Source organism: Ostrea edulis, chromosome 8 (genome assembly GCF_947568905.1).
Source record: "Ostrea edulis chromosome 8, xbOstEdul1.1, whole genome shotgun sequence".
Taxonomy (NCBI): domain Eukaryota; kingdom Metazoa; phylum Mollusca; class Bivalvia; order Ostreida; family Ostreidae; genus Ostrea; species Ostrea edulis.
The window spans coordinates 32,887,650-33,031,828 of record NC_079171.1 but is presented as its reverse complement, the minus strand read 5'-3'; the positions used below and the strand labels follow the sequence as shown (position 1 = coordinate 33,031,828).

The window sequence follows — 144,179 nt, the reverse complement described above, 5'->3', positions numbered from 1 at the left end:
CTCCTGAAAATAATCATGGTCAGAATCCATTGCAGTTGTGTTTGCGATTGAAAATAAATGTGAAATTGGTAATGTATTTACTGATGGGTGATTCAACCAAATGTTCCTAAAGGTGTCGTGATATCCAGACATGTTCCTAAATTGAAGTGGACGTGGGTCATAAATGACATCAGCATTATTTGCAAGAGGGAGGTCTTTAGCTTTAATCGGACTCCCCTTGTAGGGTTTTGTTTGGTGAAATGTTTGCAAATTTTGGGTGCAAGTTTCCTCAGTAGTCAAGTCACCATTCTCACAGAATTTCTGTAGAGCATACAAAATAACACATACATGCTGCAACTGGACCCATTCCTACTGCACACTCACATTGACATTCAACATTGACACTCACATTGTCACCATTGAAAACACCAACCTCGTCTGCAAAGATATAACAATGCACACGATCACAAAGAGTCCAATTACATTTTACCTTGGGGAGTTACAAACTGAATGTGTGAGTTATTTATAATCTTAATCTAATGGTGAATTCTGAAATGTATATGCATTGGGGGGGGGGGGGGGGGGGGGTTAAAGGTGGCAGATGTAACAAGATGATATGTAAGCTTAACAACTTCTTTGTGGTAATTATTAAATGTGGTTAGATTAAGTTCCTGAATGTCACAATTATTGAAAACCTTTGCAGCATATCACTTCTTCATCTGGGGGAAAAGATGATACCAGCAGACACAACACTATCCAGACTAGCAGTATTGTAAATGAAAACAGTGAGGTGAATTGATTTTGTATACATACAGCTTTAATTTTACAACTAATTAAAAACCTTTAATGAACAGATAGCGGTATTTATACCAAATCCTTCCAAACTTATATTTCTTTCTACCCTTAATTGTAGCCTTCTACCCTCATCAAGATGACAGTAATAACCGAGGTAATTTCCATCATTTCATTTATTATCCCTCATGCGACTAGTTGCGAATGGGATTTAGCATTACTAACTGTGTGTATATGGGTGTGTTAGTGTACAAAAACTTGTTGGGTAAGATTGAAAGAAAACCTTACCACTTAGAATCATTAAGCTTTGTATACTTCTTAAACATTGTAAAAAAAGTCACACCCTATTCATTTCCAAAATGATTGTTGAATTATTTTTTTGAAATATCTTATATTTATCTAGTACAAACAACTCAAATTTTATGTGCAAGTTAACAATAGAACATAATGAACAAATGGTTTAACTTGAACCATAACACATTTGAAAAAACATTTTCCTCTTATATATCCTACTGGTTTTTTTTTTCCATTTTAGCCTTCTGCCTTCTCCAAAATTACAGGAACAACTGAGGTAATTACTTACCTTTTTGTCTTATTATATCTATATTATTTTTATTTGTTCATATATTTACAAAAAATTATTTTTGAAAGTATTGATTATAAGATAATCATATAGTTGACTTCTTCTAGTATCTCACTAATAGTTTGTTCAGTTAAGTAGTAGTCCACGTAAGAATCATGCAGAATGAAAAAAAAGTGGCACAGCTATAAATTTAAAATCTCTTGAAAAATGGCTAATTTTGAAGAAAATCATGTTTTGAACTTGATCCAATAAAAAATTTCACCTTGAATCCTTCTTAAGATTTTTAATCGGCTGAAAGGATATTCGGTTCCAAAAATATTTTCCCGTTGTTTTCTTTATAAAGAGCACTAATGAAAATGGTCATAAAAATTAATTATCGGACACTCTGTCATTAAAGATTAATAGATACATAAAGTCAATAGTATGGACAGTAAAAGAAATAACAAACATCATTTGGAAACATGTTTACAAATTAGTTACAGATTTTTAAAAACTACGTACGATCTAGCAGATTGACGATTTTATTATCTCCCTTTGCTAACTCTTTAGTGTTAAAGATACGATTGTTTGGGGAAACATGACAACATGTCACACGAGTTGGCGGTTTGAAGACAGACGATGCCGTTTTGTAACATTTCTTTAAGGACAAATACTCCATGTGAAGAAGTTTCAAAGACAATTTATGTGAATGACTATAAGAAATCGGTAGCTAGATATTTATGCTCCTTAAACAAATCACATTGCGGGAAATCCATGACACAAGGCCCGCCTGTGCCTGTGTCTATTTTCACAATCGCACGTTGGAATTTTTCGGTTGTGTTTTCCCAGATCACTCGGTCAGTTGTATTGGATATACGAACCGGATATGGGCACATATCATTAACATTTGGGATGAGCAACATGCTTGTGGAAAAATGCTATGGCCAGTATGGGTGGCGGTGCAGGTAAGTTTGTGTGAATAAATCATAAATATGTATTGGTTACTTAAGCTAATTTCACCATACTTTATTTTAATAATTATTTTGCTTTGTACCATAAATAAGCTGTCGACTAATGAATAAATAGTATCAGGGGGGGGGGGGGTGAAAACTATGTAAAAATATTATACTTTAAAATGTAGGCCATTTTAGAAACACTTCTGTTTTCCCTCTGCCAACCAGTGGTTGAAAGTAACTTTTTCTTCCACAGGCTAAAATCAAAACACATCAGCTAAAATGAAACTAATGAATCATTGCTCTTTTTTCATGTTATTTCAATGAATGATTCAACAACCCCACCCCCACCCCATGATTACTGAACCTGGTGGGTCAACAGTTACACATTGTTTAGACAAGTCAATGGCATATGGTGATATGTTGGGGTATCTTGATCCTCACAACTCTAATCTAACACATGTACCGCAGGTTCAAATTTCATAACACATCAGGGTTGTTACTAGGGCTTTTTAAAGATAAGCCCCAGACTCATGGTTTATGAGCAGCCTCAATCCCATGAAAATTCACAAGTCCCATGAATTTTCATGAGTCTTTTTGTATCTGATTTTTGAGAAAAGTACAAATGTTGATTCCACATAGTTGTTTATCATGATGTCATCACAGTGGAAATTCAAAATTAATGATTTTTGATTTTCTCAGCCATGGAATAATAATTAAAATAGGAAACACTATTTGTGACACCTGATTCTATATCAAAATCATTTTAATTTTCTTATAACCAGTATAGGTGCATTTTTTAAAATCCAATCACAACCCACATAGTTGAAAATACATATTAAAAGTGCTCTTCATTAGCTAATTTTTATCACATCAAATATGAAGACCTTAAGAATCTATTTTAGTTAATTTTGCATAAGATGAACAATTTCAAACATAATTTTTAATCAAATGAATATTTCTTATCAGCAAAAATGTATCGGATGTAATGATTTAGCACGGGTCTTTTAACCAAAAGTCTGTATAGCTTACCTGATCACCATTTTTCTTTGATCATAATGTCCGTTATACTTGTTGTCTACAGAATTTGGTAACTTGTGAACTTGATTGAAAATTGAATTATTGACACCTCTGCAGGTATCGAGATCATTGCCATCACCACAAATTGATAGTTGGTAGTTCAGCTTCATTGAATGAAATATATTTACTTAAATTTCAGTATACAAGGAATCTGTTCACTGAAATTCCAAGAAGATTCCATGACTTGCTTGCCATACAACAAACAACAGAATATGGACGTGATTCCTAGAATAAGAACTTGAATGGGTCAGACTTGAATACATGCAAAGTCATGTAGCAATATTAAAGGTATACATCATGATATCTGCTTTGCATGTATGAAAATGAAAAACCGTTGTCATTGTAAATATACACATGTATATATTTACATGTAATATATGTATTGTTCAGGTTGTTATATTGTCCTGTTTATGTGAGTTGGAATATTAATTAAGTTTGCACCCGTCAGTCACACCAATTGCTTGGTTGACAACAAACTTGGTATACTGATAAACCACAGAGCATATTATCCTATTTACCTCACCTGAGTTGAACATTTTAGTGAGCTTTTGTCTGTCTGTCCATCTGTTTGTAGACTTTTCAAAATTTAATCTTTTCTACAACCACTGAGCCATTGTCAGTCAATCTAGCAAAAATCATCCTGAGAAAAGGGGATTCAAGCTTGTTCAAATTAAATGAAGGGTCATGCTCCCTTCAAAGGGGAGATAATCAAGAAATATGGAATATTTACATGACTAAGTAACATGTTATCTATGTCTCTGATCTCATATCTGATTTCATATCACATAGATGAAATTTAAAATGTTTACCTAAAGACCTTCCTTAACATAGTGTAGATTCAATCACCATAGAGGATCTAAGTATACTGGACATTTTTTAAATAAATCTTCATAAAAGACAGGTATTACTAGTAGTCAGGTTAAACTCACAGATATTGCACAATTTAAGTTTGTTCAAATTGTGGTCCTAGAAAGTAGGGTATGGCACAATAATTGATCTAAGTTTTATTTGGGTATATGTATGGAACATCTTTAAAAATATTCATCTCAATAACAGATGACCATGATTAGACTAGCCATATCAATATGCATGCATGAACAGGTTTTCAAATTTCTGTGTGTTCAATTCTGGGCCCTAGGGGTAGGTGTGAAACACAATTGGAAATTTATATTAGACTATTCAGAAAATTGATTGAAACAAATGTTTAAGACAGTGTAAGTGTCACAGAGCCACACTAAATCCTATCATAACACCAACATTCCTAAGTTCATTTGAAGTTTTTTTTCCCTCAGTAAAATGAACCCTTGGTTTATGGTTACTCAATGAATCATAATTTACATTTATAGGACATATATGCTTGAAAGAAGATCTTTAAAAAAGATGTTTTCTCAATAACAGCAAGATCATGTTAGTCATATTGGTTTTGAGGCATCCCCATATGTGAATTCAAGTAGGCTATATCGCAACTTTTTGGGCTAGATCTGGGTCGCAATATAGGGTTAAAAATTTTCATGGGAATAAAGATTGGAAACAAATCTTTTAAAAATCACTACAGCAGGGTCAAGATGACTCGGGTGAGCAATGCAACCCATGAGCCTCTTGATGGTATTTGAGGCCACAAAATCAAGACAAAGGTCAAATCAATAATGATATTAGAAATATTGTTCAATGTCTTTAGACCCCTTTGTTTGACAACAAATGATGAGTTGTAATTAATTTCGAAATATGTTATATATTTTCTTCTTCTTCAAAATAGGTGTTGTACTTCAGGAAAAGGGGAAGCGTATTTGTTGGAAGATGGATAAAGAAAAATTGGAGCATGCACTAGACTTCTTTAAATCCTGCTTTTTTATCAGGTACACAATAAATTATCAACAATGCCAAATTATGTCTTCATCCAATGGATATGATTAACATTCATTGAAATAACTCGCACTGCACTCTGAAAAAATACATCCCATGATTACCCAATGTAAAATGAATTTTTAATAGCAACTGACATACATTTATGGAAAATATCTGTTTCAATGAATAGGCATTTTTAACATTGTGCAATTTTTAGCTCACCTGAGTTGAAAGCTCAAGTGAGCTTTTCTGATCACATTTTGTCCGTCGTCTGTCTGTCTGTTAAACTTTTCACATTTTCGACTTCTTCTCCAGAACCACTGGGCCAATTTCAACCAAACATGGCCAAAAGCATCCTTGGGTGAAGGGCTTTCAAGTTTGTTCAAATGAAGGGCCATGTCCCTTTCAAAGGGGAGATAATCACAAAAATGTAAAAATAGGGTGGGGTCATTTAAAAATCTTCTTCTCAAGAACCACTGGGCCAGAAGAGCTGAAATTTACCTGAAAGCTTCCTGACATATTTCAGATTCAAGTTTGTACAAATCATGGCCCCCGGTGGTAGGATGGGGCCACAAGGGGGGGATCAAAGTTTTACATACAAATATATAGGGAAAAACTTTAAAAATCTTCTTCTCAAGAACCACTAAGCCAGAAAAGCTGAGATTTACATGAAAGCTTCCTGACATAATACAGATTCAAGTTTGTTCAAATCATGGGCCCCTGGGGTAGGATGGGGCCACAATAGGGGATCAAAGTTTTATATACAAATATATAGGGAAAATCTTTAAAATTCTTCTTCTCAAGAACCACTAAGCCAAAAAAGCTGATTTTTACATGAAAACTTTCTGACATAGTGCAGATTCAAGTTTGTTCAAATCATGGCCCCCGGGGGGTAGGATGGGGCCACAAGGGGGGGGGGGGGGTGGAGTCAAGGTTTTACATACAAATATAGGAAAAATCTTTACAAATCTTCTTCTCAAGAACCATTGGGCCAAAGAAGTTGACATTTACATTAAAGCTTTCTGACATAGTGTAGATTCAAGTTTGCAAAGGGTAGTTTGGGCCATAATAGGGACTAAAGTTTTACATGCAAATATATATGGAAAGTCTTCAGATATGGGCCAAGGTGACTCAGGTGAACGATGTGGCCCATGGGCCTCTTGTTTTTAAAAACAATGTCTCTGAACCAACAAAATTATTTTCAGGTAACATCATTGAGTACAAAAGAAATGTACCTTCACAGCAGACAACTTATAACCTTTCGACAAGAAATTGGGACTGCCTGCCATTCAACCATTGTACATATATGAATTTACCAGTCCTGTTGTGAAGAAACTTATTTCATCATCTTTCAAGGGCCATGTTATTTAGGATTTTAACTACTTGTCCTGCATCACAAGCTTAAAAAGACTTCACAATCTGGCTGCAGATGGAACTGCATGGTTTGAAATCCTCATAGGAATTCTGAGAAGCATGGAGGCCTATTAACCAGATAATGAGATTGTTATGAGATTGATCACTGTACGTTATCTTCACCTTGGATAATGACAAGATTTCATAGCTGGAGGAGTACCAGGAAAATTTACTTGCAGCAAAATTGTACATAAAGAGAGACTCACTCAAGCATGAATGTAGAATAATTATAAAGATACAGTAGAGAGAGAGAGAGAAAGAGAGAGAGAGAGAGAGAATTATATGGTGATATAATTAAACTCATTGTCTTCAATGGGTATGGCATGTCAGTAGAGAATCATGATTCATATGGTGATATTTTTCAATTATATACTCGTTTCAGTGCAATGGCATTGTACAAATAAATATTTTAAGTGTTGTTAGGGAAAGTGGTTGCTATGGTGATATGTGTAAACATATTGTCTTCCATGGGTCCGACATGTTAGTAAATAATTACATGTTGATATATTTGTATTATATTCTCATTTGAAGGCAATTGGAATTGTACAGTTTGAAATGTTTGCTTGTTGCTAGGGAAAATTGGTTGCTATGGTGATATAGTTAAACCTGATGTCTTCATTGGATTCAACATATCAGTAGAAAATCATATATTGGTATATTTGCATTAGGTTCTCATTCCAGTGCAATTTAATCATACAACTTTAAATTTTATGTGCGTTGCTAAGGAAAATCAGTTGCTATGGTGATATGGTTGAAGTCTGATTTCTCCAATTGGTCTGAAATGTCAATAAATTAAAGTGAACCCAGATGATTTGTATTTATTTTCAGTTAATGGAATCATTTTAATGCATATATTGCAGATATTCTTGTTTTATTGTGTTGGAAATGGGCCTGAAAGAGTTGCCTAGCAACCGTTACTATGTGGATTTCCGACTCTTTTGATTTTTATTTTGAGTACACTTAGTATTGATTGTTTAGAAAATATGTATCAAAATTTGGCACTTTTCGGATAACTAAAGTAATATGTATTTAAAATATCTTAAAATTGTCGAATTTACAGAAAATTGATAAATATTAAAACAATGCCTATTCCAAAGTCCTCTACAGATACCATATAATAGTATTTCATTAGTATTGTACATTTTTATATTGAAGCAACCTTTACCTCGCCTAAATAAATTGTCATTATGTTTGAAAAATTATTATTTTCATTTTTATACAAATTTTAAGAAGTATGTATTTCTGCACTTTACAAAACCCAATACAGTGGTTGCTATGGAAACACAAATGCTTTAATTTCCATAGCAACCATTGATGCACAATTTTTTTACTCTGCATGTCTTCATATATCATTATTATGAAGAGTTATGGAAAGTTTCATGAAAATCCAAGATTATCAGTATGCCACCTTCTGCATGATTCTTACGTGGACTGCTACTTAAAATGTAAAAGTTTGTATAAACCTTAATCATAATTATAGGCATGCACACCTGATCAGCCCTCTGTTGATGACAAAAACAATACGACAACACTAACCATTCTGATAAGTATAAATTTAAAGAAATATTTTATGTTTTAATGCAACTTCATTACAACAGCCTATTACAGTGAAACTTTGTTATTTCGAACTCAATGGGATCAAGAAAAACTTATATATATATCCGAAGGTTAAAGATATTGAGGTTGAAATGCAATAAGAATACAGTGGTTCCAAATCACTTCAACATATTCATGGTATTTGAGATATCCGAGTTCGAGATATCGAAGTTAAACTGAATTTTCCACAAATTGTTTGCAAGTTTCTTTTTCTTTATATTTCAGTATTTTCACTTGTATTCTCATTCATTACCCTTATCATCTTAGTGTTACTCTGCACTCGAAAATATTATTTGAAAAAGAAAGGAACTCACATGATTGAGAAAATGAGCGATAGACTATCTATTAAAAAACAATTCGCAGAGGCACTGAACATTTTGAATGGGATTATGAACATTTTTAGACCTTTGAAGCCGAAATATAGAATTCGCATAGATACCACCCAACAAGGCATTTCCACAATCTAGCCGGGTGTTAAAAAGAGAACACAGGGGTCTTAGATCGACATCAATAACAAGTGTTCAGTCATAAGCATTGGCTTATGATAATAGTGATTGGTTCTCTCTTCTCAATGCCGATCAATCCCGTGGGGATCCGGGTTAGAATAGGTCCTCATTACCCCTTGCTTGTCATCAGAGGCGACTAAATGGGGCGGTCCTTCGGATGATACCGCAAATACCCAGGTCCCGTGTGACACGATAAAGATCCCCCTTGCTTAAAGGCCGTACAGTACACGACACGAGTTTTATACACCCACCGTGGAAAGACCACGGTGGAAAATCCACGGAGATACACCGTGTGCTCTGTGTTCCACGGAGTGTGTTATTTGCGAATACACACAGCTTCTTGGACCTTTATTCTCGACATGGGCGCCTTGCGGGAGAAGTGAAAATATGCCGCAGGCCAAATAATCAAGGGTGGAATTTTAAGGGGGGGGACATGTCAATACCCCCCCCCCCCCCCCCGATCAGCATTTTGAGCCAATTCCAACGATACCAAAAACTATATATTATGTTTTCGAGAAAACCTGGTTTTGAATTTTTTTCATTTAGTCTTCTTTCTTCATTAAACTATTCTTAAATTCGATGTTTAAGTAATGCGTACTTGCAGGCAATTCCTGTTTTGAATGCAAATTAGTATATTCAGTAAATGAAAAGCATACATGTACAACATGTAATAAGGATATTTAATAATTACCGATTTCTCTCTCTCTCTCTCTGACAAATGCGCTGTTTAACATAATTAATTCCATCATATTGTGTTAATATGCATCTTGACAAATATAACTTGATCCAATATAAAAATTAGAGCATTGTCGATGATTAACAAATTGAAATTAATAAAAGAATTGGCTTCATGATCATGACTTGACTAGGGTATGTTAAATTTACCTAGAGAACCTATTGTGATAAATTCAACTTAATATACAGCACAACCAGCCGCAAGACATCTGACCTACTGCCCGAATTGAATAGTGACCTTAACCTAATATCTGAATAGACCAGTAGGTGTATCGAAGCTTAACTGGCTGCCCTGTAATCCTTCAAAGGCTGCTTAGCAGCTGGAATGACAAGATTGATACAAGTTTAATATTTATTAATTGGATCAGAAACAGGATGCAAATTTACATATATGGTGGAAAGGGTCGCATGCAAACTTTTTGTGGGGAACTGGGGAGGCGGCCAGTGTGCCAGTTTTACTACCAAAGTACGGGCAACTGCCCGAACCTGAACGAGTCCCCACACGTTCTAAGGGAGGTAGAGAAAGCAATACAGAAAGAGAGACAACAGAGAGAGAGAGAGAGAACATCGGTAATCATTGATTATAATATTCATGAATGTATGCAGATACGGGAAGTTTAATACGTTCAGTATGAATCTTGAAAGTACAACTTCTTTCTGATTAATTATCCATCCCCTTTCATTCTGATACTTTTCTTTATTTCCCTTATTGTTTTCTTTACATGTTAAGTTTTTCAGCTGGTCCAGGTTAGGACTAATAAATGAGTCCCACCCCTTCTAAAACGATGTTACGTGCTTAGCTGTCTATCTCCCTCTCAGTCAAAAATAAAATAAATACATGCTATATATACTGCAACATCATTGGATTTACTGAATAATTCTTCAATTTACCTTCATAATACATGTTAATGCAAGCGGACTATCTAGGCATTTTTTCCATCTTCGCAAGCCAAGATTATTTGGTATACGGACAAAAAGTCACACAATCCGTAGGACAAAAAGTCACAATGATGACTTTGGATCAGATAGGATAAAAAGTCACAGGAGAAAACGTCACTGGACAAAAAGTCACAAAATCGGAAGGAAAAGTCACAAACATGACAATGTATATATTATTATAATAAAAAATCTCTTTTAAAAATCAAAATAATATTTTACAATAAATATGATAAAAGGAATAACATTTTTAAATTATTATCAAAATCTCATAGAAAATATAAATTTTGCATATATATATTTTTAAACTTTACAAAAAGAACATATATGTTTTCAAAATATATCAGAAATCAATATTTTTTTATTTTCTTATAAACTGTGACTTTTTGTCCTGTGACATTTTTTTCTACTTTCATAAAATTTCTAATTGTGACTTTTTGCCTTATTTTGTTTTTAAACTGTGACTTTTTGTCCTGTGACATTTTGTCCTATTTTCATAAAATTTCTTATTGTGACTTCCTTGTCCATGGTCATTTTGTCCGTGATTTATTGTCTGTGACTTTCTGTCCTACATTCGATTATTCGTCCACGAAGGCACAGTTGACCCAAAACCCATTGCTAGCGGAGATGAGAAGAATTTCACCCCCGTATTATGTTATCACGGACCAAAACCTAGTATGTTTGTTTTACAACTTTCACTCAGAAAACGCGCAAGTTTGTGAGTCACTGAATTAACGAGAAAACGTCTGCATTTTTATTTCAATTGTTGTCAACTCTATATTTTGTGATATTTCAAGACTACATGTACTCAATTCAATTTATTGGATCCCATCACCATTATGGTATACAACAATATAAAGACAAGAAGCTGTCATATATACATTTAGTAAATAATACATGCGTGTAATAAAGTATTTATCAAATTAGAAAAAAACCCGTGATATTATTAATGTGAAGTATGGGCATTCTAGGTAGGGGAGCACATTTTATTTCTTCATTTATTTTTTTTTTATTTGATTTTTTTATTTGACTTTTACATTATATACATATATGTAATTTAACTACACAATAATATAATCAATATTCATATGCAAAATACATTTTCGTAAATTTTAAGGAGAAAAAGAGAAAGAAAGAAAGAAACCATACAAAACAAAGGGGGCATGGAACATAATCTTAGGTTTAAAAAAAACAACACAAAAAAACTCTTTAATACAATCATAATTTATCACTTTCAATTGACTACCTTTATGCATTTCCAATGACATGATTTGAAAAGTAAAATATGCCCCTGAAGTTTAAGAAGACAGTGAGATATAGTGAAAAAAGAAAGGAAAAACATATTTACAATAACAAAACCTTGTACGATGCTGTATCATCGTGCAATCATTGCATCGGTAAAGAATTGGTCAAGATGTAATATAAACACAAATAGTAAAGATATTACAGAAAGTGACAAAACTTTGTGCACCCAATGTGCATATCGGAAACATAAACTGCCTTATAAATCTTGAACTGAAAACAGTAGGACATTTCATATCCGAAATTACTACAAGTGCGTCCCAAGAACGGAAAAGATAAATCCGGATTATATATAAAATATTCAAGTTAGAAAAAAACCATGATGTACATATTTTACAAATGTTTTGCAAACTTTCTGTGAAATCATAACATAATATACTACAATATAGGCCTAAAATATATTATGTTAACTGTTGGAAATCAACTATATTAATCTACGTTCATAAATTGGATATTGGTTTTTTTCTCCAATTGGCTTTAATAAGTGTCTTGTGCCAAAGAAATTACATTGACAATATTCACAGCTTAGCTGTGGCACTTAATGCCAGTTTGTTCATGATGTCAAACCTAAGTGGACCTAAATGTTTACCGAGCTTCCTGGAGACAATGACAGCGACGTTTAGAAATCCTTGGTCTGCCAAAGTTTTCAACATGCGTCGACCGGCCCCGTATTCACCATTGTCACAATAACCATCGTGAATTTTACCCTCTGCATCTTTGAATCGGTACGCTAATACGTTGTGATTTGCACAGGCGAAATCTGGGTCTCGAAGTACTTTTTTGTACATACATGTATTTCGTACCTGTGCATATGTATCTGTCGTAGAAGATAAGGACGTGAAAATGTTCCCTTCTTGAGAAAACTTGTCACCATTGATCACCGTGGTTTCTTCCAATTTCTCCACCTCTTGGTCATCCATCATCAATATATCTTCTGCTCTAGGTGGTAACACTCGATCCCGATAAATATTCCCATTAGGAAATACAAGCTTGTTACCAACTATCTTGGTTTTTAAAATTTTCCTCTCTGTACTTGTTGTTCATTTCCTGCAGTTTTATCTTGTTCTCATCCATCTGCAGCGGCGTTTGCGGGGTTATGTAGAAAGGCATGTCCGAAAGTCCCGATGTTTCTCTCTTCTGTCGGATTGCGCTAAGGATACGATCCTTATTACTAGAGTTTTGAAGTTTTCCTGTTATAGTTCTGGGCCTTGTACTCCCCGAGTTTTTTGTCCGTTTCTATGAATACGTACGAAATTTACATCTATATGCAATTGTTCTTTAAACAATCGGCGAACTTTGTGCGATAAATCTTCATCTTCTTCCTCTGGTAAGTTTTGGATCAAGATGTTGTCCCTCATCGATCTGCCTCTTAGATCCACCACTTCGTTTTCTTGTTGGGCCAGTCTTCTGTTCAAGTTAATTACAACGGATTTTAGAACTTGTAGCTCTCTACGTAGGCAAAAGTTTTCCTTTCTTAGACTTTCCAACTCTGATGTGTTATATTCAAACTGTTGGCCCATGTACTTAATTCGCTCATCGACGCCATCTTCATCCCACAAATCTTTATTAATATTGTCGATGAATTTTTGAAGTTGACTGATATCGTCTAGTTTTCCTGTTATTGTCTTTAAACTATGTTGGATAGCGGACATTTGACGATCTGTACCGCTGGTATTGAGTTCTGGCGGAGAGGTATTTTTATTATTTCTTAACTTCCGTGATGTGTGCTCACCTTGGGAGGCCATGTTTTAGAAGAATTAAAGTTATCGCAAAACACCTTTTTCGTATCCACAGAATTTTAGCACAGTATATTCCTGTTCGAATGCAAACACCACTGCAGTATATGGGTAACACAATATTCAGATTTCACATCACATAAAGACCAAATTCCCTCCCTGGTTTAAACTGTGACCGTCCTGGCCATTAGTCACGTGATCTTCCCCAGATGTCTCCATTTTTGTTTTGTTTTTTTATCATTTTCTTAATGAAAGTACGGAGTTTCAAAAGGTTTCTTTAAAAGTAAAGATATTTTAATATATATTTGTTTAAGTGATAAAAATTTGATTCTTTGCTCACATTGCATCACAGTTGAGTACATAATGAAATTCATATCCAATGTAAACATGAACATGTATATAGCTGACCTTAATCACCTATTCCTAATTACAATGAAAACCGTACGTTAAAAACAAACCACTGCTTATTACTGCATGAAAAATCACCATTTATAATATTTAATAATTTATAAAATGTTTACAAAAGATGAAGCTTTATCTTTGATCACCTTTTTCACATCAAAATGTGGACTTTCACCTTCAGATTATGAAAAGATGAACAACATATCAAATTTTTATATCTTTTTCAATATAAAAAGACGACAATGCATCTTTTTCTCTGAAAAGTTGATAATATATCATCTTTTTATAATTCTTAAATTTCATCTGTTTTAATCTTTGGAAATTTAAAAAGATAACTATTTAAGTTTTCTCAGAGTATGTTGATTATAATTATTATATTACCTTTCAAAGTCAAAAGGTAATAAAGGAATTTTTAAAAATTTAATTCATGTTCTTAAATATGAACAAATGTTTCTTACGACTTTTTGTCAAAAGACAAAGTTAAATATATATATATATATATATATATATATATATATATATATATATATATATATATATATATATCAAACTATCATTTATTCTACAGTATGAGGGATACTTATATTTTGAAAAGAGAAAAAACTTCAATTCATCCTTGTGCCCCTTTTGCTCTTCTAATTGATAAATTAATATATCTGGAACTAATTTCATATGAATCACAATCAAATGCACAATATTTATTCAACAAAATTATCTTTCCAGCGTAATTAATATTCCAACAAATCTAACAAGAGGCCCATGGGCCACATCACTCACCCGAGTCACCTTGGTTCATATTTAAAGATTTTTCCTATATATCCGCATGTAAAACTTTGATCCCTATTGTGATCCCAACCTACTTCCGGAGGCCATGATTTTTTTCAAATTTGAATCTGGACTAGGTCAGGAAGCTTTCCTGTGAATGTAAACTTTTCTGACCCAGTGGTTCTCGAGAAGAGTTTTCCTATATACTTGTATGTAAAACTTTGATCCCCTATTGAGGCCCCACCATACCCTCAGGGGCTTTCTTGAGAAGATTTTTCCTATATATTTGCATGTAAAACGTTGATCCCCTATCGTGGTCCCACCCAACCCCGGGCATGATTTTAACAAACTTGAATCTACATTATGTCAGGAAGCTTTCATGTAAATCTCAGCTTTTCTGGCTCAGTGGTTCTTCAGAAGATTTTTAAATGACCCCACCCTATTTTTGAGATTATCTCCCCTTTGAAAGGGACATGACCCTTCATTTGAACAAACTTGAAAGCCCTTCATTCAAGGATGCTTTTGGCCAAGTTTGGTTGAAATTGGCCCAGTGGTTCTGGAGAAGTCAAAAATGTAAAAAGTTTACAGACAGACGACGGACAACAGGCAATTAGAAAAGCTCACTTGAGGTTTCAGCTCAGGTGAGCTAAAACAGAGAAAGTATCCGAAACATGAATATTTCTCACTGACAATATATTTAATTTGCAAATGTGTCAAAGTAAACAAACAAAACCATGTTTACAATCATTAATTACATGTATTTTTACCAATATTAATATTCACATTCCAGTAAAAAAAAACAACACAATGTTACTTTTTACTCACATATTTACTCAAGATCTGTATCCTATAAGCATAAAAAGTAATAATATGTAAACAATTTACTAAGAAGCTCAAAATTATAACATTAACATTTAACCTCTATCCCTCTTAGTACGTATAGAGACCGAGTAAAATAAACCACTCGCTGGATAATGTTAGCAAGATATCAACATTTATTACACAATGGACACAAAGCACGTTAAACTCTGTACAACTCACCGTTCTATAAGACAACCAGGAAACTATGAGAAATAAACATGTATCTTAAATTATATCCATGTCATTCTCTAAATACTATAAAATAGCATTCAAATAACATTCAAGTCTAGTAAATAGGAATACATTCACAATTGTCCACATAATGTACCTCTCTCTTGGACAAAGTAATGTCTAAAGACGGCCGTATAAAAATGAATACATACTCTGAAGTTTATCCACCTCTATTTCAGTCAATGTTTCATTCCTGAAATTTTTCACAAAAATACCATCATTATTACTCCAGTCTACTGAAAAAACAGATGTCTGAATTGATGCTTTCTCTACAACACCAATATTTCCAAATGACTTTGATTGCTAGTATAATGTTCCACGGACATTTTCAGTATAAGTGGACAATTCATTGTATATAACAAGAAAAAGTTTGATCAGAAAACATATCTGTTTGAGTTTCTCGAGCCCAACTTTCTTTCAAATATTTCCTCATAATTTGAGTTTCAATCTGCTTCCTATTTGTTGGATAAGATCCTAGAATACCATTCTCTCTTTCAAAACTGAACAACCAAAATGAGTAAATTGGGCCAAAGTCAAACAAACAGTCCAATACATGACCATGCAAATGCATATTTGGTGTAACAAACTCTTCGCCACAAAACAGTCCAATACATGACCATGCAAATGCATATTTGGTGTAACAAACTCTTCGCCATAAAGCTGCTCAAACTTTTTACAAAAATCAACTAATAAAAAATCAGGTACTTTGACATTCCATAAAGAAATATTTCTGGAGCAAAGTTTCTACGAGCTAATACAAATTTTCTCTAGCATTCTAAATGAATGTCTGGTATAACATCTTTCAAAGCGTATATCGAAAACAGTAATATCCAGTTCTTCCACTGGTCTGCATTAAACGATCCATATGAGGATGAACATTTCTGTGGTAATTTCCCAACATCAGAGGGACAAGTAAAATTTTCAATCTTTCGCTGAATAACTAAAAAATCATTTTCACTCAAAACCATTTTAGTTTTCCAAACCTTTAACATATGTTTTGCTGTACCTAGAAATATATTGTGCATGGAATCAATTGTTGTCATTCTTATTGGATCAAAATAATCTAAATCTAAAAGACATGATATTCTGACTCCATGTTTTTCCCCAATGCCTCGTTCTAACCCTTTGAAATTTTTCCACATATCTTTCTATGCTGATCATTAGGTCTAGGAGGCCACATGCTTCTCTCAAATCCTCCAAACGTTTTTTTTTTTACCTAACACACCTGGGAACTGCTTTCCACATGTGTTGCAACCTAGATTCGCCATATGGCCATAAAATCCACATAATTTTCTGCTTGCATGAACATCACATCCTACATAAAGCAGTGCTAATCGAATTTGTTTTACTGCTTTCCAGATTTTCTGGACATAAGAAAAAAAAAACCCGTTATACCAAGCCTCATTCAGTTCGTCAATTAGGGGCTGAAGAAATGTATTTGTAGGTGGCTCTTTCTTCATGCCAGGAATGATACCTATTAAGATTATGTTTTCTCTCTTAAACCTATCTTCTCTTGGTAAATTCAAAATTGAAATATAAATAGCTCCAACAGAGTAATCTGTATGCTTAAATGGTTGAAACCAGTCAACATTTAACATCAGACCATAATTACCCTTCCCTGTGAAAAAAAAATATTTTAAACCATTGAACTCTTTCCATATATTACCATCATATATATCATACATCATATCATTTTCAGTGTGTCTAGCTCTCCACATTTCACACTTATCCTCAAATTCCTCACTCTTTACAAAAACTTGTAAGGAGGATTTAATTGTTTTGTAACAAAATGTTTTAAATGGTACAAAATTTAGAAAACCAGTTTCTCCAATATCTCTAAGTAATGGTTCTCTGCAAGGTCTACGCATATGTGCAAGTCTGGGATTAGGGAAGCTGATGTGGTTACATAGTTTTGATTGCTTTTTATCCTCAATGATTAAAAAACAATTTTCATAATCATATAAAGTAAAACATTTCCGACAGACAACATATCGTAAAAATTGAGACTTTTTGTCGTATAAATTCTTTGTCATCCTGTACATGTTTTGTGGGAAAACAGTTACTAAAGTTCTAAGAGCAGACGAATATCTATTTAAATTTTTTTAAAATACCTGACAACAGTTTTAACAAAGTTTGAACAACTGAATCTGATATGTAATATACTGATTGCCAAAGCACCAAAAATAGTACATATAAACCGTGTCAATAAATCCATGGAATTTTCATCAGAGAGCTGTACCCTTGTGCCTTTTTCCTCATCTGACTGAAAAAATAATCAGACAGATCTGATTCATAATCACTGCTTTCTGAAGTTTCATCAACCATAAAAATGTCAGTATCAAAAAATGTTTCAACATCCTCCTCACTAATATTAGGAAAAGTTTTTCCCATTCTATATTTAGCTCTTTTGAGCCGAAGGCTTAAAGAGCTAATCATATGGCCATATGTCTGGCGTGCGGTGTGCGTCAACTTTTTGGGAATAGGGCTATATCTCAAGAACCCCTTGGCCAATTTTTGACAAATTTTTCACAGGGTATCCTTGGCCAAAGGGCTTTCATTTGTACTAAAACTAGGGTTGTGACCCTTTAACAAGGGGAGATAATTAGGAAAATGCAAACAAAAGTAGTGGTTGCTAAAAAATCTTCTCAAGAACCACTGGGCAAATTATCACCAAACTTATGCATAAGGATGAGAATAGGTTATAGATATAAAAAAAAAAAATGGCATCATCCTGGGGCAAAGGGTGTGGTCTCAAGGTCACTTCAAAGTTGACCTTAAATTTGGTTTGTTAAAACTTTGATATTTTGCTTAGTATAAGGACTAGGATTATCAAATTTTGTCAGTTGATGCATCTTAGGACCTAATATCATGTTGTCTCAAAAGTAGGCCATGGTGACCTACTTTTTGAATTTCGCAAGTAAGTATTATTAAATGGATTTTAATGCATATCTTGGGCACTTTTGAGCCTATGATCATCAAAAGTTGTCAGTTGATGGATTATGGGACCTTGAACTGCGTCATATGAAAAGTATGTCACCATGACCTACTTTCTGAATTTTATGGCTAATCATTTATGAATATATTTTAGGTTATTTCAGATACCGATTACCGAGAGGTTTAGAATCATTAAACCTTGTAAGTTGATGCGTCTAGAGGCCTCGAAACATATTTATTAACAAAGGTAGGTCACAGTGAGCTACTTTTTGAATTTTGCAGATATTCAAATTTCACATTTTCAATTTTAGATGCATATTTTGGACACTATGAAAGTTAGGATCATCAAACTTTGTCAATTGATGCACCTTGAGTCTTCATAGTTTGTTGACTAAAAAGTAGGTCACCGTGACCTACTTTTGGAATTTGACGGCTACATTTTAATATTTCATATACTATTTGACTTACAAACAAGTTGATGGTACAGGGATTTCAACAGTCTCGATTGAAGTCAGCATTTCGCAAATTCTATGGTCGTTATAACGATCTAGTTCGTCAATACAATCTCGCATTGGGTCAAATGCTGTCTGACGTGTTTCATACCGATTGTTAAGCCGTTCTTGGCACACTGATTTTGACTGTGGATAAATCCGTTTACCTGATCAGAATATGGGGCTCACGGCGGGTGTGCCCGGTCAACAGGGGATGCTTACTCCTCCTAGGCACCTGATCCCACCTCTGGTGTGTCCAGGGGTCCGTGTTTGCCCAACTATCTATTTTGTATTGCTTGTAGGAGTTATGAGATTGATCATTGTTCGTTATCTTCACCTTACAATTATCAAACTTTGTCAGTTGATGCATGTAGAGTCTTCAAAGTGTGTTGACTAAAGAGTAGGTCACCGTGACCTATTTTTAGATTTTGACGGCTATATTTGAATATTTCAGATACTATTTGCTTTCAATTATAAAACTTTTGTCAGTTGATGGATCTTGAGTCTTTGGAGTGTGTCGACCAACATGTAAGTCACTGTGACCTACTTTTGGAATTTGATGGCTATATTTGAATACTATTTGACTTGTCAGTTGATGCATCTTGAGTCTTCAGTGTGTCGACCAAAAGTAGGTCACCATGACTTATACGGTACCAATTTTGATGTACCAGATGCGCATTTTAAATTTGATTTCTTGTATATTGTTTATTGTTCCACTCGAGGTTTTTTCACTCATGGCGATATCACCATTGCCGGTGAATGGCTTCAAATTTAGTTACCGTTTAGTGGGAAGTTAAACAACATACAACCAACCAATCTTCAAAGGGACACAAAACTTCATCATAATACACTTGCATTTCCTTTATCATGGGATCTTTCTACCGCGTTCGAGTGATATTGTCCCAGTGGTTCTGAACTACAAGCTGAAACTGAAAAGTTTACAGATGGACAGAACCGCCGCGGTGGTCTAGAGATAGATCGTTCACCCCGCATATGGAAGGTCCCGGCCGCGTCAGACTTAAGTCGTAAAAACAGGCAGTGACAGTTTAATCGCCAAACGCTCGGCATCAGGTGTGAATGTCATGGGTCCTCAAAGATGACTTGAAAACGGATGTCCCTTGTCAGAGTAGATGTACCACGCTTAAGAACCTTCGCTGCTCAATGACCGTAAGCGTAAAGCATAGACCTACATTTGAAGCCCTTCGCCAGTATTTGTGATATATCCGTATCAGTGAAAAATTCTTGAGAGCAACGGTATACGGATGGACAGACCGATGGAAGGACGAAAAAACCCAGACAGCAGACAACAGGTGATCAGGTTTTCCATGTCATTAATCGTATATTAAAATTTCAATTTATCAATTATTATCAAGACATTGTAATGAAAGGTAAAGATAACGAACAGTGATCAATCTCATAACTCCTATAAGCAATGCAAAATAGATAGTTGGGCAAACACGGACCGCTGGACACACCAGAGGTGGGGTCAGGTGCCTAGGAGGAGTAAGCATCCGCTATTGATCTGTCACACCCGCCGTGAGCCCTACATCCTGATCAGGTAAACAGTTATCCGTTGTCAAAATCAGTGTGCTAAGAACGGCCTAACAATCGGTATGAAACAAGGCAGACAGCATTTGACCCAATGATAGGTTGTATTGATATTGTAAAGATTTAGTGGTAAATGTCTAGAGATCGCCTTCATCGCAGCACACATTGGTAAAACACATACCTTCACAGAACTTTCCTTTATAGCCATCTGCACACTGACAAGAGAACGTTGTTGGACCGGATATACACGTTGCGCCATTTCTACATGGACGAAAGACACAGTGATCGATGTCTGCAAAATAAGAAATAAATTGATGTTTGCAGAGTGAAAATATAACCAAAGACAAATTGGCGGATAAACACTCTGACAAAATGATTCTATTATGCCCAAGCCTAAACTGATACAGTAATCTCTGAGGGAACATGTCATTACAAAATCAATCTAAAACAAACTGACTATTAGATTAGTTCATTAAGTTGACGAAACACCTAGGAAATGAGGACACATTGTCCAAATATGATGAAAACATATAATGCATATTTGTATTTAAAAAAAGTGAAAAACATGGATCAATTTTATAATTGCTATGAGGAATACGAAATTAAAAGTAAGGCGATCAAGGACTCTGGACACATCTGAGGTGGAATTAGGTACCTAGGATCGAGGAGTAAGCATCCCTTGTCGACCGGTTACATCCGTCATGAGTCCTATATCTTGATAAGGTTTGTTTGTTGTATGTTGTTGAACGCCCCTTTCAATGGTATTTCACTCATATGGAGACGTCATCATTGCCGATGTAGGGTTGCAAAACGTACGCCTATGCTCGGCGCTTATGACCATTGAGCAGGGAGGGATCGTAAAGACACACCTGCTGTGACACGTGGCCTCGGTTTTTGCGGTCTCATCTGAAGGACCGGGGCCGTTTAGTCGCCTGTTACGACAAACAAGGGGTACTGAGAACCTATTCTAACCCGGATCTCCACGGGGGTCTTGGTGAGGGAAATGGAGTATTCCATAGTCTAGTTTCGCATCTAAAGAACGACTTAAGAATGGTTACGAAACACGCCAAACAGCATTCAACCTAATGACAGATTGTAGTTGTAAATTAGATCATTATAAGGACCATTTACAAAACAATGACTTTAAGCGAAACAGTTGAAATCCCTGCAATATCAACTTGTTAGTTGGCTGTCTGCCTCGATTTTCAAAACAAAGATCACATGTCCGTGTTTGCCCAACTATCTAATTTGTATTGCTTGTAGGAGTTATGAGATTGATCACTGTTCGTTATCTTCACCTTGCATGTGATATTGCGTATCGAATCAGTTGGGAAACGTGAACGCTATTTGCAGGAATAATGGAACATTGCTGCATAGATATGGGAAGTTGAGGCGGACAAGCTGAAATCCTCGCATTTGTCATCAAGTAGGGAATACATAGTGCTTTATCCCGCTTCTCCATTGGAAATTTGGATAAGGTAACCTAACACGAGTTGGTATTTTGGAACGTGTATAGACATTGTAACATTAAACGCGAGATACTTGGAATCTTCCGTATATGCTGATGCGTTTTGATTGGTTGGTTGTATATCGTTTAACGTCCCTTTCAAGAATATTTCACTCTTATGGAGACGTCACCATTGCTGGTGACACACCTGCTGTGACAAAGGACTTCGGGTTTTGCGGACGACTCCATTTAATCGCCTCTAACGACAAGTAAGGGGTACTGAAGACCCATTCTAACCCAGATCTCCACGAGACTGATGTGGTTTGAAAGTATGAACTAGGTGTAATATAACTTTTAATGACTTCTGCATTGTAATAACTGTTTTTATAATGGTGTCATTATATTGTTAGTCATAGTGCTAAATATTGATCAAGGAGCATACAGTCATTACACATACCTTCACACGTGGTTCCGGTATAACCAGGTGCACACTTAGACAAGAACGTTGATGGACCGGAAGCACACTGTCCGTAATTTTTACACGGAGAAGAGGCACAGTGATCGGTGTCTGCAATATAACAAAGATAACATGAGATGTTCAGCTTTAAATAATAACTTTTCCATGTAAGGTCTGGTAAATGAAATGAGGAGTATGTTAAGAACACAAATTGCATACTAAACTAATAAAATTATTGATTTCAATACCAAGAAATGGTTTCTCTCTCTATGACACAGGAAATAGGCCATTAATCTATTTAATGTTGTGATAATATTATATAACAGTGATTTAGATCTGTTTGTAATATAGTTTATGTTTGTCATGATAATATATTTTTATGTTTTGTCATCATGTATAAGAGTGTACGTATACAAATAACAACCCCCCCCCCCTAACTTTTATTTTGGTCATTAACGAAGGATTTATGATCAATGGTTATGCATTATTAATGATAAAATTTCTTCATTACCGAACACAAATGCATTCGTTAAGGGGTAAAATCATGTTATTCGATCCGCGGACTTTTCGGTAGCATTTATTCCGTAAATGTGACTTTTAAAAACGGAATAAGTAACATTAGTTAACATGTGTAAAAATATAAAAGTATTAGTAACTAGTTAGTCCGTGTGCCAACTATCTTATAATTATATATCTTTATAAATAAAACCATGATATCGATATTGTTAAGTACGCGGATCGAATAACATGATTGATATTATTTTGTATTTGATGTGAATATAGTAACTTTTATAAGACCCTTTGATTTTTCAACTGTAATAAATCAATATCACAATTTAACAGACTATATCAAAATATTGAAAGTCCATTATTGTTTCACATATATTGAATTTGTACCCTTAACTAATTATTTTATTGAGCTTAATTGAAAGTTATATTCAGTGAATTAATTTGGCTCTTTTTCATTATATCATATACTATTGGCTATCATTAAGGTACAATGTATCTAGGTTTATATAATTGCACCTGTCAATAAGTTAGTCCTAATACTAAATGCAGTTTGGGTAAGACACACATCAAATATTTGATGCAAGTGTACCTCTAAGTTTTGAGAGGAATTTTTAAATCATTTAACACGTTAAGGGGCGATGGCGAAATCAAAAGTTCAATATCTGACAAAAAACTAAATTCACATCAAAATTGGTACCGTATACGTTTTACATAGTTTTCACGAAATCACACCCCACTCCCCTTAAATCTAAATATTATGAATGTTGAAACTAATCGATTAACAAGTAAAAACATGCGAGTATAAATAATACTGTTATACTTTTATTTCTGTTTATTCACAAATTAAAGTGTACATTTAAAATATTTAATGTTCATTACCGGTAAAATGTAATATATTATTATGTGGTTTTTAACAGCCACTTGTCTTTTTTCCACTAAAGTGAAATCGATGTTGGATGACAAACTTATTTGAGTTTTTACTCCCCCTGAGGCCCCCTAACTATTTGAATTTAATTTTTTTTCCTGACATTGGTCTTTTGATTTCGCCCCTAAACATGATGGACACTCAACAACCATGGATCAAATTCTGTATGTTGACTCTGCCATTGACCCAATAACCAGAAAACTTAATACTAAATTTATACTTAGTAATAAGTTTTTATACAGGACCCTGCATACAAAATAACCTCTAAAGTAATAATCTTGAATACTTATGATATTCATTGTAAAATTTAATATTGTTTATTCATTCTATTAATATATATCATAGGGGTACATACTTCATTACGATTTTATGTCTTATTTTAAGTTATACATACACAACTACATGTATATAATTTATTGATTCTTTTAATAGATACCTAAAATTGTTCAAATACATGTTGTCAATATTTGAACAATGCACCCACAGGAAAGAAACATGGAAGAGTGTGGGATGCAAACACAAAACTAAACAATAGTAATTTGTCTGCATGTGCATGTACGCGCACGTACGTGCATTGCAATTTTGGTACAAAACAAGAGGCCCAAGGGCCTAGAATCGCTCTTCTGATAAATTGTACAACCCCACCATTTCTATTCTTAGCCTCTTAGTATTCTAACTCTTTAGTTAAATCCTAAGAATTCAAAAAATGTAGGTCAATGTGACCTACTTTTGGGTTTACACATTATGAGAACCCAAGAAATATCAACTGACAAAGTTTGATGATTTTAAGCCAATTAGTATCTGAATATTGAAATATAGCTGTCAAATTCCAATCGTAGGTCATGGTGACCTACTTTTTGGTCATCAAACTCCGAACATGCAAGACCCATCAACTGACAAAGTTTGATGACTGTAGGTCAAATAGTATCTGAAATATATAAATATAGCCGTCAAATTCCAAAAGTAGGTCAAGGTGACCTACTTTTTGGTCAACACCCTTTGAACATGCAAGACGCATCAACTGACAAAGTTTGATGACTGTAGGTCAAATAGTATCTGAAATATATAAATATAGGTGTCCAATTCCAAAATTAGGTCAAGTTGACCTACTTTTTGGTCGAAACCCTTCGAACATGCAAGACCCATCAACTGACAAAGTTTGATGACTGTAGGTCAAATAGTATCTGAATATATAAATATAGCCGTCAAATTCCAAAAGTAGGTCAAGGTGACCTACTTTTTGGTCGACACATTCCGTTGATTCAAGATGCATCAACTGTCAAAGTTTGATGATTGTAGGTCAAATAGTGTCTGAAATATAGTAATTTAGCTGTCAAATACCAAAAGTAGGTCACGGTGACCTACTTTTTGGTCGACACAAACCGAAGACGAAGACGCATCAACTGACAAAGTTTGATGATCCTAGGTTTTACAGTGCCCAAAATATGCATCCAAAATTGAAAATGTGAAATTTGAATATCTGCAAAATTCAAAAAGTAGGTCACTGTGACCTACTTTTTTATAAATATGTTTCAAGGCCTCAAGATGCATCAACTTACAAGATTTGATGATTCTAAACCTCTCGGTATTTGAAATAACAACTTAAAATATATCTATAAATGATAAGCCATAAAATTCAGAAAGTAGGTCACGGTGACCTATTTTTCAGTTGACGCATTTCAAGGTCCCATGATCCACCAACTGACAAGTTTTGATGATCATAGGCTTCAAAGTGTCCAAGATATGCATCAAAATTAATTTTAAAATAAATACCTGCAAAATTCAAAAAGTAGGTCACCGTGACCTACTTTTGAGACAACTTGACACAAGGTCCTAAGATGCATCAACTGTCAAAATTTGATGATCCTAGTCCTTATAATGGCTAAAATATCTAAGATTTAAGGAATTTAAAAAAAATTTAAATTTAGGTCAACTTTGAAGTGACCTTGAGACCACGCCCTTTGCCCCAGGGTAATGCCTTGAACAATTTTTAATCTACAACATATCCTCATCCTTATGTGTAAGTTTGGTGATAATCTGCCCTGTGGTTCTTGAGAAGAAGATTTTTTTAGCAACCACTACTTTTGTTTGTATTTTCCTGATTATCTCCCCTTGTTAAAGGGTCACATCCCTTTATTTAGTATGTATGAAAGCCCTTGGGCCAATGATACCCTGTACCAAATTTGAAAGAAATTGGCCAAGGGGTTCTTGAGTTATAGCCCTTTTTCTAAAAAGTTTACGCACACCGCACAAATGGCCATAGCATTAGCTCTTTGAGCCTTTGGCTCAGAAGAGCTAAAAATTGAAAATCAGAATTCACAAGGAATCAACATGAAACCTTGTTAGGATGATAGTATATCATTTTTATATACGCAAAATGATAGTCGTGTTGTCTGCACGCGTGTGCATGCACATGCATCACATTTTTCGTACACGAATTTTGTAATCAGTGTAACTTTTTTGTTGCTCATTCAAATGGTTTGATATTCATATTATAGGTAGATATTGAGATCCTTAACTGATCTGCATTGTCAAAATTACCAATCTGCACGCGCATTTCTTTTTGATTGGATAATACATGTACTAAAACATCTGTAACTCTCTTATTAATGAAGCGAATGAGTTGATATTCACATCATAGGTAGATGATATGTGTATCTATATATTGGTGTAACAAAAAATGCCAACGCAAACGTGCATGCACATGCATCATATTTCAAAAGTTAATTTTTTGAAGGACGATACTGTTTTTGTTTTTCATCAAATTCTTTTGATTTTGAGGTTTTAGGTGTGTCTTGGTACTCCTTACAAATTGGTGTGGTTAAAATTACTGGTCAGCACGTGCACGCACGTGTGCTGATTTCTGATTGGATGATTTTAAAATCACTATAACTTTCTTGTATTTGATGCAAACATTAAGAAATTCTTTCTGTGGGTATATGATAGAAAGGCCTGTACTAGAATGACATCAACAAAAGTTCCGAATCATACTCGTGTGTGCGTGTATGCAAGTGCATTGCTTTCTTTTATTTCTTTGCACTGAAATGACCATAGTAAATCATAGTAAACGTACTACATGTAATTAAAGGCTAAAATAAAATGATTTTTGCTATAGGTTTACAATGACTTTACTTTTCAACTGGTTTGGGGAACATATGTAATGGTCCCAGTTACAATTAGAACTAGTTACAAATGGAATTTTGATTTTACTTTAGATTGCAGAATTTTTATCTTTGATATGATTTTATAAAGAAATGCAACTCATTTTTAGCTCAAGTGAGCATTTCTGATCACCCATTGTCTATCGTCTGACTGTAAACTTTTCACATTTTCGACTTCTTCTCCAGAACCACTTGGCCAATTTCAAACAAACTTGTCAAAAAGCATCCTTGGGTCGAGGCAAGTTAAGTCTGATGAAATGAAGGGTAACACCCTGCTCCAAGGGGAGATAATAGCGAAATAGTAGATATATATTGACAAATTTATAAAAAATTCTCCACAAAAATCCTGTGGGGATCTGTGTTGGAATAGATCCTCAGTACCCTCTTGCTTGTCGCAAGAGGCGACTAAATGGGGCGGTCCTTCGGATGAGACTGCAAAAACCGAGGTCCCGTGTCACAGCAGATGTGGCACGAGATAGATCCCTCCCTGCTCAATGGCCCTAAGCACCGAGCATAGGCCTAAATTTTGCAGCCCTTCACCGGCATGGGTGACATCTCCATATGAGTGAAATATTCTCGAGAGGGACGTAAAACAATATTCAATCAATCAATCTCCAGTACAATACTTCCAGAACAAGCAGGCCAATTTCATGCAATGAAGGGCCATGCTACCTTTAAAGGTATAAAAGAGATAATTACAAAAATAGGGAGGGGTCAATTAAAAATCTTCTCAAGAACTGCTGGGCAAGGAAAGTTCAAATGTTCATGGCAGCTTCCTGACATAGTGCAGATTAAAGTTTGTTGAAACCATGGCTCCTGGGGGGTAGGATGGGGCTACAATAGGGGATCAAAGTTTTATATCTCAATATATAGGGAACAAATCTTTAAAAAGCTCCTTCATAAAGCAATAATTATATATAAATATTTATTATATTTAATATATATATTTATTCAATAGTAAATATATATAATGCCATCCATTTCACGTAATTTTTGGAATTTTTTAATTATTCTGATGTCAACCTTACACGTATATTTTTCACAGGTTTTGAATATAATGTCTCCAGTATGGATATGTTTGACGATTGTTACCATGGAAACGAACTCACAGACCAACATGTATGTCAAAACAGGTGGGGTTTTTTTTGGTAAATTAAATATAGTGGTACCCATTTCAATCAATTTTAGAATTTTTAAATTAGTCATACCCTTCCGTTTTTTGGTGGGTTTTTTTTTTACAGGTTTTGAACATGATGTCTCCAGCAAGGATATGTTTGATGATGGTTACCATGGTAACGAACTCACAGACCTATGTCAAAAATGTCATTTTCTGATAGAATAGACATAATGCTATCCATTTCACTTAATTTTAGAATTTTTTAATTATTCTGATGTCAGCCATACACTTCCGGGTTCTCTACAGGTTTTAAATATGATGTATCCAGCAAGGATATGTTTGATGATGGTTACCATGGGAACGATCTCACAGACCTATGTCAAAAATGTAATTTTCTGATAGAATAGACATAATGCTATCCATTTCACTCAATTTTAGAATTTTTTAATTATTCTCATGTCAGTCATACCTTTCCATTTTTTGTTTACAGGTTTTGAACATGATGTCTCCAGCAAGGATATGTTTGATGACGGTTACCATGGAAACGAACTCACGGACCTATGTCAAAAATGTCTTTTTCTGATAAAATAAATATAATGCTATCCATTTCATTCAATTTTAGAATTTTTTAATTATTCTGATGTCAACCATACACTTCCGGGTTCTCTACAGGTTCTAGATATGATGTCTCCAGCAAGGATATGTTTGATGATGGTTACCATGGTAACGAACTCAAAGACCTATTTAGAAATGAATTTTTCTGTTAAATTAAAACTAATGCTAATTACTTGTTTCACTTTAGGAATTTTTTCACTGCTCTGATGTCAGTTTAGACAAATAGTAAATTTCAGTCAATTATAATGTCTCCAGCAAGGGTATCTTTGATGTTCGTTACCATGGAAACGAACTCACGAACCTATCTAAAAAATGTCTTTTTCCGATAAAATGAGTACAATACTATCTATTTCACTCATTTTTAGGATTTTTTAATTACTCTGATGTCAGTCCCATACATCCTTAATGGGACTACACATCATAACAAAATTTGTAACTTCCTTAGTATGACTAATGACTTGGGTAAACTGCCCAGTCATATAAAACACTAATAATAATGCAATGGGGATTATTCTGCCCCAGTTCACAAACACAAAAAAGTCGTAAGCACAAGTTATTCATAACTGACACATCCTAGAATCTATTCGTCAAAACGCTTCGGCTTCCGCACTTCTCTACCAGATCGCGTCAGATAATTTTCAGCTTCCGGTGTGGTTTTGGGTTCCAAAGCAATAGAATTCCTTGAATCATCAAGTTCTGGTAAGCTGTTAGTTGCATCATCAGACCTTTTGACCTGAAAAACAATAGGGATCCTCTTCTACTCATAACTAACCCACATATGAAATATCATTATCATCAAGTGAATGGTTCTCAAGATATTGAGCGGACAACACATGGTCTACAGACCGACCGACATACCGACCGACCGACAGACAGGTGTAAAACAATATGCCCCCTCTTTTTCAAAGGGGGGCATAAAAATAAGTCATATTGTATTGTACTTTTGTAATCAGTTGATTTTCACTCTGGGGATTTTCACCTCAGTTCATGTCTCAATTTGAATATTAAATCGGAAAGTTTTATATTGCTGAAACTTGCTTCTGCATTTTATAGTTGTTCTTCGAGTTGTTCATTTTATTGGTAGAGATCGTATCAGGTATAGAATGTGTTATTTTTACTTACCAGAGACATTAATATACAATATATCAATGTCTCTGTATTAACTGAACTAATCAAATGTCATTATAAAGTAAAATAATTTGTAACGAATAAAAATGTTATGGCTTTCGTAGCAACAGGTACACATTTATTAATCTTTAATTACTCCATCGATAATTCGTCAATTTCAAAAAGCATTGCAAGACCGGAACTGGTCCGTCATATGTTCAGAATATTATTATTTCATTGCGATTAGCTCCCTTTTCTCGCTGAATATCTCTTCCGGTAGGTGATGAAAATTTGTGTGGCCTGTAAACTTTAATCTGTTAATTGGAATTTTAATCTTTTTATACGAATAATACCTCATCATTTACAGTAGACTAAGTAGGTGAGCCCGTTAGATGAAAGCAACTTATAAGATGATGAACAGAATCACCAAGGAAGACACCAATTGTTATCCAGCATCAAAGACAGAGAGAACGGTCACCTGATATAGGTAATTAACATTTTTTTGATGTTTTATAGCCACAATATGACACTACAATTGACATGGAATAATAAGCAGTGATAAACTTGGTATTAGAATGTTTAGCTGAGCTTATTGGTTCACACCTATGATGTTCCTGAATGAAACCTCTTTAAAATGTACTTTTTGTCAATCTATATGTCCCTGTGTCATGTGGCGACGGGGGACAATAAGATGAATTAGAAAATTGTAATAATTAATTTACACATTAAATAACATGTATGATAACATGAATAAGGTATTTTATTCTAACTGTTTTGATTATCTCTTTTGATAGATGAGAGACCTACAGTAACACCTGGTGTTCAGGAATACTTCAACTTGAGCAAGTATAAAAAAAACTTACACCTTTGTTCAATACTAAACGCCTTCTTTCAAATTATAATATTTTGTATGAAATTTCAAAATTTAAGTTATCGCCAGTGTTGTTCCTCAAATAAGTATCACAGTTTTTTTAAGAAGAAAAAAAAGTTTTTTTCATGAACTCTAATAAATTAGTTATTTGTATTTCTTCTTGTGTATGTGGGGTCAGAAAAGGGATGCCTCCCACCCCGACATTTTAATTTCAATTTTCCTTCGGTGAAACAATGAATGTTGTATGTATTATACACAGCCAAAATGTCAACGTATGTTTTTCATATGTGGTACTATTCATATGTTTATCATGTGTTTTTCATATGAGAAACATGCGTTTTGGCTAACGTATGTTTAACGCATGGGGAAAAACGGGTGTTTTTCATATGATTTTTAACGGGTGAAAAACATATGTTTTTCAACGTATGATTAACATATGTTTAAATATTACACATGTAAAACATAGTTACAATACATTGAAATGGAAGTCGTCTCTTGGTAACAGTTACTTTTAAAATATTCTTGTTTTGTATTACCAATTAATTTCTTTAATTATCTGCAGTGTTAACAAAAATGGAAGAGATGCAGAAAGACATCAAAGTACTGAAAGCTGCATTGCTAGATGAAGATGAAAAAATTACCGACATAATGCCAAGGCCGCTTAGCAGCATAGAAGCACTTCAACAATTTGAAGAACAAATTGATGATGCCCTCCGGAAGAGACTAGTAAGGACATTTGTTTTAACATTACCTCAGTCATTATTGTTGAAAAAATGATTAAATCTCAAAACATAAATTGTGTTCATGTGCATTCCAGTTCTTTGACTAGTATTCAATACACCAACATCATATTATAAAGACATTCAAGCATTCATTTGTATTTTTTGAAAAGTAAGATAAAAAAAAGAGAGAATTCTTGCTAAAATTCTATAGTAGCTTGTTGATTAATAGTCATAATAATTGCAATTTTATAAATAATTAATTATCTATTCAAACTTCAGATATCATTTGATTTTTTTTAATTGCATGTTTTTTAACTTTATAGTTGAATGTCCTTGCCAGTCTCCAAGGGGGTAGTGATGCTGCAAAAATATGCAGAAAGATAATGCGGACATGCATGACAAATGGATGCATGAGCCAGTTCAGTGGCACTGGCCAAAAGGGCAAGGCTAGATTTATGGACACCAAATTATTTACTATTGTTATAGGTTAGTGATTTTTTCTTAAGTGTAAGTTATTTTACTGAAAGTAAATCAGTATAAATAAACCTCTCACATGACAGGTATTGGACAAAATTTCATTCAAATTTGGGAACAATAATGTATAAAAACGGTATTCCTGGTTAAATGTAAGAAATAAGAAAATTTTCAAAATGGTGTCTTTTTAATATGTTTCCTGGTATTTTGGCATTTTAGTAAAATTATGGTAGGTCAGCATCAAGTTGACATTTTTTCCATTTTTACCTATAAATAAATGTATGCATATAAGTTGAACTATGTAAAAGTAGTATACTTATGGTATTCTGAGTATAGGACCGTTACATGATTTTATTACTCTATAATATTGACCTGATCTTGCGGAGTTGAACTTTCTCGGACTTATTGTTAAACTTTTAAAGAACAACCCCGAAATAATTGACCCATAACCCATCAGGTCAATTAAATAGAGTAATATGTTTGTACAATTTAAAATAGTGCAAGTGGATTTAGTAAAAACGTACAACTTTTTTGTAGGTGCTGGAAGAAAAGCTTAAAAAAAACCAACAAATTTCAGTGGAAGAACTAAAGAATGAGGTGTTTGAGGTGTTAAGAAGTGTCCCGAATAAACCAGGAGACTCCAATTACATGAAGGTATGTTTTATTAATAATTTAATTTAGAATTCATTTAATAGGTAGACATGATGTTCAAAGTTAATTAACAAGAGACCATTTTCACAACAAACCACCATTTTTTTTAAACAAAACTTTCGATAGATGTCTGTATCGCTGGTACACTTCCAGATTTTGGCTCTAGCTTCACTGATGAGACCAAATAGGTCGTTATGTACATTTGGTTCAACAAAATTCACACAGATACATCCAACAACAAGTGGCCTTCAAAATAACAAGGCCCCTTCTTCATTGATCTGATTTGATTGGATTGGAATTTTTATTTTTATTAAAACATTTATAAATACATTTTGCTTTGACATCAATTCTGACATTCTTCTAATATCACAAAATGTGGACATATAGTTTCGCAAAACTCTGTTGGAGTTTCCATTATTTTGAATGTACTTGCGACTTGCATGATACTATTGGGGAAAGCCGATGTACTAAATAAATATTCATGTCCCTCCATGAGAAGAGTGTCAATTGATAGCATCTGTTGTTCTTTAACATTTTTTGGTCTACTTTATAGGGTTGTTATAGATAAATATATATAAATGTCAAGCTCCAAAATAAACCCAACAATGTTAGACCTGTATGAAATTTACAACAAATTTATGTTCGTTCCCTCATATATGTAAACTCTCATTTATCTGTTATCTTTTTTAAATATAGAAACAAAAGGAAAAGAGGCGGAGGTGCTTGCCTGAAATCCCAGAGGATGACTGATTGTGAGACGTTACAAATTTCTACACTGTGTTTCGGAAATCCCAGAGAACAGAGGATGACTGATTGTGAGACGTTACAAATTTCTACACTGCGTTTCGGAAATTCCAGAGAACAGAGGATGACTGATTGTGAGACGTTACAAATTTCTACACTGCGTTTCGGAAATTCCAGAGAACAGAGGATGACTGATTGTGAGACGTTACAAATTTCTACACTGCGTTTCGGAAATTCCAGAGAACAGAGGATGACTGATTGTGAGACGTTACAAATTTCTACACTGTGTTTCGGAAATCCCAGAGAACAGAGAATGACTTACAAGACTTTAAAAATTCCCCACTATGTTTTTTAAAATCCAATGTTACTGTTATATTTGCCTTCTTTTCATATCTAAATAGTAAATATTTTAAACTCTAAATAATATCTTTTGAATCCATATCTCCACAGGACAGTGGTATTAAATGTCATTTTGCATCCATCGTCATTCCCACATGCTAAAAACAAAAATCAAAGAATAACAGAAAAGAAAAAAGTAAACACTAATCAAATAAGATTGAATACAATGCTTCATATAGTTTATTGCAACTTTTGAAAATAGGGATGTTTAAAAAATGATATTTTACCGTTAAAAGTGTCTTATAACAATGTTTTGAACACAGTTCATAATATTGTTTTGAAAACATTTCATAATATTGTTTTGAAAACGTTTTGTTATATTATTATAAAACATTTAATTAAAATGTTTTCAAACAACGTTTTGAAAATGCTTAAGAGAAACATTTTGAAAACGCTTTTACAAAACGATAAAAAAACGTTTTCGAAAACTGTTTTTCAAAACGTTTCCATTCTGTTGCTAGCGCCATACAAAAAAACGTTTTAAAAACATTTTTAAAAAATGTTTTCACGCTTTTAAAAGAAACGTTTCTAAAATGTTTCTGTAACGTTTCTGTGTTACCTGGGGTCCCCACCGCTAATTTTTCACATACAAGGAGGTGTCACCGATAAGGTTGTTGAGCAGGGAGGGATTTTTGTCGTGCCATATCCTGTTGTTACACGGGGCCTCAACTTTTTAAGTATATCTTTTACTTCAATTAGTCCCATACTGGGTTGTAAAACGGAAGAGGACATTTACATGTATAAACCTTTCTTCTCATCTCCCCCGACAGACCTCAAGTCATTATAACAGGTAGTGCATTATAACAGGTAAACGCTCGGCATCAGGTGTGAATGTCGCGGGTCCTCGGAGATGACCTAAAAAACGGATGTCCGTGTGGCACGCTAAAGAACCCTCACTGCTCAATGGCCGTTAGCACCGAGCGAAGGTGAAGATCTGAATAAAGGCAGCCAACAAAATCCGGTTGTTGATAGTTCAAATAGTCATATACTAACGTTACGACCTTTGAGGAGGACAGAATCTTCCTTCACCGGACAGCCGCGGTGGCCGAGAGGTTAGCGCGTTCGCCCCGCATGCGGAATGCCGGGGTTCGAATCCCGGCCGCGAAAGACCCAAGTCGTTAAAACAGGTAGTGATAGTTCCATCGCCAAAGGCTCGGTGATCATCCGGTGTGATTGTCACGAGTCCTCAGAGTTGACCATGAAATCGGACAGGACACCAGTAGGTGTGGCACGCTAAACAAGATACAATCAATCAATCTTCCTCCACCGGCAATGGTGAGGTCTTTCTCCTTTAATATCTACAATATTTTAATTTCAAGTTTGTGGCTAGATTCCCCTCACACTTGTTACCTGAATGACTCCCGCGACAGAAGACATCCCACCGCCGCGATGTCCTAGAGGTAGACCGTTCGTCACAGAAGGTCGCGAGTTTGACAGACATTTGCCGTCAATAAATATAATGACAATTTCATCACCAAACGCTCGGCATCAGCTGTGAATGTCAGATCCGGGTTAGAATAGGTCCTCAATACCCCCTTGGTTGTCGTAGTAGGCGATTAAATGGGGCGGTCCTTCGGATGAGACCGCAAAAACCGAGGTTCCGTGTCATCTCAGATGTGGCACGATAAAGATCCCTCCCTGCTCATTGGCCATAAGCGCCGAATATAGAGGCCTAAATTTTTAGCCCCTCACCGGCAGTGGTGACGTCTCCATACGAGTGAAATATTCTCGAGAGGGAGGTTAAACAATATTCAATTAATCAATCCTCGGAGATGACCTTAAAGACGGATGGCCTGTGTGACAGTAGGGGTGGCACGTTAAACAACCCTCACTGCTCAATGGCCGTAAGCGTCGAGCGTAGGTCTTCACTCTGTACCGGTGATACATTCTCGAGAGGGACGTTAAACAATATTCAACTTAACGTAATTATATTCTCATATATATAACTATTATCCCCTCTTGTCGCCCCATGCTCTCCTATTTATCCTATGTCCAGAACCTTATTTTCCTGGCCCAGTGGTTCTTGGAAAGATTTTTCCGATGAAGAACTATTTCCACAGATATTTGTTTATAATATATTAATAGCATAATACATTTAAAGATTATTTCCCAGTTTGAATTTCCCGCGATATTTCATGTGTGTATTGAACTATTCCCAGAATGCACTGTATTTTGTTTGACTGCCATCTTTATTAAACTTGTTAGACTGTTCACACGTGTTTCTCGATCTCCCGCACTAAACATGGTGTCAGAAGACTTAACACAGTAAGGAAACGCCTAGAGACTGTAAGTGTTTTTCAGGTGACATTTCCGATATTCTGAACCATTATGCCTAAATTCAACCCGCCAGAATCGTTCGACTTTAGCCGACCAAGCGAGTGGCCGGAGTGGAAACAGCGATTTTGCAGGTACCGAACCGCCACGAAACTTGACAAGGAGGATGAAGCCATCCAAATTAGTTCATTGATATATGCCATGGGACTGCAGGCGGAACACATAGTTAAGTCTTTCGTATTTGGTGACGGGGAAGATGAGACAAAGTTCGAGGTAATTCTGAAGAAGTACGATGACTATTTTGTACCCAAACGTAACGTGATTCACGAAAGGGCCAAATTCCACCTGAGATCGCAAGCTCAAGGAGAATCAGTCGAAACTTTTATTCGTTCACTGCATGAACTCTCAGAACATTGTGATTTTGCTAACAGATCCGAGGCAATCCGAGATAGACTTGTTATTGGCATCAACGACAAAGGACTATCAGAGAAACTGCAGCTAACCAAGGATTTGACTCTTGAGAAAGCGTCAGAAATGGCCAGGAATTCTGAATTAGTGAAATCTCAAATTAGAGATCTACAATCCAAAAATTTGGATGCGGTACGGGTGAAACGTCATACTCAAGATCCGCCACACCAAGTAAATCGTGGAAGAGGTGCGCAACGGACTCGCGGTGGACAGTCTAGTCGCGACAGAGGATCTAATAATCAGAACCGACAGAATGCGAATTTACCGTTGTGTGGAGCGTGCAATCGTAAACATTACGAGGGTCAGTGCCCAGCTCATGGACGGCGATGCAGAAAGTGCAACCGTAGGAATCATTTCGCAGTGTGCTGTCGTTCCAACACTGTTGCCGGTGTTCGTGAAATTGTCGACGACGACAATGATCATCATGACTACTTTCTAGGTTCAGTGACCGCGTGCAACGAGGGAGAACCGTGGTTTGTTAAACTTAAAGTTTGTGGTTCAGAGATTCCGTTCAAGATTGATACTGGTGCTGACATTTCCATCATGTCAGAAAATTACATGTGAACAACAGCAAACTACAAACGCCAAACGGTGATCTTCACTCACTTGGAAAATTCAAGGTTACTACTCGACATAAGAATCATCCTTATTCATTTCACGTAGGTGTGATTCCAAGCACCGACTCTCAGAATAATCTTCTATCAAGATCAGTTGCGTCTACCATGGGTCTCATTCAGAAGATAGGAAGTGTCATAGAACATCAAGGTACTATGAAAGGTGACACAGTGAAAATTGTTCTCCGATCTGATGCGCAACCGTATTGTGTTACGACTGCTCGACGAATACCGTTCGCTCTTATGCCGAAAGTGAAAGCAGAACTCGACAAACTAGAAAATGATGGTATCATTCGTAAAATTAATGAACCTACTGACTGGTGTGCACCAATTGTTCCAGCAACAAAGAAAAACGGTGATGTGCGTATTTGCATCGATCTGAAGCGTCTTAACGAAGCCGTTAAACGTGAGTACTACATGCTACCGAATCTGGACGATATCTCTCCGAAATTAAGCGAAGCGACCATATTCTCTAAATTGGATGCAGCATCAGGATTTCATCAACTTAAACTGCACGAGGACAGTCAAAAATTGACTACATTTATTACTCCTTTTGGAAGGTACTGTTACACGCGCGTACCGTTCGGAATCTCGTCAGCACCCGAGATATTCCAAAGGCGCATGGGAGAAGTACTATCTGGGTTGGAAGGCGTAGAGTCGATAATAGATGACGTCATCTATGGATCTTCACGCAATGAACACGACCGCAGATTAAAAGCAGCATTGGATCGTATTAGAGATGCAGGGATCAAGCTAAATCCCAACAAGTGCGAATATCGAAAGGAGAAAATTGAATATTTTGGACACATCATCTCGAAAGATGGTGTTCAACCTAGTCCAGAACGTGTGCGCTCTATTCTGGATTTGCCACCACCGACTAACATCAGTGAGTTGCGTCGTATTATCGGGATGATCAATTATCTTGGTCGATTTGTTCCTGATCTATCCAGTATCATGAACCCTATCAATAATCTGTTAAAATCAGACACAGCGTGGACTTGGGATGAATCTCAGCAAAGTACGTTTGACCGTGTGAAGAAACTCATTACAGAAGCGCCAGTACTTGCATTTTACGATATGACTCGACCCACTATCGTTAGTGCGGATGCAAGTAGTTTCGGTATCGGTGCAGCGCTATTTCAAGTTGTGGATGGAGAGACTAAACCAATCGCATTTGCGTCTCGCACACTTACCGAGGCAGAGCGTAAATATGCGCAAATTGAGAAGGAATGTTTGGCCGGAGTGTGGCCATGCGAGAAATTCGACCGATACCTCATGGGAATTGGATCATTCGAACTGATTACGGACCATAAGCCGTTAGTACCGCTGATTAATACTCAAGATCTCAATAAAGCGCCATTGAGATGCCAGAGATTACTGATGAGATTACGTAGGTACAATGTCGTAGCGAAACATGTTCCAGGAAAACAGCTCGTGGTTCCGGATACGCTTTCGAGAAGTCCTCTCAATATCAGTGATCAAAGCAATACTGTTGAAGATGTTACCGCATACGTAGCGTCCGTGGTCAATACGAAACCATTATCAGATAAGAAATTGGAAGAAATTCGTAACGAAACATCTTCAGATCCTATTTTACCTGACGTCATGAGATACACTATGCAAGGTTGGCCGCAAAAAGAAAATTCATTGTATGCGGAGTTGAAACCATATTTCGCGCCAAGATTCGAATTCTCAGTGTCTGATGGTATACTGTTCTATAGAGACAGACTAGTGATTCCAGAATCCCTGAGAGCTGATGTACTCGCAGCGATACATACAGGCCATTTGGGACTGAACAAGTCAAGAGAGCGTGCAAAGTCATCAGTATGGTGGCCTGGATTATCAAGTGATTTGGAACATTTGATCAGGTGTTGCGAGTTTTGTAATACCAACCGTCCGTCACAGCGTAGTGAGCCACTTAAAACTACTCAGCTTCCTAGTCGTCCCTGGGTAAGGGTTGGAGCTGATCTTTGCGAATTACAGGGCAAAAATTACCTTGTAGTGATGGATTACTTTTCTCGGTATTTGGAGATTGCCTACCTGGACAATATCACAAGTAATCACGTAGTTGGCAAATTAAAGAATATGTTTGCCAGATGGGGCATACCCGAGGAACTTGTTAGTGATAACGGTGGACAGTTCAGTTCGAAATCATTCAGACAGTTTTCGATTGATTATGGATTTCATCATACATTCTCCAGTCCTCATTATCCTCAAGCAAATGGAGAGGCAGAGAGTGCGGTTAAAGTAGCCAAACGAATACTCAAACAGCCGGATGTATTTCTAGCCCTAATGGCTTACCGCAGTACCCCCGTACATGCGACAGGTACTAGTCCATCTGAACTCATCATGGGACGTAAAATCAGAACTACCGTTCCGATTTGTTCTGACCAACTAGAGCCTGGATGGCTGGACCTAGGAAAAGTTAGGGAAAAGGACAGACAATCCAAACACAGGATGCGTGTAAACTTCAATCGTATGCATGGAGCTCGCACTTTAAAACCACTTTACGTAGGTGACCGTGTTAGGGTGAAAACTGATAAAGAAAAGTCTTGGGATGAGGCAGGAATCGTCACATCTGCTGATTACGCGAACCGCTCATACTTTGTGAAAACTCTCAGTGGAGACCTCAGGAGAAATCGTAAGCACTTGCTTCATGTCAATGATGAAATGCAAGATTCATCTGTGCCAAGTGATTTTCAGTGTTCTTCCGCTATGGAACCGGAAATTCCGATGGGGAACCAGAATTCAGAGGAATCGCTGTGTACCGAAACAACCACACCACTTACCAATGAAACTCCGAGTGTACCTGTTACGAACATTCCACAGAGTAGCACTCCACCAGCTACCGTAAGGCGTAGTGGTCGCGAAATAAAACGCCCCAAATACCTAAGTGACTATTTGCTGTGAATTTATTCATAAGTCATGTCAGACATTTTGAACAGTTTTGCTATTTTGCTATTCATTTACTTTAATGTACATGGTATTCATTTTTGCACATTTCACTGGAAGTGAATAGAGACATTACACAGTTGTATGTAATTATGTTATAAAGACAGTCAACTCTAATCATTATATAAAGATATTTTGATACATTGAAAAATTCAATTCCTATGTACTGTACATCTATTTTTGCTTCAACTATTCCTAATTTTGGTAAAGATAAATTTTTGAGATTTATAATCTTAAGGAAGGAGATGTTTATAATATATTAATAGCATAATACATTTAAAGATTATTTCCCAGTTTGAATTTCCCGCGATATTTCATGTGTGTATTGCACTATTCCCAGAATGCACTGTATTTTGTTTGACTACCATCTTTATTAAACTTGTTAGACTGTTCACACGTGTTTCTCGATCTCCCGCACTAAACAATATTTACCCGATACATTAATATGTACAGTAAGTAAAGAGATATATACACATACACTACATTTGTATCTATGAAGTTGATATCATAACCTTTTTATAATATATACCAAGCACTTTCGATGTTTACAAATAAAAAAAAATTGTATTCGTAACACGTTATTATTGGATTCATTCTTTAAAGGTCATATGAAACGATTTCTAACAATGGTATTTTACTTTAAAAACATAAAGATGGGTATGAATAAAGGTCAAACGGCGTTTAATAAAAAATTATTGTCTTTGGATTGATAAGAAATAAAGAATAGGTTCAGCGAAAATACGGAAATTTTAATTCTGTCCGTGGAAGTCTCTTAATACCATAAGTTATTCCAGAAATTTAACTTGTACTTGCGTATTTCGTAAATCTTGTGTTCGTGGCAATACTAACGAATTTTGTTCAGACATTCATTTCTATTCCAAACGATTGTTAACAAATTTTAGATGATAATCTTCCATGTATTTTAAAATGATCCGGGGGGAAAATATCGGTGACTGATCAGATTATTACGAGTACGAGTTATTAATATTATTCACTCATTCGGGTAATATCGAGTAAACAAAGAGAGCGGTAAACGTGCATTTTTCTCGCGAAATTCATTGTTACAAATATATCCGTATTACATGGTATTTGTGCTTGGATTGTATCTCTATATTTTTCTTTTCTGCGAGGGTAGATCCAATATTTATATCGAATGCGAGTGATTTTTAATCTTTATTTCTGCAAAAGGTTGAATTTTAATTTCATACTTTCATACGAATGTAGATATTCTAACGTAGTGGTATCAAAATAGACAATTTGCCTCTACTGTTGATAGAACGTATAGACGAAAAGAAAACCGAAAAATCCCATTACGTACACGTTAACAATTTGAGTTTTAGACCTTCTGTATTAAGTCGATCACATTTAATTCCTAGTCACCCAAAATGATAGCAGGAATGTTTTCGCTAGAAAATGTGCAGGAGTTGTCATATCCTTGTGGCATTTGCCAGTTTAAACACTATCGATACTGTGCAGTAAAATGCGCCAACTGCCATCAATGGTATCATAAAAATTGTGAACGTTTGTTAACGTCTGATATCAGCTATATGGAAGAATCTTCTGTACCATATGTATGTTCGCAATGTTGTGATAATGAAAACGGGGAGTTCAGTTTCGATATGGCGTTGGCGCGTATTAAACAAGCATTTGAATCGGGGAACATTGAGGATCAAGTGCAAATGGAAAAGATTTTCATGCGTTTTTTGCAAAGGCGAATGAAGTCTGGTTCGGCTGTACGGTTTAGTGAGGGTATGATAAAGGATACGGTAGCAACCCATTTGTTAGGCCCTTCCGAGTACCTTCCTGTTGTTGTCAGGTGCAATGGAAACAGTTTATTTAATGCGCTTTCTGTGGCTATACAAGGAGATGAATACCTAGCATCAGAAATTAGGGTTAGAACTTTCATTGAGATGTTTCAGTATAAGGAGTTTTATTTGAGTCAACACCTCGGGAGTAGAACTTTCTCATCAGTTTGTGCCTCTTACAGTAAAGCCTTGAGGAATTGTGGTCACAATTTTGCTTTTTCCTGCGAATGGACAATACATGCTGCTGCTTCTGTATGCACAAGGTCAATAATGTCAGTTTATCCGAAAGTCAATGGCCCTCAGAACCAGTCCGGGTCCATCTCGAATCGCGAATTTAAACCTCGTGTTCTGAAGAAGACGAGGAAGAACCCTGTGTATATTCTATGGTCAAGTATTGAGAATAAAACGGAAGGGTCGCAGGGGACGAACCATTGTGTCCCCCTGCTGTTGGCTCCATCGCCAGTCGTTGACGACCCCTTTACAGATATTTCATGTATGACGCCTGGTATGATAACTGATCATGACCACTGCTACGCTACTACTGAAAAGCAGACAGCGGGTACCGACACTATCCAGACCACTTCATCTTTAGTGTTTGATAGCTTCTCTAAAGATAATGCCGAACTCGGGACCCCTGCCATTATTTCTGAATATGACCAATGTTACTTAATTCTGAAATGCCTACAGTAAATGCTGAAACTCACCAGGTCGATTACTTATGTCATAATATTGGTTCTTTTCCATCTCCAGAACTAACTTCTGGAATTGAAAACCAGGACCCCGACTCCCTAGATAAGCAAAACTTTGACTCGCCTGTGTACCCAATGTCAGATTCTTCCCTTTTCCCGCGAAAATGCACTGGTCTTGAAGAGTCGTACTCAGTAGCTGTCGCTATTAGTCAACCTCAGTTACAAGCTTCTTCACATAATTCCGATACATACACACCAGGTTGCATGGATCACATAAATAATTTTTTTCCCGTTCATCCTTTAGCTTATGGTTGTCTGCATAATTCGTTTCTTGGAGTTAATTCCTTGGTTAATGTTTTGAAGAATTGCACTTTTTTATCAGCTCACCCATCCATTCCAAAGGGCATTAAAAACGATGTGTATTTTGTTGTTCAAAACCTTATGAATGTGCAAACAGACGTTCATAATATGAAAAACGCTTTCTCAGATGATTGTGGGGTTTGGGAGTCACCTAAAGGTCAGCCGAAAACCTATTTTATCAAATCAGAAACTGGAGAATCGGAAAGTGTAAGTTTGAGAAAGAACCAATTTCAATATCCAGTAAAACGTCGCGGTATTGTGAAATACGAAACCCTGGAATCTCAGTCAGTGTCATCAATGGTAGTGAAGATATGTTGCTACTACGTATCACTGAGAGCCGACTCTACTTATAAAAAGAGAGTTTCTTGGTTAGAAAATCAATCGTTTAAGAATATTTTTGTGGTGGAGTACCTCGGGAAATATCCTAGTTTGATCGCTTGAGCACATTATAAGCTTACAAGGGGGGGGGGGGGGGGGGGCAGATAATTGACGGAACACTAGGTTCCCGGTCCTCACTAGCAACAGTTCCTTTGAATTCAGTCAGTCGGGGAAATATTCTATGGGGATCTGGGTTATAATAGGTCCTCGGTACCCCTTGCCATCCGTAAAAGTCCCGGTCCTTTTGGATGAGACCGTTAAAACGGAAGTCCCGTGACACAGCAGGTTTGGCGCGATATAGATCCCTCCCTGCTCAAAGGCCGTAAGTAACTATCATACATGTCTTTGAATTCAATTAGTCGGAGGAATTGTGACTTAACGACATTATTCATTCACTCATTTCTAGTAGTTCGACAACAATCGCAAAGTCGTGTTCCTGTCCAATCACTTAATAAATTATATCTTGTTTGGCCTTCCTCTCGAGAATTTAGTTAGAATTATTGTTCAGCACGTGCATGCACGTGTGCTGAATTCTGATTGGACGATTTTAAAATCGCTACAACTTCCTTATATTTTGTGGAAACGTTATGAAATTCATACTGTGAGTATATGATACAAATGCCTGTTGAACGACATCAACATAAAATTCGGAATCATGTGCGCGTGTATGCACGTGCAACGCTTTCTTTCATTTCTTGGTACTGAAATAACCATATTGAACGTACTACATGTAATTAAAGGTTAAAATAAAATGATTTTTTGCTATAGGTTTACAATGACATCACTTCTTAATTGGGGGAGGTTTGGGGAACATATGTAACGGTCCCCGTTACAATTAGAACTAGTTGAACATAAATTTCATCATAATATCATGTATACATTTATATCTTCGATCTTTATTTTACATGGTTATCAAATTAAAACATACAATGCGGGGATTTTCTCGCACATTGTTGTGATCAATTACGTAGCAATGGTCAAACCTAGACACCTGCACTACCCCTATCCCACTCTTCGAGCTGACCATTACATATCCGTAGTCTGTAAACAAAAACGACAAAAGAAATCACTTCTTATAAATTAGTTAGAGTTTGAAGATGATGCATGTAATTTGGATAGCTTTCTTAATTTTGGGGGTACGTGCGAGATTTTACCAAGATTGCAACCTTATCTCCAGCACTTTAGAGTGTAAAAAGACCACCTTCATCTCCCCTAAAATTACAGAGATTGCTGTTAGAGAATTGCGTAGTTTCAACGCAACTGATGTGAACTTTCCAAATTTGCAAGTGTTGAGAGTGGAAAAATCAAGTGTCCCTTGCGCAATACTGCTGGAAAGACTGCGCAATGTAAATGTTACAGTGAATGGAAAGGACTGTGAAAGGGTAATTTATTTAAATTTATCTGTTTTAGAAATAAAATAAAATTAAAAAAAAAAAAAGAGAGAAGAAATGAAAATAATGTGGTACTTTTATCTTTCTTTTTTTTTTAGTTACACACAAGCACATTGATTTGGTCAACAACTGCACCAACAACCGTCATGGCTCTTGCACTGACTACTCTAGGTATGTTTTTACTAAAATATCTTAAAACATTTAGACATATTTTTCATGAAATGTTTATTTCCTTCTTTTTTTTTCTTGTCATTTTTTTTTTTTTAGATACCCATTGAATTTATGTCATTAGTGGGACAAGTGGGCTACTAATTCTGTGCACCATGATAATGTGTCTTAGAAAACTTATAAAGATGTGTAAAAGAAGGAGAGTGATTCAAATGATGGACAATGAATCCATGCAAGAATTTCCACCAATGTCTGTGCAAATAGATAAGCGGGATTAACGTTGTTTTTCTTCCCTCTTTTTATAGGGATCTTACTTTATGTGTATATGTATCCACCATGTAAACCTAATTGGTTACGTCACACACGCTCGACAACTGCATCCGCCCCTGCCAACTCTCGACCACAGACTCGCTCAACAACTGCATCAACTCTCGGCCACAAACTGGCTCGACAACTACATCCGCCCCCGCCAACTCTCGACCACAGACTCGCTCAACAACTGCATCAACTCCGGCCACAAACTGGCTCGACAACTACATCCGCCCCCGTCAACTCTCGTCCACAGACTCGCTCGACAACTGGATCCGTCCCCGCCAACTCTCGGTCACAGACTCTTAAGTTTCTATGTGTAGTGTATATTTTATCAATGTTGTATTCTGTTACACTGATTACCTCTCGGCCACAGACTCGTTTTGCCATTTAAGTTTCTTATGTGTACATTTTATCAATGTTATACTCTGTTACACTGCTTACCTCTCGGCCACAGACTAGCCTTGACATTTAAGTTTCTTATGTGTGTATTTTATTAATGTTGTATACTGTTACACTGCTTGTACATGACCGGTATGCAACATAGTGTATTTTTTTGTTTGTGAATAATTTTCATGCTATGTATCCTCTCATTACATATTGTAAGGATTTTTAGAACGTATGCTAATCATGTACATAGTATATTTTCCCCAAACAGTTTACTTTACAAAAAAAAGCTATTAAGAGATCTTTATTGAAATAATTGTCTTCCAAATCCCTCTCTTTCCATTTTGTAGATCTGAAAAATATATATATGAAACTTAAAAAATGTTAACGTCATATCTATGTATGAATATCTTAACAAAAGAATATACGAGTTTGGAAAATTATGACATGTGTTCATTTCTTTCATTTCTCCTTTAAACTGGTGATGAAAATATATAGAAATTACGTATAATCTGAAGATAAAGAAAGTTACAATGAAAGTGTTATTACTTAGTAGTGTGTGGAAACTTTCAACAGATGTATATGTAATCCCTGAGGTATTTTAACTTTCGTCACTTAAGCACAAAGAATGCTACTTAAAGGGTTTTGTGATGACATGTGAAGCATATGTCCTTATCGTGTATTATACCCTGAGCACTCATATTTGTCTCACTGATGTATAATTTATAACTAAACACAATAAAGGTGTTCTGTAGAGTATGAATTATTAAACGGAAATTCACACACTTCTTTATGATATAAAATATACATTGTTTGAAGACTCATATTAGTCCCTATTATCAATATTTAATAAGATTTAACATATATTGACCATGAGGCTTAAGGGGCTAATATTCTGGGGCCCCACTGTATGGCCCCATGGGGTCGATTTGGGGCAAAGGGCTAAAAACCCTACTCTGGCATGACCCTTTTAAGAGGGTGTGCCCAAACTATTGTCGGCCCCTCTAGGGACCTGCCCTTCCGGGTGTCTACAGAAGGCCCTTAGAAGGGTCGGGGGCCAAAAAAATGGGGTCCCTAAGTACTTCCGTTCCCGAGATATAAACTCTCCAAGAGCCCCCTTTACCGATTTCGACCCTTTTTGCAAATGATAGGGCTGGAGAGTGGGTGGGGCTAGGGGACTCAAATTTGGGCAGGGGCCGTCGAGGGGAAAGGTTTGGAGCCCCATGGGGCTCATTTGCCCCCTTGGGGCCCAAGTGTTTCAGGGTGACACCCTTTACTGGAGGACTTGTAGCTGTGGGGTCGATGGGACTAGAGGACCCCAATTGGGGATGGGGCCTTATAGGGGTCCGTTCTCGGCCCCTGTGGGGCAAATTTGCTCCCTTTGGGTCAGGGGTCCCCAAAGGGGAGTTAAGAATTTTTAGACTGTTAACTCAGCCCCACCTGATGGGGTCAGCCCCACATTTTTGTGGGGGCTAATAATATGGGCCCCACTCTATGGCCCCATGGGATCGATTTGGGGCAAAGGGCTAGAAACCCTACCCCAGCATGACCCTTTTAGGAGGGTGACCCCAAACTATTCTCGGCCATTCTAAGGACCTGCCCTCCAGGGTGTCAATAGAACGGTCTTCGAGGGGCCCAGGGCCAAGAAATGGGGTCCTTAGATACTTCCGGTCCCGAGATATGAACCCTCCAACAGAGCCCCCCATGGCCGATTTCGACCCTTTTTGCAAGTTATGGGGCTCGAGAGTGGTTGGGGCTAGGGGAACCAAATTGGGACAGGGGCCTTTCAGGGGAACGGCTTGGAGCCCCATGGAGCTCATTTGCCCCCTTGGGGCCCAAGTGTCTCAGGGTGACACCCTTTAATGGAAGACTTGTAGCTGTGGGGTCGATGGGGCTAGAGGACCCCAATTGGGGCTGGGGCCTAAGAGGGGTCCGTTCTCGGCCCCTGTGAGGCAAATTTGCCCTCTTGGGGTCAGGGGTCCCCAAAGGGGGGTTAAGAATTTTTAAACTGCTGACTGAGGCCCACTTGATGGGGTCAGCCCCAATTTTTTTAAGGGGCTAATATTACGGGGCCCACTGTATGGCCCCATGGGGTCGATTTGGGGCAAAGGGCTAAAAACCCTACCCCAGCATGACCCTTTTTAGAGGGTGATCCCAAACTATTGTAAGCCCCTCTAGGGACCTGCCCTTCCGGGTGTCGACAGAAGGGCTTTCAAGGGGTTCAGAGCCCCAAAATTGGGTACCTAAGTGCTTCGGGGTCGAGATATGACCAATCCAAAGTTTTGGATTTGTAAAGTTTTTTAGGGCCATTTTGGCTACATTTAAGGGCTATTTTGGCTACCTGAATAACAACCTTCTTAAAATCTGTAAAGTTTTTAAGGGCCATTTTGGCTACATTTAAGGGCTATTTTGGCTACCTGAATAACAACCTTCTGAAAATCGATCAAAATTGTCGAAGTGTTTTTGTGTGTTGGGCCAACTTTATTGACTTGCTGCTGAGCCCTACTGGGGCAAGACCGAGGGCTTTCAATGTATTGGCGTTATCCCATGAAATAAAAGACAAAAAATACAAAGACGTTTAAAAGAAATTGTATTCAGTACATATAATTCTACAAGAAACAATGTTGTCTTTTAATGAAAGTCCAGTGTCACTTCACCGAATCCTGATCACTGCTGGACCACTGCTGTGAGGAGAGGTCCCTCGTACATATAACTACCACCAAATATTACAAGAAACAATGTTTTCTTTTAATGAAAGTCCAGTGTCACTTCACCGAATCCTGATCGCTGCTGGACCACTGCTGTGAGGAGAGGTCCCTCGTACATATAACTACCACCAAATGTTACAAGAAACAATGGCTGTTAATCATAGTCCAGTGTCACTTCACCGAATTGAATTCTAAGCACTGCTGGATCAACCCTGTGAGCAGGGGTAACTATCATCCTCGGGCTGGGTCTGGGTCTGGGAGGAGTCGTCGTCGGAGGAGGAGAAGAAGACGAGGAGTCTGGGGATGTCGCAGGACCCTTCGATGGCGAGGAGGACTCCGAAGAGGAAGGTTCTTTCCTTGCCGGGGCTGCCGACTCTGGACTGCTCGAGGAGGAGGAAGACGACAACTCTGTGACTGTTGCCGGAGGCTTCAAGGCCGAGGGGGACTCCGAAGAGGAAGAAGAGGTCGTTTCCGGAACATTCGGACAATCGCCAATGTAAAACTCTACATTTTTGTCAAGTCTCAGTGGATGTGTCCATGTCGGCGGTTAAAAGTCGAATGACTGAAGTGTGCTATTTCCGTCCTTATATATAGCCTGCTAAAAATAGCCTTCCCCCAGAGTCTAACCCTAACCGTAACCCTACCTTTGGAGGGCCAATCGGTTACTCAGAGGGCAATTCTGGTTACCTAGCGGGCTTCCGAGGTTACTTGGAAGGCAAATTTGGCTACATTGTAAGGGGTCACCAAATCGAAAGGGTACAATAATGAGATTTTTTGGGCCAACTTGCCCCTTTATAAGTCATGTGTGTTGGGCGCACTTGTTAGACTTGCTGCTGAGCCCTACTGGGGCAAGACCGACCCCATTGTTCCTCGTGGGGCCCGTTAGGGGCTTTCAATGTATTGGCGTTATCCCATGAAATAAAAGACAAAAAATTGCCACGACGTTTAAAAAATTAATTGTATTCATAAGTGCACATACCCACCACCCAATATGACAATAACAATAATGATAATAATAAGATCACAACAACAGATGTAGTTCGTTGACGAGGGAACAGTTTCACATTGAGGAATCCTCATCCGTGTCGGGGCTGCAGCGTAGAGAGTTCCCTGTAAAATCACCATAAGCAACCTTAAGTGAAGAGGATGATAAATGTAAGTAATGAATGTGGCCCCAATAAGAGATATGCTTACCTTTTGGCGTTGTTCCTCATCTCCGTCCTGAGTTTGTCTGTGGCCTTTTTGATCCACGTGGGTCCCAGCCGGTTGTGGAGGGTTTCGATGAGGGCGGCCCCTTCCTCCGTCTTCTCGAGTTCCCGTCGCACCTGGGACTGCACCGTGTGCCCAAAGGAAAGGATGTCTCGGCACAGCCTACACAATGTACTGGCCTCCGGTCGCGTAAACGAACGCCTTCTGTGCAGTGAAAGCGACTGTAAAAGAAGACATGGACAACTGTTAGCAAAGATGTAATTTTGAAATGAAGTGAAGATGTTCGATAGAAGAGAGAATCTGACCTCGTCCAGGGTTAGGCTGGCGGACGAGCTGGGGGTAGGTGCTGTTGACGGCGGCTGTGTGAAGTCGAACTGTAAGAAGAGATGTTGGAAATGCTATTATCGAGGGCTACCTAAGATATCATTTTCATGATAAAAGAACATGTGGAAGGTTATATATAGTCTTACTTCTTGAAGCGTCGTCGGCGGGGTGAGTGGTGGGTCTGAGGGCGAGTAGGGGGTGAACGCTGACCTGCGGTCATGTGGCAAACTGCTCGTCTGTAACCAGAATTGGATGAAATAATGATAATGACAGTTTTGCAGAGAGTCGGACACAATCCTAAGATATTTGTGTTTGACGATAAGGGTTAGGGTTAGAGTCTTACCTCTCGAAGCGTCGTCGTCGGCGGGGCTACCAGTGGGTCCAGGGTTGCCGAAGTACTGGGTATCGGCGAGGCGCTGACGGCCGCCGAGTCCGAGTAGGGCAACTGGGTCGCGTGTGGGAAACGGCTTGTCTTTAAGTAACCAGAAGTGGATGAAATAATGAAAATGACAAAGGGTTAGGGTTAGGATAAGTAAACCCTGAAGGGCATGTTTGGTTACCTGAGCGGGCCTTCGAGGGCATGAAATCGGGCATTGGGCATCTTGGGTTACTAGGAAGGTCCTCGTGGTTACCTATGAGGGCAAATTTGGTTACTTGGCGAGGCCCTTTGGTTACATTGCCCTGCCCAGAGGGCAACTTGGATTACTTCGATATTTTGAAAAAAATGGCATTCTGTTAGGGCAACATGGTTACTTGCAGGGCAAGACTGGTAACACAGAAACGTTACAGAAACGTTTCTTTTAAAAGCGTGAAAACATTTTTTAAAAATATTTTTAAAACGTTTTTTTGTATGGCGCTAGAAACAGAATGGAAACGTTTTGAAAAACAGTTTTCGAAAACGTTTTTTTATCGTTTTGTAAAAGCGTTTTCAAAATGTTTCTCTTAAGCATTTTCAAAACGTTGTTTGAAAACATTTTAATTAAATGTTTTATAATAATATAACAAAACGTTTTCAAAACAATATTATGAAATGTTTTCAAAACAATATTATGAACTGTGTTCAAAACATTGTTATAAGACACTTTTAACGGTAAAATATCATTTTTTAAACATCCCTATTTTCAAAAGTTGCAATAAACTATATGAAGCATTGTATTCAATCTTATTTGATTAGTGTTTACTTTTTTCTTTTCTGTTATTCTTTGATTTTTGTTTTTAGCATGTGGGAATGACGATGGATGCAAAATGACATTTAAATACCACTGTCCTGTGGAGATATGGATTCAAAAGATATTATTTAGAGTTTAAAATATTTACAATTTAGATATGAAAAAAGGCAAATATAACAGTAACATTGGATTTTAAAAAACATAGTGGGGAATTTTTAAAGTCTTGTAAGTCATTCTCTGTTCTCTGGGATTTCCGAAACACTGTAGAAATTTGTAACATCTCACAATCAGTCATCCTCTGTTCTCTGGAATTTCCGAAACACAGTGTAGAAATTTGTAACGTCTCACAATCGGTCATCCTCTGTTCTCTGGAATTTCCGAAACACAGTGTAGAAATTTGTAACGTCTCACAATCAGTCATCCTCTGTTCTCTGGGATTTCCGAAACACAGTGTAGAAATTTGTAACGTCTCACAGTCATCCTCTGGGATTTCAGGCAAGCACCTCCGCCTCTTTTCCTTTTGTTTCTATATTTAAAAAAAGATAACAGATAAATGAGAGTTTACATATATGAGGGAACGACCATAAATTTGTTGTAAATTTCATACAGGTCTAACATTGTTGGGTTTATTTTGGAGCTTGACATTTATATATATTTATCTATAACAACCCTATAAAGTAGACCAAAAAATGTTAAAGAACAACAGATGCTATCAATTGACAATCTTCTCATGGAGGGACATGAATATTTATTTAGTACATCGGCTTTCCCCAATAGTATCATGCAAGTCGCAAGTACATTCAAAATAATGGAAACTCCAACAGAGTTTTGCGAAACTATATGTCCACATTTTGTGATATTAGAAGAATGTCAGAATTGATGTCAAAGCAAAATGTATTTATAAATGTTTTAATAAAAATAAAAATTCCAATCCAATCAAATCAGATCAATGAAGAAGGGGCCTTGTTATTTTGAAGGCCACTTGTTGTTGGATGTATCTGTGTGAATTTTGTTGAACCAAATGTACATAACGACCAATTTGGTCTCATCAGTGAAGCTAGAGCCAAAATCTGGAAGTGTACCAGCGATACAGACATCTATCGAAAGTTTTGTTTTTAAAAAATGGTGGTTTGTTGTGAAAATGTTCTCTTGTTAATTAACTTTGAACATCATGTCTACCTATTAAATGAATTCTAAATTAAATTATTAATAAAACATACCTTCATGTAATTGGAGCCTCCTGGTTTATTCAGGGCACTTCTTAACACCTCAAACACCTCATTCTTTAGTTCTTCCACTGAAATTTGTTTTTTTTTTGAAGCTTTTCTTCCAGCACCTACAAAAAAGTTGTAAGTTTTTACTAAATCCACTTGCACTATTTTAAATTGTACAAACATATTACTCTATTTAATTGACCTGATCGGTTATGGGTCAATTATTTCGGGGTTGTTCTTTAAAAGTTTAACAATAAGTCCGAGAAAGTTCAACTCCGCAAGATCAGGTCAATATTATAGAGTAATAAAATCATGTAACGGTCCTATACTCAGAATACCATAAGTATACTACTTTTACATAGTTCAACTTATATGCATACATTTATTTATAGGTAAAAATGTAAATCAATGAAGCTGAAAAAATGTCACCTTGATGCTGACCTTAAATTGAGGCTCAATTCAATATTTTAAAATAGCTTAGACAAGAAATTTTGTATCATATTAGATCTTCTTTTTTTTATACCAAGTCGACATGTTTTACAGCTTCTAGTCTATACATGTACTATAGTCATGTATTTACATTTTACAAATTACATTTACATGTACTGCGATTTTGATAATTCAAACTACCCACAGCATGCCCAACTGCTCATTCAATGGCCAGATGACGTCACCTGACACCCACCTAGCAAACATCTACCATACATCCAAAATAAATAACCATTACATGTACATAAAAATAAATATGAAAATAACTTTGCAAAGATATAGAAATGTTTCTGTTCATCATCTTATAAGTTGCTTTCATCTAGCGGGCTCACCTACTTAGTCTACTGTAAATGATGAGGTATTATTCGTATAAAAAGATTAAAATTCCAATTAACAGATTAAAGTTTACAGGCCACACAAATTTTCATCACCTACCGGAAGAGATATTTAGCGAGAAAAGGGAGCTAATCGCAATGAAATAATAATATTCTGAACATATGACGGACCAGTTCCGGTCTTGCAATGCTTTTTGAAATTGACGAATTATCGATGGAGTAATTAAAGATTAATAAATGTGTACCTGTTGCTACGAAAGCCATAAAAATTTTATTCGTTACAAATTATTTTACTTTATAATGACATTTGATTAGTTCAGTTAATACAGAGACATTGATATATTGTATATTAATGTCTCTGGTAAGTAAAAATAACACATTCTATACCTGATACGATCTCTACCAATAAAATGAACAACTCGAGGAACAACTATAAAATGCAGAAGCAAGTTTCAGCAATATAAAACTTTCCGATTTAATATTCAAATTGAGACATGAACTGAGGTGAAAATCCTCAGAGTGAAAATCAACTGATTACAGAAGTACAATACAATATGACTTATTTTTTAATTAGTCATAAATATATTTTTCAATAAAACTTATAAATTATAAAGCGATTCTTTTCTTTAATATTTTATATACAAGTATACTTACATTTTGAAGATGTTTTCACTGTTTCTCTTTGTTTCTTTCCACTAAAAATGCACACGCACAGATTCTGGCTTGTAATATGAGACTGTATTTACTGATAAAAATCTGTTCTGACCAAGCCTTAGATTAAAACACAGCATGTGGCATGTCCACATCTTGTCGTTGCTATGGGGATGACACCATGAGGCAGCGTATATCAGTAAATAGTTATAGGTTATAGACTTTGTATGGGAAAATATGACGACCGAGTTTTTTGGCGCGTAGACGGACCGAGCTTGCGAGGTCCGTTCGCGACAAAAAACGAGGTCGTCATATTTCCCATACAAAGTGTATAACCTTTTTATTATATACTTTCAATTTCATTTAGAAACTAACAATAATTTTATTTTTAACAATAACTTTATCGGTTTAACTGAGTAAAAGATGAAAAACACGAATAATTTGAAAATTAACGGCGTAGAAATTTGATTGTGACGTAATGTTTGCGGGCCGGAATGTTTCCGGGCATATATCGTGTGATATATGCCCGCAAACTTTTAAAGAAAAAAGAAGAGATGAAATTGAAAGTATATAATAAATTCAATTAACATAGCTTTATGAGATGCCAGTTTGTTTAAGTTATGTATAATAGGCACTGTGGTAATAGGAAGTTTGTGCATTATATTTTGTTTAGTACTTCCATGATATAACGTACTTTGTTATCATCTATAAAAATGCAAACGATTGTCACATCAACAGATTCTTCAAAATCACATATGATCATGACTTCAAGTAGTTTCTACTTAAGACAAATTATAACTTGATAAAAATATCCTAAAAAATCAATGTCACTATAAAAATAAGTTGACTTTAAAAAATCCCTTTTAGAATTTAAAATTTAAAAAAAAGCTAATGATACACATTATAATGTTGATCATTTTAAATGGTCTTCAATTGAGAAAAAAAAGACTTCTTTTACTTCAACCATTTTTTATTCAAATTTATATCGCCAATTAAAAACTGTTGCCCAATTACTCTATATTAATATTTTTCAAGAATGATCTGACATATCAGAATTAAGTATTTTATATTTATCAGAGACATGTGTAATAATTTAATTATATGTCTCAGTAATTATGAAATGAGTTGTTACAAAACTGCACTCTAGTCTTTCCACACATCAAAGTAGATGTTTATCTGTTTCAATTGAAAAAAATATAAAAATTGTAAAATAAATAAAAAACAGATGTCTGAAATTGTTCAAAAGCATTTGTTATGAAATTCTAAAGGGTTCCCATAAGACATTTTTGTAACATGCAATGAAATAGTTTTTAATCTATTTAGTAAAACGTTGTATAAATATTTTCATACATTTTTTTCAGAAACATTTGAAAAACGTTTTTGAAATGTTCAATAAAGATATTTAAAATATCATTTTAATGACAGTTTTTGAAAACGTACTTAGACTGTTTTAAGAAAATGTCATATCAACATTTTCTAAAATGATTATCAGAAATGTCAACATGACATACTTAAAACGTTTGAAAAAAAACGTTTTAATCAGGGACTGAAAAACTGTTTAATGAAACGCTTAAAAAACATTTCTGAAACAATTCATTAAACAGATTAGAAAACCTTTTGAAGAATAAAAATAAGAATGCTTTTTACACGTTTTTAACACAATTTACAAAAAGACGAAATATTTTAAAAACATTTTTAGAACGTTTTGGAAAAATGTTTTATCAAACCCCCAATAAACCATTAAAAAAATGTTTTGAAAAAGGTTCGTGCTCCTTGGTTACATTCAGGGCTAATTGGCTACTTCGGGTAGAAACAGTTGCCCTAGAAGGTAACCGAAATTGCCGTAAGAGAGAATTTCAAATCCACCCCACCGGCTAGGGGGCTCATATTTGGGGAGGGACCATCGGGTCCCCAACTATTTGGGGGCCAACTTTCAACGTATTGGCGTTATCCCATGAAATAAAAGACAAAAAATACAAAGACGTTTAAAATAAATTGTATTCATGACATATACCCACCACCAAATGTAACAATAAAAAATAGAGTCTGATAAACAAGGATTCCGTTTCACATCACGGAATCAGGGTTCAGTCTTGTTCCTGCTGTGAAGAGAGGTCCCTGTAAAAAAAAAAAAAACAACCCATAAACAACCTATAGTGAAGATGATGATAAATTGAAGTAATGTTGACAAAGTAAGAAATAGGCTTACCTTTTTGCGATCCGCCTTATCTCCGTCCTTATCCAGGCTGTTCCGAAACGTTGCTGGAGGGTGTCTATGAAGGCGGCTCCTTCCTCGGTCAACTCCAAAACCTCTCTCACCTGACTCTGGACGATGTGTCCTATCTCTGTCAGGTCCCTGCAGAGCCTGCACAGGGTATCCACCTCCGGGCGTGAGAACGATCGCCTCCTGTGCGGGATAAACGACTGTAAAAGGAGACATAGACAACTGTTACCAAAGATGTAATCTTTAAATGAAGTGAAGATGTTCGATAGAAGAGAGAATCTTACCTCGTCCAGGTTTAGGCTGCCGGACGTGCTTGGTTGGGTTGGTCTATGAAGGCGGCTCCTTCCTCGGTCAACTCCAAAACCTCTATCACCTGACTCTGGACGATGTGTCCTATCTCTATCAGGTCCCTGCAGAGCCTGCACAGGGTATCCACCTCCGGACGTGAGAACGATCGCCTCCTGTGCGGGATAAACGACTGTAAAAGAAGACATAGACAACTGTTACCAAAGATGTAATTTTTAGATGAAGTGAAGATGTTCGATAGAAGAGAGAATCTTACCTTGTCCAGGTTTAGGCTGCCGGACGTGCTTGGTTGGGTTGGTTCGTTGAACGGCGTCTGTCTGTAGTCGGACTGTAAGAAGAAATGATGGAAATTCAATTATCAAGGGTTACCTAAGATATCATTTTGATGAGAAAAGAACATGTTCAAGATTATAATCTTACCTCTCGAAGTGTTGTCGGCGGGGAGACAGGGTTAGGGTTCACTGACGCTGAAGGAGTGTAAGTTGGGGAGGCGATGACGGATGCTGAGGCGGAGTAAGCTGCGTGTGGCAAACTGCTTGTCTGTAACCAGAAAAGGATGAAATAAAGATAACGACGTTTTCCAGAAAGTATTACACCATCCTAAGATATCATTTTGATGAGAAAAGAACATGTTCAAGATTAGAGTCTTACCTCTCGAAATGTTGTCGGCTGGGAGACAGGGTTAGGGTTCACTGACGCTGAAGGAGTGTAAGTTGGGGAGGCGATGACGGATGCTGAGGCGGAGTAGGCTGCGTGTGGCAAACTGCTTGTCTGTAACCAGAAAAGGATGAAATAAAGATAAAGACGTTTTCCAGAAAGTATTACACCATCCTAAGATATCATTTTGATGAGAAAAGAACATGTGCAAGATTAGAGTTTTACCTCTCGAAGTGTTGTCGGCTGGGAGACAGGGTTAGGGTTCACTGACGCTGAAGGGGTGTAAGTCGCCGAGGCGCTGACTGTTGCTGGTGCCGAGTAGGGGGTGAAGGCAGACTTAGTGGCGGTTGGCAAACTGCTTGTCTGTAACCAGAAATGGATGAATTAAAGATAACGAAGTTTGCAAGAAAGTATTACACAATTCAATCAGTGGAAGAAAAGATTTACCTCTGGCTTCGACTGGTCGGTCATGGCACTGCGAATTCTTCCTGCCACGAAGAACGCCGAGTCTCTCGCCCGCGCCAGGTTATAAAACCTGTCGCTGGTTTCGGGTGCGTGTGTCATGTGCCTCGCGAGCATCTTCCGGATCCAGGGATGCACCATCCGAGTGAAGGTCGCCACCGCCTTTCTGTATTGTGAGGCCGACAGCAGACATTGTGGTCCATGGACCGCACCCCAAAGCTGGTTCAGACCGGCAGTCCTTGTCTTGACAGGGGACGGACGGGTCGACCCCATCAATGTGATCCATGGTCACCCATATTGTCTCGTCACGCATCCTGTTAGCATTGTATCCAGGGAGTGCCTGGTAGGCCGCCATGAAGTGTAACAGCATGTCCCAGAGGGGTTTAACCATGGCGAAAACTGCAGGCCCCACATAGCCCGTCGTGTGCGCGGCGACCTCTCAATAAAGAAATCATTAGAAACCTGCCAATCAATATCCATAAAAGTAACTAAGTCAGGGTTAAAAAATAACTTGGCATCAGTATCGCTCCCTCGTCTAGGACTTCTGCATCGTGGATCACTTGGGGCGTGATCCCCTTGAGGGCTCCCAACACGCTGGCCGTTGTCCAGGAGCAATCTGAACATTACTATGTTTCTCACTCGGCGCAGGACCTCCACACTGCCGAACGTCTGTGTCCTGGATAGTGTGATGCTGAGGGAGTTCACGTACGCTGATTTCAGGACTGTAACGATCTGGACAGGGGTCACCATGTGGGCTGTAAGGAAAGCAGAGATTAGTAAATGATGGAATGACATATACACAAATATCAGACAACAATGAAGGAAAGGAACTCACCCACGGCTTTGACCTCCATCTGGGTCCTCCTCTCCCTTGTACGGCGCTGCAAGCGTCTCTGGGTCCGCTTTAGCTCGGCTACCGCTGCTTCTGTCTGTTGCACGTCCACGGCCCTGTAGGTCGAGAGGGTGAATTCCAGGAACATGATGACGGAACCCAAATACGACTTCGTTGTTCCCGGGGCGAACTTGCGCACTGCCGCCTCCATCCAGAGCTCTTTGATGCGGTGCACCTGCAGGATGTCGTCGAAACTGTAGTCTTCACCCCGACGTACCTCCGTCCAGATCCTGTAAGTCTGCCTGGCGTGCTGGTAGGCCACGTCGTAGGGTTTGTCCATATCGACGGACGTGAGCCACCGGAAGTAACGTCGTAGGAGGGGTACTGAAAAAGGAAGTGAATGTTGAAAATAAATGTAGACTACATATCCCGATCCCAATGCCTGCTGCGTAAATATTTAATGATGGAAAGACGATTGACATATAGTACTCACCTGTCATGAAGCCGGTGACATCGGATGGGACTTCAGGGGAGGCTGTTCCTGGGTGGGCTGTAGTGCGTTTCGCTGTGCTGCTCGCTGCCGGTGCCTGGACGTTTTGCGGAGTGGGCGCTCTAAAATAAGAAAATAAGATGTCGTTAGAGTTAGGAAATATTCTAAAAAATTCAAAGTCTTTTAGGGCTACATGGGTGATTTTGAAGGGCATAATGTGCTACTTTGAGGGCAAGACTGGTTACTTACAGGGCTAAAGTGGTTACCTTCAGGGCTAATTGGCTACCTCGGGGTGAAACAGTTGCCCTAAAATGAAACCGAAATTGCCCTGAGGAAAATGGCATTCTATTAGGGCAACATGGTTACTTACAGGGCAAGACTGGTTACTTACAGGGCTAAAGTGGTTACCTTCAGGGCTAAAGTGGTTACCTCGGGTGAAACAGTTGCCCTTAAATGTAACCGAAATTGCCCTGAGGAAAATGTCTTTCTGTTAGGGCAGCATGGTTACTTACAGGGCAAGACTGGTTACTTACAGGGCAAGATTGGTTACTTGTAGGGCTAAAGTGGTTACCTACAGGGCTAAAGTGGTTACCTGCAGGGCTGAAATGACTACTTCATGTTGGGGATAGAAATGTCTAAGTCTTTTAGGGCAACATGGGTTACTTTGAGGGCATAGGGTGCTACTTTGAGGGCAAGACTGGTTACTTGTAGGGCTAGAGTGGTTACCTACAGGGCTAATAGGCTACTTCATTTTGGGGATAAAAATTTCTAAGTCAAGAAAAGCATGCTCTTACGTTGTCTTCTCTGGTGTGTCGGGGAGCCTCTGTCTCTTCGTGGGCATTGACTGGGAATCGCTCTTCTTCCTCTTCCCCAATCCTCGGAGAGGCGGGCGCTCTGGGGAGGTATCAGATGAGGAGGAGGAGTAATCGTCGTCGGAGGGTCTAAACATCAACTTCTCCAATCTGGTTTTCCTATAAAAGAAGACAAGGAAGGAAATACTTCTGCTGAACACTAACCCCAACCCTTAGCCAACATCAGACAGTCGGTGGAGTGACCCTACCCTGTCCTGGATGTACAATCAACATCAGAAGAAGACCCCCCCCCCCCCCTTTGGACCAGGACCAATAAGAGATGAGAAGAAAATATAGCAGAACGATTCTCTACCTGCCATGGGAAAGGCGTCTGTCAGGATCAAGGGGCGGCCAAATCTGTGGCTGTCCTCCTCCCGTGTGGATCTCTGTGAAGGTCCTGCCCTTGTTCACCAGCTCCTTCCGCATCGTTCCAGCTGGGATCTTGTGCACCGTGGAGAGGTGTTGATTCAGGCGTGCCACAGCCTTGTGGCACCCTCCCACCGGGCACTCTCGGTAGACGTGGCCCGAACTACTCTTCATACTGGTGGGCCTGGCTGGTGGTTCTTTCCTGTGAACTTGCCGCCAGTGGCTCGGCAAGTTCACGACGACTGCCTCGCACTTGGTGCACCGGCTAAGCGGTCGCACCCGCACTGGGGGCTTCTGGCGCACTCTGGACCTGGGTGTGTGGTGGCTGGGCTCCTGCTCTTGGGGGGTCTGCGCAGCCTGGACTTCCGGCTCGGTCTCGCATCCTGAGGAAAATAAGGATGGTGACTGTAGTGGTTCTTCAGCGTGTGTCTGGGGTAGGGTTACGATGTGGTATGGTCCCTTAAGAATACCGTACGAGCGGTCCCTCGGACTGGGAATCAGACTCGGAGGAGGAAGAGGAAGAGTTTCTCCTGGTGGAGGATGAGGAGGAAGACGAGTTGGGTTGGGACGTCGCAGGACCCTTCGATGATAAGGAGGACTCCGAAGACGAAGCTTCTCTCTTTGTTGGGGTTAAAGACGCTTTTCTGCTGGACGAGGATGAAGACGACAAATCCGGGACTGGTTCCGGTGGCTTCAAGGTGGAGGAGGACTCCGACCCTGAAGACGAGGACTCTAGGGAGGTTTCCTGAACCTTAGAGCAATCGCCCACGTCGTACTCGATGGTTTCGTCGGTGTCCGCCGAAGTGTTCATGTCTGCGTCTGAACGTCAACTGACTGAAGTGTGCTTTTTCCCGCCTTATATAGCCGTCTGCTACACTGTCAGTCTAACCCTAACCATAACCCCAATCCAACAAAACTCACCCAAAACAGGCCAAATCCTTATAAAAACTAGTTCCAACTATACTTTAACGCGATAGAGCATGAAAAAATAATAAAACAAAACCAAGAAGCCAGAAATATGGGGAAGAAGTTGACCCCCGAAATCGCAATGCTTTTTCGTCCCCTTCACATGGTCGATAGTAGGTTCCAAGGCGATCATTATTTATTGTAAAAAAAAAAAAAAGCAATTAATTTACTTTCGTTGCAGAGATATGAACAATTGCAAATTTGCAATTTGGGCGCCAAAAAAATGACGAAATGCACTTTATTGGAAGGATAATAACTCGTTCGTTTCTAACACTGAAAAGACATCCTTCACACAATTGATGGAGAGGGAGGAGGTGGAAATTGGCGTAAAAGATGGGATCGGTCAGTACTTCCGTTGCTGAGATAAGACCGCGCTAAAAATGGTAAACATTGCCATCTCTCAAATATTGAGAGCAATGTTTCTCCCGTGTAAAAAATTATTTAAAAATTGTCCACAGCATTTACTGTCCGTCCTAAGGGGACATTATGCTGCAAAGATGGGGTTCCTACCTACTTCCGGTACTGAGATACCGCTCCTGAAAATCGGCCAAAAACGAGACTTTTTGTATAGAATGAATTTCTCTCATTTTCCCTAATTATAACTTGACCTTTACAGAGTCGATAGACTCCACCCCGGTGAGAATCGTCCGAAAAGATGGGGTTGCTAAGTACTTCCGTTTATGATCTATGACCCCCTTGAAAAAAGGGTGGAAATAGTGTTGACAGTTTGAGGGCCAATTGGCTACTCAGGGGGCAATTATGGTTACCTAGCGGGCATCCGAGGTTACCTAGAAGGCAAACCTGGCTACATTGTTGACTATTTTTGACCTTTGGGGGCCGAAATGGCTAGCTGTTAGAATTAGGTGAAAGTTTCTAAGTGTTTAAGGGCAGAAATGGCTACCTCAAGGGGATGAAAGGGCTACCAGACAGAAGTGGGGCAAGGGGTCCCCAATTCGAAAGAGGGGCCCTGGGAAGGGGCCGATCCGAAATCCCCACGGGGTGACCTGGACCCTCCGGTCAACGGGAATCCCATGGGGAGTCCTTTTTTTGGTAAGGTTTGGTGCTCGTGAACAGATGGGACCAGGGGCCCCCGATCGGTTCGAGGCCCCTTCCGTGGGGTACCCCTCGGACCCCATGGGGTCAATTTACCCCATGCAAGCATTGTTCGCACGAGTGATCCTCTTTTTTGAATAACTTTGGGGGGGGGGGTGTTGGGGCTGCCGGTTGTGATATGAGCTGGAGGACCCTTCAGGAGCGCGACCCCAACCGGTCTGGGGCCAGTGAGCCCCTTTTTTTGGAAAAGTCGGCATTTTATCCCTTTCCGGGCATCACTCCGACATAATTTTTTCGAGGGTCCGGAACCGATGGGGTTAGAGAGCAGAAATCACCGGAGGACCCTTAATGGGGATGGGAGTCGCCCCTCATGGGGTCTGTTGGCCCCTTGGGGTCGAAGGGCCCCTGTGTCGACCTTCGAATTTTGGAGGGGGCGTAACTCTGAAACCGAACGTGCGAGAAGACTGAGTTTTGGCCCCTTTTGAGCCCCATCTATGCTTTTCGGTGGTTTCTTGTCAGTTACATTGTATCTGGGTTCTCTCTTCCACCAACATAAACTGGGCGCCACTATATAACTAAAAAAAATGAATGTGTCGAAAAACAATCAATTAATCAAAGATGTAATTCATAATTTTTATATCCCCATAATTCAAATTTAGAGGTATATACGTTTTGGTTTGTTTGTCTGAAAGAAAAAAAAACTTTATAGGCCATAACTCTGCAAATGATAAGGCTTTCATTGTCTTGTTGCACAATCTTTCCTTTGGTACTAAACCTTTTCACTAGTGATATTGTCTATGGAATTTAACATACTTCTTGAAACCTTTAACCTTGGATATATTTGTCATATGACGCCTTTAGATATTTTACATGCAAGGTGAAGATAACGAACAGTGATCAATCTCATAACTCCTACAAGCAATACAAAATAGATAGTTAGGCAAACACGGACCCCTGGACACACCAGAGGTGGGATCAGGTGCCTAGGAGGAGTAAGCATCCCTTGTTGACTGGTCACATCCGCCGTGAGCCCCATATCCTGATCAGGTAAACGGAGTTATCCGCATTCAAAATCAGTGTGCCAAGAACGGCTTAACAATCGGTATGAAACACGTCAGACAGCATTTGACCCAATGCGAGGTTGTATTGACGAACTAGATCGTTATAACGACCATAGAATTTGCGAAATGCTGACTTCAATCGAGACTGTTGATTATATCACATATGCATTTCTTTAACTACTTTTATTGAAGTTACAATCAAATTTTTAAACTTTTTATCTTGCCACCTCATTAATGGCGAGGTTCATATTTCACATGTATTCATTCAGAGTAGTACATAAAATTCTTTTAAATTTTGGATCCTAAGAAATTTTATTTTAATCTTTACATTCAAACCATTAAAGGGGCATGGCAATTTAAACGGAAGATGGTCAAATGTACTTATTTCTAGTGTTTAAAATCCTTAACTGAGGTATTTCTATTTGTCAGAAAATATTTATTTTAATTACCGTGAATGTTGTCGAGAGTGTTGCATTATACGCTCTCTGGTAATTAAAATCGTTTCTAGGCTTCACTGCCATGATGTTATACAATTTGTTGACGCCAATTTTGACATATGTTGATATGAAGACGCAACTTCATGAGTCGGTATTTCCTTACGATTATTCGGGATTTCATCGCACTATATGATCCTGGGTAAGCACAACTTCTGTTCAGCTGACACTGGTTCTATGACGAATCCCTCTGCTGTTCTCCCAGAAAATGTAATGCTACCACTGCAGGAATTCAATGTAAAGATACAGTCATTACCCTCTAATCCGAAGTGGTCAAAAAACTTGGAGCGAGCTAAAGTTCTGTTGCTTTCATCGTCTATCATAGCATATAATATAAGAGCTAGTTCTGGTCTGTTAAATGGGTACACATTCACAAGGACACTCTTTAAGATCGGCCTACGTTATTCTTCCCGCACAATTGGGTACAAGACGACGTGACCACATTTTCTTCTCCCTTCACAAATAGAATTTCCTTTGACAAATTCTCCCCGCCAATCTCTTGTCCAGGGTCCTTGTGAAAGTGCATACAGTTATATGACGATCACTCTTACACACATCACAAGTCACTTTATATTTACACTTGTTCGCCCTATGTTTTCCCTTGCAGCAACGGAAGCAGAGTTCTCTAGTTTTCAAAAAGTCACGTTTGCTCGGGAATGTCATTGCTAGGAAAGTACGACATTGTTCCAAGGGATGGTCAGCCTTGTGTATAGGGCACCGTGTAGATGACGATGGTGTTTCAGCACTAATGTCCGACTTTCGCACAAATACTTTGTTTGTAGGTTCCTTCTTCTTGTCAGATGAATACCTGGTGCTTGAAACTAGACCGGGGTCATTTTTCAACTCACAAATGTCCTTTATAAAACTGACAAAAATGCTGAATGGTGGAAAGGGGGCATGGTTTAAACGTTTATACTGCGATGCACGGGTGGCCCACTTATCCTGTATGTGGTTGGGAAGTTTACAAACAATAGGTAGTATACCCGAGAAAGTGTCATAATATCCAAGTAGTCTAGAATATTTCAGATCTTGATTGTTGGACTCGATCTCATACAGTACGTCGAGCAGGTCATAATAACGTTTTGGATCTGTCTCAGTGATTTTTGGAAAGTTTCTAAGATTTGCATTCAATGCAGCTTCTACCATCTCTGGTTTTCCGTAGCGATCTTCTAAGCGATCCCATATCAGAGATAAACCCCTCTCGGGTTGGAATGTGTTAGCTGAGCGTATGGAGAGTGCGTATTTCTTGGATTCGGGACCCAACCATTTTGTCAATAGGTCCAGTTCTTATATGGGTAGTTCTTCTATGGGTGACACCTTCAGTTACTTCAGAATACTTAAGAAGCCAACTTTCCACACTGTATAGTTTTGAGCAGAGTCATCAAAAGCAGTAAAGCGATGTAAGAGTAAGTCGTTCTTTAAGAGGTAGTTGCTCAGGTCAACAATTGGTGATTGTTCATGAGATCTAACATGACCAGTTATAGGAAGACGAAAGTCTGGATGAGTTGGAAGTGATGCTTACAGGTCCATTTCGTGGATGATATGAGATGTCATCATGTTGAACATTGTTGGCACGAATCTCCGATTGGTTGTTGACCTGTCAATTTACATAGACTTCAGTCCTTTCCTTGGCCGTCTGTTCTACAGGTTCCTGGTCAATGTCCAATTGAACACTTCCTTGTGATCCGCGATCATATTCAACGACATTCAGTTCGGCATTTGCCACGGCTGCCGCTTCTTTCTCTTTTGAAAGCCATATGTCAATATCAGTGGCTGCTTTTGTTTTTTCTAGAGCTGCCTGCTCCACTAGGTATTTAACCCTTGACTGTTGAGTTTCGGCCTTCACTCGAATCTTAAGTAATTCGGACGGTGTCTTTGAAGCTTGTGATGAAGTCCTGGACTTCTCTGAAAGTCGTTCAGCTCGTTCAAGTAATCTTTCATGTAGACAGTCACGAACTTTGAATGTTATATCCGAATGTATGCGATACTGAAGTTCATGATTCCCTAGTTTCTGTAGAGATTGATCAGTCCGTGTTCTTGCTAAAAAGTTTGCTCACCCTTGACTATGCCTGAGGTACTGTTTGAACATAGAATTCACACGGTCTTCTGTCTCCCTTAAGTACTTCCTGTCATTATTGTCACTATCACAATTCGCTATGACGTCCTCTATTTCCCTCCATGAGTTAGTGCACCCTTCCTGCAGATTTAGGAATTTATCGTCGAATAATGATTGGCCCTTCTCCGTCATAACCCGAAGTCTAGGTTCCGTATCCTGTTGTTCTTTATCAGTTGCCATGATCTCAGTCTTTGATCCTGGTCATATTCTCTTACTATTCTGCCTCTGTGCAGATAGTCTACCGATTCAGTAATCAACACTGTCAAAGTGGGTCACTTTTATTAAGTGAACGATTGAACGTGCATGTGGTAAAAGACTGAAAATAACGAAAAAACAAATTTACAAAAAGTTCATAGTACAGTTAAATGGTAAACAATGACCCTAACTTTAAGCAAGACATCAATTGTAAACAAATAGGACAGACTTGAGAAGGTAACAATTTAATAGGTCAAATACAAGTCAAAATTCTGAAATTAAAATTAAATCAGAAACTGGCTTAACCTATCACAAGAATATTATATGCACTATTGAGCTGCATGCAGAATATACTTAAATTGAATGAGGATAATTATAGAATTTACATTCATATTAAAACTTTACAATGGCTTATAACCCATTTAATATACATCAAAATATGATAAACCTATCCTAGTATGAAATGAACTGTAGCACTGAATTTACTAAAAATGACTCGATACATAGCAATGTTTTAAGACATGGCCATGTGCCCAAAATTAAGTCTTTCCAAACAGTCAGAATATGTGAACATGTTATAGAGACTACTTTAGGAAAATACATGTGAATGCTTAGTTTTACTTACATATGGTGCAGGAGTGTACCCACAAGGCACATGCAATGCTTGGAACAAGCAGAAACTACAAAAACATCAGCCAAAATGGCCTCCTATCCTCTTGTAAACAAAATAAAAAATGAACCGGATAGGATTACATACCCGGAACAATGTACAAAGGGGGGGGGGGTAACTCTAACAAACAAAATTGTGCAACACTACATTCATTATCTCACTTAGAAAGTATGTGAAACTTAGATGAGTATATTTAATTTGTTTACATATCTGAACCCCCACCCCCAAAGTCTTATGTGTGCCGTGTGAATGACTAGAATGTATGTTGTATATTGTAGCTTGTCCATTGACATTTCAGTACAAGACTCAGGTTTAGAGTCAGTAGACTCGGAAGATGATGACCCAAATTACCAGCCAAGTTTTGATGTCACAGCTACATATATTCTGTAAGTATATGACAGTTTTCACATTGAGTTCATAATTTTAATTTACACCCATAATATGTAAATATTTGTTTATCTATTAGATGAAATGAGTTTTTCTGATCACTTTTGTCTGTCTGTTCATCTTTTCAGAAGCTTTGCTCATAACTTGAATGGTTAGTGATAGGGTTTCATATTTCATATGCACATTCCCTGTGAAAAGACTTCTTTATTGGTACCAAACTTCTTTACCTAGTTATCTGGACCTTAGAGTTTAAACTACTTATAAGAAAACTTGACCAATTCAATATTTTCTGACCTTAGGACTTTCATATTTTGTATATAGATTTGTGGCTACCTTCACAACCAAACTGGTAATTCAGAGTTGATCGTATTAATATTGCCACAGGAAGCATATATATGTCAAAAGCATTTCTCATTTTTAGGTCACATTAGTTTACTCAGTTGAACTATAGCAATTGGTTGTTGTCTGTTGTGCATTAACAATTGAACATTTTTAACTTCTTGATAACTACTATTCCTATTCTTTTCAATTTCTGATATGAAGCAATTTTTGTAGAAGGGGGAATGTAAATTTCAGAACTCTTGAACAGGGAATTTTTGTTTATAAAATGTTAATGCCCTTGGGACTAGTAATATTTTTAACTAGTTCTCAGGTGACTGATAAGGCTTGTGGGTATCTTGTCTAAAAATATACCTATGGTACATGCATGTTGACGACGATCATTGTTATTACACGAGACTTCAATTTCAGAAGTACAGCTGAACTGGAAGGAGTCCATCAGCACATTCTGATGTACTGTTCAAAAGACACGCATATACTCCACCTGTCTACAGGAACAGACTTGCAGCACTGAACCACAATATGAACTCAGACCTCCCAGTGCAGAAAAACAAAGATGGAAAAATAAAGTAATTTTGGGGATGTACAATTATCCTGCCTGTCAAAGACGGGGCGTACTATGGTATACTGTTGTCCGTCTGTTCGGCCCTTATAGGTAAAATGTAGAATGAACCATAAGCTCCAGGATCTTTCAACTTGGTACATTTGATCATCTTGCGTCAAGGTCGTATCAGTTAATAGGAGAATCTTGTAGGCAGAATACAGATCACCCTCGATATACATATGACATTCTGACTTTAATTAGTCAAAGGTCAAAAGTTAGTAAGACCCATGCTTTCTTTAACATTTAAGATACAGGATGATTATGCTTGGAGCATTCGTACTACGAGAGGATAGAGATGAAAATGATCATAAAACAATGTCATACATTGCCTGTGAACTTCATTGATTAATTTACATTTACATTGTAACAACACCAAAATTTAAAAGCCCTAGAAAATTTATTCTTGTTACAATAATTTCTTCACCAATCTTTTACCACAACAGATTATTGATAATGATATGCTCAATGTGTAAAAAAACAAATCAAAAGTGACTGATAATGGTTCATTTTACTCCGATATAGGTACACTTCTCAACATGGCTATGAGGATGTAAAAATATTTCAGTTTCATAGTTGCAATACAAAAAAAATCTAGGATATTTATAGAGAAAACAATATTGGACTAGCAGTAAATAATATATAAAAGGGTATCATAATTTGTAGGTTAGTATATATATAATTACATTTACAAACCTAATATATAATATATATATTATAAGTGGCTATGTACAATTATATTCGCCTTGGCACAAATCCAGTGTATTGACCAAAAGGGTCGGGAAACTTGTCTCTAATGGACCAAACCGCGAAGGATGGAATGACCCGTCTGTCCCCTGCACCTAGTCTGCCATAGGTCCACAAGATATATTGTCGGTACGCTTGGTGACGGTTGCCTTTTCTCTCGTCCACTTCATTGAAGACCAAAATGTCTCTCCTATACAGTCTGGCAGGGGCTAGCACAGCTTCATCAAGAATTAGCACAGAGAAGTCCTATAGCAGAAATTACATGTAGATCTTTAGAATCTGTTTAGTAACATAGGTGTGATAAAGATGTGTTGTGTGATAATGTAGTATGAAAACAAGAGGTACTGTGAGCAATGCTCACTAAGAATACCCCCCGCTTACCCCAATCTTCCAAAGGGTGTTGGTAATAGGTATAAACTACCTCTTTTCTGAGTGTAAAAAACAAATGGCATGACAAACCGAACCATATTGCTACTTCGATGTCCAGTGCGTTTGACCTTTTGACCCCAAAATCGATAGGGAACATCTTCATCCCATGGGTAGTCCATATATATGATATGGTGACGGTAGGTGGAAAGGATAATGCTTTAGAGACCGGAAACCATTGCGTCTACGGACGGACAGACAGACGGACTCGAACCCGATTCCAGTATACCCCCCCCCCCCCCAACTTGTTGCGGGGGTATAATTATATTTCTAGATTATATCATGAAATAAAACTTGAAAGCAACTGATCGATACAAAACTTAGCAATGATACAATCCATCTTCAAAAGTCATATACATTGTGTATACAATTTTTGGAAAAAAATAAACTATAAATGTTTACAGAGTATGTACACTAATGATCACAGATCTTACTGGTAAAAGAGTTATGCATTGCTCTTTCCCACAGCACACTTTCTCCCTATCTGTTGGCATCTCCCGGTACTTCCCACAAACACACCAGTTTGGGCAAGTCCCGCCAGGTTGTGGGTGGTAGCCCTCTTGTTGAGTAGGTGGATGTATTATGTCATGAACGAGACCAGGTTGTCTCTCTGCCATCGTGAGGCACAGTTCTCAAAGGTCATCCACCTCCATAATTGAAATGTGTTCCTACAATATAAATCATACATAAATGTGTAGATCTAATAGGGTACATGGCAATGTCATTTTTTCAGTAACTTGTATATTATTGTGTACAAATCTAGTTTGCATGCGTTTGTTGCTCACCCGTAAAACTTCACTCCTTCTATTGATTTGATCAAGGTTAACTTCATCTCTTGATGGTCCTCCTCCTCTACCTCTTCCCCTGTCTCCTGTCTCCTCTGCCTCTTCCTCGAACACCTCTCCCCCCTTCCATGGTTTCTACCCCTACCTCTCACTTGACCTTGGACATCCATCTCTTCATCGCTGCTCTGTATAGTTGTACTCGAACTCTCCTGAAAATTGGCAAATAAAGAACCCATGTGATTATTTTTTATTTGGTTGAGATAATAGGTGGAGTGATGATTGTAAGGGCAATACTATAGAATCAGGTGGATAACAAGTGATTTTTTAATCTCCCATTCTATTATCACAAGTTGGGCACATCGTTTTTCAATGTGTGTTGTTGGGAAGGGGTCATCCGGAAGAGAAGTAGTTTCTTTATTAATCTTTTTATCAATGAATGCCCACATTTCACTAAATAATTTGTATTCTTACTTTCCAACTTGCTTTGGACCCATTTTATTAGCTCTTCTGAGCCGAAGGCTCAAAGAGCTAATGCTATGGCCATTTGTGCGGTGTGCGTAAACTTTTTAGAAAAAGGGCTATAACTCAAGAACCCCTTGGCCAATTTTTTTCAAATTTGTTACAGGGTATCATTGGCCCAAGGGCTTTCATACATACTAAATAGAGGGATGTGACCCTTTAACAAGGGGAGATAATCAGGAAAATACAAACAAAAGTAGTGGTTGGTAAAAAATCTTCTTCTCAAGAACCACTGGGCAGATTATCACCAAACTTACACATGAGGATGAGGATATGTTGTAGATTTAAAATTGTTCAAGGCATTACCCTGGGGCAAAGGGCGTGGTCTCAAGGTCACTTCAAAGTTGACCTAAATTTATATTTCCTTAAATCTTTGATATTTTAGTCATTATAAGGACTAGGATCATCAAATTTTGACAGTTGATACATCTTAGGACATTGTGTAAAGTTGTCTCAAAAGTAGGTCACGGTGACTTACTTTTTGAATTTTGCAGGTATTTATTTTAAAATTAATTTTGATGCAAATCTTGGACACTTTGAAGCCTATGATCATCAAAACTTGTCAGTTGGTGGATCATGGGACCTTGAAATGCGTCAACTGAAAAATAGGTCACCGTGACCTACTTTCTGCATTTTATGGCTTATCATTTATAGATATATTTTAAGTTGTTATTTCAAATACCGAGAGGTTTAGAATCATCAAATCTTGTAAGTTGATGCATCTTGAGGCCTTGAAACATATTTATAAAAAAGTAGGTCACAGTGACCTACTTTTTGAATTTTGCAGATATTCAAATTTCACATTTTCAATTTTAGATGCTTATTTTGGGCACTGTAAAACCTAGGATCATCAAACTTTGTCAGTTGATGCGTCTTCAGTCTTCGGTTTGTGTCGACCAAAAAGTAGGTCACCGTGACCTACTTTTGGTATTTGACAGCTAAATTACTATATTTCAGACACTATTTGACCTACAATCATCAAACTTTGTCAGTTGATACATCTTGAGTCTTCGGAGTGTATCGACCAAAAAGTAGGTCACTGTGACCTACTTTTGGCATTTGACAGTTATATTTATATATTTCAGTCACTAATTGACCTACAATCATCAAACTTTGACAGTTGATGCATCTTGAATCTACGGAGTGTGTCGACCAAAAAGTAGGTCACCTTGACGGCTATATTTATATATTTCAGATACTATTTGACCTACAGTCATCAAACTTTGTCAGTTGATGCGTCTTGCATGTTCAAAGGGTGTCGACCAAAAAGTAGATCACCTTGACCTACTTTTGGAATTGGACGGCTATATTTATATAATTCAGATACTATTTGACCTACAGTCATCAAACTTTGTCAGTTGTTGGGTCTAGCATGTTTGAAGGATGTTGACGAAAAAGTAGGTCACCTTGACCTACTTTTGGAATTTGACGGCAATATTTATATATTTCAGATACTATTTGACCTACAGTCATCAAACTTTGTCAGTTGATGGGTCTTGCATGTTCGGAGTTCGCTGACCAAAAAGTAGGTCACCATGACCTACGATAGGAATTTGACAGCTATATTTCAATATTCAGATACTAATTGGCTTAAAATCATCAAGCTTTGTCAGTTGATATTTCTTGAGTTCTCAAAATGTGTAAACCAAAAAGTAGGTCACATTGACCTACTTTTTTGAATTCTTAGGATTTAACTAAAGATTTAGAATACTAAGAATAGAAATGGTGGGGTTGTACAATTTATCAGAAGAGCGATTCTAGGCCCTTGGGCCTCTTGTTACAACTGTCATGGGGGGGGGGGGGGGATATATATCTTTGATATATCCAAACATGGCATATGATGGCTATTTTCAAAAACATATCCCCTCCCCCGATTACACATGCCTATAAGTAATCGGACTAAAGTCTGTAATGTATAGAAAATAAAATATAAACAAACAAGCGTGGCAAGACGTACGACAAACGCTATTTTTGGTAGAAGAGATTCGAGTAATTAATTTTGGATATTTTCAACCAATTCTTGGATATGTGCATATCTATCTACTAAACGGGTTCTTATTCCAATAAATATAAAAGATTACTCAAATTGAAATTACGTCAATACTTACCGACGCCATTGTTTTTCTCTGTAATCATATGTTTAAAAGGCGCGCCATTTTTGATTTTGACAAGAAACATAGTTTTTATGTGTTTTATATCATTTAGTTTTGTAATATTTTTGTATTCCCTATAGGAGTTGTAAATTGATATAAAGGAAAATAAACCTGTCTAAGTATTGGATTAGAAATTGCAAATTACTCCCACCTTACAGCACAATGATAACCCCAGCATTTAACATTTGGCATCAACAACATCATCAGTACTTGTCACTTATCAATATCATTACAGATTGTTTAGAATTATCTATTATAACAATGTCCGTACAAGAATTTCCCTGCTGGTGAAGAGCTACAAAACTTTGACTTATTTTCGGCACTTACGGCCTCTGAGCAAAGAGTGATCATGTCTTGCCACGCCTGCTCTGATACGGGGCCTAGGTTTTTACAGTTTCAATTAGTCGCCTTTCTATAAATAATAGGTATTGAGGACCTACTCTGATCCGGATCCAGGCTGCAGGACATGTCCTGAATGCAGCAATAGTCTAAAAGGTTTCAAAATGGCTATCTGTGTACTGCTTTTATTGAGAGTTTATTGTTTAAAGTCCTTCTCCAGAATGAAGTTGTGACGTCACAATTACCGGTGAAGGACTGCAAAATGAAGCCCGATGCTCATCGCGTACGAGTCCTTGGTTTTTGCGGTCTTTTCCGAAGGACCAGCCCACACAAATGTTCAGTATGTCATCACATTCTCTATTACAGACATTACAGTCGTTTCAAATCATTTAACATGGCAATAGAAATCTAATTCCGGAACGAGTAATAATTTACTCACTGGGTAATTACGGAAATACCATACTGGAATTCGACAATCTGCGACATAACAATTTCAAATACGGATATAATGACTGTAAATTAGTCCCAGGATAATTTAACAATGCAGATATAATGACTGTAAATTAGTCTCGGGAACATTGAACAATTTTAATGTTAAACACGTATAAAACAGACAGGACTGCACACTTACGGCGTGATAATTCTAACAGTAACGGAAACAGCACAATGGGGTGTTCAGGCAGTCTCCTCGCTATTGTTATGGTGGCGATGTTTAGAATTTCTCAAGGATCTGCGGAGGTATGAGTTATTTCAGTTACAAGCCTGCCTATCGTTAAACGAGATTAACTGAAATTTAGTTTTATTTCTCATTTGTCGCTCCCTTAGGCACCTGATCCCACCTCTGGTGTGTCCAGAGGTTCATGTTTGTCCAACTATCTATATTGTATTGCTTATAGAAGTTATGAGATTGATCACTGTTCGTTATCTTTACCTTTCATATATAAGGTTTTTCATAATAATTAGTGATTGCGTGTCCTTTACAATTAATCGTAGGATTTCTATATTGGTGGTTTTTTGTTGTTTTTTTTTTACAAGAGAATTAATTTCCCTTTATAATGATTCATTGTGTATTGTTTAACGTCTGACTGGAGAATTTTTCACTCATATGGAGACGCCACTATTGCACAACAATATTGTTTAATTATTTTAAGGCATTAAAACGATGATATATTAACATAAACATATTAATCAGAATGTTTCATAATTGCAAACTATCAACATAAAAGAATTGCTTGTTGCATTTAAATAAATATCATGTATATTTTGCATTTACAATGCATAGCACATATCACACTCATAAAAATGTTTGGGGATGAATATGTACAGTAAATAATCGAATTCATATATCTAAGCACTAAATAACACCCTCACGAAAATGTTTAGGAAGAGATATTTCAAAAATTGCGGCTTGAGCATCACTGAAGCGACATTATTTGTCGAAATGCACATCTGGTGCATCAAAATTGATACCGTACAAGTTTTACATATTTACAATAATTAATCGAATACATAAATATAAGCACTAAATCTAATAACAAACAAGAGGCCCATGGGCCACATTGCTCACCTGTCAGTTGATGCATCTTGAGTCTTCAGTGTGTCGACCAAAAGTAGGTCACCGTGACCTACTTTTGGACAATTACATTTAAATTTTCAGGTACTATATGACTTAACATCATCAAACTTTGTTAATTGATGAATCTTGAAGAGATTATTCATGCAACAGTCTTTATTTCTTATTCCTTATAACAGTTTTATCACTGTTAGGTATTTTCACCCTTTCCATTACAAATTAACAAATTGTATTTTTCCAAATAGCTCGGATGGGAAGTTGTGCGTCCGCTCAGCAACAGCGTTTTCCAAATAAGTTCAGCAGGGAAATCCCCGGTTGGAGAGTGCTTCAGTTTTAACGCAACCATTGAAGCTCCTAGAAACACCACCAGATTAAACAAATACTCAAGTTGGACTATTGGTAAGTAACGTACTGTAAAATATGTACTACTGGGAGTCGAACGTCTTTAAACATTTTTAATTTAAAGAAAAAAAATTCGTGATATCTAAATTATTCTGTTGATAATATTTTGTATCAAATATTGATTTCTTTTCACATTTCTTTTCTGTGGACATTTTATTTATATCTGTTATGTATCAAAGAAAGATGGAGGCATAATGCCTCTCGCAGAAAATTCCCAATATATCCATCCAGAGGTAAGAGGACTTGTGATTTTGATCGCGATGCTCTAACCACTCGGCCACGGTGGCCCCTTGCCTCTCACAGAAAATTCCCAATATATTCATACGTTATGCCCGCTGACATAGAAAGTTGGAATAAGTTTAAATATACCTCTTCACAAATTGGGACTTTGTAGAATGTTTAAATATCTAACTCACTAACGTCGAATGCGTCAGATTTGATAATTTTGTTTAATGGTTATATTGTACAGTTTCAGACGAAGGTACACAAACTCCGAACTACGAACTCGTCATCGACAAACCCCTTACCTACTGCCTAGCAACAGCTGAGAAGTTAATATCGGGCTCGGAATCCATCAACATAATGTGGACTTACCCTACAGACGAAAATTTACAGACTGTGTTTCCGTTCAATAATTGCAAAGTCCAAATCCTTAGACAAGAATCCGACACAGTAGTGTCGTTTAAAGCTTTCATGAAGTTGTGTGATGGAAATTATGTGTTTTGGCCCGAAATCGGCGTGCAAAGACGTCGGAAATGGGACATAACAAATAACGATCGAAAATATTTCACACAAGAGAATAGGAAGGCTGTTTCAACAGCTGGAGAACTACAGGGCGCAACGTCAATTGCCGCTCATTTTGATAAAGTAGCGTTACGTAAGGACAACATGAGCCTAAAGGCCTTCACATTCCGTATTTATCTGCGTCAGGCTGATTGGGAAGTCTTGGACGTCATGCTGATGATAGATCTTCTTTCTGTGTTTTGATTATTCTGATATCATTTTTATTTTGTATATTAGATTAAATACACGTGTGCAAACTAACCTCTTGTCATTATATATTTATGATTATTCAACGTCCCTCTCCATCAAGAATATTTGATTCATATAGTGACGTATCCATTGGCTGTGAAAGGCTGCAAAATTTAGGACTAGGCTTGCGGTCTTTAAGCAGGGAGATATATTTATTGCGTTACACCAACTGTGATATGGTGTCTCTTTTTTCCACCTCATTTGAGCTGTAAGCTCCCCACAAGCTGTCATATAAGGCTGATTTATTTGAGCTGTAAGCTCCCCACAAGCTGTCATATAAGGCTGATTTATGAGACCTGGCTTTTCTTATGCTTAAACTGTTTTGGCAAGGATAACAGCCCCCTAGGCATGTTAAATATGGTTTCCCTGATTTTCGAAAAAGAGTAGGCTCACTGGGGGAGTCAGGAAAACTCCCAATACGCACTATCAGACATTTTCAGTTAGTTGACCGCTGTGAAGTGGTTGAAATATTGCCAAAAACGGTGTAAAGCGATAAACAATCAATATTTCATCTATTTTACGGCGGTTAACTACAGTCCTTGGACAGTTCTTCTTTCCCACGTGAACGGCGAACGAACGCAGAGCGAACGGTGAACGAACGCTGAGCGCACGCTGAACGCAAAATGATCTATGACACAGCTGAAGTAACTTTGAACATAATCACAGTGTGCTTAAACCATTTACCCGCATTATTACGTTCTTGGAACACTGGTTTTGATTGCGGATAATTCCGTTTACCTGATCAGGATATTGGGCTCACAGCGGGTGTGATCGATCGACAGGGGATGCTTACTCCTCCTAGGCACCTGATCCTACCTCTGGTGTGTCCAGGGTTCCGTGTTTGCCCAACTATCTATTTTGTATTGCTTATGCAAGGTGAAGATAACGAACAGTCATCAATCTCATAACTCCTATAAGCAATACAAAATAGATAGTTGGGCAATCACGGACCCCTAGACACACCAGAGGTGGGATCAGGTGCCTAGGAGGAGTAAGCACCCCCTGTTGACCGGCGAGAGATGCGATTGTCGCATATGACGTCACGGTATCACGTGACCCGTTATCTCATTAGCAGAGATTTCGAAATCAGGAAGTCGACAGGGGATGCATTTTCCCCCAACACCGCTGAAGTAACACTTAACACAACAGAACAGAAATTAACATCAGATGTCAACAGGTCCATATAACTACGAGCACTTTCTCAGCAGCTGGGTGGTGCTGATCTGTCTGGCACTGTGTTCCTCCCAAAGTTGGAATAGTTTACCGTTGAGGCTGGAGGACTGTTTCCTGTGTAGTCTCTCCATCTTCCCTTCCGTCAGCAGCCTGGCCTGCATGGGGATGGCAGTGACCTCCTTGTACTGTTCTTGTAATAGGAGGTAAAATGGGACTCGTCCTTTGGAGTTCATTCTGGAGTTGATTCGGTTGTGCCAACCTTCTAGATCATTGTTTGTTCTCCCTTAAATAGCATATAAATCAAAATGTGTAGAAATGCACCGTTTTACATGCCATATACACTACCATTTTCACGAGACCACCACCCACCCACCCTCAAAAAATCGAAATGAAACGAAATCTACCGAAGCGAATCGAAACCTATCGAAACGGATACCCTTATTTCTTACGACATGCCTGCTGTTGTAGGCACGGTGAAATAAATACAGTACGTATACTTTGGAGTATTTCTAAGAATTCATAATTTTTATGAATGTACACAATACACGTAAAAAGATTTTGAATTTTTAAACGATAAATCATGCATGTGCTTTAATTATGATGTTACAGCTTGGAGATAATGAATTTATTTAAAATGTGACGTTGCTTTCGTGATTATTTTGCCACAATTTATGACGTTATAAGCGTAACGTAAAGTGACACCAGTACCGTGCGCGACCTCTATACAACTTCATTCTGTGTCAAATAAACGTAAAACTATCCTAAATGTGTACAAAGTATAACATTTATTGGCCGGGTTGCACGAAGTGCAAATCCGGTCTATAGTATGGTAAAGTGCGGGCGGGCGGGCGGTTGGGGAAATTTTGTGAAATCAACTCCTCCTACAGTTTTTTATGTACAACCTTGAAACTTTGTAGAAAGTAAGTATATATATTGAAGTTATGCATTAGGTTTTTTGAAGTCTGACCTTTGTCGAATATGGGCGCTACAGCAAAAAGTTGTTACTAAAAATAGAGTTCAACTTGAAAAAGGTAAGTGAGATTATATTTTGTGGTTAAATTTAGTTGCACTACCTCTGAGGAAAAATTCAATTATATATGAATGTCAATTTTTCTGGGCATGAGTTGTAAATTTGCAAAGTAAATTGAGAAATTCTGTTTCTTTTTCATATAATCATATACAATTCAAGCACCTGAAGTTATTGTTCATTTTAGTTATTATTACTTAATATTACATATATCATGTTTTTTTATTAATCAATAAAAGCCCTGCGGCAATATGTGATGGTTTTATATATATATATATATCGGCATTTTTACAAGACAAAAATCCGTACCTGTATCCGGAAACAATCGTGTCCGCTCACGTTACCGATACAGAACTAACATTTTTTCCATTCGTCAAAACTCGTTTTGATAATTTACTTTACAATTCTGCCTCCTTCAACACTAAGGCCAGAACAAATCATAACAGTCCTCCAGATAACTACCACCAAATAAATCCCTACCCAAATTATTTACTCTAAATATTGCAACCCGGCCAATTGAGTCTTTTACCCATTTTTCATGAGTTTATTCTAGTAATTCCAAAAGTTAATACTACATCTTTTCATTAATTAAAGTCAAATGTTCGTTACTATAATTTATGGTGTCTTCCAATCTCTCGATTGTGAATATATTAACGGTTTAAGGAATGAACTTCAAATTGAATATGAATCAAAAAATCGAAATACAAAACACTAAACATTTGAAACGAATAGCAAAAAAAGAATGTGGCAACAATTTGTTTGTTTCATCAATGCGAGAAGTGATTAAAAATCGAATGGCTTTTATCGGGTTTGATGTTCTATGTGTTCATCAATGAAGTACGTGGTCCCTTAAACATCCATGGCGCTATTTTTGCAATTTCAGAAACTGTATCCACTCTGTGGTATATTTTTATACCCCCCGCAACAAGTTGTGGGGGGGGGGGTGGTATACTGGAATCGGGTTGTCCGTCTGTCTGTCTGTCCGTCCGTCCGTCCGTCTGTAGACGCAATGGTTTCCGGGCTCTAAAGCATTATTCTTTCCACCTACCGTCACCATATCATATATATGGACTACCCATGGGATGAAGATGTTCCCTATCGATTTTGGGGTCCAAAGGTCAAGCGCACTGGACATCGAAGTAACAATATGGTTTTCGGGCTCTAAAGCGTTATCCTTTCCACCTAGTCACCATATCATACATATGGACTACCCATGGTATGAAGATGTTCCCTATCGATTTTGGGGTCAAAGGTCACGCGCACTGGACATTGAAGTAGCAATATGGTTTCCGGGCTCTAAAGCGTTATCCTTTCCACCTACCGTCACCATATCATACATATGGACTACCCATGGGATGAAGATGTTCCCTATCGATTTTGGGGTCAAAAGGTCAAAGGTCAAGCACACTGGACATCGAAGTAGCAATATGGTTTCCGGGCTCTAAAGCGTTATCCTTTCCACCTACCGTCACCATATCATACATATGGACTACCCATGGGATGAAGATGTTCCCTATCGATTCTGGGGTCAAAAGGTCAAAGGTCACGCGCACTGGACATCGAATTAGCAATATGGTTCAGTTTGTCATGCCATTTGATTTTTACACTCAGAAAAGAGGTAGTTTATACCTATTACCAACACCCTTTGGGAGATTGGGGTAAGCGGGGGGTATTCTTAGTGAGCATTGCTCACAGTACCTCTTGGTGAAAATTGTATGAAACGTCATTTTCATTACTGTACTGTAGCCGGCTCATTTGATTGTCAGCGCGTCGCCGGGTATACCCAGCTAAAGTTCGAGTCGGCCTGATTTTTCAGAATCAAGTATGCTAATTATAATATTACATTTTGTATAATATTTAAAATCTTCTGTAGATTCATCCTCCTGTTCATCTTCATCATCGGGTTCAGCAGCTGATGAATCAAGGGAGGCTATTGACACGTTAAATGTGGCTGCAGCTGCAGACTGAAAGAATATAATATATTTTTATAGAAGTGTTCAGTAGGGATTCATCTACTGAGTGTTCCTGACATGAAGAATTAATTCATCCATTGTAAAACCTTAATTGTCCTATGTGGAAGCAAATGTGAAGGATAGTTCGTTACTAATTTCCAATTATATGTTCTCAATTATTTCAATATGTTTAAGTGCTTGTCTCAGATAAAACCATGCAAAACAGTCCAGAAGCACATGTTACCAATCCTTGTGATATTTTACATGGAGAATCACCTATGAGTTATATCTCCATTTACAAAATATTTCAATGAAATATCCATGCATGTTCTTTTTATACAGCGCCACCTATTCCAGGCATATTGGTCTCAATTATCAAGCCAAAATACAGCTTTTACAGCTATTTTCGATACCCGAAATATAGATAACTGAGATAGGCAGTCCAATTCTGGACAGACTTAATAAAGTACCTCCTCTATGCTATAAATCAAACAAAAAATGAGGTGAAGATATTTTATCATAATCGAGTACCGATGCCTCTATTATGGGTACCCATATGCATATTCTATAAATAGAGGACAAGAAATCAATACACTGTTTGACAAGCAAGGTCACGCCATTTAGCACGGGAAACACGTGACCTGGACATCGAGTCGAGTAATTAACCTTATACATGTATATGAAAGAAGTGACCATGTATCTCGATATAAGAAGAATGTTTAGTGTATTATGCGAGTCTGTTAAAGTAAAGGTGAAGATAACGAACAGTAGATATTTTTTACTAGTATAAGAAGATCGTATCATTATTGGCTATTGGAAAATAACTATACCAGCGTAGTAGCCTCCCCTCACTTTTACTGATGGAACCTTTTAAGTAGAACAAAATACTATTGAATCTGGTAAAGTATTGAATGGAGCGATTTCATGATTTAAGAAAATTGGGCTTGGCAAGGTAAACTTGTACTTTAACGCCCCACCACACCACCCCCATTCTTTATGAAAGCCTAAGTGAATACTTTCCTTTACAGATGTGCGCGCTTTTAAACAAACGAATTCTTTGGAACACCTTTTCTTAAAATATATAGTTCTTCCACATCCCCAAGTCTTTCCGACTCATACATTTGGTGCTTGCACAAATGTTTCTTGTTCCAATATAGAACTTGGGTAGTTATACAGTGTTATTTCTGGTGTAAAAAAAACCCTACACCAAACAACAACAATGGTTGGAAAACCATATACATTTTAACTGTAAAAGGAGCATTAGACTGGATTCCAAAACCACACAAAACATCATTTCAGAGATACAGGATCTAGTCATTGTTCTACCTGATATCTATCTTTACTTTTCACATAGATTAACTGTTGTGAAGGAATAACTTCATACGTATTGTGCCACAACGTATGCGAAAAGTCCATGTGGATTCTCAAACATTCTAAAGAACTTTTAGGAAATCACAACACACACCCCAATACACAGCATAAAACGCACGACTTTTCAACACTATACACAGCTATTCCATTCTCAAAACCAAATATACTTCAATTAGTCAACCGCCGTAAAATGGCAGAGATATTGCCAAAACGGTAATCAAATTTTCCTATAATAGTCCAGGAGACATTAACTGGGTCAGTCAGTAGTTCAATATCACAAGATCAATTATGATTGCATTACGTGGTCGTCTTGCCATAAAAAATATATATAGAAAATATGAAAGCCATATCTTGAATACTTTTTTTTTTAAATCAATAGGTTATATTTTCTTAAAAGTAGGTCAAATTCCAAGGTCTCTAGGTCAAAGGTTATAGTTACATGTACCTATGCGAGACCTTAATATAACAGTGAGGGTTCTTGACGCCCCCAGCATTCATTTTTCCTCATAGGTTTGATGGTGCCATGAAACCTCAGGACACAAAGTTAATACTTTATCTTCTGAACGACAGCGAACTGAATGTTAGTAAATCGATCCTACCTCTTCCACGTGCTATACCAGTCCTGGGTCTTCTGATAGGTCTTCTATACTGTCTCTTCGCGTCGATAGTGGCAAGCAGCATGCCGATTGCAAAACAAATCTAAAACGGGGTATTGGACTTTTTTGCGAGAAGGGCTGACTTTCACACTCAGTGACTGACTTGGACATTTAAACCTGCGCACGATATCGTTAAATATATGAAATATCGAATCGTTCTTACATGCATGTATATTGTTACGGTAGGCATGTTACATTTCAAACAATCTGAACTTCTTTCATTTATCCGACAATTATCAAAAACTAAAAAAACACAAGGCTATTATGTCTTTGCATGCAATATACATGCGCTGTGTTTGCCCAACTCTTTATTTTGGATTGCTTATAATGAGATTGATCACTGTTCGTTATCTTCACCTCTCACCTAGGTATAAACGTTTAGCTCGCGCAGATTTTAACTTTACAAAAATTCATTGCATCGTAATAAATCGAATGCAAGTTTTATTATGCAGGAGCTATACGTACCGACATTTCGGAATTGCATGTACATCAGCTGTAGCGCTCTAGGATGATATTGGGATATACCAGGGAGCTACAGATCCACCACGTATAAAAACCTTCCATTTACGGCATTGAAAACTCTGCACACGATTGAGGCCTCATGCTGCTGTATTCTTGCATTACCGCCTCAAAATATAACAAAAATCCCAAAAAAATTTCCCACTATGCGTCTGTCCAAACATTTATTAAAGCCCCAGGTTAACCGAAAACTCACAGCTTCAAATTATTTCTTTTGTTGATATAGCCATGTTGGGTTGCAGTCCATTCGAACCCATTGATTTTTTTTATATGTTCATTTATCCAATATGAAGTTCGTATTCGCTCCTGAGTGAAAGCCTATAGGCTGATCCCTGTCCCTGATCAACCCGCTTTTAATCCTGACATTTAAACAAACTAATGAAAGTCATGAATCTTAATTCAATATTTACATCTACATGTATTTCAACAATTCTTTTTGATCGAACTGGAATTATTTCATCCATTTATTCAACCAAAAAGAGGTGCGAAGATTAGAGAAAATGTCATTTAAATGCCGTACACATAAATACCATATTACATATCAATTTTGACCCCTTTCTGGAGTCAGAACCTCTATTCCAGATCATGAAATATACAATTTGGTTAGAGTCCTTCCTGTTCCAAATGTCTATGTATTTAGATTTTCGTTCAGATGTGAGGTTGTAGGGAGGAGGATTTGTTTTAAAAATTGGTCAATTGTTGGTTGTTTTGGCTCCACCCTTGAGGCCTCCTTAGTCCTGAAATTTAACCCCCCCCCCCACGCCCCCCCCCCCCCCCCCATCAGATTAATTTACCGCGAAACTTGGTAGGGCTGTGTAACCTTGTGATTTCCATACAGACTCACTTTTCAATTATGATATGCTGTAGGAAACCACAAGATTTCTATGCATCACATAACTTATAGCGAACTCAGCGAGCCAGCGCGGGGCACTGGCTCGAACTGCGAACTCTAATTACTAGAGCACGGGAAATAATACAAGGTACATGTAATTCTCAACCTCCAACCAGAATTTTTCTATGCTAATCCCAGAAGTCCCTTGTCAAAAATGGCTGAAATCTCACAAAGTCACGTCTTGGGCTATGTTTGTGAACTTACATGGGTTATCATCCTAATCTTGTGGTATCCTAGCTCAAAATTTCAGTGCACCATTTGGCGTAATGTTTGACGAGGTGCAATGTTTATGAAAGGCAGGGTAAGATTATGTGTTACGTCATGTTTACGTTTTGACGTACGTCATGATAAGACTGACAGTGGCGGATCTAAATACTTATTTTCGTTTGTAAAAGTCATGCTACTGGGACAATACGCGTAAACATTAGGCATACGTACATGTAATATGGCATCGAATACAAATTCTGTATAATCGACTGCAAACCACAGATCTGATTAAAATACTAAAGTTTCAACTGGAATTGATTATTCTAACTAGAAAAAAAAAGACTAACGTGTTAAATTATGTGAGGGAGCACAGGTACTGAATTTAAGCTATTTAAACAAAATACAAAAAGAAAATCGATGGAATTCGGCCGGATCGAAATTTTTTTTTTTTTAAAATATGTCTTTTCAACGTCCAAACATAAGAACTGCTAAATCTATTTCCTTGTTACGTCCGGTAATGCAAAGCACGACCCCCACCCAGAACTGCTAAATCTATTTTCTTGTTACGTCCGGTAATGCAAACCACGACCCCCATCCATACCCCTGATAACCATCCATGTCACTTGCTATCAACGACTGAGAAATCATAAACCAATTCTAGTTTTGTGAATAAAACAAAAACAGTGAAGAGAGGCTGAAATATGTTGCAATGTATTCAATAATTGTATGCAAATGCTGAAATAATTTCATCATTGTGTTACAGCTAGGATTATCTACAATATTGTTCTAATCGTCTCTTCTGAAACATCTCATTGCTACAAGGGGATTGTTATATGAATTTTCTGTATATGTATGTGGAAATGTGCAATAGTGTTGAATTTATCGATTTATTTAAAGGGACGTGGAGACGATTTGAGAGGAAAATTTTCATTTTTTTTTTTTTTTTTGGTTTTTAATGATTAGAATGCTTTATTAAGGTATTACTAATGATCAGCAAAAATTTGAATATTAGTAGTCAAGGTACATGAGAGATACAGAAGTCACAAGTGCTTAATAGGTAAACAAGGCTCGTGCCATGTTTTTGTTTACATATATAGGTTAAATAAGCCATTAAAAGTTTCGTTTAAAGCAGATTATTTCGATTATTTCAATTTATAAGTGAATTCTTTTAAACACAATTAAGTATTTTCTAGCGTTTGGCACATTTCAGTTTGTTTTAAACACGTTATTTTCTATTAAATAGTCTAATGTAAACAAAAATATGGCACGGGCCTTGTTTACATAACAAAGAATTGCGAGTGCTTTATCTCACTTATAATTCATCAACTGATTTTCAAATTCTGGTTGACCATTACAATACATGTTCTGCATTGTAGACAATAAAATTGGAAAAATAAAATTTGAAAGTTTTCAGCTCAAATCGTGCTCATGCCACTTTAAAATTATCATAATATTGAAATGCCTTTTATGTTCATTAATGTCAGTGCTATCCACACATTTTTACAAACTTGAAAGGTTTGCAACAAGACTTGGGCATTTTTATCACACAATCAGTGACTTGGAAAGATTGAGAGTAGAAATAAGGAAAGTCGAGAGCATACAGCGGTAAACATATACCTAAAAAACAATGTAACCATATACCAACAGGTTGACAAGAAACGAATTCTGTAATATCTTGAAAACATGCGCCATTTTGTTTTATATATTTACATTATACACTATGAAAATGTCTTCATAGAGAATTATTCATTAACGTTTGTACTTTTCTTGATCTCGGAAAAGGGGGGCGTCTCTAATAACTGTTTCACCTCATCCTCATCCATATGTAATTTTTTCACACATTTAATAATTGACCAATTTGGTCCCATCCTGATACTAAAACCCCTACCCCTATGATCATGCAAGGTGAAGATAACGAACAGTGATCAATCATCAAATTTACAATTTGGGTAAAGGACTACCCGATCTTTCTAGATATCTATTTAGCTTTAATTTAGTATCAATAGCACAAAAGACGATGCTATTTAAGTGTTTTTGCATATAAACACTATGTACTAAGTTTGACCCCGGGGATCATGACATTTACAATTATTGTATGAGTCTTCCTACTCTACACCATTCATTATCCATGTAGTCTTTCTTACATGTGTGCAGTTGTAGAGAGAAAAAGGTTTTGGAAATTGGTTAACTTTTGCCCCGCCCATAGGACCCCAGGTGTACAGGAATCCTGAAAATCACAATATATGTCCCTCTTGTCCCGATGCTTCATTCCAGATTTGAAATAAATGGAGTAGTAAGTTACAAATGATCTATTGTTAACGGACGATACACGACGACGGACAACAGGCAATTACAATAGGTCACCTGATAATATATTGACGAGTTGTTCATTTGTAAAGTTTATTTTTCACACAATACAATCAGAAATCAAATCACAGAACAATATACCAAACATTTCATATCATAAGTTGTAAAAATTTGTGTTTCCTCTTTTGGATTGTGTCCCAAATATCTGCTAATCGTCCCCAGTAACAGGAAAGTGTATGTCCTTGCTGAATATCGATTGGTTGATTGATTGATGTTTTTCGCCACACTCAACAATTTTTCAGTTATGTATCTGGTGGCGCCCAGGTTTTATTAGTGGAAGAGAGAACCCAGATACAATGTACCTGGGAAGAGACCACCGACCTTCCGAAAGTAAACTGGGAAACTTTCTCACTTACCGTCTCGAGCGGGATTCGAACCCGCGCCGACAGAGGTGAGAGGCCGTGTAATTTTGAGCGCGATGCTCTAACCACTCGGCCACGGAGGAACTCAGGACCTCTGACATGACAGTCCAGAGCTCTACCAATCAAACGAAATGTTCAACCAATTATCAGAGCTAGATTGTTTATTTTACCCTCATATTGAGACGTCACCAACAGTGAAATACCACAAATTTAGACATATGCTTAGCGTTCAGGGCCATAGTAGTGAGTTCTTTAAATTGCCAATGCCTGTCTGACATGGGACTTCCGTTTTCAAGGTCATACCAGAAAGACCCGTGATTCTCACCTTTAAAGGGACTGGTTCACAATTTTCATAAAAATATTTCTTTTTCATTTTTAATGTTAAATGTTGAAAATATAACTCATTTAATGTTGGCAGCCAACATTTTGACCTTCTGAATGCAAGAATAAAAACAATATTTTAGCCTTAAATATGTATAATGTAAACAAAGACTCGGGTGTTTTAATGTTTATAAACAAACAAGTGAAGTATTGATTTTGTAATATAAAGCATCTTGATTTTGCATTGTCACAAATGTTAAATTTTAGATAACACATGTTACCCCAAAAATGCTTGAAATGTGAAAGATATAATAAATTCAGATCGATATCCATTCATTTTGAAAAATTCTTTAACAATAACATACCACAATCTTTGTTTACAAAACAAATAATAAACTCTCTAAAATGAGCTTTTGTGAAATCTTTTAAACACACTAGACAGTGGATTTTGATCATTAAAAGTGAAAAAGAAGATTTTGGGGGGAAATCGTGAAAAAAATGTAGAGTTTTGGCCAAAGGAGAAGTCATTACCTTTGGTCTTAAGTTTGTAACGGCCATGACTCGAACTCACGACTTCCCGGTCACGAGGCGAATGCTCTACCACTGAGCTACAACGACCGGTATTAGAGCTAGTAGGAGGAACCTGTATTTAACACTACCAAACAAACTGTTTACATACGATATATTTTCTAAGCGGCAATTTCAATTCCTCAACTCATCATCAGAATTATCGTAGCGCATGCAGTAAATAGTAACCTGGAAAAACATGCAATATCAACGCAAACGATAATCCAATATTTTGATGATTTATTCACGTACTATGACACAGCTTAAAAATCCATTGTGAAAGTAAATACATGTATAGCTAACATTTTGACATTTTCACGGAATATAGCACAATACTTGATTTCTGTGAGATATTGTGACGTCATTTAGTGACGTACCGATGTTTGCCTGTATTGTGAATTTCCTAGTCTAAACTTTACTTCCATTTCATTGACCACTCTTGGTATCAATCACGTGACTCTAATGAGCATTCCGGCTTAAAAACACTCTGCACAAGTGCAAGATCCATAAATGTAGAGATAAAGCGTTGGATATCAAACAATCCATAATATCGTTAACATTCGGCACACATGTCGAACATTTTCATATTTGGAAGTGCAGGTATTGTGTTCTTATTTGTCAACAACGCCGCATAATTCACCAAAACAATAACAGTTATCTACCTCCCATTCTCCCAAGCAATTTTCATAAATATTTTTCTCTGCTGATTTTTCACAAAATAAACACTAACAATTCTCATCTTGCACTTGTGGACAATTGTTCTTTTAATGGACAACTATATGCTAGAGGCTGATTCGCAATGTCACAGTATAGTGTCAAAGTAAACGTAATCCATTTAATAAAATAAAAAAAAACACAAAAAAAAACCCAACAACATGAATATATTATCAATATCAAAGTAAAAAATAGATATACAAGTATGATGATAAATACAATTGGCAAGTAGGGTGACACATACACAGCTTATTATTGCGCGTTGAGTCCATTGTTTTGAAAACCATACCATGAAATACACAAGTAAGTGTAACCGCTTCTTTATGATTCCATTCAATCGGACCTTCCCGAGGAAAAAGAAACGCTTATATGACATATGGGGAAAACTATACGAATCTTGTCTACAAACGCGTGTTTAAACAATGGAATTCAGTATGCATTCTTTTATAAGTAAAAGATGATGATAAATTAATGCATGTTGCTGAGGGTAACATTGATTATGTTCACCCCGAGAAAAACATTGTCATCCGAGGCGCAGTCATGGTTGTCGATGTTTTTCAAGGGTTGAAACTTTTAATATTGCCATCTATGATATACATTATATTTATCCTACTGAACATCATACATTCATTAGATTTATGCAATAAAGCATAGGATTGGGACAGTTAAACGATGAACGTAAATGAGAGGGAACGCCGACTTTGACGGGAATATATGTTCCAACTCCTAGTTTAGCAACGCCCTCACCGAGCAGGAAAACTTCCAGTAATATCCTTTTGTAAATTATTTTTAGTTACACGATCAAACAATTAGGATATTATATAAGGCAAGAAATGTAAAAAAAAAAATTAAAATATATATATATATATATATATATATATATCTGCTTTCAGCATTAGGCAGGCGCATCCATAAAATCATACTTAGGCAGACATATATAGTCCATGTTTAAACTTCAATATTTTTCATCATGCATTCGATCATTTTGTTTAGCTATCACCCTATTTGTAATTTTCAAATCAATTAAAGATAATATACCAAGAATGAAAGATATACAATTTATGATGTCTGCCTAAGTTTTCAGATATCCGTAGTAATCCTTAGGGAGACATTGTATATAATTTTATACAATTCCATCGTAAGGTAGACAATATATTTTATATGCGCAGTAGGCCTTGGGCAGACATTGTATATTCATATAAATTTATACAATTCCACCAGAAGGTGGACAGTATTTTCCAAATCAGCTGAAGACTTTAGAGAGACGGCATTTAAACTACAATTATGCAAAAACTGCATGCGATTGATTTCCAGCACAGATGAAATACCGGTCAATTTTCCAAACATCTATAACCTTTGTGTGGCTACTGTTTTTTGGGACAACCTATCTTGGAATACGATTTAATTATTCAAGTTTGCTATCACTGAAATTATACCTGACAATGCATATCCATTCAATTTCCACAAAAAGTTGTAGAACATTTGCCTCTGATAAATCTCTTTATCTATTCAACCAGCTTTTCTGCAGCAATTTTGACTAATTTATAATCTTTACAGAGTCCAACAAATTATCCATAGCAATATTAATTAACTTTGATCATGTTATTCGCATTCATTTAAATAACCACCATCTGCACTGTACACGAATACTGTTATACAAAATAATTACTTTCAAAACAGTACATAAAAGACAATTTAAAAGTTAACTTTAACATGAAATTTATTCATTATATAATTGTTACTTTGTAACAAAAACTGGCATGTCATACAAATCATTTTCAAGTATGGTTGCTGGTCAAATATTAATAAAACATACAGGATTTTCATCCATTTCATGAAAAATTACAAAAGACATATCAATCAGAATTTAATGCATTTCATGAAATAAAAGGCCCACAGGCCTTATTGGGTACATGAGAATTAATTAAAAGTATCACTAGTCCCAAGGATTATGAAATCTTGAGAAAAATTCCTGTTCTGCATACCTAAATTAAATCCTAACATACAAAACAGAATAAAACAAGATGTGTTCATAAAACTTAAATGCCCTGAAAGTGTCTATACAGTCCAGATGATTGTGTATTGTTTAACGTCCTTCTCGAGAATATTTCACTAATAAGGAGACGTTTTATATACAACATTAAATAATATGACTACTTTGGACCTGTGTACAGTCAAAACCCTGGGGTTGTGTAAATCACCACTTTGGTATATCCTGTTCTGCTTCTAATAAGCATGCATTTAGTTATTTACCATATCACAATAAAGACAATAGTTGCTACTATAATCTTGGCCTTATCCTGGAAACTAAACCCTTGTCCAGGAAATCATGTATTTTACAATTTTGGTTAAGGACTACCGCATATTAATTTAGTTTCATGTTAATATCAACCTTTAAACAAGAGGCCCATGGGCCACATCGCTCACCTGAGTTATCATATATTTACTCATAGGAAATACGGTTTCCCTTATTGTGGCAAAACCTGACACCCCGGGGGCCATGATTTCAACAAACTTGAATTTGAACTATGTCATAAAGCTTCAAACTTGAATCTGAACTATGTCAGGAAACTTCGATGTAAATTTGAACTCTTCTGGCTCAATGGTTCTTGAGAAGAAGATTTTTCCTATATAAATACATATAAAATGTGGTTTCCCCTAGTGTGGCCCCACCCGACCCCCAGCGGCCATGATATGAACAAATTTGAATCTGCATTATGTCAGGAAGCTTCCATGTAAAGTTGAACTCTTCTGGCTCAATGGTTCTTGAGAAGAAGATTTTAAAAGATTTTTCCTATATAAACACATATAAAATATGGTTTCCCCTATTGTGGCCCCACCCGACCCCTGGGGGCCATGATATGAACAACTTGAATCTGCATTATGTCAGGAAGCTTCCATGTAAATTTGAACTATACTGGCACAGTGGTTCATGAGAAGAAGATTTTTAAATGACCCCACCCTATTTTTACACTTTTGTGATTATCTCCCCCTTGAAGAAAACCTGGCCCTTAATTTGAACAATTTTGAATTCCCTTCAACTAAGGATGATTTGCATTAAGTTTGAATGAAAATGGCTTACTGGTTCTGGAGGAGAAGATTTTAAAAAAATTTCAGTGTGTTTTTACTGATTTGCTATTATCTCCCCTTGGATAAGGGGGTTGGCCCTCATTTGAAAAAATTTGATTCCCCTTCACCCAAAGATGATTTGTGCCAACATTGGTTAAAATTGGCCCAGTGGGTTTGGAGAAGAAGTTGAAAATGTAAATGTTTAACAGACAGACGACGAATAAAAAGCGATCAGAAAAGCTCACTTGATCTTTCAGCTCAAGTGAGCTAAAAAGATATTTTATAATTGTGTAACGTAGTTCCACTCTCCTGTGATGTCATAAGATTTCGCAAAGTCAATGATTTGATAAGATTTATGCATGATGGGAACATAAATTTTGTTGAAGTCTTTTTCAATTGTTATTGTAAAATATCTTGTTAACCATAAGATATTTCAAAAGTCACGTATGAGTTTCGAAATACCGAATCCAAGGGTAATAACTCCTTTTTCATTAAATTATTTATCAATTTTTTATGCATAGACATCTTTTACTTTTCACAAACATATTGTATATTTTTTTTAAGAAACAGTTTCATGAAATTGTTATGAATACCATTATATCGTTTTAACAAGTTTTTGTGATAATGAAATGTATTTAATGACAATTGTAATTTTCTGACATCAATAACAGGTATATGCGTGCTAATTGATAAATCTTTTTATCAATGCTGCAACATACTTATCTTATTATTTTTATTTGTTACTAAGATAATCATTAATCAAATATAAGATTGAACCTATAATTCTACAGGGGTGGAATTACCTTAAAGGCATAGGGTCTAAGATATTGGTGAAATGTTGCATGTTCCAAAAAGGTGGCGAAATTTAAGATCATATTAACTAGAAAATCACACAAAGTTCTTCAGAATGTTTACAAACACATTGGATAACGATAGTAATTACAAAATAATTCCTTGTTCTCATTTGCCTAAATTGGTACCCTGTTGATTTCGCATCTCTTATGTTTGTGTGTAGCCAACAATCAGTGGGGTACCAGTTTAATATATTGTCCTCCTGACAAAAATTTTAAATAGGGCTAAAACGTCAAAATGACTTAAATTTCAAAGCGCTGCAGCTATAGATAACTCATAATTAATACTACAAATTTGTTTTTTGGAGTTCTTCTTGCAAAATATTGTGATGTCATTTTTGAGATAAAAGATAGATCCTATGCCTTTAACACATATGCACTATGTATACCAAGTTTGGTCTTACCCCAGAGTCAGAAACCCTACCCCAAGGATTACGACATCTACATTTTTAGTAAAGGCCTTCCTCCTCTACCTGACTATGCATACGTTTTTCTTACAAAATGTTCAATTGTTACCTGAATTTACTCAGAAGACAGGTCACCAGAGATTACTTATATGACCTAAAATTCTTATCAAAAACCAAAATTGTAACCAAATAAAAACATTCGGGTAAGACATCAATGTACATTTGAATTACTGGTGCATTACTACCCTAACAAGTATAGCATTGCCTCATTATTATCAAAAATTAGATTTCAATACATTTGAAAATGAATACACTATAGGTCCAACAATTATGCCTTAAAGCAGCATCATTAAGTCAAAGAGCACAATATATCATCTCAATAAGACAAAACGCAAGAGAACATTCTGAACTCAGATAATATACATATGAATCAAACTGTAGTGGTCATTTATCAACATATTTTCAAAACAATTATATTTAAAGAGAAAATATCATAGGCAGTAATGCTCACATGAGATAGTCATAAACACTAAACGAAAATCCTATAACAATACACAGTTTAAACAACAGAGCACTTAGTTCTATTACATGGCATATATTATGAACATGGTAAACCAGGATTTACGTTTTATATGTATACCAAAACCAATGACAGTGTATATTTTGTGATCATTTGAACTACATTTCTCTGAACAAAATTCTAAACAAAACATGTCAACAGAACATACTAGGTTATGAATATTCAAAATGGTAATGGATTCGTTTGTACCTTCCAGTTTCAGACCAATTTTTAAATTTGGTAATTATGAAAGGCTTTAAACAAGAGGCCCAAGGGCCACATCACTCACCTGAGTCACTTTAGCTCATATTTAAAGATTTTCCCTATATATTTGTAAGTAAAACTTTGATCCCCCTTGTGACCCCATCCTACCCTGGGGGCCATGATTTTAACAAACTGAAATCTGAAATATATGTCGGAGAGCTTTCATGTAAATCTCAGCTTTTCTGGCTCAGTGGTTCTTGAGAAGATTTTCCTTATATATTCGTATGTAAAACTTTGATCCCCTAATGTGGCCCCATCATACCCCAGGAGCCATGATTTGAACAATCTTGAATTTGCATTATGTCAGATAGCTTTCATGTAAATCTCAGCTTTTCTGGCTCAGTAGTTCTTGAGAAGAAGAATTTTAAAGATTTATCCTATATATCAGTATGTAAAACTTTAATCCCCTATTGTGGCCCCATCCAATCCCCGGGGGCCATGATTTGAACAAACTTGAATCTGCACTATATCAGGAAACTTTCATGTAAATTTCAGCTTTTCTGGTCCAGTGGTTCTTGACAAGAAGATTTTTAAATGACCCCACCCTATTTTTGCATTTTTGTGATTATCTTCCCTTTGAACGGGACATGGCCCTTAATTTGAACAAACTTGAAAGTCCTTCACCCAAGGATGCTTTGTGACAAATTTGGTTGAAATTGGCCAGCGGTTCTTGAGAAGAAGTCGAAAACGTGAAAAGTTTACGACAACGACAGACAACGGACAAATTTTGATCAGAAAAGCTTAATTGAGCTTTTGGCTCAGGTGAGCTAAAACCTGTGTAAAAAATATCATCTGTTTACAGAAATTCCATGATATAAGCACTACATCTGTCTTTTCTATTCATTGTGTGACCCAACAAAAATGGTTTTATTTACTTCAGATATATATTGCTTTTGAAAAAATATAGGGTCCTTGGGGTAATTTATCAAAAATGTATACATGTGTTGGAGATTTAATTTGCCTGAAAAATCACAAAAGACTAGATTTATCAAGATATTGGACTAAGCAGTCAGCATTTTTAAAGTGTAAAATAACCAACATTTGAATTTCCAATTTTCTATCTTCACAAGAATCGATCCCGAGGCAACCAGAATGGATGGATATCATAGCTCCTGTGTCCAAACACACTGAAGATTGCATAAATTTCCAAAAATGTTCTCCCTCCTTTGTTCTTGTCTTTGCCAGAGGTCTTTCTTCCTGTAATATTATATACATGTACTACATTTATCACACCTAAGTGGCTGTACAATATGCTTAGCACTTTCAAAAAGATGACTTTCCCGAAATCTGAATTGATATAACTACATTACATAATCTATACATGTATGTTATTAAACGGTAAATATGGGATATCAGAACTAGAAAATTTTGGAACTCTTCAGAAAAAGAAGTTACGAAAATTATACGTCACTTGGGAAACTCTTGTATACAAATTAGTGATGGCTAAAGACAACTCATTTCTGATATAAAAATATATGCCTGGTTTAAAAATTATTTTTCAGAATGTTGCAAGTGAATGTCCTTGTACTAAAACATGAGTTATTGGATTAAATTCTGATGTTTGGTAGCAGAGATAAACACAAAAGAAAAAGTCTATTTCCTACACCGTATGCACTTGTATGGATATTTACTTTATAAGATTTTCTTGAGTTATAACAACCAACCGTTATGAAATGATATAATAAATCACAATAAATTCTTTATAAATATATCTCCAGAAATGTACATATACATGCAGCAACATGTAGCCCCCCCCCCCCCCGTTTTCCCGAGATTGCGTTAAATTATCACATACAATATTAAAGTTTGTTATTAGTACATGCAAAGATCGATTCATTAGCTGGTCACTTGATATAGTAGCGGTGAATAGTACTGGAAATGTAAGGCTAGATTGATTTCAACTCATGAACAGAAGAATACACCCCCCCCCCCCCTTCCCTTGAACTGTGATTAAATACATTGGTATCATGTCACAAAGGGTGCAACGATTAACCAAGACACGGTATATCACTGTAATATTATGCAACGGTTCGATTCACGATATTTTATACTATACCGCATTTTGGTATTCTCTATCTGAATTAATTTGAACTGTCCAATTTGGCTTTAAGATTACATGTATGTTGTAACAAGAGTGCCACCAATGGTTCATAATATGCCCGTGAAAAGCTAATATAAGGTGTTTCCTTACATTATGATTTGTAGAACATGGCTTCAAGTAGTATCAACAATCAATGTCAGGGTGTGACATACTTTCTTTCCATCATAAAAACAGATCAATCATGTACTCTCTATGTAATATTTTCATTTGGCATAAGGTGTATGTGTACCAAGTTTGATGGTACCAGCTCCAATGGTTCAGTCTTTATCCTGCTACTACTATCTTGACCTTTGATCTTGAGAAACAATCGACATTATCCACTTGGCAAAAGGTGTATGTGTACCAAGTTTGACAGTCTTAGCCCCAACAGTTCAGTTTGTATACTGCCTACAAGGTTTTCCTACTAAGTAATACTGTGAACTTGACCTTGAAAAACAATAGACATCTTCTTCTCATCATGGTGATCGAATGTACTAAGTTGCAATATCCTGGAGTTTATGGTTTGGTCTGTATCCTGCCCACAAAGTTTTCCTACTTAGTGATACTACGACCTTAACCTTTGATTTCTGACCTTGAAAAATGTTAGGCATCTTCCTCTCATTATGGTGATCAAATGTACCAAGTTGCAAAATCCTAGATGTTACGGTTCAGTATGTATCTTGCCCAAAAGGTCTGGACAGACAAATGGACGATGGTTACCATAATACACCCTGTCCAAATAAAGATGGTTTCCGGAAATGGAAAAATGTGGTGCCAGTGAATTATTTCTCACCCTGTGAACCATTAATCCCAAATACAGGAGCATTTTGGACATGCAGTTGTAACAGTAAGGTGCAATTAAATGATACCAAAACCAGTGTCATTGTTCATTAGTTATCATTCATATTGATACACTTGTAGCATGTTAAAAGTATCGTGATACGTATTGTATTGTCAAGTCTGTATCATACAACGTATCGTATCATGAGGCAAGCATATCGTTGCACCCCTACATGTTACCATGTTTAATACCAGTATTGAATATTAGTATAATAGTTTGATCTTTCACGGTTCATACAGTTGTCTCATATAGTTTTTTTTAAGGAATAAAATAATCTTATTCAAAGCTCTATAATTTTCAGACCTCTCTCACCGAGTACAGAAAAATACTTGTGTGATTAACAGATTTCATTCATATTTTTAAGGCTTTCCACCTTTCTGTGGAAAGTCCTATTGTTATTGTTCTGTTTATTATTTTCCTACCGTCAAATTTTTTTTTCGTCTTCAGACTTATCGAAAACTTTAAAGTTCATGATATAGCACTTCTTGAGAAACGAATACATTTCAACCTGCGTCATGGAACTTTGACCCCTTACGGAGTTATCTGACCTTTGGCAGAAATCATTGTTATCGCTACTACTTTTTAACCGTAAATGATAGGAGGATGAAACCTTTACAGGTCAATTAGTAGAATCGAAGAACTTAAAATGAAAGGATTAGCTGACCGTTAAAAGGAGTTAATGCCCCCTTATGTTTCGCGATTTCTACCTAAAAAATTGACGACTCCTAAAGTATTCGTTGTAGAGAGACGGAACACACTGGAATGGGTTGTGTGACCTTGACCTTGAAAAGTAGGTCATGGGTCAAAGGTCATCCAGAATGTCGAGAAAATGGCACTTTTTATACTCTCTTTCCCTCTTCAGATAGCATCGAAATATCACATGGGTCAGCAAGGAATTCTCGATTGGTCTCGATATCATGAATTACAACTCTAAAACTTTGACCACACTGCGAATGTCGGCGACTCGCATCGAAAACCCTGTTATCGCTACTCCTACTAGACCGAAAGTCGTGGAGACGCGAGACCTTCACCGACGAATTCACAATAAAACACTCCCCCACAGAGAAGTTGACACAGGGAAACCGAGAACCCTGAAGCACAGTTCTCGTCCCAAAAGTCTCTGACGTTGTCATTCGAGCCCACAACTTTTTCACGGATCTAGATAGAGACGCTGGACCACTTGTGCGAAGCCCCGTGACCTATCTGACCTTCAAAATGAGGTCAAGGTCAATCTTTCCCTCTCATGGAGTTTTCGAGGTTTGACCTTGAAAGTGAGTCAAGGTCAAAGCCACACATCAAGGGGCCAGTCTCCACGAGCAAGGCAAACCCACACATCACGCCTATCGTCCCAAAGGAAGAAATCCCCAACCCTTCAAGTGATCTGTATGTTAGATCAGCTGTTTACACCATTTTGACCGGTTACATGCCCAACAACAGGATTCTAGCTAGTCTGACCTACACATACACATCTGACCTACACCCATTTTCTCCATTTCTTGACTGTCTTGTAAATCAAATATTTCCATTTGCATTCATGAAAAAACATGTGCCAGATTCCATTAATGTCTGCCTGCATCAACATGAAGACTAAGTTAAGTTTTTTGTTTTTTTTATGATGATGATGCAACTTTACTCGACAATTGAACTCCTTGACATTCCATCCCGACTGTCATTGTAAACAAATAAACACTTACCTGCAGGGTCAGATGGGATGCAGTATTCCTATTCTCCGTTCAGATCCTACACTCAGAAACTTTATCTAATTCACAAGCCGCCATTTTGTTTGGGGTTCTTTTTCACAGCCTAAATCCATATGCATGCCTCCTTGGGTGAAATGACTGAAAGACATTGTCTCCGTGAATTAGAACACATAGGATGAGCAATTACAAACTGTATATCAAATTCCACAATCCATAACACACATGGTAAAATCCAGTGCACAGACTCCTACCATCTTCTCAACATGAGGCTCATAGTCCCAGCATGCATGAGCAGAGTGTCAGCACTACATGTGTAATCTCTGAAAATGTCACTTCCGGTTTCTTTACACCTCCAAATATCATATCTAACAGGTCTAAAGTCACCCCCAAACACCTGCACAAGTCCTATTACACTTTTACCCGATATGTGCCGGCTATCCAACACCCACACCCCTTTTTTTTCAAATATTTGACCGGTTCTATCGTGCGAAACCAAGGCCTCAATCTCCAACACTTCAACACTCAAGGCGGCAAATTTGAATTTCTTTTCTATCCAAATCAAATTGTTTAGCATTTGAACACTACTGAAAAACCGGTAGAAGGTGGGAAGCCCTCTAATTGTTCGTGAACAATTAGGATCACTAGTTATTGATATTTTCCTTTTGCGATTAATGAATTTGAAATGTGGAATTAAAAGATTATTTACGCAACCCCAGCCTCGATCTATTCAGATGTCCTAGTTTTACAGCCTTTCTATTGGAACACATCCCAATCTTGATCAATACAAAGACATAACAATATAAAAATTAATTTCTTTCACACTTATGCATCAAACGATATGAAACTTGAACTCAATCTGTAGTTACTGCACTACAAGTTTCAATGAATTCTCGCAAGCATTATGCAAAAATATCTGGAAAACCAATGGGACAGACTGATTGACAGAGAGACGGACAGAGAGGAAACCTAAAATCCACTTGACTTTCGTTTTATAAACCGGTAGGGGACTAATAACTGGAATTAGTCTTTGAACTTTATGTGGTTATTTTCCTTGATTTTTTTAATTTTTAAAATATTTCATTTCAAGCAGTCTGTTGTGATGTAATGGTGATATGTGATATATAACCTTTTAGATGTAAATTATGTTCCCTACCTGTTCTGCCTCTAACTCTTCCATTTCAACTAATGATGTTCATGATCGTTCCTCCTAGAAACAAAATTTTACACATCAAACACATACATGTACATAATGCATTATACAGGTTTTAACACAGTAATGTTACAATGATAAGCAAGAGCCTTGGCTACAATCTCCTAAAACATACAAGATTTAATCAAAAGTTATTTTAGTTTTTGTCTCTGTATCATATTCTCCACTTTATCTTATATGTTACCCCTCTTAGAAGGACCTCATTTTATTTTGTATGTATATATGTTACCCCACTTAGGAGGACAATATACACTTGCACACATACAATTACAGACCACTTTCTTAATATCATCAACCTATTTTTTCAATGCCATATTTTTCATCTTCCAAAACATACATGCTTATAATATATATGCATATATACATGTATATACATTTTCTACTTTAGGTAGACTTGTCATTGATCCCCAATTGTCACTTCTGATTGATTTCAAAGAGACTGTTGCAATGTGATGGTGAGGTATAATCTTAGATAAAAATTATGTTCCCTACCTGTTCTGCCTCTAACTCTTCCATTTCCACAAATAATGTGCAGGATTGTTCCTCCTAGAGACAAAATTTTACAAATCAAACATACTTGTACATAATGCATACTACAGGTTTTAACACAGTAATGTTGCAATGATATCAATCTGATTGAAACCAGATCCTGAGATCCGCTCACTTAGATCGCTACACTAGGATCTGACGTAACCCCATAGGGGTCATGTCCGCATGACCTTTCGCTTGGAATATTCATGAGAACTATCAGCCAGTCAGATTGCGCCATACAGACAATGATGGCAATTTAGGCGGTTCCTGGCAATTCGTAAACAAATTGCTGTAATCTCTCTCCCACGAAATTTATTCCACACTGTAAATTTGTATATTCTCGCATAACGAATTTTAAACTTTCGCAATAATGCCTAATTTATTCCGTTCTTTCAAACAACAAAACGTACAATATGAAATATACCCAAATTAAATTAAATGTGAATTCAGATTTATGTATGAATAGGGACGGGTACGAATTGAATAGTTTTCAAGATGGTTTACTTAAATAACGCGAGGAATATAACGCCAATCGACGTAAACGGTGCATTGTGACGTCGAATCTAGCTGCGATATGTTTTCTGTCAAATCAAACAATCGCAGCCATTTTCCTTGAATTGTGAACTCCATCGGGATTTTTGAGCGTTTGAATGAAAGAAAACCCGCAGAGAAAACAGACGTTCTTTAAATCGCATGTTTTGAAAGGTGTGCAGTCGTCTGTCAAACGCGCAGCCATCTTGTTTTTGTTTTTTGTTTTGCATCTCTAACGTAAATAATGACGCAAAGGTTCATGGGAGAAAAATTATCGTTGGTATAAATCGACAGGGTCAATTTGATTGGCTTAACGAAAGGTCATGCGGACGTGACCCTATATGGGGTTACGTCAGATCCTAGTGTAGCGATCTAAGTGAACGGATCTCAGGATCTGGTTTTAATCAGATTGCAATGATATGCAAGAGTTTTGGCTACAATCCCCAAAAACACACAAGATTTAAAGTCCTTTTTGTCTTTGTCTCCATGTCATATTCTCCATTTTATTTTACATGTATATATGTTACCCCTCTTAGGAGGACAATATACATTTGTACACACACATGTACACAGATGCTGTTTGTGCCCTTAGTACTTTCAACATTGTCACTTTTTCTTAGCCAATAATTTTTTTTTAATTTATCAACATTTTATTTGTGAATTCCATTTCAATCATCTACCAAAACATATCCAAGCATCTGCATTTTCCATTTTTGGAGGCCCGGCTATGTACATGTGTGTGTTTGTTAACTATTATAAAACGGGTTTTTTTTTAAATTAATTTTTCTGCAAGTACATGCATACTTTAGACAAGATTTTATGTAAAACACACACTAGGAAAACATAAAGACAGCAATCACAACCTGAACACGAAACAAGAAATCAGTGGGATGTATACCTGCATACTGCATGTTTAATACCATTTATGCAGATTCAAGGTAGCTCTACCCTTATGCGACTTATCAATATTAATGGTTGAAAGTGGAAACACTGTATTAATTTCCACTCGGTATAGTTTGATTTTATTAATAACCAAAGCAAATGTATGTGTTGCCACCTTTTTTAAGATGTCAAACATATAAGAACAGAAGTATAGGTCAACATAAAAAAAACACACATTTTCGTAAAGCAGAGTAGTAAAACATGAGAAAAATGTGTTAAAATGACAAATTTTTAATGTCAACAGTATAGAAAAGGTTTATTTATAAATATTTGACCTATTGAGTGCCCCTACCACCCCTAAAACCCCCCAGGGCCTTTTTTCAACTCTCAAAAATTAAGCCCCCCCCCCCTTTGAAATACAGTACTACTCACCTTTCTGATAACAGAGTTTTTGTTTTTAATCTTTCTAGCAATCTCTTGGTTCCGCACTGAATTTCATAATACATGGTATCTCTAGTTCACCAATACCGGTATCTTAGGAGTAGTGATAGTCTCCATTTACAATGCATTTCAAAGCCCCCCCCCCCCCCAATGTTGTTAAAAAGAATGCTACAACTTTACTTATTTTTCGAGGCACGTGTCCAACTACTGCACCGTCCTTTACAACAGCAATCACATATTTATGCATAGGATTGTTGATTTCTATTTTTTAAGAGTTTTTCTCCCTGGAATGGATCCCAGATTATAGATATCTCTGTAAACATGAAATCTCCTAAACTATATTCATACTCGGCCATAGTTGTGCTGCGAAAGTGAAACCGAAAGTTTAGTAAATCGTACGTGGTATTAGTCTATGACACAAACGGTTTCAGGTGAAATTGAAAATAATAGCTACTACTGTATATTTTAATGTAGACAAGAATGGATTAATTATTAGTGTTAGAAGAAATGAAATAAAATTTATGTGTATATCTAATGGGAATATTTCAGCATAGAGTACTAAATAACCACCACCCCCCCCCCCCACCACCCCCTCCAATTTTCTAAGCACCCGGGTTGCTCAATAGGACGAATATGGTATGTATAAACTGTTAGTTGATATTAGGGGAATCTTTGTATAATAGACACACAGTAGAGGAATTCCAGCATAGGAGTTATCGCCCTTTACCAACTGGGCTATCAGGCCATCGGTGAGCAGCCCGATTGACTGCTGCTGGATATTGTACATGTGTTTTCTATCCTGAAGCCTTCACAAGGACAAAAAATAAAAACAAACAACTTGTTGGATAAAAACCAATCACAAATTATGGAAGATCTTTTTTAAACATTTTTATCTACTCCTACAGTTTTTATTCAAATGTTGCTGAAATCTTTCTACTTTCCTTTACTATGTTTATCCAACATAATATGTAAACAATAATAAGCTTCAAGAAATAGTATAGCAAATAAGAAATGAAATGTGCCTTTTTTTTTTTAAATGAATCCATTTAATTCATGAAAAGAAAATCTTTAAAAACAGATAAAATTTCTTTGAATTTTAATTATAACAAGAAAAAATTAAAACAGTTCATCATTTCATATGATAGTGATAGCATCAGTTATCTGATCCAATATTTCAAAGATTGCACATGGAATTTTTTAAAGGCAGATTTTGAACAGTCATGGACACAATGATTTTGGGATGGTTACATGCACATATCTATACCTCAGGATGTTCCTAATGTAATTTGAGATGCTAATTCATATTTCTTCTGCAATTTGTTTCAAATCGACAGTATATGATTAATCAAAATGTAAATGATCACAGGTCGACCCTTACAGTATATGACAAGTCATTTTACCATGTTTACAAGGAAGTTAAAAGGCACACAAAAAAACCCATCGTGACATCGTTTCAAATATTTGAAAACCTTTCTAGTTCAACAGGGATTTAAAGTAGATAAAATAAACAAATCAGTGGACCATTAAACCCTTAGAACTCTAGTCTAATTCACCCTACATCTCCATTGGATTTAGAGTGCATTTTAATGCAACCCATATTTCTACACTTCTTTTTAAATCTAGGTAATTTATTATTTAACAATACTAAATAGTTCATGATATCCATAATATAATCAATAGATAGATTATTATAGGTCATGTTTTGATTGCATTTTGTATCACTCTAGAATAAATATATAATTTATTATATCATTCACTAAAAACCCATGCATGTACCCAGTGTTAAAATAAATCAGAATGGTATATTTTTATCATTTACTATCTATTATCAATTATAGGAACTCAATATGCTTACCATTGTATTTTGAAATGTGTCCAACAGAAAAGCCACTTTTGTACAGATCAGTCTTAACCCAATCGACACTTTCCTCCTCTAAAACAATAAAAAATGTGTACATGCATTCATTTTGGATGCAGAAAAAAAATGTCATAAATTCTTATTACACGATTTGTTTTATTTCATAAATCTCTAAGAGCAATAATTACTCCTACTCCTTGAAGATTAATTGTATATTGTTTAATGCCCCTCTCAATAATTTTTCACTCATATGGAGACATGCATCACCATTGCCGGTAAAGGGCTGCAGAATTTAAAGGCCTATGCTTGGTGCTTACGGCCTTTGAGCTTTAACGTGCCACACCTGCTGCGACACCTCTGTTTTTGCGGACTTGTCTGAAGGACCCATTTAGCCAACTCTTACGACAAGCAAGGGGTACTGAGAACCTATTCTAACCCGGTTTTCCACAGGAGTTATGAAAAAGATGACAGATGTCATGGCACGTTTGGCAAGAGATACATCAATTTTTATGTCCCAGAATTAAACAATTTTTCCACAGCTATATCACAGAAGAAATTATCAAGAACTAACAGGGCCGTAAATTAACCTTCAATTTGGAGGAGGCAGGAAATTAGGCGGGGGTCTGGGGGCCGCCCAGACGCTGAGCACATTTTGTGCACACTGAACACGTTTCGTGCAAAATCCTTGATTCTAGGGCCTTCTAAGATGTTACTTGACTAACTCATTCTAAAAGAAAGATTTGGAATGCTTTTTAAGGGAGGTATCATGTTCTTAGTTATTGGAAACAACATAAATTCTAATGAACTTTAAATTTTAATTTTTTTTGGCTCAAAAGTTGGAGGAGGCAGCTGCCTCCTCCGCCTCCATGTAATTTACGGCCCTGACTAAATATTTCAGTAGAAAGTCATAGAAAAGCATATGCAGTCACAGGAACCATATAGGCGATTCAATATTGAATCAGTGGGACAAGATATTTTTAAAACGTGGATAAATTAGTATTATGTGGTAATGACACATTTAGCTAAGATTCCTAAAACATGAAAATGAAAAACGTAAAAAGGGACAAAATAAATTGGTGAGAAATACATGTAGTTATATCTTTCGAATTTCCTCCATTGTTTACAATAGTGCAATATCTTTGAAAGAGGCGCCTATGACAGGAACCAGTCATTTTGTCTGTAGTAATAATAGTAGGGAACATAATGGGGTGGTATACTATAGACCCTACTATTATTATTGCAGACAAAACTACCGGTTCCTGAGGTGCATTTACGTACACAATCAAAATAAGGACAATGCACATTGCATTGAAAACTGCACGGCGTCTCCTGCATTGTGTCGCTAAGTGTAGGGCATAATGACGACACATTTTCGGGATTCTCTATATCCTAGAAAATCTTTATATCAATGCTAAAACATAGTAAACGACAAATATTGTCCTAGTCGTGTGTCATGGCGTGACGAGACTCGTAGACGGTAGACCCCTCTTTCGCTGCCCACTGAAGAAAACAAACGCGGCCCGGTTACTCGTACTCGTGGGGGAAATTGTAATAGCCTAAAACCTAACAAAATATAATTTGCGAGAAATGTGCCTTGAAATCATTTTTGAAACCAAAATAAGAAAATTTTACTTACACGTGACAACATCTTCGCAGACGCTGGATCCTTTCCGGGTGTCTCCGAAGGTTCCCGAAGTTCATTTCCGTAACATAACAGCAAAACAGAACGCAACAAAAAAATCACGGTGTTGGAAAATTCAAAATTTTTAAATACCATCTTTAAAAATATTAATCTAAATAATCTGACACCTAGTGGTTCAGAATAAGGAAAAAATCAAACGAAATTTAAATATATTTCCGCTTTCGTTTGTGATGCCCATTTGAAAAATGTCTACACAAGTCGTGAAACGTATATTGCCAAAATAATACACGCTAGTTTTTAACAACTCTAGAATTTACACTTTTATGAATAAAATGAAATCTTTTTGCCCGAAATGTAAAGTTTAGATTCTAAATTTAAGGAAAGAAAACACATTTTACTCAAAAGTTAAGTACATAATTTCATTTTACAAGTAGAAAATTGGGCAGACTTAAAAACGTCAGCCTAATTTTTACGTCTGCCTAACGGTGGTCTATAAATATTTTACGTCCGCTGAAGTCTTATAATAGGTATGTATATATATATATATATATATATATCGGTTTAGGCCCTACTTTCTAATCTCAAAGTGAAATGCGGAGGTTCGCACCCGAGATTTGCAGTAAGGTCGTTTTTTAAGGAAGATTAAATTATATTTCTGTTTTGAAAGAGAATTAGGAAATTATAAAGAAAAACTGGAGTAGTAACGCTTGTTATAGTGTTCTAAATATGACCTTTTTGCATTAAAAATTTATTGACCTTTTTGCACTAGATATACGAAAAAATTGTTATCAAATTTTAGAATTTAAAAGGACATATTAGGAGGAATGTCAATATCTAATATTTCACATAATGTTCAAGTTCGTGTCTTAAGATGTAAAATGGAACTTTAAAAAGTTGGTGTTAGAGACCAAGTTTTTAATTATTTGCGAATATACTAAATTTTTATACAAGATTTTGAGTAAATTGATTTAAACTTTTTCAAAAATCAGTGTTCTGCTTCGAAAAATTTATCAACCAAATTAATGAATTACAACATGTGAACTAGTCAAGTTCCAAGTCTCAACATCTTATAAATTATAAAACTGAAATACAAGTATAGGAGTATCGAAATAGAAGATATATTAGACGAACCAGTAACTGCAATATCAAGCACATTTTGAACGCTTTGATTAATCAATCCTTCCGCCACAACATATAGTCCCAGCAAAACTCTTTCAAAATTATAATTGACACATTTTTAACTGGATAGGGTTAATTAATAGGTATGTAATATGTCTGCATCAATGGGATCAGTATTGAACCAGTAAATGCTTAGTTATAACATCCTGCGCAGTTGTACTCAAAAGCCCGGAAGTTAAATTTCTTAATATGATTAACAATTTAAATACAAGTACTAAAGCACTCTGATTTACCTTCCCTGAAACATATACATTTTTCATGATTTGATAAATCTATCAAAATATTTGCTGCTCTGTTTCGAGAATGAAGCAGCGGAAGAGGTAGGCCTAAGTCGTATAACAAATATGTTTTTTTTAAAGTTTCTCCGGTTGTCTTATATCAAAATGTTGTTAAATGATATTAGAAGATGTCACCATATCATGTTACTGTTTGTACTACTCAACTTTATAAGTGATCCCAATTACACACGTTAGAGTATACATGTACATCATAAGAGTACTAGAAATCTAACGGTCGTAAAGACTTAAGATCTACAACAGCAATATTTACTCTTTTGGAAACTTACATGTATCTGTTTGAGAACTCACAAGATCAGTTCGCATTTTTTTTTATTTTTCATAAATCAGCTGCAATCTAGATTTTGTTTTAAAGAAAATGGTTTGAAATTCGTAGTCGCCACAGTAGAAGGAACTATTCTGTCGGCTAAGACAGTAAATCTCGATCTCCAAATTCCGATAGTGTAATTTCTTTGAAATGTTAGCATTCTTAAATTCCTATGTCTGTATTTTCATTGAGATGTACCAAAACAAAAGTGTTTTCCCTACATGTCTGGAAGTTGTTTTCTATACGTCACGGTGAGGACGCTGAAATCGCAAGGAGATACTTGCAATAAAAATAGAAGGATTACGTCATAAGCCGGTAGTCTCTCATTTACGATTAGAGTTAATCTTGCATTAGCTAGACGGAAAACTTTTGATTGTGTCGTCATAATATAATGACGCAAAACACACCATGTCAAGCGAAAATATTTCGTAACGTATTTCATCAAAACAAAACCAAAAAGACCCTTTGAAATAAAAAGAAAGAAAAAATACCATAACTCAAATGAAATAAGATGTACATAATAAAATTCAAAATTTCATTAAAATGAGAATATAAATATCTTTTTTACTTATCATTTACGGCCGTTGATATTAATTTGACGGTCACGTAAATGGTACTCACACAACATGTGCGCATGTGATATTTTTCCAAATATCACCCATTCTCAAGCATTGATTCCCGTTGCTAAATATCAACACCCCAAGGTGTGGTTTCTGTTCTCAGAGGACAACAATATGTCGTTTTCAAATGCTTGTCGACCAATCAGATTCGACTAAATTTCATGCAATATCATAATAACATAATAAAAATAAAAATTAAAAAGATTAATTAAAAAAAGATTTTAAAAAAAACCGGAAAATGAAGTCCTTTCTCTGGATACTGCTCAAACTAAGACATGCAAGAAATAATTTTGTGACTCGGTATTTGTCAAATAAATGGGAGAAAATTTCAAAAGATGACCATTATTTCGCAAAATTGTTTCCATGGAAACAAATCATTATTTCCAAAACAAACCCCCATCATCATATCAAAATGAAATATAAGGAAATTTCTTATCAAACAAATTTGAACGTGTAAATTACATCACATGTACATTTTTCATTCATGAAAATGTCTTTCAGTTAGTAAATTTTGAAATACTTAATATAAATTGGGGAAAGAATCCTGTATTATTCCAGATCTTCGTTCTATACCTTTTTCTTATGAATCGTTAAACTTTCTTAATAATCATAGAGGTTACCTCTACATCGATGGACATAAACAACAAATACATCAGAAACATTAAAGATTGTCTTACAGCATGAACAGCACCATTCTGTCTAGTCACTTAGCATTTGATACACTAGGATACCACATAATTTTATTTCCTTGTGAACGAACTATTTATCTATAGCAGATGTAAAATCAAATCTGTGGATCATATGGTAGTTCTAATCCGAATCTGAAATGAAATATTGCATACTTTTATAAAATAAAATCGTTGCATTTGGTTGTATTTAGACAAATTGGGAATTGATATCCTCGTTTGCGAGCTATCATTGTTTGTTTTAAACGCCCGTCATAGACTCACCAAGAAGGTGCACGGTTCCTAGTTCAATCAAAACTTTGTAATTTGGATCAAATTCTAAGGTCATAGTCACAAGGTCAAACATGGTAACAAATTAAAGTTCGTCTACATACAGAAGATGAAAGCCCAACCTTAAATAGTTCAGGAAATATTTAGATGTTATTTTCCTAAATTCCACGATTAAAGTCACAACGATAGCACTTAAATATAAGAAAAGTTTTTTGTTGTTTTTTTTTTTACAAGAAACACATACGAAAGGGGACGATAACGAACAGTGATCAATCTCATTGCTCCCATAAGCAATACAAATAGAGTGTTGGGCAAAGACGGACCCCTAAACACACCAGGGGTGGGATCAGGTGTCTAAGAGGAGTAAGCATCCCCTGTCGACCGGTCACACTCGCCGTGAGCCCTATATCCTGATCAAGTAAACGGAGTTATCCGTTGTCAAAATCAGTATATGATATTTCAGAGTCCCATCATTCACTACTAAAAAATAAGAGTAAGGTAAACTTTTTGAAATTTTGTTCAAAACTCCAAGGTCAAGATTAGAAGGCCATAGATCATATATGATATGTAAGGCCTTACTAAAGGCAATTTATATGCAAATTATGAAAGTATTATTATAAATAAGTCATGGGGTATTGAATAAGGCAAGTTTCCGTATAAAAGTAGGTCAAACTCCAATATCAGGATCACAAGGCAAACAGGGAAAAGATCTTATCACAGGAAATATGCATATAAGATATGAAAGCTTTATTCCGTACCACTCAATCAACATCAGCAAGGACAGAAAATCGTAGTAAAACAATAATTCCCCGAATATAGTCAAGTGCGCATTAAAATACTTAAATAATCTCAACGTGGGAACATTTGTATTTGGATATGAGTTAGTGAGGCCCCACTACTCTTGAGCAGAATCTGTTTAATTTAATTCCCTGTATAAACCGATATAAAACTCTGATTTCCTACTGCGACCCCAACCCACCCTGGCGTCCCTAAAATTATATTAGAATAAAACTTGAATTTGAACTAACTGAATATATTTGCTTATCACTACTCGTGGGCCTATTCTATGTAAAATTATCCTCCCCTTTTGTGGCTCCACCCAACTTCAAGGGCAACAATCTATTTCTGTTTTTCTTCAAAAGATATTCTAGAATATCTGCATGTAAACTATGATCCGCTACTGTGGCCTAACCCAACTTTTCTAGCCTAGCGGTTCATCGGGAAATATTTTTAAATTGTTTCTTATTTTCCTGCATGTAAGACGACCCTACCCCGGGAACCATGGTTAGAAGAAACCGGACTCTACTCTAAAGGAAGCTTTCTTGTAAATTTCAAAAACTGAAACTGTTTTTATTTGATTTAACGCCGAACTTAACGCTTGATTTAACTTTGTTAAACACCACTCTGATTCCACGCACAAGTACTCTGAAGTTGAAATAAAAATATGCTAGAGTTCCTCATTGACAATACCGTCGTGGTCTTTGGTGATCAGGTCTTTCAACAGTCTGTTGGAATTCCCATGGGCACGAATTGTGCTTCTTTGTTAGCTGACCTGTTTCTATATACATATGGAGCAGAATTTCTTCAAAAACTTCTACGTGAGAAGAAAAAATATCTCGCTGTGGTCTTCAATTCGACAATTAGATATATCGATGACGTTTTGTCTATTAACAATAATAGCTTTCGTTCAAATGTCAATTTGATATATCCCTGTGAGCTCGAAATAAAGGACACCACAGAGTTATCCACTTCTGCTTCATACTTAGATATTTTATTGAAAGTAGACATTAACGGCAAACTGACAACTCAACTGTATGACAACGGGATGATTTCACTTTCTCCATCGTCAACTTCCCATATTTATGTAGCAATATTCCATTATCACCTACATATGGTGTTTATATATCTCAACTGATTCGATATGCAAGAGCTTGTTCTGCGTATAGTCAGTTTTTAAATCGAGGTAAGCTACTGACAAACAAGTTGATGGTACAGGAGTTTCAACAGTCTCAATTGAAGTCAGCATTTCGCAAATTCTATGGTCGTTATAACGATCTAGTTCGTCAATACAACCTCGCATTGGTTCAAATGCTGTCTGACGTGTTTCATACCGATTGTTAAAACGTTCTTGGCAAACTGATTTTGACTGCGAATAACTCCGTTTACCTGATCAGGATATAGGACTAACGGCGGGTGTGACCGGTCAAAAGGGATGCTTACTCCTCCTAGGCACTCTGGTGTGTCCAGGGGGTCCGTGTTTGCCCAACTATCTATTTTGTATTGCTTATAGGAGTTATGAGATTGGTTACTGTTCGTTATCTTCACCTTGCATTCAATGGCGTTGTACATGTATAATATAAAAAGCTTTAAAAGAATAAACTATACATCATATACATGCAAACACACTGTACATATACTAAACTAAAAACATGTACATTAAAACTGTCTAAACTGTAGGAATTTCAATTTTTGATTTTTAAAAATATTTTCGCCATATATTCCTATATAAAACGTTGATCCCTATTATGACCCAACTCTACACCTGGGGCCATGATTTTGACAAAATTTAATCTACATTATGTCAGGAAGCTCTCATATAAATTTCAAATCATCTGGTTCATTGGTTCTTAAGAAGATTTGTAATCATCGATCATGTTTACAAATGATTGCCGGTATTGGGGAGCATGTGAATATCTTGAGAAAAATATGAACAATTGGCGTATGAATTACGTGAATAACAAATGATAAAAGTTTGATGGCTGACTAATATAATACACTGGAGAGGGACTCTAATTTATTTAGCTAATAATTATTTGTCATAGAAGTGGAAACCAGTGTTTCTTGTACCTGTATCCTAACGATCCTAAAATGGTACTACGGACTACCAAATATTCTTTTGAACTTAATCACTCCATATCATTATCTTCCCACCATTTTATTTCATAATCACATTGTTTTGGAACTTTTCCCTATAAATTTTTCTGATTTTTTAATTTTCAAAAAAAAATCTATTTTCATCCCGACCCGACCATGGTACAAACTCTCTACACTATATGACGTCAGTAAACACGCTTTACAACAAAACCACCATTTTTATCACCCAGTACAACAGTGTATCATTCTTGTTACCAATGTAGATTATTGATACTTGTCGTTTTTTCGTGGTGTGTGTTATTTGTTTATGCAATATATGTCTCTTGATAAAGAAAATTTGAGTTTTAAATAACCAACAGTGTCGTGATATATATATATATATATATATATATATATATATATATATATATATATATATCTTTTTTAACTATAACAAATAAAAGATACAAAGTACCATTGGTTTGTCAACTTTTAAAAAAAGCTTATTGCTTGAAACATCCCTGCCGTACGCGTCAACTATTCGATGTCCGATCTTCACGGAATTTGCATGACTAATAAAATAAGGAAGACAATTATGAACTCTCAAATTTCAAATGTCCGTCATAAACATGTAAGATCTCTGAATGAAACTTTCATGAACTGGTGAACCCCTGTCCAATTTCTCCGGATGATTCTTTTTTTTTTTTTTTTAAACGCTTTTAAAGGCATTCCCAGCACCGCCTGCTGTCTGGCCTGTACTAGTATATCATTCTGTGAATATAAAAAGGTGTATGAATGTAGTAAATATATAGGCATACCGTAGTTTTCGGAATCCCTTGACGAAGTATCTTCCAGAGAATCCATTTTCCTTAATGTGCGGAAACCTAAAGTGAATACAATATATTTAACGTTGTAATTAACAAGCACATCCACCGTCCACGCCGCGGGATATACCCGTTACTTGTTTTGTTGTTTTACGTCCAAGTCAAGAATGTTTCACTTATATGGAGATGTCACTAAGTATAGGCTAAGTGCCTCAAAGTTTACCCTATAGTTGACGCTCAAGACTGTAACAGTTAAGAGTCCCCTTTTTAAGGTTATATCCGAAAATGTGATGACTTTCTCGTTATTTCCGAACACTGCTGAGAAACAGTAATTGAAAACATCCTGATTGCAGAGCTAGCGCCCTAACACAGGATGTTGCTGAAACGCGGAATAAAAACGGAACGCTTGGTTGCTTTACGTTTCACTCATATTGATACACTACCAGTTGTAGGTGAAATACCACACATTTATACCTATGCTTAACGCTCATGACCGTAGCAGTGAGGGTTCTTTAACGTGTCAACGCTAGCCGCGACACAGGACCTCCGTTTTAAAGTAATCTCCGAAAGCCCCGTGATTCTCACTGACGAGGGCTCGGCAAAGGAGCAATTACTTGGAACGGAACAGAAAACTAAAGATATATAAATTGTATATTTCTCAATGTAATATTACGTACATTTCTGCTTCCCTTGTTCATACTAATCCTTGTGATTTTACAATACGCTGACATTGTTAAATACATTCTGTAATCTGTATTAATTCACAATTCCTTTTCTGTTCTGTTCCGTTTTGTTTCGGTTCAACGTTTAGCAACACTCCCGCACAAATGCAGTATGTGTTTACACTGATCTATGAACAGGCTATGGACTTTCATGTTTTCCACAGCGATATATATAGACATGAGCTTAAAGTTCATATTTTGGTCTTTAAAGGAGGTATAAAGCAAACGAATTACGATATGAATCTTAATCATTAAAACAGGACCGTGAAAACCAGTTTTGATATTTATTTATTTTTCTTTTTTGTTGTAATTTTTTTTTTTTTTACATTTCTAAAGTTTCCCGAGCGCAGCTATCAGACAGACAGACGGACGGACGAATAAGTCTATATAGTCCGTTAAATGACTGACGTATTCAAGCTGTTTATGAAAGTGTGCATGATCAGTTATAGAGATTATTTATCATGCGTTTTCACATCATAGAACATATTTGGATGTAATTTTAATCTACATAAACACGATTTCTTGAAGTGACATATTGGTGATAAACTACAAAATATATAAATTCATACCTATATCTTATATGTTTTTAAAATTTACACCCAATTCCTCCAGCACGATCGTAGGTGATAGGAAAGAATGTTAAGTATATTTACATTTAATTCTTCTCCGAATCCAAGCAGTACAGATCTGCAGTTAATTTGACCTATTTCAATATCATAATCAACTCACCACCTTTATTTGAGCTTTTTAAACCACGTTTCATCGTTGTTATCGCTGTCAGAATCTGTGAATATAGGAGTTTTAACGTAGAAGAAATTCTGAATGAATCATATTAAACGTTAATCATTATATGAAAATATCTATAAATGTCATAGTTCATCAAAGATATTGTATACAATATTGAATTTTCTTTCTTTCTCTCAAGAAATTGTTAATTATGACAGTACACGATCTCAGACATTGACTATTTCATTATGACAACACCCTAATGACCTATTTCATTCTACCTCTAATATTACCAAACAATGTTGTCAACATTCATAGATATATTCTTTAAAATATACTTGTATCATGCACTAAATCACAGCAAAATTTGGACTGTAGAGCTTTTATTTGCAAACAAAACACATTTTTATCAATTCGGATAAGACGTAATCAGATAAAATGATTGAGAGCTTGAATTACTTTTTCGATGGTGAAATCTTACTTATATTTTAGTTTAGTATTTAAACGAGCCATTAAATAAAAAAAATTGTGTAATGAGCGACTTTAAGTTAAATCTCAAGACTACCTGCATATTGCCCGACGCCGGTAGCAATCAATATTTACTTCATATAATTAAGAATATTTTTCAATTAGTTGGTTCATATCCGGATTTGTTCAAAACTCCTGCTAAATATTTTTAGTTTTCCGAACCATAAATTTAGTCCTTGCACTAATGTTTTTTATTTACATCATGACAGTACATCATTGTAGACACCGGTTGTTCTATCATGAATATCATTTGCTAAACTTCTTTTTTATCGATATAAAATAAAGTTAATTGAATACTGGCTTAATATCTTTAACCTCTAATATGTCGATTGAGACATTTACAACTTGTTCTGATAAGTACAAAAATTTAACCCCACCTACACAATTACCCAAACCCTAAAATCGTGGAACCCCTTGATTGTTCAGTATACCGGTCCAATTCCTGGGTTTCGCACTTTCGATACCATTTATCGCTACCATAAAAAGTGCCTAGCTAATAGGTCGACCTTTACATGAAAAAATAAAGAGATTTGGATATAACAAAGTAACTTCATAAGTAAAGTACACCACACGTAAAGAAAGGTTGGAGAAGGACCCCCTCCGTGGCGGATTTAAGAAGGGGGAGGCACAACCACCCCCACCTTAATTTTTTGATTTAAGGTAAATTGTGGTATCTTGTCTAAAAAATGTACTAAACGATAAAAGAAGCAACAATTTATTGCACTCCCGGAGAAATAAATGACAAAATCTTTTGATTTCTTGAATTATTTTATTGGAAGAACTTAATTTTTTCGAAAAACCCTTAAAATTTGCGTCATTTTTAATTTCACCTATATAAAATAGTAGAAATGGTTAAATAGGAGACATATTTCAAGCCCTATAAAATTTCTAAAACCCAGAAGCTTCCGGGGGTTTTGTCCCCATGGCCCCCACCTCAAGGCGGTCCCCAGACCCCCTGCCTCATAAAGTGGCGCCCCCGTAAACATAATTCCTGGATTGGATTCGCCCCTATCCCCCCGGCCCACTCCCCTCCACCCGCCCCACTTTCCATTGTAATTTGCCTAAAGATCGATGCATGATACGTGATTACATTATGTGTTTATGGTATCATTGCAAAACGGTCGGTTGTAATAATGACTCTACAAACTCTAACAAACTGTATAGATACTAGTATCTACACTAGGTGGAGGAAATACATGGTATTGTGATTTTTTTTAATGGGGGTGAGTGTCTAACCTCCGGCTACCGAATAAAAGACATTCAATAACACGTGTCTGTGTTACTAGGACATTCAATAGCACGTGTCTGTGTTACTAGGACATTCAATAACACGTGTCTGTGTTACTAGGGCATTCAATAGAACGTGTCTGTGGTACTAGGACATTCAATAACACGTGTCTGTGTTACTAGGACATTCAATAACACATGTCTGTGTTACTAGGATATTCAATAACACGTGTCTGTGTTACTAGGACATTCAATAACACGTGTCTATGTTACTAGGACATTCAATAACACGTGTCTGTGTTACTAGGACATTCAATAACACGTGTCTGTGTTACTAGGACATTCAATAACACGTGTCTGTGTTACTAGGACATTCAATAACACGTGTCTGTGGTACTAGGACATTCAATAACACGTGTCTGTGGTATTTGGTCATTCAATATTCTAAAAATCATCTTCAAATCAGACAGATTTTGTTATCAGAAATGAATCGTCTTTAAACATCACCAATAGAAGCTGTAAGCTCGCATACGAGATGACGCGAGATTTGAGTACTTCCGGTGACAAAACTTTACGGTTTGCACGAAATCATACAATTTAGAAATTCCCTGCAGTTTTTATCGTTTTTCGGTCAATGCAAAGAAGTGGACGTTATGGGGAGTGTTGCATAGGTCAGTATAAATTCATTTAAAGCTGTATGATCCGAATTACAATATATGTTTCCATCTCGTAAAAACGTTATTAAATCATCGCACGTGTGTAGTTATGAGACTGTACGACATATCATAAATTATTTCACCTGTTTTAACCCAAATAATTTGATTTTAAATCAATGTTTACAAATAACCGCGTCACTCTGCCGTTTCAAGTGAGTCACGTGACCAATTCAAACTTTCAGATCATCGGTGGTATTATCTGTGTAAAGCTGTGTATTTTGTTATAACAGTACTGTACCATAAGTTTAATAGAAATAAAAATATAAAATATCTCTTAGTAAGTCGTTGTTTTACGCTCTTTCAGCCTTAAAACTAGACATTTGCCTATGAGTTAATACATCATGTTGGGATTCCCCTGACGCGCGTGGGTCTATTTATAGACGTCTAATATGGGATGATTTATATATGTAGCCACTATATTTACTTTCTAAATAATATTCGCACTGTTTTCTTTTACATGCAGATGTTTTCAAGCATGTAATTATGGGAAAGTTAATAACTTTATAAAATAATTAATCTGCTTTAAAGTAATTATGTACAAAAATAATACATGAACATCGGGTCATACAGCTTTAAATACCGGTAATAAACTTGATTTCCATTAAATGATAAATATCTTGGTTTGTAACGATATAAGGCTTACATGCCATCATCAGTCTTTGGTTGATTTTTGTTATTGGCGCTGCGCGTACATGATCTTAATAAATGTAAAATTTACACAAATTTCAAAAGAAGTGATCCGTAATTACTTTCTTTTAATATACAATGTATTACAATTGATGATTGATATTATTGGTATTGAGAGTGGAGTAATTGCAATTCGATAATAGGGGGTGGTGGATAATGTTATAGCATGGCATTGATTGATTCATTATTTAACGTCCCTTTCAGGAATCTTTTACTCATATAGAGACGTCACCATTGCCGGTGAACGACTTCAATACGTAGACTTATGCTCGGCGCTTACGGCATTTGAGCATAGGGAAATCTTTATCGTGCCACACCTGTTGTGACACGGAACCTCGTTTTTGGCGGTCTCATCCGGAAAAAAAAAACCCGCCCCATTTAGTCACCTCTTACTACAAGCAAGGGGTACTGAGGACCTATTATAAGTTGTAAGGTTCGTACAACTCTATTGATGATTTTCTGGGAATATTATTATCCAACAAACCTTCTCCATCTACTTTGAATTTTTCTATCCTCTCTCCCTCAACCAATTTCAAATTGTATAAACATAGGTTTGTGTATTGATAAATATTCGTTTATTTTAACATTGTTCTTTATCCACTAAGATTTCTTGATAATCGGGACAATTTTGCAGTCGGCTTTAGTCCAAAGAATCGAAATGCAACAATTCATACTCCACATAAGTTGGCCTTGTATCTGATAATAGTATGTATGACTGGACTTAAGGTAGTAAATATCCTTCCTCTAAATGCAACAACAATGTTTATAAATAATGTACAGTGAAGCCCATAAAAAGAGATGCAACGATAAAGGAATGCTTACAAAAATATTATCGAGGTCTTCAAACTGTGTACCGCTTTATCTATTGTTATCTGTGATTCAGAGAAAGGACTATTCAATTCAGCTATATCAGAGACTCTGGTGACTAGTTATTCACATCACATGTTGGTGGGAACAAGGATAGACTATCGAGAGATGCACTTCAAACTCGGACAGCCAAATCCCGAAATTTATTTAATTTTTTTTAACATGTCCTCCTATTATTCAGTAGATCACTTCCAATGATTCATATATAATTGTTAGTAAAATTTTCTATTGCTTTAACCTCTAGTATTATATATACCACAAGCATGAGGAATAATATTAAAATAGAAAAAGTAAGTTGAATTAAAAGTATAAATGAATTGCATAATTATCGAATTCATGAAGTTGAACAGATACTTGCAGTTACCTAGTCACTTTATACAACTTGTTCTTCATAGACACTTGAACCACTGTATTAACAATGTATGTCGACTTGTTAAACAGTGACATGATCGGTACACATCGTTCTCTGATTTACGCAATAAGCTTGGTTTTTCGGACATGTAGTTGGCCAAATTCTATACTCATAATACTGTATCGGATTTGTTGGACACAGGAAACGCTTCACCGGAAGTGGTAAGAAACGAGAGTTACAGATCATATTTGTATAAAGGAGTTTCCCCAAGAGATGCATTATTTTCGCAACTTCTTTTTCTGAAGAGTTTGTAAATTTTATACTTCCGATATATCGTATACTTAAACTAGATTGGATTAGGAACAAAATTTTAGTTGGTTGATTGTATATTGTTTAACATCGCACTCAGTTATCTTTCAATCCTGCATGTATGGAGACGAGAGCAGTCCATTAACTCTAAAATAAAACATTTCTTTAAAAAGGAAACACTTGACTTGACTTAAATTCAGACAATGAGTTGAAAGTGTTAAATGCACGACGCCCAAATGTCTGATATATCACCTGATTATCATAGAAACAAATACTTCTTTTAGATGATGAGTATATTTTAGTATTTTGAGTGCGTATTTTAACTCTGAGAAATGAATGGCTTTAAAACATGCAACCAGAAGTAACGTTAATTTTGTTATATTACCCTAATAGCATAAATCTCTGTATTACAATGTTATAGCCCCGATAAACATAGTAATATCAAGGCGGGCCTTAGTGAAACGACTTTGGCCCAGGAACATAACATCTGCTCCGCCATAAGCAACCTTCGTCGTAAGTACCAACTTCTAATGTCCTACCCCGTACATAAATACAATAAGGTAGAAGGATTTAAGATGGGCAGATACCATTGTTATATTTTACCCAGGGTATATACATGGGTATCGTTCTGAATCTGTACTTTTGATCCAACGATTTTATGGAAGTCGTCATCCTACTAAAATGCTGTATACAAGGTTATTTTCATTCTTCAATTCACTAAATTACATTCTGAAATAATTCTCCTCGAGTTTTAGATCCACCTCACTATACGAGTGATAGTATTGTTTAGATCGAAATAAGTATCAGAATTCTGAGAAAAGGTATATAAAGAATCAAATATAACTCATCCAAAAACAAACATTCATTATAGTTAAGCAGTGGATGTACGAGAACTGACTTTTGAAGTTCTTTCGTTGATGTTCATCTTCATCTTCCTTTGGAGAACCTGCTCAAGAAAAGACAAATTACAATGCCAAAATTACGATCGCTACTTTCATTTTCTCATATTCTGTATACGTATATAGCGTTTTTGGTCGGGTTCAGCTTTTCGTGGTTACCGAACCGGTCGCGATAGCTCAGTGATGGAGCGTCCGGTTCGTAACCGAGAGGTCGTGAGTTCGAGCCCCGATCGCACCAAACCTAAAACTTAAATAATGGTAGTTATTGCCCCTTAGCCAAACTCTCGCGGCATTTAGAAGTGAAAATAAAGGTTCTTTCGGATATGACCTTAAAATGGGGTTCCTGAGGCAAGTATTTAATTTAATTTGAAACCACTCACATAATGTTAAATATTATTCGTGCAAGAAATTGGCGTCTCAATGATGGAGATGATGCTAAACATTAGAAATGTTAACAGACAAGGACAACATACGATAGAAACAGCTTGTGTTGTGGATTCCCGATTTACAACACACGCTTCATCTCGTTTAATAATATGGATACGGGATTTCTCTCTTTGAGGATTCAATGATTACTGAATACGTTCTGATGATTACTGTACCGCAGTATAGTATACATGTATTTTATGTATAATGCACCTTGAGAACAGTTTGTTTACATTCTGACGGGTCATTCACTATTCAAAAATGTGAACGAGTGTTCCGTTACAAGGCTGATTAGTGTCTGTGGCGCCCTCTATGGAGATGATAACCGGACTAACACGTGTTTATGCAGCCAATTCAAGTTATTCGTAACTCTGTAACTCTAAATAGTTCTTCTGTGATGGAAGTACGTTCAGTATTCTATCGAATGCTTGGGTGTGTACAAGGCGTATGCGCATATTAACTGGTACTGTAGGTAATGAAATATGCTGTTAAGGTATTCAATGTATAATGGCCATATTTCATATCTAATAAATGGATGGTTGAATATTTGTAATCATGGTATCATTTTGAAGGATTCATCAAATAAAAATAATCCACCATACGAATTTTCAAAATTTTGTTTACCGCTTAATTTATTTCACCTAGAATTTAACATTGACGTATATGGGAAAAACTGTTTTATTACAATATTTTAAAAACAAATTATATTTTCATACTAATCTCTTGGTAGAAAGTCACATACACTTTCTTTTTTATGAAAATATGAAATAAAATTAATCATTGACCACACACAGTTTTAGAAAATTAGATTTTTCTTATTTTTACAAAGGGCAGAGAACTCTTCCAAAAAGTCTTAAGTGCAAAAAGGTAAGCTTCTAATCATTTACCAGTCTTGTGAATTTCATCTGCTTCACTTTCATCATTATTTAACAATAAACTTTTAAGTTGATCCAAATCCTTCAAAATTGTTCATTATCCTTTCATTATACATGGAATACCTTAAAGTAGATTTTGTATATATCATCTAGTGGTATACATATGACCATACCGAGAAGAACTTGGCTACTAAAATTATTATTCATTTAATCTTCTACACGATCGATACGTTTAAAGGGACATGAACACGATTTGAGCTGAAAATTTTAAAATATTCATTTTTCCATTTTTAATGTTTAGAATGCTTAACTAAGGTATTTTAATGGTCAGCAAAAATTTGAGTATCAGTTGTCAAGGTATGTTGGAGATACAGAGCTCACAATTCTTTGTTCTGTAAGCAAGGCTCGTGTCATGTTTTGGTTTACATAGGTTGAATATCCTAGTATAAGTTTCGTTTAAGCAGATTTTTTTTTGTAATTTAAAAGTTAATTCTGAACATATAATGTAATCAAATAGTTTCTACTGTTTGGCACATCTCATTATGGTTTAAACATGCTATTATCTATTAAGCAATCTATATGTTAACAAAAACATGGCACGAGTCCTGTTTAAATTACATAGAATTGTGAGTGCTATATCGTACTTGCAACTCAACAACTGCTATTCAAATTTTGGTTGACCATTAGAAATAATTTTGTTAAACATGGTAAAAAAAAAATGAAAAAAAAAAATTCAGCTCAAATCGTGTCCATGCCCCTTTAACAAAGAAAGATGGTGAACTGCAATTTTTAAAGCTATATTCTCAACTATTTATAAGCGTACTAAATTTGAATTTCCTTGCACTTTGGATGGTTGCATACGAGCTGTGATAATCGTTTAGGTAATAAAGGACCATAATGATAAATATATGTACCCACCCTGTATTTATGAACATATGTTTCAATTTTATCATACGCAAGAGTTGAACAAAGGGAAGCAACAATTAGAGAACTGGAAATTTGAGAATTGATTCCTAAATAGATCGTGTTAGTTTGTTACAATTACCCCAAAAGCATACACGTGCCATAAGAAATATTATCCGAGTTTTACCAACGCTTTAATCATTTCCCCTAACTATGTTATTTGTTTGACGTCTATATGAGAATTTTTCACTGATATTGAGACGTCATCACCTTTAGTTGAAGTGTACAAATTTAGACCTATGCTTGGTGCTCAGGACCGTCGCAATGATGTGTGTTTAAGTCAGGAAGACCCTATAACCTTTCTTTAAAATGTCGAAATTATGGTGAATGAGCAAACACTTCTGGTGACGGTGGAATGAAGGCTCCAAACTCGCGACATTCCGGTTACAAATCAAACGTTGTAACCACTGAGCTTTCGCATGTAGGTATACAGAAATACATGTTTCTAAAATCAATCTAGTTAGCAATTCATATTCTATCATCAGTTTGAGTTATTTGTCTGTAAGTAATGAAATCTACACCATATCAATATGATTATACAAATCATCAAATGAAGTAACCGTGTAAACTGGTATTTCATTTTGAAGATGCTACAAGATATTTAAAATCCCCTGATATTTTTTTCACACAAATTCTCATAAATAACAAAACTGGCATATATTTCTTTATCCACATTTGACTTGCATTGGTATACGATATGAAAGGTGAAGATAACGATTAGTGATCAATCTCATAACTCCTATAAGCAAATATATGAACAAAAGCCCCATGAAGCACATCGCTCAATTTAGTCCCGTTGACTCTGCTGTTGATCAGTTATTGTGATTTTAAACGATTGTTTGTATTTGTTATTCACAATGAAATTCTACAACCAACCTATACCCAGTGAGTCTACCAATCTAGCATTTGTATCCCTTATTGTGGTTTCACCCCAGGGATCATGATTAGAAAAAAAAACCTTGGACGTATGCTGCTATGAAGCTTTCATGCAAATTTCAAATTTTCTGATCCATTAGTTCTTGAGAAAATTTTAAATCACCCCACTCGTTTTGCTTTTTCTTCATTGTCTCCCCTTTGTAGGGACAGGACAATTATTTAAAAAACAAATTGAATACCCTTCACCCATGTGTTTCAAGTAATTGGGGTGGGGGGGGGGGGGGGGGGGGTGGACTCCGATACTGTCCATCAATACCTTACCGAAGAGTTGTTTCAAAATTACCGGTAAAATACAGTTTCATTTGAAACCGGTATCAATGTTGGTATCTATGTATCGATAAATCTATATTTTCCTTCGATATTATAATCCATTCCTTGTCTTTCATTCAATGAAAACTTCATGCATGCATTCTAACTTCATATTAATCGAAAAAATGCAACAAACGATACCCTACTTGTCACTTCAATTATTCAATGAATAAATGAACTGTATGGTTTACAATGAAGTGTATGTCAACGTAGCATTATATTTGTTAATTCGTTTTTTTTGTTTTTGTTTTTTTACATCTATATATGTTCCTAAAATGTTTTGGAAGGTAAAGAATGAAACATAATACTCACCTTTACACCTAATTACGATTCCAAAATGCAGACATTTGAACACCAAAAACAACCCCAAAACGCCAACGTTATATGATATCAGAAAATGGAAGTTAAACCATGAGAAGTAAACTCTCCACATCAATTCAAGAAATGCATTCTATCCGACAAAATCACAATCCCTTTCAGTATTTTTATACCCAATTGTAAATAGCTGATTTGTTCGTTGTTAAAGAGGCTCAACCCTTAGAAGTGTAAAGCCATCTCTTCATGCCATACTACATGTATCAGTTGGTACTGACTAAAACCCGGTCTCGGTCCCGGTCCCAGATTTTTTTCATTCAATAAAAACAGAATATAGCAGGATATTTAAGCCCCATTTCTCGTTAACTTAGTTATGACATACCATGCCTGTATTCTGATAGTTGATTGATCATATTGTTGTCGTCTTTCGTAAAATAATATGTGAAAACTCCGGGACCGGTGGGACCGAGAAATAAAAACAATGCTAAAAGCCGGTCCCAGTCTCAACATTTTTACCCAATAGCCGCTTTAATCTATCTTTTCATAAAAAAAGACAAGAACGTGATACTCAATGACATCCCTTTTTATATATGTGCTTCTGATTTATTGTGTGTGTATGTTTTTCATCCAATTTTCTTTATATTTATGCCAGAATCGAACTCAAATACGTGTAGGCCCTACGTGACATTATCTCCCAAATGATCGCGTTACACTACCCTTTCATAAGAAGATAAGGATGTAGAAGGGAATTGATATATATGTACTTATCCTAGTATATTTGTTTGTAATGTACAGTTACTTTTCTTGTTCATTTATCTTATTTCTTCTATTTAGGTAAATATCAGTTTTAAAAGATTCGTGTTTTGTATTCCGAACCCGATCTCTTTATATGGGTATATACCCTATTTCACATATATTTGTATACAAACAATGAATAATAAGTATAAAATATTTCTGCCTTTCTTATTTGATATTTAGTTTTCTTTTTTTCAGTTGTGGTTCTTTTAGATACAATGCTTTTTAAAAATTCCACCTAATATATTTATGGTATTTATAAAAGTGTGCCATACATAGAGCATACATCACATATGCTCACCAAAAATGTCAGAATATGTATATACTTATACAGAAGATACCCTCTGACTTTAGATGATCTTCAGATAATTTATGGCATGTTTTTACTGTAATATTATGTGGTAACTATATTTATTGTGAATAGTTATATACATATATGCACAAACACATTTAAAATTATGCTGCACAAAAAACTGTTTGTTTCCTATTTTCAAAATATCTTACATTTCAAATTGCATAAATTTGACATAAACTGACAGATTTACATACAATGAAATCTACATTTATCAATATGCAGGGCATACATGCAAATCCATTTAAGAAATAAATTTCAGTTTTGAAAATACAAATACTGTTAGCGCTTCATGAAAAATATGCCTGCGTGAAGAATTTCATACCCTGGTGTACTTTTTATTAACCATTCAAAAGGTATGGCTAAGGTGAAAGATTTTCAAAAGTAGGTCAAATTTCAAAGGTGAAGAATTGCATGTAAAGAAAGGTCTTGTCATATTATAATCTAAATATATTTATGCGTTTGAAAAGTGCGGGGAACAATTTATGTCTTGTATATTATAATGGTATGATGTATATAAGAATGTGGACAACCCCGGTAATTCGCTGACGACTATTGATATGTTGTTAAAGTATATTATGGTTAGTTTGAGTATGCATTTGCTCCCAACACTTTTCATGTTAAGGATTTTTATTTTTTTCTGAGTATATCAATAAAAATTCAGCTTGTTACACGCATGAACTTGAACATTTGTTCACAAGTAGGGCCTCTTGCTGATTTCCAAAAATAAAGTGTTACGTGATATTCAACTTTCGTCACGGGAAATTAACACGAGGGGAATTTACGGTAGCTCAGTCACAGACAACACATGGGTAGTATCGTCTCGGTGTTTAACCGTAACAAGTGTAATGATACCTGTGAATTTGAAGTGCCATTTCACCCCATGATTATTTACTATGGAAGCCCTTAACCTAGTTGCGCATTCTGTACTCTCATATTTTGCACATGCACGCTACTTTGTATTATTCTAATTTACATAGAGGGTTTTCTTCCCTGAATAATATATAACATCATAATTTAACAATTTAATGCGATTCTCACGATATACCCGCAAATGAGAGAGAGAGAGAGAGAGAGAGAGAGAGAGAGAGAGAGAGAGAGAGAGAGAGAGAGAGAGAGTGAGAGAGAGAGAGAGACGTATGTATACATGTACAGAGACCGGGTTCGGTATACACCAATCATACCAATATTGAATTTGAAAATTTTATAAACCGTGTGGTCAGGTGTTTGATCTGAATGAAAAACAAATGAATTAATTTTGTAAAAACTATATGCCACAGTAAATTACAAACACATACACAAGGATAAGTACATATATATCATTTCTCTTATACATCTTTATCTTTTTATGAAAATGTAATATAACGCGTTCATTTGGGAGAAAATAATCACGTAGTTCAGTTCGATTTTGACATAAAAAGGAAAATTGGAATAAAACACAGACATACAATAAATCAGAAACATGTGCATATAAAGGGATGTCATTGAGTATCACATCCTTATCTGTTTTATGAAAAGGTAGACTAAAGCGACTATTGAGGGAAAATGTGGAGACCGGGACTGAATTTTAGCATTGTTTTTATTTCTTGGTCCCACCGGTCCAGGAGTTTTCACATCCTGTTTTACGAAAGACGACAACAATACGATCAATCAACTATCGGAATGCGGGCATGAAATGTTATATTTAAATTAACGAGAAATGGGGGCTAAAATATTCTGATATGTTCTGTTTTTATCGAATAAAAAAATCTGGGACCGGGACCGGAGACCGGGATTAAGTCACAGGACCAAGACCGGGTTTTAGTCAGTACCGTATCAGTTATATACTACTCAAAATTTGATAAGGATCATATATATTTTTCTGTTTACAAAAATTAATAACTGCATAACTGGCAATATTGTGTCCAAGTGAAATCAAAAACGTCTTCAACAAACTTGCACGTGCATTTGCCATGGGAAATGCGTTTCTCATCACAGTTTATGCTTTTGCTACCATTGCACGATTTTCACTCAGGCATTGGTGTCTGATTCGTTCTAAAATTTCAAACTCACTTGAGTGTTTACACTACGCTTATCAACACAATGCCCCCTCAACGTGTAAGGCGTCGCCTGACGATAGAACAACTGGGCAGATGTATTGGAATGCTTGACGCTGGCTATTCACAGCATGACGTTGCAAATGCACTAAACGTCAGCCAGAGCGTTGTAAGCAGGGGCTGGAACCGACAGCAGACTTTTGGTACAGCAGCACACCGACATGGGGGTGGTCGTCAGAGGTCGGCAACCAAACGCCAAGACCATTTTGTGGCTCTTCAGGCACGACGCCATCCCTTCTGGACAGCAGCCAGCCTACGTAACGACCTCCTGAACGCCTCGGGGGTGAATGTGTCCACTCAGACGATATGGAATCGGCTTCGCAATGCAGGTTTCAACTCGAGAAGGGCATGTGTTCGAGTCCCTCTGACTGTTCGACACCGGCGGGAGCGATTGGACTGAGCTGAAGATCATGTCACTTGGACACAGAACGATTGGGTTCAAGTTCGGTTCACTGATGAGTCCAGGTGTTGTTTGGACTTCACAGAAAGGAGGCACCGAGTGTGGCGACGACAACGTGAACGTTTCCATGATGCCAACATCAGTGAACATGACCCTTATGGTGGTGGTTCCATCATGGTCTGGGGTGGAATCAGCAGGGATGGAAGAACATATATTCATGTCCTGGAGAGAGGAACAATGACGGGGGTGCGGTACCGGGATGAGATCCTCGATGTTTACGTCAGACCCTACGCTGGTGCTGTTGGCCCTGAGTTCATCCTGATGGATGATAACGCCCGTCCTCATCGCGCCAGGGTGGTGGAGCAGTACCTTCAGCAGGAGACAATTGTCCGTATGGACTGGCCAGCGCGCTCGCCGGACTTAACCCGACTGAGCATGTATGGAACATGCTGCAGGTTGCCCTTTCCCGCCGTAGAGCACAACCCACGACTTTGGCAGAGCTCGGAAACGCCCTCGTGGAAGAGTGGAAAAACCTTCCCATTGGAAACATCCGGGTGCTTATTGACAGCATGTCTGGACGTTGTCAAGCCGTCATTGATGCAAGGGGAGGCCATACCCGGTATTGACACTTCATCGACTAAGTGTAATGATGGACTATCCCCAAAAACTGTAATTCGTTCTCTGGTTTGCTGTTAACTTTTTGTAATGAAATGCCTTTTGGTGTTGTTATCAGATTTCAAGCATTCCGTATCGATAAAAGTTCATGCCGTTCATGAATGTTCATTCATAACCTGAGTAAACATGTTTCTGAGTAAAATGTATGTCTTTTGTTATGTTAGTGGTAAATTACACACATATAAGTGATCCTTATCAAATTTTGAGTAGTATATATTGATCATAGATTGAAGCATTGTTCAAAAGCATCGGTATAGTACCGCATCGTTTTGTCCATTACGGTAACCAACCCTATCTAAATTTAATTGACATTAAAGCTGACATGATTGAATAAATATAGTATAATTCTATGTGTCCACCATATTTCTCTGCTAATCCGACATATTAGTTGGATATTATATTGTTATATGTATCAGGGTTCGCATGGTAGATAAGGGGACGAGTTTTGTTACGCTTCACTTCGCATAAGTGTCTTCGATTTACATGTGCGGGTAGCTTCGACAGGTAACACGTACATCTCCGATACTAATTTATAGGACATCATGAAGAAATAAATCACGTTTGGAAAACGGCGCAGTGCTCAAAATTACAATAAACATATCGTACAGCAGTAAATCATTCTGAAAGCTTTAGATAAATATATATAGAATGCCTTTTCCTTACGTGAATGTACGTACATTTACAGTAAATATGTCAAAACTATACAAGAACGCGGAGACATATTTCATCTATTATCTATTGATAAAATAGAATAGGCAAAGGGTATAACAACTTGAAGCAAAATGCAAATACATAAATACTACTGTACTTATGGACATCATATATATGCTCGCCATGAAAACGTATCGAATGCGGACGACTATTTACCTGTATCCACTCGTAATATCTGTAAAGGACATGTACGTGTACACTTGTCGAAAATACTCTAAGCAGTTATTTGCATAATCCATGAAACAATACGATAAACTCAATTTGTATTCCAACAGTAAATACCATTATCCATTGTACAGACTGCGACACACTTAGCCCGTGCCGATCAGCTATCTTCAATCAGGGGAAGTATCAGAGTATAATATTTACGCTGTATTGTGCATGAATCCTTATACCGTATGATTTACTGGTCAGAGTATTGCAGATTTATAAATCAAGAAATCATTTAGGTACATAAATTCTTTATGCATATAACATTTACATATACAACACTGTACGAGTGTATGGGATGCGAGATGTCTTTGTGTAATTAACTGTTTATTATGGATTGCAAATGTAATACCCGCATTTTCACACAGATGTATATTTCCGATCATTATTCCCTTATTTGTATACCCAAGTTTGTATATGATCATCGATAAATTTTGAATTGTGCACGCAATATATCCAACCAGATGCTTAATGTATATATTATTTCATAAGAAACTGCAAATACTTGCATGCATTTGCAAGTCTGCAAGAAAAGATTCTTTTTTTTCGCATTTTTGTCTAAATTATCTAAACTTTCAGAATGTTGCATTGGTATACAATAAATAATTTGTAATTTTGAGCAACGCATAATATTTTAAAATGTGATTCTATTTGTTTCGCATTCCCTATATATTACTATCGGAGATGTGCACTGGTCGAGTCCACCTAGAAAAATCACTCAGGTGTGACAATCACATTTGGGGTATATACGGGTAGAGTAAATTAGGCTACCTGAGAGAAATATGGCGGATAAGATGAGAAAGGTGTACGTATTTATTAATTCATGTCAGCTTTAAACCAGCGAGAAGATGATGAAAATGTGAAAAGATACATGTAGCACCAACGACGCCAACAACAGACGCTGGACAAATTTTGATCAGAAAAGCTCACTTGAATCTTTGGCTGAGATGAGTTAAACTTCATATTACCGTTAGTTTGTCTTCCGATGCCATCTCGACAACGCTAAAATTTAAAGGCATAAACATTATTAGATATTTTTGGAGATCCATCGTAATTGTAAACTGGCACGAGGATTACGACCACAGGTATCACCAATGATGATAACTGATACAAAAGAAAAGCACAACTTTGCTACCCTAGTGTAATAATGACATGGAGATAATTTAGTCTTGGTTACAGTATCCTCTCATATTGATCGGACAAGATCATAAGAAAAAAGGACATCTTTCGTAAAGCGAATTACCCTATATATTCATATATCCTATCATTGGGTCAAATGCTGTCGGATGTGTTTCACACCGTTCTTGGCACACTGATTTTGACTACGGATAAATCCGTTTACCTGATCAGGATATAGGGCTCAAGGCGGGTGTGACCGGTCAACAGGGGATGCTTACTCCTCCTAGGCACCGCATCCCACCATTGGAGTTCAGGGGCCTCCGTGGCCGAGTGGTTAGAGCATCACGCTCAAAATCACACGGCCTCTCGCCTTTGTCGGCGGGGGTTCGAATCCAGCTCGCGTTAGTAAGTGAGAAAGTATCCCAGTTTACTTTCGGAAGGTCAGTGGTCTCTTCCCAGGTACATTGTATCTGGGTTCTCTCTTCCACCAATAAAAACTAGGCACCCCCAGATAACTGAAAAATTGTTGAGTGTGGCGGAAAACATTAATCAATCAATCAATCAACAATCCAGGGGTCCGTGTTTGCCCAACTCTCTATTTTGTATTGCTTATAAGAGTTTTGAGATTGATCACTGTTCGTTATCTTCGCCTTTCAGATCTCTAAGGTAAGAGTTTTTAACGTAAATGTATCGTAAACTGTAATCAACGGTAACATGCATGACTGAATATAATGTATTGCTCATGTTATTCTTAACTTTTTAAAGTAACAACGTAGCATACACACTACAGGGGACTGCTGATATACAACATTATTAACATCTTGTGAGATATCCACTTGTTTTATACAAAGTAAACTATTTTTTGGCTACCTTTATCAAATTATCATCTTTATAAGTGATTTTTCTTATGTTTTAACTGCAAAGACACATTATATGCAGTATCATTAACTGCAAAACGAATGTATCCTAAATAAGAAGTTTAGCGTACAGAGAGACTTTGCATTCATACCTAAGTTAGCACCACCCTCATGTGACGTCATATGTATTTGCAAGGTATCTAATTAGATTTCGTGCATGATAAATCTACATCTTTTGATTGATTTTTTTTTTACATAAGTGTAATAACGAAGTTAGTAGACTATTTGATACTGAAAGAAATTATATTTACTATTAATAACTAATTATTTTATTTTAAAATGTCTTCAAGGGCAATAATTTTAATGCTGATATTTACTTATTTTATGTTTATTATACAATCGTTTCCCTGATATCCACAATTGATTTATGTATACTTATAAAGGAGCAGTTTTCAAAACTTCAAATTTTGTCTCATTCAACCAGTTTTATGTATTTTATTATACTGCTTGATGAAAATATGCTATTTTCAAAATGTTAACATATACTTATGTTTATGCATTTTTGTCATCTTTGAATAAGAAGCAAGCTATATATTTTATTTGCTTATCAATCAAGTTAATTTTATTTGCTTATCAATTAAGTTAAACTATATTAAGTGGAAATCAATATATTTTTCTGCTTTGAATGATTAATTTTGATAAGTGGAAAGGTGAAAGAACGAAAAGTGAGCAATCTCATTACTCCTATAAGTGATACAAAATATAGAGTTGGGAAAATATGGGCTCCTGGACACATCAGAGGTGGGATCAAGTGCTTATGAGGAGTAAGCACCCTTGTCGATCGGTGACACCTGCCGTTAGCCCTATATCTTAATCTGGCAATATGAGGGTAAAGCTACCTGAATTGTACATGTCATGAATATGGTAACACACTGCAAACTTTCTAAACCGACATAGTTCATGTGCATGAATTAACCAATTGGTTATATTGTAAAATCCCTTGGATATATTTATTGAAATGTCTGAAAATTACCCAGATGCTTTCAAGGCAGCCTGTTCCTCTTCTTCTAGGGATGCTTTCAACTTCACGTCAAAGTTTGTGTCATATAGAAAGACTGAAAAGTGAAATTGTATAATAATATATGTTTATATAGAAATTATTATACTGTGTTTGAGATGGATATCATATCATATAAACTATTAAATGAACTTTGACCTCTACTGTATCCTTTATTATTTAAATAGTTCGATGATCATCTAACAATTGTGCACAGAAATACTTTAAAGCAGATGGAACTATGCAAAATCAAAAATATGATAGAAGGTGTTGACGAATTTTCAGATCTTTTTATGATATTTCAAAAAGTATTTTGGTAGTTATATCATAGTTTGTGGCAAAATCGAAGAGTACCTTCCGAACTCACATTAAATGGGCCGTTCTGTTTTGAGCACACTATTCCTGATCGATTCCATGCATGTATTGGCCGATTTACGCAAGTCGTTAAAATATTAAATATAAAATAATCACATATTAAATCATATCCGTAAAAGCTTTCAGAACAATATCTTTGAATTCGTGAACATGACTTTTAATTTCATTCTCCAGATTTAAGTCGTATAGTGTTTTAATCAGTGACATTATGTAATTTCCCAAATTAAATGCTGTTTATGTTGAGTTATAAAACCCTAAGAAATGCTTTAAATGAATAGTTTCCTGGTTTAAAACACTTGAAGTTGGCTGCATATCAATAGAAAGACATTATTTTATTGTTCTGTGTTGTCACTGGGATATATTGTTTTACAAGCACATCTAGCTTTACTTTCAGTTCTATCCTTTTACGCCATTGTCTAGGCAAGTCACCCCTTGTTTAGACAGCTAGTGTTTGTTGACCTTGGTTTATTTTTCTTTGTTGCCTCTTGGTAGTGTTTCATAAACACATTGTTTTACACCCGTCGGACAGTGAAATTCAAACTGGAAGCATATTGTGCACTCTGAATTGATACAACACACATTCTGAATAAAAAAGCTTTAAAGTGGATCTTGGTGCACCGATCCATCTAAAATGTGAACTGATTATGTATTTCTCTGAGAGTGAGGCTGAAACAAAATGCTGGAGCAATATCTATGATGATAAAAAGTCCAGGAAACCATTTGATCTACTTTAAGCCCTGATGTACAGAGGTAGTTCATGGTGCACCAATTAAGTTTAAATGTGAACTGATAATGTATTTCTCTGAAATGGAGGTTGTGACTAAATTTCAGAGCAAAGACCAATACCTGTGACCATACCAAAAACAATCGGAAAACTGTTTGACCTACTTCTTCCCCTAAAGTACATGTACTGTATGTCATAGTGCGCCAATCCAGCTGAAATGCAAACTGAACTTGTATTCTTCTGAAAGGAAGCTTATGTGTAAATTGCAGGGCAATATCTGTATCTGTAACGAAAGAAAGTCCGTAAAACCTATTTATAGCCCTAAAGTGTACAAGTGGAACTTATACTTAGAAGTTCAAATCAGTAAAATTGGCAAGATACCACTAAGCTGATATTGATTGTTATTTATTATTTTCTTTTATAATGACTGTCCCTACGTTAACGTGTTGACTAGTCTAACAATAACGTTTTTAATATATGATGCCACCCTGCTTATCGGTAGAAGTAACTATAGAAATTCATTTCAAAATTACGGATTATCTCCCTCATGCCTAGCTCTATCCTTGGACTAATTTGGCTCGAGTTTTTGTTACTCTAGTTTTTCTTTGAACTCTTACAAGTTTATTATTATTTCGAATTTCTAAAATTTCGGCTTGAGCATCACTGAAGAGACATTATTTGTCGAAATGCGCATCTGGTGCATCAAAATTGGTAGCATAAGTTTTACATAGTCACTAAAGAAAGGTGAATATAACGAACGGTGATCAATCTCGTAAGCCGTATATTTATAATGTTATTTAGATCGTGCATTGAGAAGAGAGATACACAAACATCGGCATTTTATATCTTATATTCATTATTTTATTGGTTCCCAAGTACTTAAAAAAATAATACTGACCTCTGATAAACTCTGGTTCCTGGTTGAGGTTATCTTCCTCGTCAGAATTATAATTTCGCTTACTCTTTGTTTTCATGACGCAAACGATAACGTGAACAAGACAAAAGAGCTGGAAATGGGTAGGGAAAATAGAATTCAAACTATAATCTTCCAAGAAGCCCGTTTGAAGACGTGTCCAGTAAAACTTGCTTTTTTCCTGAACTTTTGCAACGGTGTTACTGCAAAAAAATACATAGATAACAATTAGATTTCTTATAAATCTTGGAAGATGTAATTATATGATATATATCTAGAGTGTTCGAGTAGAGCATTAGTGGTAATAGCGCACTCGCTTCTCCTCTCTACAATTCGACTTTGCTCTTCGCCACACTGTTTGTCAAAGGTTGTGATGGTCGTTCAATACGGCAGGTGGACTTTCTAGCATACTCGGGCTTTCCCATACGCAATGCGTACTCCTTCTATGTACCTGGTCCTACTGCTGATGTTCCAGGAATTCTTTTTTCAATATTGTATTCTTCATAGGATCAATGAAAACCATACAGAAGACCTAATTGGAAATTCATGATTTCCCCTGGTATATAACAAAGAAGGCAAAGGAGAATTATTATTCCCCTACCAACGAAGTCGAAGGGAACTTTATGATTGCACTCCGTCCGTCTGTCCGGCAAATCAGTTTCCAACACTTTTTCTCTACTCTTGTAGATATTTATTCTATATTTGGTACATCGCTTTGTCATAACAAGTTACAGATCAAGTTCGAATTTCGTCATCGGTTGTTGATTTTTTCCACTAAATTAACGCCATTGGACGCAAAGAATATCATGTAATATCAGTTTTATGGACTCTTTTCTTGTTGTGCTTACATATATTCATTTGGTATTTCGTACATTGTTTTGTCGTAAGTTATATACTGATGTTCGAATTTTGTTTTCGTCCGTTAATTTTTCACTAGGTTATTGCCCTTGAACTTTAAAAATAGCGCGATTTGTCAGTTTGCTGAACTTTTATGTTGTACTTACAGATATTCATTTGCTATTTAGTACATTGTTTTGTGAAAAGTTACAGATCGAGTTTTTGGATTCGGTCCATCGATTTTTCACTAAATTATTGTCCTTGAAGATGGTTCAAATGAAGGACTATTATATATGCCCTTTTCAACAGGGAGAAAATCATAAAAATAGGATGGGGTCATTTAAAAGTGTTCTTCTCAAGAACCACAGGGCCAGAAGAGCTTAAATTTACATAAAACGTCCTGAGAGTTTCAAGTTTCATTTCATATTTAGTACATTGCTTTGTCATAACAAGTTTGAAATTTGTGTTTTGTTGTCCAGTTACGTCTCTTGGACATTAAAAAATAGTGTGAATTATCAGTATTTCAGACCTTGTTCTTAAGATTGTAGATCTCTATTTGACAATTGATCATTTTTTAGTTCGCCTCTACAATTTTGATAAGAATTTGTGGAGTCATATTCACATCAGCTTAGAGTTTAAATCCAAGTTTCTTATTTCTGTAGGTAAGAGTACCTAACTCATTAAAACTTCCATTATAACATACGACAATGTAGCTAAATTATTCATGATCACCTACATTTTACAGTTTATTGATTATAAATTTCACGTTTGTCCAGGTCTAGTCTCTACTAGAATAGCAGTTGATGTCCAACCATTCCTATCCTAGTTCCCTAATTTTCCCACTACAATAATCTACATAATGCAGTCCAATTTTATTTTAGATTTCATTGTCCATGTGGTAAATTAAGGAATACTCAGAGTCCGATAAGAACGTGGGCCTCTTGTTGTTTGTAGTGGTTACTTTACGACTAACCCGTTCTATAACTTATTAATATCAACGTTTATCAACGGCGGAAAAGGATCATTGATGCGGGTGAAACTATCGTACCTGGAGGAACTAATCCTGTCATGGTGGACCATCATAGAATCATCTAAGTACAGCCACAGCCGATTAAGAGGATAAAATTTGGGTTGTGAAAAGCAAGTGCGTTAACCACTACGCTACCCGGACACTCTATGGACTGACATTCTATGACGGAAATCTTCACTTATATTTGGTACATACCTGTATATAGCAATAAGTAGATTTAAGAGGAGGATGAGGGTGAGTGCAACATAAACACCCTTGAAGTATGTAGCTGTCTGTCTTCCAAGTTCAGTTGGACAGCGAGGCAAGTATTGCTTAGTATAGATTTCTTTGTCGTACGAACAATCTGGTTCATACACTACAAATGTTAAATCATTTTAAAATTTGAACATTGATTTACTGAATATTTCAAAGTGTTTTATCATATGTGAATCATCTAGTTGTATTCTTTTTAAATATATATATATATATATATATATATATATATATATATATATATATATATATTTTCATCATTTATTAAAAAGTATACATACTATTTGGGATAAAATATCCTCGGATACTCCCTCTTAATTCTCACCAATGGTGCCAGGGGCCCATTAGATTGAATGTTTTTTATTATAATATTATTTTATATAAGGCATATATATAATTTATATGAAAATACATAATATCAAATATTTTTCGAAATCATAAAAATATCATATACAACGTTGATGTAGATATATCAACAGTAGAATAACATAGAAATTACTCAAGGAATAATATATAAACACTGTAGTCCTAAGTTGACCGTATAGTTATAATGATAAATATTTAAGGATAGTTTATACTAGTCTCTTCACAACAGTCAAGTTACATTAATTTACAAAGATGTTCAAAAAAATTATGCTCTTTTGCATTTATATACTTCAATACTGATGTATAGAAACATAATGATTTTTTAAACATGATTATACATATTAAAAGTCGTTTCACTTAAAGAATCTAATCTACATAACATTTTATGTTTGTATATTCTGTAGGCTATATAAGTAATAAGGATTTGGTTTTATCATTTTGTTCTAGAAAAAACCCAACAACAATATGTTTCCATTGAACTTTGAAGGATAGATAACTGCTAACAGTGTTCCATATATTTAAAACATTATCACACTCGTAAATCAGATGTTTTGTAGTCTCAACTTGCTTACAATGTGTACATTCATTCTTTACATTTTTTTTCCATTTGCTAATATATGCATTATTACATAATATGTTATTCAATAACTTATAACTGAATTCCGCTATCTGTTTGTCTTTTAAATCTTTAATTTTACATTTATAAATGTTTATCCAATTAGAATCACCGAATATTCTGAATTCTTCAGACAGTAATGCCTGAAAATTGGGTTTGCAAAACTTTTTTTTGCAACTAAATCTTTATAAAAAAGACTACTTGATGTTTTAAGTATATTGGTAAATCCAAGAAGGAAGTTAAAATTAGTGACATTTTGTTTATTTACACAGCTTGAATTTGAAAAATCGTTTAGTCCTCGAATTTTTCTCGTGATTGTCATAATAATTTTGTATTCACATAGCCAGTTAGATTTGTCATTAATATTTGAATAATGTTCCAGCGGTTTAAAAATTCCATCATCAAATAAATCACTAACATATAAGATACCATCTCTCATCCAATTATCGAAGAAAATGGGTTTTCCTTTATATTTCAGATTTGTGTAATTCCATAATAGTTGTTGTGAAATATCATCAGGTAATCTTTTATCAAAGTTAAGTTCGCTTTTACATTCATTAAAGCAACACAACATTTCTTTATAAAATAGTGGTAATTTAGTTTTGCTTAAATTCCCCACATCAGTAGTTGAACATTTTAACATATAGTGTATATCAAAGTTAAGTTTTCTACAATAATTATTTAAAATGTCAAGTAAGACTCCCTTTGAATTTAATAATCTCGGTATCCATGCAAGGTGAAGATAACGAACAGTGATCAATCTCATAAGTCCTACAAGCAATACAAAATAGATAGTTGGGCAAACACGGACCCCTGGACACACCAGAGGTGGGATCAGGTGCCTAGGAGGAGTAAGCATCCCCTGTTGACCGGTCACACCCGCCGTGAGCCCCATATCCTGATCAGGTAAACGGAGTTATCCGCAGTCAAAATCAGTGTGCCAAGAACGGCTTAACAATCGGTATGAAACACGTCAGACAGCATTTGACCCAATGCGAGGTTGTATTGACGAACTAGATCGTTATAACGACCATAGAATTTGCGAAATGCTGACTTCAATCGAGACTGTTGAAATCCCTGTACCATCAACTTGTTTGTCAGTAGCTTACCTCGATTTAAAAACTGACTATACCCAGAACAAGCTCTTGCATATAGAATCAGTTGAGATATATAAACACCATATGCAGGTGATAATGGAATATTGCTACATATTGCGGTTGGGGAAATTTTGTGAAATCATCTCCTCCTACTACAGTTTTTTATGTACAACCTTGAAACTTTGCAGAAAGTAAGTATATATATTGAAGTTATGCACTAGGTTTTTTGAAGTCTGACCTTTGTCGAATATGGGCGCTACAGCAAAAAGTTGTTACTAAAAATAGAGTTCAACTTGAAAAAGGTAAGTGAGATTATCTTTTGTAGTTAAATTTAGTTGCACTACCTCTGAGGAGAAATTCAATTATATATGAATGTCAAATTCTCTGGGCATGAGTCGTAAATTTGCAATATAAATAGAGAAATTATGTTTCTTTATCATATAATCATATACAATTCAAGCACCTGAAGTTATTGTTCATTTTAGTTATTATTACTTAATATTACATATATCACTACAGTGCTCCAAGTTGCGAGTAAAACGGTCGCACTTGCGACCAGAAAATCAATTTTGCGACTAGAGATTATAATTAAGTCGCATTTTTGCGAGTGAAAAAAATTTGGGCAACCAGTAAAATTTTAGAATAGGGATCGGAAGTCTGAATAAATATTTTTAGTCTCGGTCAAAACAATCAAGATGGTGGGAAAACGAGGTTTTGAGCACTTTGGGTTTATCAATAGTAAAAAACAGAAGCCTCAGCCTTGTACATGTAACAAAGAAATTCAAGAATCACACGGGGAAAGTTCTGCATCAAAAGATGGCGTAGCAATGTCTAAAGAGAAATGCAAAAGTAAAGGAAAAACCCCAGTCCTGAAATGGCGGAGGAAATTTTCGTGATGGCAAAATGTTTTGCAAAATTTGTGAGGCCAATAAGCCAGCAACGTCCACAATTTCTAGACATCCATTGTCCTATTTCGCCACGAACGAGTGTACATCTTTCAAACGTGGAAATGTGACTATTCACGGTAACAGTAAGAGACATGTCGTTGTCCGTGACTGCATTATTAGCAGTAAGTCGAGAGGGGCAACAGATAACTACCACCAAATAAATCCCTACCCAAATTATTTACTCTAAATATTGCAATCCGGCCAATTGAGTCTTTGACCCATTTTTTATTGTAACATTCTTCTTTATCGTGACCTAAAAAAATGCCTAGACACTTGACCGCTTCACTTGTAACTCTAATACCAGAAAGTTCTTCAAACTGATTTTTCAATCTTCCAAGCAAAGTTGTATTCTTGATTAAAGTTCCTCTAAAATACTTTACTCTCTGCGAAAAGGTCTGAACCATGCGCATTTTTTCTGTGCCATAAATTGTTTTTTAATAATGGATGGATATGTAACTCTCTAGTCTGTCAAAATATTTGCACAAAGAGCTACATATCTGCAGTTATTACGCCTTCAACTCGACATTTAGGTACACTGACATTTAAATCATTAACAAAACTTATTTTCATTCACGCGACAGATCTAAGTCGTAAAAACAAGTAGTGACAGTTTCATCGCCAAATGTTCGGCATCAGGTGTGAATGTCACGGGTCCTCGAAAATGACCTTACAAACGGATGACCCGTGTCATAGTAGGTGTGGCACACTAATGAACCCTCACTGCTCAATGGCCATAAGCGCCGAGCTTAAATTTGAAGCCCTTCACCGATCTTGGTGACGTCTCCATATGAGTGAAAAATTCTCCAGCGAAACGTTAAGATCCAATCAATCAATCAATATTTTCATTCAAATGTCGATTCGATATATCCCAGCGTCAGAACTTGAAATTAAACACACCACAGAGGCTTGTATTTCCGATGCATATTTGCATATTTTATTGAACAGAGACTGTAACGGCAAAGTAACAACCCAACTTTTTCACAAACAGGATGACCTCAGCTTTTCCATTGTCTACTTTTCATATTTGTGTAGCTCTATTCCTTTATCACCTGTATGTAGTATTTATGTCTCTCAACTGATTCCATATGCGGAGAGCATGTTCTGCGCATAACAAGCGTTTTCAAATGAAGTACACTACAAACGGTGACGAAAAAGATCAGGGAGGCAAAACATGCATTTGTTGAGGAAGCAATTTCCCAGGCAGAAAACAAGCCCAAGGACATGTGGGACAAACTTAGACAATTCTTACCACCTAAGAAAACGAATACAAACTGTACATTTCTTAAGGACAATAACGTAATTTTTAAAGATACAAAGGATATTGCCGAATGTTTTAATAATCACTTTTGTAACATTGGTCATGAGCTAGGAAAACATTTTGATGACACGTTACCTACAGTTGAAGAACAAATGCCTAAAAATTCTTATACAATACCAGGTATAACTGCAGAATTTATTGAAAATGAGATAAAATGTATGTCTGCATCAAAGGCAACAGGTTTGGATGGTATCTCTGTCAAACTTCTAAAACTTTCATCAAACAGTGTATGTGATATTCTTGCATATATTTTCAACTATTCTATATCTTCATGTACTTGTGTAGATGACTGGAAAAAGGCACGAGTTGTACCACTTTTTAAATCAGGGGATGAATGTCTAGTTAATAATTATCGGCCTGTATCCATTTTACCCTGTGTTAGCAAAATTTTAGAAAGGCATGTTTTTAATTCATTGTATGAGTATTTGTCAGTAAATTCTCTTATTACAGATTGTCAGTCTGGTTTTAGGCCAAAACACTCATGTGAAAGTACTCTTATTTCTCTAGTAGATAGATGGCTTAAAAATATTGATGAAGGTAAACTTACTGGTGTAATTTTCATAGACTTACGGAAAGCATTTGACACTATAAATCACAAGGTTTTATTACACAAACTCAAGTCATTTGGCATATGCAATGATACTTTTGAATGGTTTAAATCATATCTAACAAATCGTACACAGAGAGTTATTTGGAAAGGCAATTTATCGGATGAAAGAAATGTAACCATTGGAGTTCCACAAGGCTCTATTTTAGGCCCATTGTTTTTTATCCTGTATATTAATGACTATCCACAAGCACTGAAACATTCTCATGTAAATATGTATGCAGATGATACTTCACAAGATGTAACATATAAGTCAGTGGAAAACATTGAGTCAAAGATGTGTGAAGATCTTCAGCGCAGTATAATGTGGATTAAGGAAAATAAATTAAGCTTAAACCTGTCTAAAACTCAATGTATGCTTATTGGATCGGCACAAAAATTATCAAAGTATCGAAAAATAAATTTAGTGATAAATAACCATGCCATAGAATGTGTTCAGGAGTCAAAATTACTTGGTATTACAGTATAATTTGTCCAAACCGGCCTCTGAGTACTCCGGCGCTCTGTCAATTCCGGCCACAAAATATAGTCCCTAACATTTCTTTAACAAATCCTTTATTAATAATTCCCTGTATTCCGGATACTGCGTATTCTGTATATCGGCCGGCTTACACAGTCCCAACTGCTATCAATTAACTTTAATTATCCTGTGTAAACCGGCCCCTCGATGATACACCACCCTAATTGTTGCGGTCAATTGTATTCGGTGTACACAAGGTCCCAACTGCTCGTAATTAGCTCTAATTACCGCATTTAAACCAGCCACCCCACAATGACCAACCTGTCGGTATTCGGTCGATCACACGCGGTGTACACAAAGGGTGTCTCAAGGGAAGCCACAGGTAAGTAAAAGAGTGCAACTGGCGAGGAGTCGCGATCAGTTTAAAATAAAACCTGATTTTTAGGGGGTGCACTTTTCAATTATGACAGCACCACGCACGAGGTAATGGCGCTCCCCCTAACGACAGAGACGAGAACTGACATTAAAAGATAAAGTTCAATTAATCGATGAATTCGATACATTCTTGGAATGAAACAAAATCGGCAACAATCCCGTTATGTTTTCCAAAAGCAGGGTTTCCCCTCGTGGACTTCTCGGAGCTCTACGGCGAGTCAGACAGTGATGATATGCAGTTAGCTAGCACAACTCGCCATGTCCGGTCGATCACTCGGCATTGCATTAGTTTCCGTTTCACAAATTGAGACAGTTGAAAGCGATACATTTACAATGAAAGCTGGGAAAGACAAATTTTAAACAAACACAACACAAACTTGACGAACGTACATAATGTAGCACTTGATAACGACGATGATGTAGACAAAATCGACAATTTACCAACAGAAAATTGCGCGAATAATTCCCAGATTTTAAACTGTTTAATAAAAATTGAATTAATAATAAAACACTGACATTTATATTTTTACATTTTGAATTCTTTTGTAATATATTAAAACGTTAGCAATCATTACACACGTATGCATAGATAGTGAATACAAGGGAAGCAACTCTCATTATTGTCAACATTCTGCACTCCGGACTCTGTGCAAACCGGCCAATTTCTTTGGAACCACACATAGCCGGTTTAGACAGATTATACTGTATTATTGATGAAACTTTGTCCTGGAAAAGTCATATAGAATCACTTATGAACAAGATTTCCAAGAGAATTGGCATTTTAAGAAGAATAAGATATTTTATGTCAAATGATGCGCTGCTGAAGATTTTTAATACTATGATTTTTCCACATTTTACATATTGTTGTACTATATGGAGCAATCCAAGAAATGCTGAAAATGTGAATAAGCTTTTTATATTGCAAAAACGAGCTGCAAGGGTAATTCTTAACATCAGAAATTTTGAAACACCATCTAATGTCATGTTTACAGAACTTAACTGGTTGCCTCTATCAGATTACTTTGTCTATAGAAAAGTCATTTTAGTGTATAAAGTTTTACATGGTTTAATGCCAGATTATTTAAATGTTTTTAAATATGTATCAGAAGTCAGTCAGAGGCAAACTAGAAATTCTTATTCAAATATATTGTATATACCCAGGGCAAAAACAGAATATTATAGAAGATCTTTCAGCATTTCAGGGAGCACAGTGTGGAATGCCTTGAGTCAAAATATAAGAAACTCAACGAGTGTTGCGTGTTTTAAGAGAAATTATCTTAGAGATTATCACCATACTTTTTAAGCTTCATTTTGTATTCTATTTATCTTACATTCATAATTATTTCTTAAGTTTATATGTATTATACTTCTTTTAATCTGTGTTTATTTTACTAATATCTGTCTGTATGTTATATGCAGGACCATATTGAAAACTAGCGTTATCGCTAAATATGTAATCCTGGTTAAATAAAGGTCTTATTATTATTATTATTATTTCAACAGGCTTGTTTAAAATCTGCATTTCACAAATTTGACGGTCAATATGCTGATTTATTTACAAACAATGAATGCTCTGTGATGTTCTCGTTGTTTCTATGTTATACGTTCCGTTAATAATTTTTCATTCATATTGAGTTGTCATAAGCTTTTGATGAAGTACCACACATATAGAAAATAAACATATCTCCCAGGGCCGTATCAGTGAGGGTTCTTTAATGTGCCAACGCCTTCCGCGACAAGGGACCTACATTTTAAGGTCATATCCAAAATACACATGATTCTCACTTCGAAATTAGGTTTCGCGAAGGAGAAACACTACCTATTTTAAAGTCTTAGCTTTAACGGGCAATGACATAGGTGAAACTAGTATTCACGACCTTCCGGATACGACGCGAACGATCTCACATTAGACATAAAACAAAAGTACCTACCATCTACCCCTATGTGTTTAGTAAATCAGAAGTGATAAAATAATTAGATAGGTTACATGGGGAATATGTTTTGGTTCTAATTGACAAAGCTTATAACAACATTGTCTTTGACTGTAAGGTTCATTATTTCAACTGTATTATAAACTCACTTGGCATTAATTCCATTTTTGGTAATCGTACTTATACTCCAACTGCCCTTTCTAAAGACAAAATTCCTCAAAACCATGCTTCAGTTTTAAACACATTTATTATCCAAGTCAATGGGTTGGATGAATGAAAGGTGAAGATAACGAACAATGATCAATCCCATAACTCCTATAATCATTACAAAACAGAGAGTTGGGCAAACATGGACTCCTGTATATACCATAGGTGGAATCAGGTGTCTAGGAGGAGTAAGCTTCCCCTGTCGACCGGTCACGCCCGCCGTGAGCCATATATGTTGACCAGGTAAACGGAGTTATCAGTAATCAAAATCAGTGTGCCAATAACGACCTAACAATCGGCATGAAACACGTCAGACAGGTTTGATCAAATGATAGCAAGGTTATATTGTCAAACTAGATCGTTATAACGAACATAGAATTTGCGAAATACTGATTTTAAACGAGACTGTTGGAAACCCAGCACCATCAACTTGTTTATCAGTAGCCTGCTTCGATTTCAAAACTGACCATACGCAGAACAAGTTCTTCCGTATCGCATCAGTTGATAGACATCAACACCATATGCAGGCGATATAGGAATATTGCTACATAAATATAGGAAGTTGACGATGGAGAAGTTGAAATCATCCCTTCTGTCATGAAGTTGAGTTTTTAGTTTGTCGTTAATATCTACTTTCAATGAAACATCTAAGTTTGAAGCAGAATTGGACGACTCTGTGGTGTCTTTTATTTCGAGTTCACTGAGGTATATAGAATCGACATATAGATGGAATTATTATTGTTAGTAGACAATACATCATCGATATATCTGAATGTCGAATTGAAGGCCACAGCAAGATATTTTTTTCTTCTCACGTAGAAGTGTTTGAATAAATTCTGCTTCATAGGAATATAAAAACAGGTCAGTTAACAAAGAGCACAATTCGCGCCTATAGGGATTCCAACAGACTGATCGTCAAAGACCAAAAGCCTTTAAGAAGTAGGTACAGTTTCTACAGTCATCTGGCCCAAAATATTGATGATTTCACTTCGAGCTCAAATCCTAGCATTCAATAAAGGAATAGTTTAGCAAACCCAAAATTCACTCAGTTTGATCAGCAAAATGATTTGTGTCATATGACGAGAGCTTGAAGTTGGCA

The 144,179-nt window shown here is 36.3% G+C and overlaps 7 protein-coding genes and 3 long non-coding RNA genes across 12 annotated transcripts; 6 read left to right on the top strand and 4 right to left on the bottom strand.

The window, feature by feature from the left end:
• Nucleotides 1-2,176: 2,176 nt before the first annotated feature.
• LOC125662066 (uncharacterized) lies at nt 2,177-6,864 on the top strand. 3 transcript variants are annotated; one of them, XR_007365243.2, is made up of 4 exons: nt 2,177-2,298; nt 3,506-3,654; nt 5,123-5,222; nt 6,417-6,864. It is a non-coding gene; the product is annotated as an uncharacterized LOC125662066 (long non-coding RNA). The 3 variants fall into 3 exon arrangements; XR_008798113.1 differs by lacking the exon at nt 3,506-3,654; XR_008798112.1 differs by lacking the exon at nt 2,177-2,298 and having other exon boundaries at nt 3,003-3,654.
• Nucleotides 6,865-26,789: 19,925 nt separating this feature from the next.
• Nucleotides 26,790-28,895, top strand: LOC125662065 (uncharacterized). Its single transcript, XR_007365241.2, has 2 exons — nt 26,790-28,300; nt 28,775-28,895. It is a non-coding gene; the product is annotated as an uncharacterized LOC125662065 (long non-coding RNA).
• Nucleotides 28,896-31,382: 2,487 nt separating this feature from the next.
• On the top strand, nt 31,383-33,919 carry LOC125662062 (uncharacterized). The gene is made up of 3 exons (XM_056147385.1): nt 31,383-31,603; nt 31,923-32,085; nt 32,611-33,919. The coding sequence occupies exons 1-3, from the start codon at nt 31,451-31,453 to the stop codon at nt 32,628-32,630; spliced, it is 336 nt and encodes a 111-aa protein (XP_056003360.1). The 5' UTR covers nt 31,383-31,450; the 3' UTR covers nt 32,631-33,919.
• Nucleotides 33,920-37,331: 3,412 nt separating this feature from the next.
• On the top strand, nt 37,332-40,133 carry LOC125663113 (uncharacterized protein K02A2.6-like). The gene has a single exon (XM_048895425.2). It carries the CDS (start codon nt 37,332-37,334, stop codon nt 40,131-40,133), a length of 2,802 nt encoding a protein of 933 aa, XP_048751382.2.
• A 4,371-nt stretch (nt 40,134-44,504) lies between these two features.
• On the top strand, nt 44,505-46,088 carry LOC125662055 (uncharacterized). The gene is made up of 3 exons (XM_048894235.2): nt 44,505-44,789; nt 44,897-44,969; nt 45,272-46,088. The coding sequence occupies exons 1-3, from the start codon at nt 44,505-44,507 to the stop codon at nt 45,667-45,669; spliced, it is 756 nt and encodes a 251-aa protein (XP_048750192.2). The 3' UTR covers nt 45,670-46,088.
• A 10,755-nt stretch (nt 46,089-56,843) lies between these two features.
• Nucleotides 56,844-57,803, bottom strand: LOC130049564 (uncharacterized). The gene is made up of 3 exons (XM_056147384.1): nt 57,396-57,803; nt 57,174-57,311; nt 56,844-57,062 (listed from the first exon to the last, which is right to left on the bottom strand). Exons 1-3 carry the CDS (start codon nt 57,681-57,683, stop codon nt 56,931-56,933), a joined length of 558 nt encoding a protein of 185 aa, XP_056003359.1. The 5' UTR covers nt 57,684-57,803; the 3' UTR covers nt 56,844-56,930.
• A 7,987-nt stretch (nt 57,804-65,790) lies between these two features.
• On the bottom strand, nt 65,791-69,836 carry LOC130049669 (P2X purinoceptor 7-like). The gene is made up of 2 exons (XM_056147566.1): nt 69,439-69,836; nt 65,791-68,824 (listed from the first exon to the last, which is right to left on the bottom strand). The coding sequence occupies exons 1-2, from the start codon at nt 69,619-69,621 to the stop codon at nt 68,567-68,569; spliced, it is 441 nt and encodes a 146-aa protein (XP_056003541.1). The 5' UTR covers nt 69,622-69,836; the 3' UTR covers nt 65,791-68,566.
• Nucleotides 69,837-73,398: 3,562 nt separating this feature from the next.
• LOC125662053 (uncharacterized) lies at nt 73,399-75,819 on the top strand. The gene is made up of 3 exons (XM_048894233.2): nt 73,399-73,538; nt 74,619-74,772; nt 75,245-75,819. The coding sequence occupies exons 1-3, from the start codon at nt 73,467-73,469 to the stop codon at nt 75,760-75,762; spliced, it is 744 nt and encodes a 247-aa protein (XP_048750190.2). The 5' UTR covers nt 73,399-73,466; the 3' UTR covers nt 75,763-75,819.
• Nucleotides 75,820-89,637: 13,818 nt separating this feature from the next.
• LOC130049563 (uncharacterized) lies at nt 89,638-105,372 on the bottom strand. Its single transcript, XR_008798111.1, has 6 exons — nt 104,796-105,372; nt 103,157-103,234; nt 99,409-99,462; nt 98,860-98,913; nt 97,701-97,844; nt 89,638-94,282 (listed from the first exon to the last, which is right to left on the bottom strand). It is a non-coding gene; the product is annotated as an uncharacterized LOC130049563 (long non-coding RNA).
• A 146-nt stretch (nt 105,373-105,518) lies between these two features.
• On the bottom strand, nt 105,519-135,455 carry LOC130049562 (uncharacterized). Its single transcript, XM_056147383.1, has 8 exons — nt 135,040-135,455; nt 132,963-133,180; nt 130,942-131,023; nt 128,901-128,934; nt 118,869-118,916; nt 113,288-113,342; nt 111,831-111,896; nt 105,519-108,024 (listed from the first exon to the last, which is right to left on the bottom strand). The coding sequence occupies exons 2-8, from the start codon at nt 133,036-133,038 to the stop codon at nt 108,014-108,016; spliced, it is 372 nt and encodes a 123-aa protein (XP_056003358.1). The 5' UTR covers nt 133,039-133,180; nt 135,040-135,455; the 3' UTR covers nt 105,519-108,013.
• Between the last annotated feature and the right edge of the window lie 8,724 nt (nt 135,456-144,179).

Bases quoted from the DNA above. Each gene is read 5' to 3' on its own strand.
- LOC125663113 (XM_048895425.2), top strand. From the start codon at position 37,332: ATGGGTCTCATTCAGAAGATAGGAAGTGTCATAGAACATCAAGGTACT.
- LOC130049564 (XM_056147384.1), bottom strand. From the start codon at position 57,683: ATGGGGTCGACCCGTCCGTCCCCTGTCAAGACAAGGACTGCCGGTCTG. The intron at 57,312-57,395 runs GTAAATCTTTTC...TTCTGGTTACAG, and splicing joins CCGACCAGTCGAAGCCAGAG to ACAAGCAGTTTGCCAACCGC. The intron at 57,063-57,173 runs GTAAAACTCTAA...TTCTGGTTACAG, and splicing joins AGCCGACAACACTTCGAGAG to ACAAGCAGTTTGCCACACGC.
- LOC125662053 (XM_048894233.2), top strand. From the start codon at position 73,467: ATGGGGTGTTCAGGCAGTCTCCTCGCTATTGTTATGGTGGCGATGTTT. The intron at 73,539-74,618 runs GTATGAGTTATT...TTTTCCAAATAG, and splicing joins TTTCTCAAGGATCTGCGGAG to CTCGGATGGGAAGTTGTGCG. The intron at 74,773-75,244 runs GTAAGTAACGTA...TATATTGTACAG, and splicing joins ATACTCAAGTTGGACTATTG to TTTCAGACGAAGGTACACAA.
- LOC125662055 (XM_048894235.2), top strand. From the start codon at position 44,505: ATGATGCATGTAATTTGGATAGCTTTCTTAATTTTGGGGGTACGTGCG. The intron at 44,790-44,896 runs GTAATTTATTTA...TTTTTTTTTTAG, and splicing joins ATGGAAAGGACTGTGAAAGG to TTACACACAAGCACATTGAT. The intron at 44,970-45,271 runs GTATGTTTTTAC...CTCTTTTTATAG, and splicing joins TCTTGCACTGACTACTCTAG to GGATCTTACTTTATGTGTAT.
- LOC130049669 (XM_056147566.1), bottom strand. From the start codon at position 69,621: ATGGCAGAGAGACAACCTGGTCTCGTTCATGACATAATACATCCACCT. The intron at 68,825-69,438 runs GTAAGATCTGTG...TTTCTGCTATAG, and splicing joins AATGCATAACTCTTTTACCA to GACTTCTCTGTGCTAATTCT.
- LOC130049562 (XM_056147383.1), bottom strand. From the start codon at position 133,038: ATGAAAACAAAGAGTAAGCGAAATTATAATTCTGACGAGGAAGATAAC. The intron at 128,935-130,941 runs GTAATTTTCAGA...TTTAAATTTTAG, and splicing joins GCTGCCTTGAAAGCATCTGG to CGTTGTCGAGATGGCATCGG. The intron at 118,917-128,900 runs GTAATATGAAGT...TTTCTTGAGCAG, and splicing joins CATCGGAAGACAAACTAACG to GTTCTCCAAAGGAAGATGAA.
- LOC125662062 (XM_056147385.1), top strand. From the start codon at position 31,451: ATGGAAGAGATGCAGAAAGACATCAAAGTACTGAAAGCTGCATTGCTA. The intron at 31,604-31,922 runs GTAAGGACATTT...TTAACTTTATAG, and splicing joins ATGCCCTCCGGAAGAGACTA to TTGAATGTCCTTGCCAGTCT. The intron at 32,086-32,610 runs GTTAGTGATTTT...ACTTTTTTGTAG, and splicing joins ATTATTTACTATTGTTATAG to GTGCTGGAAGAAAAGCTTAA.